This window comes from Corella eumyota, chromosome 5 (assembly GCF_963082875.1).
Source record: "Corella eumyota chromosome 5, kaCorEumy4.1, whole genome shotgun sequence".
Classification (NCBI taxonomy): Eukaryota; Metazoa; Chordata; class Ascidiacea; order Phlebobranchia; family Corellidae; genus Corella; species Corella eumyota.
Genome location: NC_137494.1, coordinates 14,344,764 through 14,468,688, shown reverse-complemented (window position 1 = coordinate 14,468,688; position 123,925 = coordinate 14,344,764). Strand labels below are relative to the sequence as shown.

Genomic DNA, 123,925 nt, shown 5'->3' with positions numbered 1-123,925 from the left:
TAAAATTTTTTTTTATTGTTGATATTTTAGATATATTTTTTTATTTACCAACTGCTTACAATATATTGATAAAAATAATTATAAATTATCGAACTCAAAATTGGGGATGTCAGTTACTCTATCATTAATAACAAAGTTTTTGCTTGTTCTATTCTCAAGTCTTGTTTCCTTAATACCGTTTATAAAACCTCCATTGTAAAAAAAACTTCCGTCCAAAGAAACCAATCTTTGAGCGGCATCAATGTACTTGGTATGTAACAATTCATGGGTCAGTCTGCATATCTAAAATACAAATACTAGTAGAAAGCAACAAATAAATAACGTTTTTATTTGTTTTTATAAAAGAATATTTTTATACCAAGCACAACAAGAATTTTTCAACTTACATTCGAAGTAAGAGTACATACAACAAAATCGCAAGAACTTAAAATCTTAAAGTCCATTACAATTCCTTCTAAACCTGTTTTATTTTTTCTGTTTATTTTGGATGCTGATATTGCTATCTGCTCATCGTAGATGAATTTGTAATCTTTATACCTGTGTAAATTAGTTTTTTTAAGTTTTTTTGTTAATTTTAACTATATGTTTTTTGAAATAAAAATAATAACGGCTTACGTATCACGAAGCTGTGGTAGTACTGTTACGTCATCAGTTGCAACAAAAACTGTTCTAGGAATAAAATGATTGCCAGTTGTAATAGCCAGATTGTCGTAATATTTTCCCGCTGCCTTCATGTAAAGTTCATTCGGTTTAATGAAGCCTCTCTTTCCAGGCTTAGTCCGACGAATGTGAAGTCTAAACATATAATTATTTTATCAAAAACAACGTATATTTAAAATAAATTTTTTTTAGTTTAACTTACTCAACCAATGGATAATCACGAGGTTCGTTAATACCTAGTTTTTTCTTCTGAGCTTTTATTTTTTCTTGAAACTCATCAGTAACTTTAGTCAAATACTTAACAATTTGACCAAGCCACCAAACTGAAACATCGGTTTGAAATCTTGGAGTAATTTTCAACAACCCGGCAGGAAAAAGTAATTTTTCGTGATAAACAGATTTTGTTAATTCTATTCTTTCAATTTCATTATGGTAAAAATTTAAAAAATATATTTTTTAATATATTTAAGAGTAAGTTTTAAATAAATTTTAACCTTGTTCAAGTTTTTTTTTTTTTTTTTTTGTATATATCTTTATCCTCGATGTGGGAAAGTCGAATGCGCGACTTAAACATAGAGTAACATAAGTTACTCCGACCCAGTCTCGAGTTGCCTGTGGCAGTTTGGGATATTATAGAGACTATAATTGCCCGGTAATTATGCTGCTGATTAAGTGCTGGCTCAGCAGGAGTTCATACCGTTTATAGCGCCTTACTCAAGGGCGCTACAGCATGAGATCAGTGGGGATTGAACCCACGACCACATGTGTGGTGTAGCAAGTGTTCTTACCACTACACCACGCTGCCGGCAAGTAAATCCAAAAGCAAAAATTTGCTTTTAAATATATTGGACACAATACTATATTTAACCGGCAGCGTCGTGTATTGGTAAGAATATTGCTACACCACTATGAGGTCGTGGGTTCTATCTCCATTGCTCTCATGCTGTGGCGCTCTTGAGTAAGGCGATATAAACGGTATGAACTCTTGCTAAGCCAGCAGCATAATTACCGGGAAAATATAATCTATATAATATCCCAAACTGCTAAAGGCAAAAGACTGGGTCGGGGTAACAAATGTTACTCTATGTTAAGGTCGCGCATTCGACCTTCCCACATTATGAGTAAAGATTAAAAAGATGTCAAACCTGCATCTCTTAAATGTGCACATCTATTCGTATTTGGAAATAAAGCAAGAACGGCTTCTGCCCCGTAATGGTTTCCTATAAACCTCATTACTAATGTTTTATTTTTTAGTAAAGCTAAATGCATACACTTAGCAAAGTGATGCATTGTGCAACCAATGCCACATCTTTTCTCAAGACGACATATCAAGGTTTTTCTTGCACTGCAATTTTGGGGATTCTAAATAACAAAATTTTGAGATTTAAAATTCAAATCCTAAAAAGAAAAAATTAAAGTCCAACTTTTTTTTCAAAAAACTTACATGTAATTCGTCTAATTTTTCTTGTACTTTCTGCCCAAGTTTCAGCAATTCATTTTCATTATCCAATAGTTGTTGGTCTGTAACTGACTGACTGCCCAATTTATTAAACTTCATCAAAAAATCAAACACGCAGTTGGTAAATTATTATTAAGTTTTTAATCATTAGCCAAAACAATATTTAATTTTATTTGCAATATATATATTTACTTGTTCTAATAAAACTTGATTCCTTAACTTGGATTAAATTTCTTACTCTTTTATATTGGTTTGCCAAGAAACACCTGCAATTAGAATTTAATTAAAACTGTAAATTAGTTTTTTTTATTATCGTTATATTCAAACAACATAAAGTATTGTATTTAGGCATACCTGTTTTCCAAAACAACATAAACACCAATTCCTAACAATAAAAATATAAGTAACTTTAAAAACTTTTTAAATACCAGCATGTTTGGTCCTTGTTTTACTAATTTAGAATAATATTAAACACTTAATACTGTATTTAATTGAACAGTAACTGATTAAGCTTGTGCCATTTAAATCGTCTCATTGTGTGTTTGTTAATAATAATAAAACAAGAAATCATTCAATATAATTAATCAGAACAAAAATATTTTGCCTCAATCTGATATGTTTGCTGGATAACATTTTGATATTAATTTAATATAATAATGAAATTAGTGTTACAGCCGAAAACTGTTATTATAATTTACTTGTTAATTCATGTGAAAAACAAGTACTTCAAAATAAAATTTAAAATAAAAAATGTGCACACTAACATAAAAGGCGTTTATCAAAATAGTCATAGGTAATTTTTCTAGATATTTAAATTAGATTATCATATATAAAATATATATATTAAATACATATGTATTTATTTAATATTTGCTATTTTTTTAACCAAGTAATTTTTAAAATTAAAAAATTGTGTTTGATGGTAATAAATTTATCTTTGGCATTGTACAGAATATTCAAAATAATATTTACTAGGTTTTTTAATGTATTCTATTTATTTTATTATTTTGTAATATTTTTTTTATTTTAATGTAGAGCGACATCACAGCCAAAATAAATATTAACTAATTCTTGAAAACATTAAACAATTTTATAAAGTAACATAAGTACATAAACAAATGTTAAAATACCAACAATTTTACACTATAGTAAATATTAACAAGTTCATTAATTTACACTAATAATTATTAACATGTATACATACGTTTATACTATCAAATATTAATACAAACTTAATGGTCTGTATTGATAAACTTAAAATTTGGATAAAGGGCAGTTGCGCTTTCAAACGAAAAATCTCTTTTGATTCCCTGCATACTTTGGGTTCTATAACCAGGACCCTTGTAATACTTTAGATCTAAAGAAAATAATCGGTCAGCTGCGTCAATGTATTGGGTATGGAATATTTCTAAAACCAATCTGCAAACCTAACAAAAAGTTAAACATTTATTTGTGTAAATATAAAGTTCACCATTAAAACAATTTAAATCGGCAGCGGGGTGTAGCAACTGGCAGCGTGGTGTAGTGACAAGAACACTTGCTACACCACACATCGGGTGGTGGGTTCAATTCCCACTGATCTCATGCTGTAGCGGCCTTGAGTAAGGCACTATAAACGGTATGAACTCCTGCCGAGCCAGCACTTAATCAGTAGTATAATTATTGGGCAATTATTTTTCACGTGCTTTTGTTAATAACCAAAAAATTGAATTAACTGTGTTGCACTAGCAAGTATTAGTTGGTGTACTTACATTCGAGGAAAGAGTACACACAACAAAGTCGCAAGAAATTAAAATCTTGAAATCCATTACAATTCCTTTTAAACCTTCGTCGTTTCTTCTATTTTCTGCAGCTCCAGATATTGCTATCTGCTCATCGTAGATGAATTTGTAATCTTTATAACTGGGCAAATAAATTTTTGAATTATAATAAGCTATGTTGGTATTTTTGTTATAAAATTTTTTGAATAAAATAATAGAAAATAGATTACGTATCGCGAAGCTGTTGTAGTGCTGTTACGTCATCAGTTGCAACAAAAATTGTTCTGGGAATAAAATGATTGCCAGTTGTAATAGCCAAATTGTCGTACCATTCTTTCACATGTTTCATGTAGATATCGTTTGCATAAAACTCGGCTTCTTTATCTAGTTTGTCGGTTCGTCGAATATGGATTCTAAACCAAGAAATATGTAAATAAAGATAAAATATTTAATTTAACAATAATTATTTTTTATTGTTACTCAACTTACTTACCCAACTAATGGAAAATCACGAGGTTTATGGATTCCTAACATTTTCATTTTCGAGTTTATTTTGGTTTGAAATTGTTCATTTACATTCGTAAGATACTTTATTATTTGTCCAATCCACCATATTGGGATGTTGGTTTGAAATTGAGAGGCAATATTTATTAAAGTTTCAGGAAGTACTCTACTCTTTTTTGACCAAATATCTATATTAAAATTACTTTCTTTTTTAATATGATTTGATTCTGCCTCTAAATAAGAAAAAATAAACATTTAGTTTTTACCGGCAGCGTGGTGTAGTGGCAAGAACACTTGATACACACATGGGGTTATGGGTTTAATTTCCACTGCTCTCATGATGTAGCGCCTTTGGGTAAGACTTTACAAACGGTATAAACTTCTGCTGAGCCAGCACTTAATCAGCAGCATAATTATCGGGCAATTATAATCTATAATATCCCAAACTGCCACAGGCAACTTAAAACTGGGTCAGGGCAACAGATGTTACTTTATGTTTAGGTCGTGCGTTCAACCTTCCCACAACAAGGAAAAGGATATACACAAAAAAATATTAATATTGTTTAAAAGCTGAAATTAAAATGCTTAAAATTGTTTCAATGTAAATCTTCGTAAGCCAACCAAAAACTTTAAAATATTTCAGCTTAGGCTAAAGACGAATAAAAAATATTTTACCTCTCAAATGCGGGCATTTATTGGTGTTTGGCAGTAAAGCAAAGACGTTGTTGTAGCCGTATGAGCGATCTTTTTTGTAGTTTAAAACCAGAGTTCTGTTTAACTGCAAAGCGGCAAACATGCACAAAGAAATACTATGCACAGTGCAACCGAACCCACTTCCCTTTACGTGGCAAAGTAATATTTCACTGTTGTTACAGTTTTTCGGATTCTAAAAAAAAATTCGTGGCTTTAAACTTACAACTTTGGGCTTGGTGACCATGCCATAACATACTTAAAATCTTTATGTAAATATTATTACTTTTGGCATGTAAATATTATTACTTTTTTTTCGGTCGCATTGTTGTAATATTTATTGTATATCGTATTTATTATTTACTTTTATCAATGTGCGAAAAACCAAAATAAAAAAAAAATTAAAAAAACTTAATATAAAAAAATAACATGTTTAGCTTTAAATTTACTTGCAATTCTTCTAATTGTTTTTGTACTTTCTGCCCAAGTTGAAGCAATTTTATTTCATTATCCAGAAGCGTTTTATTAATATTTGGCCAGCGCCCTGTTAAAAATTTTGTTAAAGCAAAAACTTATTATTTAATTTTTTAATTAGTAAATTAATTTATAAGCCTAAATAAAATAAAATTGTTATACTAACCGGTATGACTCAAGCTTGATTTTTTACCAGAAATTAAAGTTTTTGTCATCACGGATAAATCTCTGAATAAATATCTGAAAAATAAAAATTAAAATCTGAAAACTTTTTATATTATAAATATCATAAAGCATTAAAAACAAATTATATTCAGTCATACTTGTTTTTTAAAACAACATAAACACAAGTACCTAACAATAAATATTTCAGAAACTTGAAAATTTGCCGAAAACCTGGCATGTTTTGCATCTTTAGTTTCTTATTTAGAAAAATATTGAACACGAAATACTATATCTATGTTCTTGTGACTGGTTTACCAAGTGTTATTTAAATCTCTACTGTGTGTGTTAATAATAATATAACAGGAAATTATCCAATATAATTACCAAGAACGAAAATTCTTTGTATTAATTCCATACGTTTGTTGGATTATAGTTGATATTTATTTGACAGGTTTGTCGTTACAGCTAATCAACTGTTTATATATTTAAGAATTGTTAATTTATGTAAAAAAACAACTTGACCGGCAGCTTGGTGTAATGGTAAGAACACACACATGATTTAAACTTTGTAAGTTATATTTATTTTATTCAAGTGTATATATTAAAAAGCACTTCAACAATTTAAAAAAATTGATTTCATTTACCTTAATACGAATTTGAAGTATATTTATATTTCAAATTAAACAAAACTTTTACAAACAAAAAACACAAACATTCATTTTAATATAGTTATATTTTTAAATAAATGTTTTTTATACATCGACTGCTCACAACATAATAAAACAAATATTTATTAATTATTAAACTTAAAATAAAAAAAGTTTGTTCTTTTTCATTCTATTATAAAGTTTTTGCTTAATCTATTTTAAGTGTAGTTTTATTAACATTATTAATAAAACATTAATTGTTGAAATAGCTTTCGTCCAAAGAAACCAATCTTTCAGCAGCATTAATGTAATTGGTATGTAATATTTCATAAATCAGTCTGCATATCTTAAACACAGATAAAAAGTAAAAAAACATAAGTATAAAAAAACATAAGTACTTAAAACTCATCAGTAACTTTAGTCATATACTTAACAATTTGACCAAGCCACCAAACTGAAACATCGGTTTGAAAACTCAAGTTGATTTTTAACAACCCGGCAGGAAAAATTAATTTTTCACGATAATCCCATTTTGTTAATTCCATTCTTTCAATGTCATCGTGATACAAATCTAAAACAATTGACTTGCTATGATAATTAATTGTAATCTATTTATAAATTTTAACTTTGTTTAAAATTATTTTAAAACATTAAAATTGTTCTTAAACATCTTAAAAACAATATCCACAGCTTCTGTTCCATATTGATTTCCTTTATAGCTCATTACTAATATTTTATTTTTTAGTAAAGCTAAATGCATACACTTAGCAAAGTGATGCATTGTGCAACCAATACCACAACCTTTATTCAAACGACATATCATAATTTTTCTTGCACTGCAGTTTTAAATTCAACCCCTAGGCAGAATTGAGTAAACGTATTAACATATTTGTTGTTTGTAAGCAAATATTTTTTAAAACTAACTTGTGTTTCTTTTAATTTGTCTTGTACTTTCTGACCAAGTTTAAGCAATTCATCTTCATTGTTTAAAATTTGCTTGTCTTTAACTGACTGACGGTCCAATTTATTAAACTTCATCAATACATCTAACGGGTAAATGGTAAATTAGTATTAAGTATTTGATTTTTTTACCATAAAAAAATATGTATTTAAATTTGCAAAGCAATGCCTTGTATATTTACTTGTTCTATTAAAACTTGATTCTCCAACTTGAACAAAGTTGTTTACCGGTTTAAACTTGTTTGCCAAGAAATATCTGCAACCACAATTTATAAATATTTTTATTTTAACATTATGGCAATAATTTAATAACATTTATTATAGTATTTAGACCTACCTGTTTTTCCAAACAACATAAACACAAATTCCTAAAAACAGTAAACTTTTAAGTACTTTAAAAAACTTTTGAAAAATCGGCATGTTTTGGCTCTTTTTTTACTAATTTAGAATAATATTAAACACTTAATACTGTATCTTATTTAATAGTAACTAATGTAGCTTATGCCATTTAAATCTCCTTATTGTGTTAATAATAATAAAACGGGAAATCATTCAATATAATTACTAAGGACAAAATCACTTCGTTTAAAATATAAATTATTGTATATCATGAGTTTAGTTTTTTTGATATTTTTCTACATTATTAGGGATAAAAAATATTTTATTTGTATAAATATGAGAATTAATATTACGAAAATTCAGTTATTTGGTTCTATTTTTACCAATAAATTAAATTTTAACATAATAAGATAAACAGGCTTTAAATATGTATCATACAAATCATATAAAAAAGGTTAACATCTAAACTAAGACTTAAAGTTCAACAAAAAGTAGGAACATCTTAGCTTTAGCAAAGAATAAATCACAAAACATAATGTTTTAATAGACCCAAATAATTTTTGTTTAAATCAAGTGATAAAGTAATCAGAATATACACAGAACAATAGTATTATATGGAAAAAAAACATATGGAGAATATCTTAATCAATCGTAGCGGTATAAATATATTGTTATGTGTTTTATATAGCGTTAGTTTGAAAATTGAAAAATCAAAACATGCCAGTTTTTCGACAATTCATAAGGTTACTTAAATGTTTACTGATAGGTACTAGTGTGTATGTTGTTTTGAAAAACAGGTATGTCTAAATATTATACTTTATATAACATTATTACAGTCATAATATAATAAGTTAAATTTTTTATTAGTTGCAATTGTTTCACAGGTATTTCTTGACTAACAAATATAAAATAGTAAGAAGTTCAGTTCAAATAAGAGAATCAGGTAAATATAAATCTATTAATCATTACTTTTTAAATAAAACTTAACCTTTTACTTAGGTTGATACTTTTTAAATTAATCAGAACCTCAACATTTCTTAAAGTTAAGTTTTGTATTATTAGCACTTTGGCCAGTTATAAACCAACAACTATTAGAAAATGAAAATGAATTAAAACAACTTGGACAAAAAGTACAATGGAAGTTAGATGAATTACAAGTAAGTATTTAATAAACAAAAGAAAGCATTTATTTATATACAAATAACAGGGATGCTTGAATTTTACTTAGATTTTGTACAAACAAATTTAAATTTAGAACCCAAAAAATTGCAGTGCAAGAAAAATCTTGGTATGTTGCCTTGAGAAACAATGTGGTATTGGTTGTACAATACATCACTTTGCTAAGTGCTTGCATTTAGCTTTACTAAAAAATAAAACATTAGTTATGAGCTATGAAGGAAATCTTTATGGAACAGAAGCTGTTCTTGCTTTATTTCCAAATACGAATAGATGTGAAAACTTAAGAAAAACAGGTTAATAATAAAAACAAATAAAATATTTGTATGTTTAATTAGGAATCATCAAAAACAACTAAAGTATAAACTGAAAAAAATATTCTTAATTATTATAAAAAGCTTTTTTTATCAGAAGTTTACAAAGATAATATTGAGAAACTGGATTTAAAGTCTAATTATAATAAGAAGCTTATGTTTCCTGCCGGGTTGTTGAAAATTACTTCAAGATTTCAAACCGATGTTTCAGTTTGGTGGCTTGGTCAAATTGTTAAGTATTTGACTAAAGTTACTGATGAGTTTCAAAAAAAAATAAACGCTCAGAAGAGAAAACTAGGTATTAACGAACCTCGTGATTATCCATTGGTTGGGTAATGTAGGGTTTGTCTAACTATACCCCACGTGACCAACAATAGGTTGATCGGAGAATAAAATACGCCCCTTGATCACAGATTGATCTCAGTTAATATAAAAATAATATCGATAATGGGCCCAGAATCGCAACTGTCTAACTCGACTGATACAACAATTGAAATACTCTACAATGTATTCAATATCCAGTACACAAGAAAAACAATTAACAAAAAACAATACTGGCTTAACACTTACAAATCAATATTACCTTTAACAAAAAACTAACTAAAGACCATTTTTGAAATGTTAGAACAGGGCGAATCGTATTCTAAATATATGACGTACTAAAAGTAGAATTCCAAAATTATTCCAAGTTACGATACAAATAAAGACAAAAAAGGCGAAACACAAATCACGTGACTAAGAACGCTGGAAAAAAGGGAAAAACTTGAAATGACCAGGCGATAAGGCGATCCAAAAGAAGCGCACAATAGCGGCTAATGGTGTCCAACCGAGTGTGAAATTGTATTTAAAATTAATGAGAAAATATAAATCAGTTTTCATATAAATGGACTTAACATACCGGCCCCAAATGACCGAGTACACAACAAATGATACGAAGTCATTTCACAATAAACAAAGTACATTATATCAAAAACGAAACCAATATACACTGTGAGCATGCAGCAAACAGTATGACGTGAGATAATCGTCAAAAAGGAAAATATTACATTATAACAATATACGATAATCGTACACATCAAAGAGTAAGAAAATACGAAAGTTCACACGAGTGACATGAGGTGAAATGATAACGATACATGCAATAATGAATGAAAGAAAAACGCGTTATAAGTCATTGCTGCGCTTCGAGAAGGCACAGCTTTCTAATAGCCCGCCAAAGAACCGTTGTGGCGGTTTTTACACGCACGCGTCGTACAAGTCCGTTACAGTCACTTTCACATTGTTCTATAAATCCCTTCGGCCAGTATTCTCTTTTAATTGTGTCATCCACAATCAACACTACGTCACCAACAGCAAAATTTCTCACGGGCCGAAGCCATTTTTGTCGCAATTGCAAAAGCGGCAAATATTCTTTTAGCCATCGCGTCCAGAATTGATCGACGACTAGTTGGGTCAGGCGCCAGGCGACTTTTTATAACCATCCGCTTTTATAAATTCTCCAGGGGGCAATGACATATCGATTGCTCCTTTTAAAACCATACTTGGAGAAAGCGTTTCCAAGTCTCGCGGATCATCACTAATAGGGGTTAAAGGTCGGTTATTCAAGATCCTTTCAACTTCAGTGAGCAACGTCATGAGACCGTAGTCGTCAAGAACTCGTTCACCGGTGATTGAACGTATAATTTTTCGAACTGTTCTTATTATACGCTCCCATACTCCGCCTTGATGGCTTGCAGCAGGGGGATTAAATCTCCAATCTATTTCATTCTGCAACATAGCATCATGCATTTGTTTTTATTCCATTTCCTTATACCCATACGCAATTCACGTTCGGCACCGACGAAATTAGTGCCGTTGTCACTAAAAATTTGTTTCGGTGTTGGCTTTCTTGAAATGAACCTTCTGTATGCATCTATAAAGGCACTTGTTTCAAGCGACTGTGCAACCTCAATATGGACTGCTCTGGTGGCCATACAGGTAAAAACACAAGCATATCGCTTAACTTGGCTCCGTCCCAGCTTGACAGGTATGGGGCCCATATAATCGACACCAACACAGGTGAATGGCGGCCTGTTGGCAGTAACCCTTGATGAGGGTAATGCGGCCATCATTTGTTCACCGATTTTCGCGTTCCATCGTCTACATTGTCTGCAGTTTCGTAGTACCTTTCGAACAGCTGCCTGGCCACGCAAAATCCAAAAACTTTCCCGGATAGAGGCTACCACATGCAAGGTTCCGGAATGACCTTGACGTATGTGATGAGACGAAATAATGAGGGCAGTGACAGGGTGGTTTGAAGGCAAGATCATTTGATGCTTTGCATTCCTATCAACCAAAGACTTTTCTTCCTCCAACATAGATTACATTATTGACCAAAATGGGTGACAACTTTTGCAACGAGCTGAGAACTTTTGAATTGCGAAGTTCTCCTTTACTCATTACTACAGGCGACTGAAAGTTCTCATGGTTAGAAAGCAACTTAATAACCTCGGGAAAAACGTCGTGCTGAACAGCATGTACGATAGCGGTAGTGGCAGCATCTATCTCCTGACGACTAAGAAAATTGGTGTTACACGAAGTTGAACTTGCTGCTAAATTTCGAGTTTCAGCCTTCCACCTCAGGTATTGCTTATAACGAAGAAGCCATGCCACGCAGCGTTGTAATCGGGAAAAAGATGAATAGCGAGAAAAAAGGCGCTCAATGCCAGTGCTGCTAATTTCTTTTGTGAAATTGCACTTTGCTGGTTCTTGTTTCAACTCAGGATCGTCGTTGGCAAGCGGTGGCAAAACTTGTGGGCGAGCGGGCCATTCATTAACAACTTGACCCAAAAACTGCGGGCCATTAAACCAAATTTCGGCCTTATCTACTTTGTCTGGCATAAGACCTCGAGATGCTATGTCAGCCGGGTTACGTTTGGTGTCAACGTGTCTCCATTGACACGGCTTAGAAAGACCGTGAATAAATTCCAATCTATTGGCAACGAAAGTGTGGAATCGTGTTGATGTATTAAGAATGTATTGAAGCACCGTCGTCGAATCCGTCCAGTAGAAAATGTCGCCCAGCTTATACTCAAGCTCTTGCTGAATTAGCGTGCTTAGTTTTACGGCAATAACAGCTGCCGTAAGCTCAAGTCTCGGCGTACTTACAGGTTTCAAAGGTGAAACGCGAGACTTGCCCATAACAAAAGAACATAAAATCACATCATGCAAATCAACAACACGAAGATAACTAACGGCTCCATAACCAATACTGCTTGCATCACAAAACGTGTGCAGTTGAATACTTTTTAACATGCTTAAAGAAGACTTAAGGCATCTGGGAACGCTTATACGCTCCAAAAGGGTTAGATTACGTAACCATGCATTCCATTTAGTGATATGACTGTTGGGTAACAGATCGTCCCAACCTACTTGTGAATTGCATGCTTCCTGCAGTAATTTACGTGCAGGTAAAATGAATGGTTGGGCAAAGCCCAATGGGTCATAGACCTGACTTACCATAGAAAGAATACCACGTCTAGTGGAAGGTTTTAATTGAACGTTTACCTTCACTTTAAAATAATCAAGGGCGGTGTCCCAATAAACATCTAACGCACGTTCAGTTGGCAACTCATGTAAATCAAGATTTAACGTTGACGATGCCAACTCTGCAGAAGGAACAGAAGCAAGTATAGTTTTGTCATTACTAATAAACTTAGTTAAATGGAAGCCGCCGCTTTTAAGAAGCGGTTGAATATCACGTAACAAATGCAAGGCTTCATTTACACTACTACACGATTTTAACATATCATCAACATAAAAATTTTGCCTTACAGTACTCAGGGTTTGTTCGTTCGCACCGGTCAGGTTGTCGTCAGCTGTCTTACGTAATGCAAATGCAGCGCAACTTGGCGATGACGTCGCGCCAAAAATATGAACGTTCATGCGGTAATCAACCGGAGTTCGCGACAGGTCGTTTTCTGGCCACCACAAGAACGTAAAGGCATCCCGATCATTGGGATCAACGAACACCTGGTGAAACATGCCCTTTATATCTGCAACTAAAGCGATTTTTTCCTAGCGAAAGCGCAAAAGCACGCCAACCAGATTATTAGTTAAATCAGGCCCCTGTAACAAATAGTCATTAAGAGATAGGCCTAAATGTTTAGCAGCACAATCAAAAACAATACGAAATTTAGGCCCTGTAAAATGGTGAGGTATATAATATTTAAAGTTACTTAAATTCCTAATTTCACCATCTAAAATCATTGTGGCATGGCCACTATTTACATATTCAGTAACCTTATCCCTATACCTGGAAAAAAGTTCAGGGTTAGCTTGCAATTTCTTCTTTAATTACTGAAGCCTTCGTTCAGCCATTTTTCGATTATTTGACGGTCTTGCAAGATCGTCCTTCCACGGTAATCTAATTTGGTAATGACCGTTAACCTTTTTAACGGTCGATTTCATTATTCCCAAAGCCCTTTTATCCTCTATTGAGGCCTCATGGCGTTGAACGTCGTTTAAATCCTTAAAGTCTTGATTAAACGAGTTGACCAATATTCTACGAGAAGCATCAATGCCATCTAGGCTATGTAGAAAATTGATTTTTCGTGCATTGTTATCTGACCTATTAGAGTAGTCAGAACCAAACAGTGTCCAGCCAAGCGCTGTATGCAGGCCAAATGGCTGACCAGGTTTACCCACACGTTGCTCCTTTAACCTAAAGGCTTCATGTACATTGTTACCAAGAAGCAATTCAATTTTTGCGTTCTTAAGTCTCGGAAACGTGAGATCATTAAGATGCGCGTAGCGGTTTGCTACATCTTTAGTGGGTATACTTTCACTTACATCAACCAGGTCGTTTAAAACAATAAGCTCGTCTACATTAAATGACTCGATTTCATTAATGCCTTGAATATGCATACCTCCAACAATGGTATCATATTCGGTAAGTGAATTTGCTGTAAATAGCTGTACATGGCGGTCGATTTTGTTAAGCCCCAATTGATTGGCTAACGTTTTAGTACACATACTTGTGTCGGAACCGTCGTCCAAAAATGCATAAGTTTGGACGATTTTGTTTGGGTCGCTGCCCCAAACCTTTACTGGAAGCACCTTGAACCGTTTCACATTTTTACTTTTCTGTGTACCGCAGGCGGTGACAGCTCTTTCTTCGGCGTTCTCATTATTTGTAGGTGCGTTTAAGTTTTCATTCGGTTGTGGTTTGTTGTAATGAAGCAAAGTGTGATGTTTTTTGCTACATGTTTTGCAGGCCATTGTTGTCGGACAATTGTTATTCATGTGGCCTTCTCTTAAGCAATTGAAACACAACCTTTTATTTTTCACGAAATTATATCGATCGATCGACGTTTTCATTTTAAAGATTTCGCAACGCCACAGCTGGTGTCCATTCCTACACAAAGGACAGCATACAAATGATAATGGCGCCGAACTTTTCTCCTTCACGTTAAAGCTCTTGCTGGCAGGCCGATTTGATTTCGATTGAAATCGCCTCCCTTTCATGTCGGAAAATTTTTTATCGCATTGCTCAAAATGAATGCGCTGGTAGTAATGCCTTGATGATCGGGCCAACTCCCTTACGAACTATAACAAATCATCGAAGGTTGTTTTCCTATCGGTTCTTTCTCTATCTTTTGAAATTTTTATAAAATCACGCCGCACTTGTTCGGGCAATCGTCGATAGATTTTGCTTATTGTCTCACGGCTGTTTAATTCGGACTCATAGCCTCCCGCATTTAAGGTACAGCTGCAGTAGTACATGCTGTCTGCCAATTTATTCCAAGCATCGGAATCTGACTCAGAAATGGGAGGCCCAATAAGTATGGTTTCCATTGCCGCCTCCATGATAAGATCACTGGCACGAAACTTTTCATCAAGTCGTGATCTCGCTTCTCTGTAAGCCTCTGTTCGGTTACGAATAACTTTGCAACCTTTAATTGCCTCAAACGCCTCGCCAGTGCAATACTTCAACAAAAACTGCAATTTGGCGCCGTCATCCGATATTTTACAATCTATAAATTTATCAAACTGCATGATGAAAGAATCATATTCTAAAATGTCGCCATTAAAATTGTCAATCGTAATTCTTGGCAAGGTGGCGTCTTGCGCTAAGTAGCTTGGCAAATATTGGCTACGGGGCACACTTTGCTGGGTTTCTTTGACAATAGGCGTGGAATCATACACCGGCCCCGTTTGGGTAACTAAGATAGGGGTCGGGTCACTCCGTTTGGGTGATAAGCTGTTAATGGCTTGATCAATCCCCAAAGCAGCTGGTGAAGCGAATTGTCGAAGCGAAATTGATGGCCTTTCTACGAATCCGTCAGACCCAAAAACGCTACCCTCTAACTCGGCTTCGGCTTCAAGAACTTTGGATTGAGCCCTGGTTACTTCCTTTTCAAGCTCAATTTGTGCGCCCATGCTTTTAAGGGCCGCAGTGTGCTTTTTCCGACGAGCCCTAGCTTCGGCCTCACGAGCCCTAGCTTCGGCCTCACGAGCCCTAGCTTCGGCCTCACGAGCCCTAGCTTCGGCCTCACGAGCCCTAGCTTCAGCTTCGCGGACTTCTTCTTCTGCCTCTTCTTCTTCTTGTTGCTTTTGAATTTCAAGCTGCCGAAGACTTAATTCGGCTTCCTTTTGAACTTGTTCGGCTTGAACTTTAAGCGCCTCGACGCTACCTCTGCTTCTTTGCGAGCTAACAGATCCAGAATGGCGGGACCCAATTACTGAGGGAGCTCCATGTGTTGGTGAAGCAGAGGTTACACACAAAGATAGAAAACTTTGATACCTTTCGTTCATTGTCGCATATCGGCTTTTAACTTCATCAATTTTGGCCTAAACAATCTACAAATCTAACTAACTATACTAACTCAATGATATGACCAAATGTCATACAATTTCATAAATAAATGTAGGGTTTGTCTAACTATACCCCACGTGACCAACAATAGGTTGATCGGAGAATAAAATACGCCCCTTGATCACAGATTGATCTCAGTTAATATAAAAATAATATCGATAATGGGCCCAGAATTGCAACTGTCTAACTCGACTGATACAACAATTGAAATACTCTACAATGTATTCAATATTCAGTACACAAGAAAAACAATTAACAAAAAACAATACTGGCTTAACACTTACAAATCAATATTACCTTTAACAAAAAACTAACTAAAGACCATTTTTGAAATGTTAGAACAGGGCGAATCGTATTCTAAATATATGACGTACTAAAAGTAGAATTCCAAAATTATTCCAAGTTACGATACAAATAAAGACAAAAAAGGCGAAACACAAATCACGTGACTAAGAACGCTGGAAAAAAGGGAAAAACTTGAAATGACCAGGCGATAAGGCGATCCAAAAGAAGCGCACAATAGCGGCTAATGGTGTCCAACCGAGTGTGAAATTGTATTTAAAATTAATGAGAAAATATAAATCAGTTTTCATATAAATGGACTTAACAGGTAAGTTAAACTAAATTCAAAAATTAACAATTTTTAAGAAAATATATTTTGGTTTAGAATTCACATTCGACGAACTGATAAACTTAGACGCGAAGCTGAATTTCAACCAAACGAAAAGTATATGGAACAAGTAGAAAAATATTACGACAATCTGGCTATTGCAACTGGCAATCATTCTATTCCCCGAACAGTTTTTGTTGCAACTGATGACGTAACAGCACTACAACAGCTTCGTGATACGTAATCTATATTGTTTGGAAGCATATGCCCATAAAAAATATATAAGTTATTATCAATAAGTATTTTTACACAGGTATAAAGATTACAAATTCATCTACGATGAGCAAATAGCAATATCTGCAGCTGCAGAAAATAGAAAAAACGACGAAGGTTTAAAAGGAATTGTAATGGACTTCAAGATTTTAACTTCTTGCGACTTTGTTGTGTGTACTCTTTCCTCAAATGTTAGTTTAAAAGTTCTTGTATTGCTTGGTATAAAATAATCTTTTATATAAATAAATAAAAACGCAATTTAAAAAAAAATTGTCTCTATTCGTTATTTATTTGTTGCTTTTTACTAGTATTTGTATTTTAGATATGCAGACTGATTTATGAAATATTACATACCAAGTACGTTGATGCCGCTGAAAGATTGGTTTCTTTGGACGATAGATTTTATTTTAAAGGAGGTTTTATGAACGGTATTAAGGAAACAAGACTTGAGAATAGAACAAGCAAAAACTTTGTTATTAATGATAGAGTAACTGACATCCCCAATTTTGAGTTCAATAATTTATAATTATTTGTTTTAAAATATTGTGATTATGTAAGAAGTCGAAAATTTATATTTAAAATATTAACAAAATAAAAACAATTTAATTATTCAAATGTAGAGTTCATTTAATGCAAAATAACTTAAATTTTTATATTTAGTATTTAAATTTATTGTCCGTAAAATTGAAATATTGGCTATTGCTATGGTTAAATTTATCAAAATGATCTTAAATTTTAAGCTGATTGCGTTGAATTAAAACAATTACATTACCTATAAAATTAAATTAGTGTTAAACTATTTTGTGCAAGAGTTAAGATAGAGTAATTAAAGTTAATCTTATCAGATTAAAATATAAAACAATTTTAAAAGGAAACTAAAATCCATCGAACATATTGGATTAAAACAATATATAATATTCTGTTCTTAGAATTTGTAATGTATGATTTCCTATTATCGATTCATACTGTGATTTAAATAACGTATTTAACTAGTTTCAGTGCTGTAGATATATTATAGAGTGTTCAGTATATTTCTAAATTAGAAAATTGAAAAGCAAATAATGTCAGTTTTTAGACAATTTCTAAATTTAGTTATCTGTCTACTGTTAGGAATCAGTGTATATGTTGTTTTGGAAAACAGGTAGGACTAAATATGATACTGTATATTGTTTGTATATAGTTGTACTATAAAAGTTAAATTATTTATAAATTGTAAATGTGGTTGCAGATATTTCTTGACAAACAAGTTTAAAATGGTTAAAGAGTCAATTCAAGTTAGAGAATTGGGTTTTAAAACAGGTAAATATATAAAGCATAACTTTTTAAATGGTAATTAATTCTTTTTGGGTAATGTGCAAAAAGCTTGATATTTATTAAATATTTGTATGTTAGATTTATCAAAGAAGGTTGTTTTTTCGGACCGTAGGCCAGTTAAAGACTTACAAATTTTGGGTAATGAAAATGAATTGCTCAAACTTGGGCAGAAAGTACAAGACAAATTAGAAGAATTACATGTAAGCTTAAAAACAATTTGCTAAAAACTTTACGTACTTATACATAGGGTTTGAATTTTAAATTTCAATATTTTTAACTTCAGAATCCCAAAAATTGCAGTGCAAGAAAAATCTTGTTATGTCGGCATGAGAGAAGATGTGGTATTGGTTGCACAATGCATCACTTTGCTAAGTGTATGCATTTAGCTTTACTAAAAAATAAAACATTAGTAATGAGCTATAAAGGAAATCAATATGGAACAGAAGAAGCTGTTCTTTCTTTATTTCCTAACACTTGCAGATGTGCACATTTAAAAGATGCAGGTTTGGAATTTTTTATGTAAAATGTTTTTGATATATTTATAAAACAAATCGTTATACTGTAGGGTCGTCTTTATCAACACAAGGTTGAAATTGTTAAAGAAAAGGTTTTTTTAACCAATGCAATTATATTTTATTAAATGTTTATCTAGATGGCATGGAAAGAATAGAATTAACAAATTCTGTTTATGATGAAAAATTAATGTTTCCTGCCGGGTTATTGAAAATTACTTCAAGATTTCAAACCGATGTTTCAGTTTGGTGGCTTGGTCAAATTGTTAAGTATATGACTAAAGTTACTGATGAGTTTCAAGAAAAAATAAACGCTCAAAAGAGAAAACTAGGTATTAACGAACCTCGTGATTATCCATTGGTTGGGTAAGTTAAACTAAAAAACATTTATTTTAAATATGCGTTGTCTATGATCAAATAATTATATGTTTAGAATTCACATTCGACGAACTAAGACCTTGAAGAGAATTGAATTTCAACCAAACGAAAAATACATGAAACAAGTCGAAAAATATTACGACAATCTGGCTATTACAACCATTCTATTCCCCGAACAGTTTTTGTTGCAACTGATGACGTAACAGTACTACCACAGCTTCGTGATACGTAATCTATTTTATTTTATTTAAAAGAATTTATATCAAAAATTAAAAGCATAGCTAATAATAAATCAAAATTTTATTTTGCAGTTATAAAGATTACAAATTTATTTACGACGAGCAAATTGCTATGTCTGCTTCTAAAGAAAATAGAAAAAACGAAGTTGGTTTAAAAGGAATTGTAATAGACTTTAAGATTTTAATTTCGTGCGACTTTGTTGTGTGTACTCTTTCCTCAAATGTAAGTACATGGTAACAAATTGCTTTGTATAAAAAAGCTGCTTTAAAACCCAATAATCTGCGTTTTAAAATTACTACAATTATGCATTATTATTTTGTTGTTTTTAACTTTTTATCTGTGTTTAAGATATGCAGACTGATTTATGAATTATTACATACCAAGTACATTGATGCCGCTGATAGATTGGTTTCTTTGGACGATAGATTTTACTACAATGGAGGTTTTATCGATGATGTTGAGAAAGTTAAACTTGAGCATAGAACAAGTGAAAACTTTGTTATTGAAAATAGAGTAACCGACTTTCTTCATTTTGAATTTAATAATTTATAAATATTTGTTAAAGTATGCTGTGAGCAGTTGATGTATAAAAAAAATTATTTAAAAAGAGTAATTTAATAAACCAAATTTATTTTTTTTGTTTGTGAATGTTTTGTTTACATCGAATTATAAATATATTTTTAAAATTGCGTTAAGGTAAATGATATTAATTTATTGCTTATGTATATATATATTTTTAATTTTAAGTTATTTATTAACAATTTTATTTTACAGTTTTTGATTATTAATGATATTGTTTAGTCGAGGATAACCTAATGATTTTGTTGGGTCGATTTAAACATTTTTAAACACAACTAACATGTGCTTTCTTTATAGGGGGTTTTTAATTAAAAATGGGGGCAAATCACTTATAGATTATAGTTTTAGAAAACACTAAAGAATAAGGAATCTTCTTCACAGTTTTAGTAGCATATGAATCGCCAGAACGTCACGAACCTTTAGCTGTTTATACAATCGACATTGTCAGATTGTGCTAATTTTTTTAATATTATCTTTATCCTCGATGTGGGAAGTCGAGATCGACTTTAGGCCGAAACATAGAGTAACATTTATGACTCTGCCCCCGTCTGCCTGTCTTGAGTTGCTTATTACAGTTTATTTCAGATTTTTTGCCGAATTAAGTTGCTTATTAAGTGTTAGCTTAGCAGGAGTTCATATAGTTCTGATAGTTTACCTTATTCAATAGAGCTACAATATGGGACTATTAGGGATCAAACCCAAGACCCCATGTTGTAAAGCCAAGTGTTTTAACCACTACATCATTAACCATGCATTGCTGTAGGTTAAGGACTTTAGGATAGTTTTTTACTTTGATAAACTAAAAACTGGTGTTTTCTATATTCAAAATATTTTAACTTTTTTTTAGTTTAAACTGAAATATAAAAAACCCTTAAATTGATATAAAAAAAACGAAAATGAATGGCCATATTTTAGAAGGATTTCCAATAGCTGTGGACTACTTTTCATCAAAAATCAAAAATTATGTTGAGTTTTACTTTCTAACTCACATGCATACTGATCACACTGTAGGCTTAACTTCAAAATGGTTGAAAATGATACATTGTACACCAATTACCGCTAAACTACTTCATCATAAATTCAATATTTCATTGAAATATATTAAAACCCTTGAAGAAGGACAAACACATTTGATTCAGAACCAAAATATATCTTTTTCAGTAAGGGTTATACCAGCAAACCACTGCCCGGGGGCATGCATGTTTTTATTTGATTTCGATAACTACAGGATATTATACACCGGTGATTTTCGGCTAAACTCTGAAATTCACAAGGAAATTGTTACACACTGTGGGAAAGAGAACTTGAAAGTTGATTTGTTGTATCTTGACAACACATATTGTCATCCTGCTTGTTCTTTTTCAACTCAAGATATAGCCACTGATATGGTGATTAAATTATGCCAACATTTTTCTGATTATCGCATCAAAATTGGGACTTCATGGACAGGACATGAGATTTTACTAATAAATGTCGCAAAAGCATTAAACGAGTACATTTATGTTGACAGTTCGATGCTTACAAGATTAAAATTATTAAATCTACCGGACGTTTTTACAAAAGATGCTACATCGAGAATTCATGCAATTTCAAATTGTGAAATCTCGAAAAAATCTGTCGAAAATTGGAATAAATCAACTCCTACTATCTCAATTAAGCCAACTGCAATGTTCTGGGAGAACCACACTACCCTACCTAATATAGAACAAAAATTAATGCATGTTGTGCCATATAGTAACCACTGTAATTACAGTGAAATATGTGGTTTTGTAAAACTCGTTGCGCCGTCTTCAATTACACCGATCGTATCGGGAAAACGTAAAACGGGAATGGAAAGTTATATTAGAGCAGATATGGAACAATTTTCACATTTTTTATCGGGTGATGTTACCAAAAAAGCTTTAAACCGTAAAGAAAATATCAGACCAATAACTTGTACATTATATGCAGATAAAAATAGTAAAAAAACTGATAATTTTGTGTTAAAAAAACGAAAATTAAATCGCAAAATTCATTCTAACAAAAAACGAAAAATATCGGAAAAACGTGGAGTAATTTATGATGATGAAATAACAAAAACCAACAATTCAAAAATTCCAGAATCTTGTAAAGAAGCACTAAGTCCTACTGTAGATGAAATTATTGCTGAGTCAGCAAAAATTCCAGATAATAATAAGAAGACAAGAAAAAAGTGTAAAAGATCAGTGTGTGAAGTTATTGAAAAAGAAATACTTGCCGATTTGGATAACATTTTAACCAAAGTTTCGATAGATAATTTATTTTAATTGTTTTTTGCAAATATTTCAAAAAAAATATGTATAAAAATTTTTATGTAAATTTCTAGAATATACTGTTTTAATTATGTTTAGAATACTTTTTCTTATTATTTGAATAAAATAATTAGCCCAGTGATGTTTTTAATTTTATAAAAAATTATATCTATATATATCTATATTTTTTTATTGGTACTTAAGACTTTTACATTTTTACCTGTTTAGAATTTAACTAGGTTTTAAACCATAATTTAGTATATAATCTATTTTAAAACTGTTTTTATTGTCTAAAATATTTAACTTTTAAAATGTTTTTTTTGTTACTTTTTGCTTTATAAAATCTTTATAAAAAAAGTTTGCGATTGGTATATTTAATATTTCTATATTTGTTTAAAATTTTATTTTGTTTTACACATTTTTAGGTGAATAACTTGTAGGAAATGTTTTTATAAAGTCCTGAAATTTTTTTGACTATTTGAATATTTGAAAGCTAGGTAAAGATGGCATTGGATGTACAACTACAGAATATTTTTGAAGATGCGCTGGTATCATTTTAAATTTTTAAAACTAGTTAAAATTTACCAGTTATGCTAATGTTATTGTATAGGCTATTCAGGCTGTAAAATCAGCCTTTCACATCAAGGATAAAGTTAAATATTAACCGAACAGTGTGGTGTAGTAGTCAGAACACTTGCTATAATACTTGAGGTCATGGGTTCGATTCTACTGCTCTCATGCTGTAATGCCCTTGAGTAAGACGCTATAAACGGTATAAACTCTTGCTAAATCAACACTTAATCAGCAGTATAATTATTGGGCAATTATAATCTATAATATCCCAAACTGCCACAGGCAACTCGAGACTGGGTCGGAGTAACTGATGTTACTTTATGTTTAGGTTGTAAAGTCAACCTTTACGCATCTAGGATAAGAATATAAAAAAACAGAAAAAAAAAGAATATAAATTAAAATAACAAGTAAAAAATATAAAAATTTATGCTAAAATAACAATTCCTTTTGAATTTTTCCAGAGAACAGATGTTATAGTTGAAGTGTTTAGTGGATTTGTAAAACTAGACCACAGCGAACATGAAAAGCGTTTACGAAGTTGCATCGATATTTTTCGAACTTTATACAACAAACAAACATCAGAAGAAAACGTGGTTTCTTTAACAGTAGGTTGTCTTGAATATATCCAAATTAAAGCTTGTATAATGGTCTTTAGTATCTTAGTTAATTGAAGTTTATGTTGTCAGTATTTTCTTTTTTTAAGCAATTAGCAAATTAATTTTAGGATAGAGTTCTGATGAAAAAAAAAATGTTATTTTGTTTTTTACTATGCACTCGTCAATGGCCGGCCCTGCGGTCGACATTTTATTTGTTGTAATATAATTTCATCTTTCAACAAATATTTTGCGCTTGATAATTTACCTATGCACCACAAACGACAGTTTTATTTATTTTATAGGATTATAAATTGGACATACATTTATTTATTGTTCACTAAGCTTTATTAAAACTGGCAGCGTGGTGTAGTGGTAAGAACACTTGCTACACCACACATGAGGTCGTGGGTTCAATCCCCACTGATCTCATGCTGTAGCGCCCTTAAGTAAGGCGCTATAAACGGTATGAACTCCTGCTGAGCCAGCACTTAATCAGCAGCTTAATTATCAGGCAATTTTAATCCTTAATATTTCAAACTGACAAAGGCAACTCGAGACTGGGTCGGAGTAACTAACGTTACTCTATGTTAAAGTCACACATTCGACTTTCCGACATCGAGGATAAAGATATATACAAAAAAAAAATTATATATAGATGTGTTAACCTTAAAATTATAATTTCCATTTTATACAGGCTTTGATCAAGTTTATTTACGTGCAAGAGAATTCTCGTCGAGTTTCGTTTATGTTTGATTTTCTTGAGACCTGCATCAACGATGGTTGTCTTACTGCCAAGTAAGCTTTTCAATCAATCAATTATTTTACTTTTTTAAATTGAAATATGTAATTTATTGCAGTATGTGCTTAAATTTAAATATAATAAGATTATAACTGTAATATATTTATACGTTTTTTTTAAGTTGTGTTTTTTTACCCAGTCTCGAGTTGCCTGTGGCAGTTTGGGATATTGTATATTAAAATTGCCCGGTAATTATGCTGCTGATGTGCTGGCTCACCAGGAGTTTTTACCGTTTATAGCGCCTTACTCAAGGGCGCTACAACATGAGATCACTGGGGATCGAACCAGGACCTTGGGTATGGTAGGAAAGTGTTCTGACCACTACACCACGCTGCCGGTTTTAATAATGACAGGCTAATATATTATGTTGCACCATATTACCATAGCGATGTTATAGCATTTTTCTAAATAAGTAAAAATGCAGCCAGTAAGGCACTAAATATTTTTCATCAAATCAATTTTTTTCAGACCTGTACTGGATCAACTTCAATCGAACGAATTAGTTTACACAAAGAAGGTTCACTGGTGCAAAACTTATTCGCTTATTCGCAAGTTTGTAAACAGGGTTGACTATAAGGTAAAAAGATTTTTAAAGTATTGGGTTTGTTATCATATTATGATGTAAAACTTAAAATATGTCCTGTTTTTTTAATTTTCAAATTTTTTTATTTGTTCTCGACGTGAGAAGGTTACTTTACAACCTAAACATAGAGTAACGTCTATTAACTCTACCCAGTCTCGAGTTGACTTTGGCAGTTTGGGATATTATAGATTATAATGGCCCGATAATTAAGCTGCTGATTAAGTGCTGGATTAGCAGAAGTTTATACCTTTTATAGTGCCTTACTCTAGGGTGCTACAGCATGAGATCAGTGGGAATCAAAACCCAGGATTTATTATGTGTGAGTAAATTTAATTAAGTTTATTTTATATCAACTATTAAAACTTTTTTATTCTAAACAAATTCAGAGTTGTAGAAATGTGTTCCAAAGCATGATGGCAAAACTAAGAGAAATACCTCCATCAGTTTGGTACACTGAAAAACAACAAGTAAAAATTCAAATTAGATATTTATTATTATTTTAACCTATCCTCGATGTAGGAAGGCCAACTTAACAAAATTTTACCATTACCCAAACCTAGTCCTGAGTAATGTCAGCTTTAGTCTATTGTTAGCCTTATAATATTGACTGTTAATTATCTAGCAAAAAGACTGGTAGCGTAGTGTAGTGGTTAGAACTCTTGGCTTCACTACATGAGGTCTTGGGTTCAATCCACACTGCTCTCATGCTAAGCACCCTTGAGTAAGTCGGGGTAATGAATGTTACTCTATGTTTGAGTTGTGAAGTTGACCTTTTTACATTCAGGATAAATAAATATTTATAAATAAATAATACATTTAAAAAAAAGCAATGTTCTTTAAAAAATATTTAAAATAATTTTTTTTTGTTATTTAAACTTTATTTTTGTTTTAGGTTGATGCTATTTGTGAGACCATCAGTTTGTTGTTGGACTCTGATGCTTGTTTATTACCTGGCTATCTTGCTGTTAATGAAATACGGCAAACTATGACAGATGAGCAGTTAGTAGCTCCATGGGTAAGTTATGTTTATTTATTAGTTGTTTAAAGTTGGATTTTTTCTCGATGTGGGAACCCCAACTTTACAACCTCCATCTTTATGTAACTTTTTGATGCCCTGACCCAGTCTTGAGTTTTAACTGGCAACGTAGTGTAGTGGTTCAACACTTAACTTCACCACGTAGGGTCCTGGGTTCGATCCCCACTGTTTTTATGCTGTAGCAGTCTTGAGTAAGGCACTATAAACATTTGCTGAGCCAGCGCTTAATTTTTATTTAAATTTTTTCTGGATAAATTTTTCTTTAAATTTAGTGTATGGAATTATTTTTTACTAGTTGTTATTTTGTTAACCTTTTTTTAATCAATAATTAGGTCCAGTTCTATCTTGTCTAAATTCTAAGTTAACATATGCAAAATTTTCTTTATTTTTAGCCTCTTTTGGGCAAACTAACTTCATTTGTCGACCGATTCCGTGCCACAGCATCCATGGTTTCAACCACTGCAAGATGGTTGTTATTACCAGTGGTAGATAACGCTTACTACCAATTAACCAGCATGTGGAAATTGGATGCCGATACTTTAAGGTTTCCGTTGAAAAGACAACTCCCCTACAGCAGAGTAATTTTAACTTTAATATTTCTGTAATAAACCTTTGATGTTAAGACCAACTTTGTACTGGTAGGTTATTTTAACTATGGCCCAGTCTCAAGTTGTCTTCTTTAGTTTGGGTTTATTGTTGTCTTAATGATATTGCATGTTTATTAACTTGCAATTAAAGGAAAATATGTTTTGTGACTTACCTAATAAGACTATGGCATGGCAGCAGTGGGAATCAAACTTAATATCTTATGCGCTATAAAATGTTTTCACGAGAAATTCAATAATGAAACCTATATATTCACCTTACTTAGGTCAATAATGCTGCAAACATGGGAGCAGTGGGGATCAAACTCACGGGTTTAACCATACATTTTACGTATTTACATTTTTTTTATATTTTAGGAGATGTACCAAAGGCAAAACCACTTGCTTCAATATATTTTGAAACAAACTTATTCCAAAGAAATGGCGATGCAGGTTCTGAGTTTACAAAACCATCAAAAACAACGATGTATTGCTCTTGAAATGGTAATTAGTCATATTTTTAACATCAAAAAGGCTGATTTTGGTGACCTTATCATAAAATATATTACAATAACCACCAGTGCCTGTTTTATATTGTTGACCTGACAATATTGTCAGTTATAAATTCATAGAGGGCTTCTATCACTTACAAAGCACCAACAGCATGGTGTAGTGTTGAGAACACTTGGCTTCACCGCACTAGGTCTGAGGTTCGATCCCCACTGCTCTCATGATGTAGCGATTTTAAGTAAGGCGCTATAAACGGTATGAACTTCTGCTAAGCCAGCACTTAATCAGCAGCATAATTACTGGGCAATTATAATCTATGATATCCCAAACTGCCAAAGTCAACTCGAGACTGGGTCAGGGTAACTGATGTTACTCTATGTTCTGGTCGTGAAGTTGACTTTCCAAAATTAAGGATAAAAAATAAATGTAAACAATTTAAAAAAAATTATTTTTCAGGAGTTGGTCGACCTAATGATCTCAATAATGAAAATCTCAGAAATCAAAATACCAGATATTCAAAACAACCACAATGAGAAAACAAATTATCTGTTATGGCAACATGTATCAAGTCATGTTATCTATTTTGTGCTTTACCAACTTGCTAGCTTCTCACATATGGTAGAAAACTTATACACAAAGGTAAAAGAATTTATTTTATAAGCTTTGTTGTTAGGTCCTGGGTGTGTTTACCACTAAAATTAATTTGTAACATTCTTAAATAAGGCCTTAGGTCATAAGTTAAATTTTCACTGCTAGCATAGCATTTTTGAAAAGGACTTTAGGTTCTGGGTTTAATTATTACTGCTGTCATGTTGTAGCATCCTTGACTAAGACTTGAGATTCTAGGTTTGATTCCTACTGCTGGCATGTTTTAGCATCCTTGAGTAAGACCTGAGATCCTGGGTTTAATTTTCACTGCTGGCATGTTGTAGCATGTTTAAGTAAGACCTGAGATCCTGGGTTTGATTTCCACTGCTGGCATGTTATAGCATTCTTAAGTAAAACTTGAGATCCTGGGTTTGATTCCCACTGCTTGCTTGTTGTAGCATTCTTGAGTAAGACCTGAGATCCTGGGTTTGATTCCCACTGTTGACTAGTAATAATAATCTTTTTTAAATGTAATTTTTTTTCCATTTTTAGTTATCAGAAATTGACAAAACGAAAGAATGGGATATCAGGAAAGGTCGAGATTATTTGATGTGGGTTTTACTACAGTTTATATCAGAAAGCACCCAGAAGAACCCACTAACCGATTTTCAACCGGTTATTATAAACCTTGTCAAGTTGTTATATCCAGAAACTGAGGCAAATATTTATTTTAGTCTAACTTTTAATACTTATGTAATGGTGCACTTTGACAAAATGTGAATGGTGTAATAACTAAGTTTTAAACATTATTATTAGTTTTTTATGTTTTTTTTTTCTAGTCTAACTTATATATTTAACACCACTATTTAACAGTTTTTTTTTTTGTTTTTAGCCATTACCGCTTCCAGATATAACTCTACCTTCCAGTATATTAGTTTACTCAGCCATGTGTATTCTAACTCATCTTAACAGGAAGTCTTCACTTAAACAAACAAGTGAACCGTCACAAGGTTTAAAAAACAATTTTTTTCTCTGTATATATCTTTATCCTCAATGTGGGAAAGTAGAATGCGCGACTTAAACATAGAGTAACATCAGTTACTTCGACCCAGTCTCGAGTTGCCTGTGGCAGTTTTGGATATAATAGAGACTATAATTGCTTGATAATTTTACTGCTGATTAAGTGCTGGCTCAGCAGGAGTTCATACCGTTTATAGTGCCTTACTCAAGGGCGCTACAGAATAAGAGCAGTGGGGATTGAACCTACGACCTCATGTGTGGTGTAGCAAGTGTTCTTACCACTACACCACACTGCAAGTTTAATTATATTTATCCTTAATGTGTGTAAATTTTTTACTTAAATCTAGTTTTTGTTTTTTTAAGTGATATTGTTTGTTAATTAAATAAAAAATAATTTTTATTTTTTTTACTAAGGTTCAAAGGAAGAAATAAATAAACAAATACAAATACCAGTTGCCCTCCAAAAACATTGTCAGTTCCTTAAACAATGCTTACCTGTAAGTTAAATAATATAATTTTGTTTGATCAAATTTTTTCTTAAAATAGTTGATAGCTTTCTACATGGTTGGGACTTTAATTATTTATCACAATATGGTGGCAACTTTTAACTAACATTTACTCGTGCACCACAAACAGCAGTTTTATTATTTTAAAGACATATAAATTGGACATTTATATATCTTCCACTATAAGATTCATTATATAAAGATTAATTAAAGAATTTAAAAAAAACTTTCAATTATTGCAGGCAACCACCATGAGTTTACAGGATTATACGATTGCTTTAATTTGTAATGCATGCAGTCCTTCATCAGGTATATATTTTGTTTCAAATAAATATAATTATCAACTATTTGTTAAATTAGAAATTTTAATTTATAACAACAATTCTTAATATTTTTTTAGAAATGTTTAACGCCCCGATTTTATTTTTTGTTGAAAGTGTATTTGGTGAATCAACTCCAGCTACAGAACTACCAGGTTGTTATACTTTTTCAACAGTATGTAAAATCGAGTTATTTTTCTTTGTTTCAAACAAAAATTAGTGCATTACTAAAATGTTTCTTAAATGTTGTTCAACCGGCAGCGTGGTGTAGTGGTAAAAACACTTGCTACACCACTTATGAGGTCGTGGGTTCAACCCCTACTGATCTCATGCTGTAGCGCCTTTGAGTAAGGCGCTATAAACGGTATGAACTCCTGCTGAGCTAGCTCTTAATTAACAGCATAATTACCGGGCAATTATATTCTATAATATCTTAAACTGCCACAGGCAACTCGAGACTGGGTCAGAGTAACTGATGTTACTCTATGTTTAAGTCGCGCATTCGACCTTCCCACATCGAGGATAAAAATATATACAAAAAATAAATAAATAAATTGTTGTCACCGATATGTGAAAACTTTTATCATTCTGCAGGTTATAACTGTACAGCTTACAATAAAACTGTTCCACTAAAAATGGAATTATTGGATTCACTAACTGCCCGTACTAAACTAAGGTTAATTTATAATTTCTTTTCTGTTTAAATTTTAATATTTTTTTATTAAAAATGTTAAGGCCCTACTATATTAAAAAACTTTTTTATTTTCTCTTACTTTTTAAGGCCCCAATTATACAACTATATTTTACATTGATGTAACAGCATCTTAAAATTTAATTTTTATTGTTTTTTTTACAGCATGCTACACCACTTTGCCACTAACATTCTCAAGTTAGCCCAAAGTAAATCAAGTTTATATTTGTCCCCTGCATTAGTGGAAACTTATAGCAGATTGTTGGTTTATACTGAGATCGAATCATTAGGGACAAAGACTTTAGTCAGTAAGTATTATATTTATTTATTTGTTATAAAATAGCTAACTCTTTTACCTTAAAAAAACTGTTGTTACTTTAACCTGCAGTATGGTGTAGTGGTCAGAACACTTGGCTTCGCTACATGAGGTCCTGGGTTTGATTCCAACTGCTCTCATGCTGTAACGCCCTTGAGTATGGCACTATAAACGGTATGAACTTCTGCTGAGCCAGCACTTAATCAGCAGCATAATTACTGGGCAATTATAATCTATAATATTTCAAACTGCCACAGGCATCTCTAACTGGCTCGGGATAACTGATGTTACTCTATGTTTAGGTCATAAGGTCGACTTTCCCACATCGAGGATAAATAAATGTAAAAAAAATCAAAAAACGTAGTCTTAAGTTGACTTTGACAGTTTGTATTATTGACTTGTAAATATTATCTGTTATAGTACTAAACATCTTTGTTTAATAATTTTGTGGCATAGCAGTTAATGGTTTCAAACCTAGGACCTCAGGTTCTAAAGACACAGTACATCCTTAATTAATGACTGTCATCTAAGAAACCTACCTAAATTTTAGAAAATTTTTATTATAAAAATTATTTAAACAAATTTTTAATTTTCATTTAAGCTCAAGTTTTACACAAAGTATTTGAATACCGAGCATGGGGAATTTTAAACACTTTATTAGAGATGATAAGTTACAGAATTCATCGAATTCAACCAATCTACCAGATTCAATTACTGACTACTTTACAAACTTTATCAGCTAAATCTGTAAACACAAATGAAAATCAATTACTATTAAGGTAATTTAGTAAAATCTATATTTATTCTGTTAGGTTTTTGGTTTGATTCCCACTGCTGGCATGTTGTAGCATCCTTGAGTAACACCGGAGGTTCTGGGTTTGATTCCCATTGCTGGCATGTTGTAGCATCCTTGAGTAAGACCTAAGGTTTTGGGTTTAATTTGCACTGCTGGCATGTTGTAGCATCCTTGAGTAAGACCCAAGGTTTTGGGTTTAATTTCCACTGCTGGCATGTTGTAGCATCCTTGAGTAACACTGGAGGTTCTGGGTTTGATTCCCATTGCTGGCATGTTGTAGCATCCTTGAGTAACCCCTAAGGTTTTGGGTTTAATTTCCACTGCTTGCATTTTGTAGCATTTTTGAGTAAAACCCAACGTCTAGTCCTTGATTCCCACTGCTGACATGCTATAACATTCCTAACAAATACCTTAGATTTGGGGTTTGATTCCTGGTAATAGTATGTTGTAGCATCCTTAGTAAAACATTTACAGCACTACTGCCAAAATTTTAAATTTAAAATTTTCGACATCTTAAAAAATTTAAGTTATAGAAAAAGAGATACTTTATGACAATGTTTTTAAATATTTTTTCTTTAGGATTGAAAGCACAGCTCTGCGCTTAATCATGAGATTTCATAATTTTGATCTAAAACCCCAAATAATTCGACTTTACAACGACCAAAAACACATCGTGTCTCAAGTTTCTGAAGAATTGAATCGAGTTTTGGTTCTAACTCTGGCAAGATCCATTCATATAGGTTAGAAAATTAAACTGTGTATTTTTTTAAATAAATTATTACTGGTTTAATTTATTTTGGCTAAGTCTTAAGATAAGTTTGTCAAAATAAAAGTAACTTTTGTTAGACACTAAAGCTTATAAGCAGTGGGAGTTGAACCTTAAAGCTAAAGCTTATAAAAGACTTTTATTTTCTTACTGCTTGTAGTGTATATATTTTAAAAAATGTGAATTTTAAAAATTCAACGGTAATAAATTTTGATTTTAGGAGCTGAAACAATATCTGGATCTTGGTGTTCAGATATTTTGAAATCAATTAGTGCAGCAACTCCACATAAATGGCCACAACATACTCTTGCCTGCTTTCCACAATCTATACAAGATCACTTTCAACACCAAACCGGTAATACTTATACTTTTAAATTTAGTTTAAATTAATCTTTACATAATGGGTCTTAGTGGAAGATATGAACCGGCAGCGTGGTGTAGTAGTAAGAACACTTGCTACACCAGACATGAGGTCGTGGGTTTAATCCCCACTGCTTTTATGCTGTAGTGCCCTTGAGAAGGCGCTATAAACAGTATAAACTCCTGCTGAGCCAGCACTTAATCAGCAGCATAATTATCCGGAAATTATAATCTATATCTCAAACTGCCAAAAGCAACTCGAGACTGGGTCGGAGTAACTGACGTTACTCTATGTTTAGGTCGTGCATTCGACCTTCCCACATCGAGGATAAAGATATATACAAAAAAATATATATATTTGTCTAAGCTTTAGTCTTACAAAATAACTAAAACTGTTGTTTGTGGTGTGCAGGTAAATTGTTGGAATCAAATATTAGTTGAGAGTTGCAACCATATTATGACAATTAAAATGTCGACAATAGAAAATGCTATTGACCAGTAAAATTAAGAAAAAAAAAGAATATTAAAAAATTTTTTGAATTTTAATTTTTTTTTTTTTTAGTTGAAACGATTAAAAAAGAGGATATCAAATCCTGGGTTGAGGAATCCTACATCCAGTGGGGTTCAATTTTAACACAAGCAGGGGAAGAAGGTGATTCGAACTCCGAAACTGAGGCACTGAAACATTTTACCAACTCGAGCACGCCAAAATATTTTCTCTGTTTATTGTGGAAAATTTTCTTTGAAGGAAAAACTCCGGCAGTTTTAGTTTACAAGTAAGTACTTGGTAAAATTAATTCTTTTTGTTAAAAAAAATTAAACTTTGCTATGGAATTCTATTTTTTTTTGTTTAATGATATTTATTCATTTTTTAATAATTTTTTTTTTATTGAATTTCTATTTTTACTTTGAATTCTAACTTTTAAAATGTTTTTTTTTTTTTTTTCTTGTAATTTATTTCTTATGTAAGGCCAACTTAACAACCCAATTAGAACCCAATTTTTTTTAATCTTATTTTTATAAACTATTTACCATCTTCATAACCTGATTATATCTTTTTTTTCAACCATTTTTGTTCATTTTTTATTTTTGACTTATTTTGTATTTTTTACTCAATTCCTTTTTTTCAGAATCTTGGAGCAGATTGGTCCGAGTCAACTTTCTTCCCACGTTCGAATGTTTTCAGATTTTTTGGTGTTTGAGTTCTCAGTGAGTGATGGGGGGACTGGAAGTCATGTGATCAAGTAATTATTACTATCATAAATATGTTAAAAACAAAGTTTTTGATGGAAATGTTTCTGTATGGAAATATTATTTAAAAATAATGTAGTTTAGTGGGCAATATATAATCCAATTTATAGGCATACAAAATAATTAAAACTGCCATTTGTGCATAGGTAAATTATCACAGGAAAATAATGGTTGACGGTTGTGACCATATTACAACGATTAAAATCCCGACTAAAGGACAGGCTATTAACTAGTTTTATTACGAATTTTATTTTGATATAAAAACCTTTTTTAAAAAGTTTTCAAGAAATGTTTTTTTTTATATTTTATTTTAACAAATTTTTTTTCTAGTTGTGCAGCAGTGTTAAGAGATATGGTTTGGAAATATAATATTCTGTTCATAGATCGACTTATTTTATGTTTAGCTTTGAGATCAAGTGATTTAAATGAAGTCCAGGTAAATGTTACTTACTGGATATTTCAATTTTTTTTTTTTATTATTGTGTTTTTTTGACATTAAAACTGCGGGAATCAAACCAAGGACCTTAGGTCTTACTTGAGGATGCTACAACATGCCAGCAGTGGGAATCAAATCCAGGACCTTGGGTTTTTACCTAAGTATGCTACAACATGCCAGCAGTAGGAATTAAACCCATGACCTTAGGTCCTACTTGAGGGTGTTACAACATTCGAGCAGTGGAAATCAAACCCAGGACTTCAGTTCTTACTTGAGGATGTTACAACATGCCAGCAGTGGGAATTAAACCAAGGACCTCAGGTCTCACTTAAGAAAACTACATCACGCCAGCATTGGAAATTAAACCCATGCCAAAATTTTTTCTGTTATTTTTTCACCAAAATTTTCTGTTTTTTGACTCAATATTTTGTTTTTAGGTTGCATTTTTCATTATCCAATACCTTCTTATTAAACCTGATGATTTCCGCACCAGGATCTTAAGTTTGGTCCAAGATGTTGAATCAACCGATTATCATAACATGGATGACTGGTATTCTAAACACATGGCATATCATCAAGTAAGTCTTAAAGAAAATAAACTTGGAATATATTTAAATTTTTTGTGATGTGAAAAGGCGACTTCACTGCCTAAACATAACTTTGACTTTTGTTTCCACAATATAATCTAGTTGTCTTTGCCAGTTTAGTACTTTGTTTGGTATTGTAAGATTGTCTGTTTATTAATATGCTAATATAAATTTTATTTTAGTTTTTTTAAAGTGAAGTTTTTTAAAAAAATTTATTTTTAGAAATTTCCAGAACTTTATAACTTTGAAGGATTACTACAACATTGCTCTGCTTCTGACCAAGGTAATTCTAAATCTATATATAATAAAGCTTAGTGCTGATAGTGGTAAATAGGTGCCAATAGTGGTGCATGGGTAAATTATAATGCTGACGATCAACTAGTATTTGTAATAACTGTTAGCTGCTAAAGTTTTAATATTTTAAATTTTTTTTTTAGATCTTCCGCATAAGCAATATCTTCCCACCTATTTCAGTAATGTAACTTTAAGATTTCTACCTGTACTTGATATTGTGATTCATCGGTGTATTGAAATTCTTTCTACTTCGAAATCATCACTTGAAATATTGTTGGATCATTTGGGAACAATTTACAAGTTTCATGGTAGTAAAAAATTAAAAAATTTTTGATTTAGCTGTGAATTTTGAAGGCATGGTGTAGGGGTTGGAACACTTGGCTTTACTACATAAGGTCCTGGGTTCGATCCCCACTGCTTTCATGTTGTAGGACATTAAGTAAGGCACTATAAACAATGTAAACTCTTGCTGAGCCAACACTTAATCAGCAGATTAATTATCAAGCATTTATAATCAACAATATCTTGTTAAAGGCAACTTGAGACTGGGTCGGGGTAACTGATGTTACTCTAAGTTTAGGCCATGAAGTCGACTTTCCCACATCGAGGATAAATTAATAAAAAGTCTTTTTTGTTGTTTTTAGAGCAACCTGTAACTTATTTGTTCAACACTTTACATTATTACGAAGTAAAATTACGTGATCGGTTCGATTTGAAGAAAAAATTGGTTTCAACGATAATTGGGGCAATTACAGTAAATATAAAACTTTACAACTTCATAAATTCAAAAATATTTTATTTTTAATCACAAAAAGTTAAGATTTTTTTGTATTTTTTTAGAAAAATAAACCTGCCAACTGGGCTTTATCACAAGAGTATGTTAACAACGTGATTCAAGGTTCCGAAAACCTAAACTGGCAACCCAGTAATTTATATTACTGCAATCTGGTTAAAAGACTAGTGGACAATATCCTTTTATATTTAATTTTTTAAGTCAATTTATTAAATTATGTTAATTTATTTAATTAGTTTGTAAAATTTGAATTTTTTAAACATTTTTAAATAATTTTCACAAAAAAATTTAAAATTTTTTCTTAACATTTTTTATCACCCATTGAAGGGAAGTCCCCCTTTACCCCTAGGGACTGGAGGTTCAGTGAGTTCCCCAACGCTTCATCGCATGCGCTACACACAACTTGTGTCGAGGCTCTAGCACTTCCAGTGGCTGGAGCAGAAGTCGGAGAGGCATTAATGAATGTAGTGTTACAAACGTCAGTCGCAAGTCTTGTTTAAAAGCAATAATTTTTAAATTTTTGTACTTTTTGGTTCTAACTAATTCTCTCTTAAACTTTACAGTCCTTGCTAATTCTCTCTTGTATTTTTTGGTCAAGTTTTTCAAAACTGTTATGTATTAGAGATAGTTAATTATTTTATATTATTTTAATTTCTGTTAATCATCTAATATTTACAGACAACCAATATTTGAAAAGAAAGAAATTTTTTCTTGGATGAACGCAGTTGCCTTAATCCTAACAACACTACCAGTAGGTCTTTAATATTTTATCAATAAACAATTAAACCACTTTTAAGAATACCACGTTTTTCCGAGAACTACTTAAGTTATATTGAAAACATGGTGTGGTATTCTTAAGTAAGGATTAACAAAATTTGAACCAATATCTTTATTTTAGCTATTGTTATATATAAGTATGGGTTTTAACTATCAGTTTTTTTATTAAAATTTTTTTTTTTTTTTAATTTTAGGAAAACTTTTGGAGGCCTTTAAATGCTGGAATATTATCAATCATACAATGTGATACTCTAACCTCTACTATTAAAAGTAAGTACAATAATACAAACTATTTAAAATAAAAGAACTACAAATTTCAGCCCAAAATTCAATAAGTTAATTTTTGAAAATTGTTCTTCAAAATTTTTTTAGTTTTTGTAAAATATTTAAATACTATATCTATATATAATAAAGCTTGGTTTATAATAAAACGATATTTAGGTATATAAATATATCTATGTATGTTCAATTTATAGGTCTTTCAAATAAATAAAACTGCTGTTTGTTGTATGTGGGTAAATTAAGTAAATATAAGATGAGATTTGCAATCATTTTCCGACAATTAAAATGGTGACCATAAGACTAGCTATTGACCTTATAAACTTTTTTTGCAGAGGGTTCAACTTATCCTTACCATGTTTTGTGTTTTACCAACCAACAAATAACTCACAGTGATCTCCCATGCACTAGGATGCTTGCTCTAACTCATATTGTTTGGTATCATATGAGTATTGGTCATCTGTCCCTAGTGTCTCAGTAAGTTAAATTTGAAACTTTGATTTTATAATATATTTTGAAGACGGGTGTGCTGTTATGATGTGTTTAAGCTATCTGTAAACACTGGGCTCAAGGGCGAATAGTGTGGCATTGGTGCGGCTCGAATCCAAATTTTTTTTTTTTTTTTAAATTTCTTTAGTTAAAATTATAAAGGATAAATTTTATTTTCCAGGTTTTTAAAAGAGGAAGTACGCCCTCTAGTTGAAACAGAGATGCAACTATTATTTGTGTTTCACCTTATTGGACCTTACTTTCCAAGATTTCATCAAGAAAGAACTAGATGCATGATGGAGGTAAAAAATATTTTGTAAATAACTAAATTAAAAATTTTTATTTTTATTATAAATGTTTAGTTTTTTTTTAATTTCAAGATTTTTTTTTTAATTTTTAAATTTTTTTTTTTAATTTCAATTTTTTTTTTGGGTGTAAAACTGATATTAGATTTTATTTAAATTTTTGACATATATGTTAAAGTGCTTTGCTTAAAATTGATTAAATATAATAGTTTTGTTATAAAGTTATATAATTTTATTAAAAATTTCAGTTTTCGCGATTCCTTTTAATATAATATTAATTTTAAATTGTTACCTAAACTTTTGATTTAAATATTTTTCTACCAAAATTAATTTAAATTTATCATAATAATTGTCCTATCAATTTGTAATCTATTAACATAAAAGCTTATTTAAATATTATAACAACCATGTTTACATAGTAATCTATTTACTCTTCCTTTATGTAAACTGTTTACCCTTATATTCCAGATGGCATTGTTTTTATACGACATCTTGCTAAGGGTGAGCAAACGAACCGAAGAAATAATATTTGCCGACCAAATTGCTGATTTTTTGTATCCTTATTATTGAAATTTTTAATAATTTTTGTATTTATTTTTCCTTGATGTGGGAAAGTCGAATGTGCGACTTAAACATAGAGTAATATAAGTTACTCCGACCCAGTCTCGAGTTGCTCTAGCAGTTTGAGATATTATTGATTATATTTGCCCGATAATTAAGTGCTGGCTCAGCAGGAGTTTATAACGTTTATAGCACCTTACTCAAGGGTGCTACAGCATGAGAGCAGTGGGGATCAAACGTTAGACCTCATGAAGTGATGTCAAATGCACAAAACCATTACACCATACACCTACTTTGGAAAAAAGTTATCGTTTTAAAATAAAATTAATTATGAATTTTTGAACTAAAAATCTCAATTTTCTTAACACACCAACCCTATAAGATACCACGAGAAATACATGCACATTGGAACTGCGATCAACGAGAGAGTTGAAGAGGTTGTGTCACAACTTCAACCCAACTTGAGAAAGCGTCTTCAGTTCATCACCCACACATCGACCAATCAGGCGAGCAAGAAACAACAACAAAAAAGGGTAAGCTCTTCTTGTGCCTTTGTAAAGTCAAATAATCTACTTTAATAATTCTAATTTTATGATTTTATTTTTAGCAAAATACTTTTTCATCCAGTAGTACTTCGACTACAACTGCTTGATCACGTGACCTTACATGGTCACGTGGTGTCGCGTTCTAATATGATCACGTGACTTTTTTTCAATGTCACGTGATCATTACAGTTAAATTATTGGAATTACAACACGTGGTTTAACAATTTACGTGACGTCATTTCACGGCCTTAACACGTGACCTAACTAACCGGGTGACGTCATCTTATAGTATGACCCGTATGGAAATCATGAATTGACGTCACGACTTCGTGGCGTTAAGCTTCCGTATAAATAAAAATTTAACTAAATAATGATAAAATCTTCAAATTAGTCATATCAGTAGTTTATTAGTAAACTAAAACTTGAGTTTGGTGATATTAGCTTAAACTAGTTAATTGTCTTAATATGGTTACAACTCTCAACTAATATTTGCCTGTGATAATTTACTCACACACCACGAATGACCGTTTTGTTTATTTTAAAGGCCTATGAATTGGGCAAACATGTATGTATATATATATATATCGTCCACTAATCCTTATTATATACGGGTTACTAAAAATTGTGGTACCAGTCGTTGGACAGCGAGCCAAAAGGTTTTGGGTTTGAGCCGCACCAATGCCACACTATTTACTCTTAATCCTGGCGTTTACAGATAGCTCAAATGGGTTTCAACTTCACACCCTTACCTAATAAAAATATCAAGAATCCTATTTGAAAAAAAAAAATTGTGTTTGTTTACTACGACAAGACAACAAAACAAGATTGTATTTCGACGCTTAATTAAAAATTACAATAAAATAAAAACATTAATTAATACTTGAGACATAATTAGAACAAAACATTTAATTTAATTGCTGTACTAGTAACAAGTTATATTTATAATACTAACAATAAAAATACGTAAGTATATTTGTATTTTCACAAGTGAAAAATATATTGAATCCATTGTAGCTGTATAAAAAGATATTTTTTATTGAAGCCGATCTGCACATACTTTGAAGTTTAAGTCATATTTTTTTGTTTAAAGAAACTGTTGTAGTAGAAGGGAATTCATATAAAATATCTTATTATTGGCAATATGTTGTTTACAGAAAATGGTTTTGGTGAAATATTTTGGTAAACTCTTTTCCTTTAGTTAAGAAGTGCTAGAGGATGTAGTTTTCCAGAAAGTACTCTTAATATACTGTCGTTGTCTTCATATTTTGCATGTTATTTTATACCAAATAAAACGCAGTAAAATCTTGTATTCGACCAGAAACTTCGGGTTAACGATAGCGTAAATAAATGGGTTTACACAACTGTTGAACCACGTGATGTTAGATGCAGCCATATGTATTCGAGGGTCTTTGACATAACTATAACAAAAGTATTCCGTAAATTAAAAGATTGTGGGTTAAGGGTAGGGGTGTAATAATGTCGCAAAATCGTGTTTTTTTAACTAGAGGTTCAGAGTTTGGTTCCCAGTGCTGCAATGATGTAGCATTTGTAAAAACACATTAGGCAAAATAATAAACGGACAATATTAGTAATTAATAATAAATAGAACCGGAAAAAACAACCCGCAGTATGGTCTAGTGGGCAGAACACTTTACTGCATAAGGTCCTGGGTTTGATTCCTACTGCTCTCATGCTGTAGCGCTCTTGAGTAGAACGCTGTAAACGCGATAAACTCTTGCTGAGCCAGAACTTAATCAGCAGCCTAATTATTGGGCAATTATATTCTATAAAATCTAAAGTGTTAAAGTCAACTTGGGACTAGGTCGAAGTAACTAATGGTACTCTATGTCTTGGTACTGAAGTCGACCTTCCCACGTTAGGAATAAAGAAAGATAAAAAACATGTTTTTACTTACCTGCTGGGCAAAATATTGATGATAAGACTCGGTATGAATAAAATAATAAAAACGGTGCATATAGTAAGACTGACGAACACCAATCTTTTTTCTGTCTCCTGACGTTCATTTTTGACTAAATTGACAGCAATGCTAGCTTCGTTTTCCGTTAGTGCCGAACTAGTTTGATTAGCCTGTGAATTTAATGGTATTTTAAGTATTTTTTGACAAGTCAAATAGCTGTTAGGCTATTTAAATTATGATATAATGGTAGGGTTTGACATAACATTTTGAATACAAAAAAACGATATAATAATGACTCAAAAAAAACAATTTCATGGTATATAAAATTTTTGTCATAGTTTTTGATATTTTGTTATAGTTTTTGATATTTTGTTATAGTTTTTGATATTTTGTTATAGTTTTTGATATTTTGTTATAGTTTTTATTATTTTGTCATGGTTTTTTTATTTAGTCATGGTTTTTAACATGGTATGTTATATTATTTTTACAAATCAATCTAATATCCTCTGACGCTTATTTTATAAAACAAATTAAATAAATTTCGCCTAATTAATATTTGTGAACAATCAATTCTCCACTAATTAATTACAATTAATTAGCTTCATTTTGCTTTTATAAAACTGCAACCTAAATTTAATATTATTAATAGTCTGACAAGGAAATGTTATCAATTAATTACTTTGTGAGTTTTATTTATTTGTTTTAATTGTTTTGTTCTATTTAAACAGGGTGATTTAAGTTTAGGCCGCTTTTATTATAAAATAAATATAAAACCTTTTTTTATAACATGGCTTGTAAATATCTTTATATTTATTCATCCTCGATGTGGGAAAGTCGAATGCACGACTTAAACATAGAGCAACATTAGTTACCCCGACCCAGTCTCGAGTTACCTTTGAAAGATTAGGATATTATAATTTATAAGTGCCCAATATTCAAGCTGCTGATTAAGTGTTGACTTAGCATGAGTTTATACCGTTTATAACCCCTAACTTAAAGGTGCTGCAGCATGAGAGCAGTGGAAATCGAACCCAACACCTCATCTTCGATCGTAGTCAAGCAAATGTATATTACCCAACGATTTTTAATATAAACTTTTAACACCGAAAAACCTTTTTTACCTTTTTAACTAAACTATGAACTTCGTCTACCGGTTTGCCCTCTTCCCACGGCAAAGTTTTTTGACTATAACGTAACAACCAGGTCATATATGAATAAAGAGAAACCATTATTAAGATTGGTAAAAACTGAAAAATGACGCGAGTTGTCTGAAAATAAAAAATTTAACCAAATTTATAACAAAATTAATGGTAACAGATTAACCAATACAGTTTACAATATAAAAATACACTTAAAAAACAACCATTTTTATGGTTTAAAATTTTTATGGTCTAAATTCATGGTTTAAAATTTACCATTTTTATGGTTTAATGGTTTAAAATTTTTATGGTTTAAAATTCACCATTTTTATGGTTTAAAATTCACCATTTTTATAGTTTAAAATTTTTATGGTTTAAATTTATGGTTTAAAATTCACCATTTTTATGGTTTAAAATTCACCATTTTTATGGTTTAAAATTTACCATTTTAATGGTTTATGGTCTTAAAATAAACCTGATTTCAGACCTGCATATACGCTTCCCAAGTATCAGGTAACAAAACAAAAGTACACAATAACTGATCTTTATTCCAACCCAATAACCTGGCACCCATGTGGGTAGAAATAAGAAAGGGGAATAACCACGCGGGGGCTATGACCCAAGATAACACCACTGCGATTAGGACTCGCTGTTTTGTAAAAAGTTTTCTAAAAAATATTTAAAAATTTTTTTAAGTGGTTTAGAATTTAGATTGTTTTTGTACTTTTTAAACATGGTTTTGTAGGTTTAATTCCCACTATAGGCTTGTAATTTTTTGTTTTTATTTATCTTCGATGCGGAAAGGTTGACTTCGCGACTTATAGGGTAACATCAGTTACCCTGACCCAGTCTGGAGTTGATATTGACAGTTTGGAACATTATAGATTATAATTGCCAGATAATTAAACTGTTGATTAAGTGCTGGCTTAGCAGGAGTTCATACCGTTTTACTTAAGGGCGCTACAGCATGAGAGCAGTGGGAATCGAACCCGAGACTTAATCATCTGTCGTAGTACAGCAAATATACATTACCCAACAATTTTTAATATAAACTTTTAACATACTTGTAATGCTGGGGAAACTTGATGCTGATAAAGCGATTAAAAGTGATTAAAACCAAGCAGACGATAGATGAGTAACCGCAACTGAAGTAGAAAAACGCTTGCAATGAAGTTGTTATACTTTCACTTCCCCCTAACTCTGCAGGCCTAAAAAAATAGAATTTTGATTAATTGTCAATACGGAAAGCTGACTTTACAGTTTAGTCAACTTAATGTTCATTTTTTGATTTAACACTTCATGGTAAAATATTGTAGAAATTGCGCTGTTGTGACGTGTTTAAGCTATCTGTAAACGCTCAAGGGCAAATAGTGTGGCATTGGTGCGGCTCGAACCTGAAACCTTTTAGTGTGATTTAGCTATCTGTAAACGCTGGGCTTAAGGGCGAATAATGTGGCATTGGTGCGGCTCGAACCTTAAACGTTTCGGTGTGTTTAAGGTATTCAATAAAAGCCAGGCTCAAGGGCTAATTTTGTGGCATTGGTGCGGCTCGAACCTGAAACCTTTTAGTGTGATTTAGCTATCTGTAAACGCTGGGTTCAAGGGCGAATAATGTGGCATTTATGCGGCTCGAACCCGAAATTTTTCGATGTGTTTGAGCTATCTGTAAACGTAGAGGTTAAAGACGAATAGTGAACCCAAAAACCGTTTTTTATATAGTCAGCTGCCATAAGCCCAGTATAATAATATAATATAAGAAAATGACAACGATATCTTTGGACTAAATAGACCCAAAATACTTAATTAGATTGTATATTGTTTATTTATTAAAAGGCTGATTTTGTGTTGAACGGGATGGAATTGGTTTACAAGCCAAATGCTTTACAGATAACCTAAACACATTACAACAGCTCAATCTCACCAATAAAAACCACAGAAAAATCAACCGCATTTTAGTACGAAAAAAAAACAATAAAAATATATCCTAAATGTTTGTTTATATTTTGCCTAACCAAAATACCATCAGGTCAACAATAAATCAAACTGACAAAGTCAAATTCAGATTATGGTAATGGAAAGTACCTTAAATACTGATACAATTTTTTAGTACACTTTTTCAGTAATAAGAATTGCTTTAAATGGGGGAAAATAAAACAAAATTTGACATTTATAAATAAACGATTTGGAAATCCACCCGCCTAACCTAATAGACTAACGTCGCCAATGTGGATTTAAAGATTTGGTTAACAATTCAGGTGAAAAATATGATAAAGGTTAAAAAAATTCTAAACATTTTGTTTGGTTAAAATTTTAGATAATTTTTCAAAGTTGTTTTTAATGAGGTGGTAACAGTTTTAAATTGCAACCTCAATGTTGGTTTTAAAGTTTCAAGTTCAAGTTGGTAATTTTGTAACTTTATATTTTAAGACTGTGAGAAAATTAATTTTTCAGGTCCAATAAACAAGGTCGTAAATTTTAATGTTTTTCTTTGATTTTTAAATCAACTCCTATATATTAAAGTTAATTTTTTCGTGGAAAAATGTGGTTTAACATTCTTGTTTTGATTAAAAAATAAATCTATCAATATTGGGCTATTTAAATCTATTTCTAAACCAAATTTCAATGAAAAAAATGCCAAAATTTCAACACATCAGTAACCATAATAAAAATTTAAAACAAAACCACTGCATAATTAAAACATTTTCTAAAAAAAATTCCTAAAAATAATATCGCTTACCAATCCATATTAACATAACCGGCAACGTTAAAAGGCATCATTAACACGGCAGTTAAGAAATCGATGACCGCCAAACTTATGACAAACGAATTGAAAGAAGAATGTAAAGTCGGTGTTTTAGCAAATACGAAAATGGTCAAAATGTTGCCAATACTTCCCAGAATTATATCGATTATTCCAATTATAATGCCAAGATACCTAAAAAAATTAAGATATATTAATTAACCAACAGCATGGTAAATGTAGTGCCTATAACACTATCGATTAACTATACGGGGTCATGGGTTTGATTCCCACTGCTTTCATGCTGTAGTGCTCTTGAGTAGGGCGCTATATAAACGGTCAGAACTCCTGCTGAGCCAGCAATTAATTACCGGTCAATTATAATCTATAATATCCCAAACTGTCAAAGTCAACTTAGGATTGGGTCTGGGTAACTGATGTTACTCTAATGTTTAGGTCGTGAAGTCGACCTTGCCACATCAAGGACAAATAAACATAAAAATTTAAAAAGTAAATTAGGTTTATTGTATTATTTAAATTGTCACTATGGCCGATATATATAACCTTGGATAAATTTACTGTGTGAAAAGACCTAATTTTAAAATTATGATCTCTTTTTAAAATTATGGTCTTTAACTTAAACCATTGCGGTCAAAATAAGATACTATAATTTACCTATTTTACGAAACTCCATATTTTCTTATAAACAGACTTACGCGGTAATTCTATAGATTTCAAGCAGTATAATATAACATAAGTTTAAATTTAATATACCTGAAAATTGGGCAAAATAGATTTTATTTTTAAGGTAAATTGATATGGATTTTATTTTTAAGGTAAATTGATTGCAATAAAAATTGCTCAGATAGATTTAGTGCCCTTTTTTAAAGTATTTTTATACTTACATTATAAAATAAATAAACTATGTGGTAAATAATATATTTTGACTTTGTAAAAACGCTAAAGATTTCAATGTTTTAACATATATGTTTATTTTAAGCAAATTTTGTTAAAATATTTTAAAAGTTTAGTCTGTATTTTTATTAATAATAGTGTTATAATAATAATTACTGTACGTATATTCCTAAAAATAAGAAATTATAGTTTAAACCAGGCACTTAGACTTGCAAAACCTATATCATATATAGTTTTGAACCGCAGCAACATGTGGTTATATAGCTACTTACCTAAAATTTTGAACATCTATAGGAACATGAGAAGTTGAGTTTAAATCCGTCGTTGCTGTAGTTGCATTTATATCCATTTTAAAAAGATTTAAAGCCACTTTACTGTTAAGTTATACCATTTCTATAAAATTAAAACCTGTTAAAAACGTTTTATACAATAATAAAATCTGCTAAGCGGTCATTTTTACATACTACAATATTTTTTTTTCATAAAGTTGTATAAAAAAACACAAATTTTGCATGTTTTTATAAAACAAAATTGAAATTTTGCCTAATTCTCAAGAACAGCGTACATTAGACCTTTAACTATCAAGCATGTTACGCAAAAAAAGGAAAAATTAATAATTTCCTGAACCGCTTTAATATTAGAGAAACGAAAAAATCTAAAATTAGAAAGTGTATAGCACCTTTTTTTTTTATCTATTTTACATCCTAATTTAACACACCTATGTTCACGTAATACGCCTTCCAACCACAATTGCCGTTGTGAATAATTAGCATAACGACAGTACATTAATAACGTTGGTTTACGCACAAATTTTACATTTAAAATCAGTATTTTTTTTAACCTGCTTTTAAAGCTGTGTTTATAACCTTACTGTTCAGTTGACTTAGTAAAACTTTACAAGTAAAAAAAACGTTTTTTCTGCCAAGCTATCTACCCCTGACGAAAAATGTAAAGCTAGTGTCAGAATTTAGGATATCCACTTTCAGCGTAATATGTTTTGACGGTTGTATTCAGGATATTAGCAGCTTACAAAATCTATTTTTAAACTTTATTTTTTTTCTAGTTTTTTTACCAAACTGCATTAGTTGGCAAATTCTGCATAAAAACAGTGGCTTGAAATTTAATTTTACTATTTCAGTGGCCCGTAAATTTACTTGAAAAAATATTTCTACCCAGCGAGTTAAAAAATCAGTCTAGCGAAAAAAATTGAAAAAATTTCGGTTTTAAGTTCCAGAGTAAATAAATCTAAAACTCTTTCTCTTTAAGTAAATCTCTTTTCATTTAACCAAGCTTAACTGGATTTTGAAAAATGAAACTCTTACCCAGCCTGTAGTTGAATTAATCGGGCTTAAATCTGCTCTTGCCTTGCAAAATGAAGTAAACCACTTTCGTTTTAAATTAAATTTTAGTTTTAAGTTTAGCTTACGGCGACGTTATTGTTATGGTGTAAAGGATTAAAACGTAACAAACTATAAACAATGGTTGAATTGTTGCAAGATAAATGACCAAATTGTCGAATGATCAATGGGTAAAAAATGCAGCGTGAATAATTTAAAAATAACAAATTTTTTTTTTAAATTGAAGCTTAAATTCTTGCGAGTCAAAATACAGCACTTAAAATTTAATTCTGCCTAAAAACCCGCAAACCTTCCTACACAACCTGAAAATATTTTGTTTTTGACAAAATTTGGATGACTAAAGGTTGTTAACCTGAAAAAAATGTTGGTTTTTTATTGGAACACTGCAATTTTCACTCATACCATGAATAGTTAATTAATAACAAACTATTTTAAACACTTTTCGACTAAATAGTAGCAGTCTTGTATACACTAAATAAGCTTTAAAATTAAAAACGATTTTTTTACTCTTTTTTAAAACTTTTTGTGTAAAAAAGTGCTGTTTTTTTACTAAAAATAGCAGTTTGCTATATTTTATTTAAACAATACTGTTAAATTATCGACATATATTAATGTATAGCTCTTAAAATTCGCTAAAAATAGAAAATTTTTGACGCTATTTTATTTAATGACAGGCTTTAGTAATCTATAATTTAATCTCTTATGCTTTTATAACATTATCTTCATATAATATTCCTGTAAACAGATCTGGTAATAAAATTATCGATTTTCTCTACACATTAACCCAATGTAAGCTGCTGTTATATAAAATTTAAAATACTATATATAGAAAAAATTTATTAAAATCTTAAAATTTCGTAAAAAAATTTGAATTTTATATACAACATTAAATATGATTTGTTAATTATTTAATTAATATTTTAAGCTACTTTAAGTGTAGTAATGTTGATATAATAATAAGTAAATAAAATTTGAGTAAATATAATAATTTATAGTTTAGTTTGTGTGGGTAAAATAGTTGGTTTATCCGTGATTTGAATTCCTTCAATTCCTTTATTTCTTCGTTTTATTCTTCTACCTTCTAACAACATGAACCCAAAAGTGACCGCGTTCAAAACTGAGCAACCTAATACAAGATACATCACGCTAAAGGGGTCGATCTCGAAAAGTACGCCACCTACCGGCAGCAAAACCATCGTGCCAAGCGCTTGCCCAGCTGAAAAGATGAAAATATAGTTCCCTGATATGTTTGTGTATTGAGCAGTCCATGAAACTCCACCAGGATATATTGTAGCTTGTAAAAACGCGTACAAAAACGTCACAGCCCACGTGACCGCCGCGGTACTTTCCCCAAAAATGGACACGACAATCATACAAGCTATGGTGCCAACCAAGTCGATAAGAATTATTTTAGTGGGTGATAGATAACGAAATACGATAACTCCTCCTAAACGGCCAGCACCAAAACCGAGCCAGAATAAAGCGTTTACAGTCGTCCCTTCGCTTGTCTGTAATGTTAAGATAAATTTAACATAGCTTTGTTATATCAATGATAACACTTTAGTATGTCTCAACAAATGCTGGGTTCAATTCCCGCTGCTCTCATGCTGTAGTGCCCTTGAGTAAGACGCTATAAACGGTATAAACTTCTGCTGAGCCAACACTTAATCAGCAGCTTAATTATCGGGCAATTATAATCTATAATATCCCAAACTGGCAAAGTCAACTCGAGACTGGGTCGGGGTAACTGATGTTACTCTATGTTTAGGTTGTGAAGTTGACTTTCCCACATTGGGGATAAATAAATGAAAAAAGACTTACTGAAAACGCTAGATCCGAGCAAATGGCCACTGAGTAAATGTAGCTGTTGTACGCCGTCTCGCCGGCGACACAAAAGAAATAATACACACACACGAGGGCAAACAAGAGCAGTACATTTTTTGGCGAGCTTTCTTCTCTCTGCTCAACTAACTCGACGTTTAGTCGACGTACTCGGTCCTCAATGTTGCAACATCCGACGAAGAAGAATAAAAATCCAACGATGAACATGAAAAGACCGCAAATGAGGTAGGCCCATACGACTGGGTTGGTTGGTTCAGTGTAAGGAGTTGTAGTGGTGTCCATATAAGTTAAAGTCTGCAAAGATAATCTCAATTAACAAATGGTAAAAAGTCTGTATTTCCAATGGACTTGACTTGTAAAACGCGACATGGTAAGGCGAATTCACGACCTAAACATAGAGTAACATTACCCCGACCCAGTCTCCAGTTGACGTTGGCAGTATGAAATATTATAGATTATAATTGCCTGATAATTATGCTGCTGATTAGGTGCTGGCTCAGCAGGAGTTAATACCGTTTATAGCGCCTTACTCAAAGGCACTACAGCATGAGAGCAGTGGGGATTGAACCCAGGACCTTAAATAGTATATATCCTTTTTTACGAAAATAAACAACTTTAATGTTTTACCGTTGCGGATGAAATATTATTGCCCACTAATGGGGAATCCCCAGCTGGGCATACGTCACTATCTCCTTGCTGTTGCGATAAAAACGGTTGTGCTGTAAAATCACGTGACAAAATTAAGTTACAGGGCAAAATTAAGTTACAGGGCAAAAACAATAACAGGGCAATAGAATCACATTTTATGTAAAAAAATTATAATTTTTCTAATTCATGATATTGTTTATTGCAGAATTATTAACGTTAATAATGTGTAAAAAACCCCACATTTTAAATCTTACCTATTATTGGGGCTAAAAATGCGCCCACTGCGATTGTAAAATGGAACCCAGAAATTAGACCCCTTGATTCTTTTTCACCCCAAACTTGTAGAATTAAAGCTTGCATACCTGAAAAATTAAATTATTGAAAAGCAAAGTTTTTAAAGTTTTAAAAAAGCCTATGTGGTAGTGCCCATTTTTTTATTTTTGATATGGTAAATTTAAGATTAAGACCTTACCAAAGAGTAACATTAGTTACTCCGACCCAGTCTTAAGTTTCCATTGGCAGTTTGGGATATTATATAGATTAAATTTGCCCGATAATTAAGCAGCTGATTATCTATTGGCTCAGCAGGAGTTTGTACCGTTTTAAGCGCCCTACTCAAGGGCACTACAGCATAAGAGTAGTGAGTATCAAACCTAAGACCTCATGTTCTTAAACTAAGTGCTCTAATTACTTAACATTCAATGTTGAAAAAAGAATAAAAATTTTGAATTTTTAACAATATTATTTACCTGCATCTTGAAATCCGAAACCGATTCCACCAATTAGAACAACAACAACTAACAACCATAAAGTTGTTATCCATGGAGTCGCTATTACAATTGCTCCTAATATAAACGAAGATATACCTAAAAAAAAGTTAATAAATTTAATTAAATTTTTTTAATTTTTATTTTAAATTCTATTTTAAACTTTGTTTGGTTTGGTTGTTTAATTTTGGATAGTGGTTTTAAAAGTTAATTTTTAATCTGAGAGTAATTATTGTATAAGAAAAATTGATCAAAAATAAACAAAGGTATAATTGAACAAATACAACTTAGGCTATTTACTATTAATAAAAATGTTTAAGCTTATAATAGACTGCTTATTATAGCTTAACATTTAATGAGTGGTGTAGTGGTAAGAACACTTGCTACACCACCATAAAGTCGTGGTTCAATCCCTACTACTCTCATGCTGTAGCGCCCTTGCGTAAGGCGCTATAACGGTAAAAACTTCTGCTGAACCAGCACCTAATCAGCAGCATAATTACCGGGCAGTTATAGTCTCTATAATATCCCAAACTGCCACAGGCAACTTGAGACTGGGTCGGGGTTACTGATGATACTCTATGTTTAGGTAGTGAAGTCGAATTTCCCACATCGAGAAAAAAGATATTTACAAAAAAAATAATATTATACTCAGGTCAAAAATATTTCAATGTCATTTTAAAGTAATTAAGATACTTAAGTATAACTTAAACAAACTAAAATTTGACATAATATGACCAACCAAATGTAAGCATGTTGTTAAGTTTTCTCATAGTAATTCCAGTTGCTATTCCACCCAGTAATACTCCAATACTTCTACTACTAAATATCCAGGACACGTCGCCAACTGATACCCCAACATTGTTAGCCAATGTCAGCAGTGTAGGCCCATGAATTGATAAAAATAAACCCTTAAAAATAACAAAATAAAATCAGAATTTAAATATATAAAATAAACTATAGTATTTAATATTTTACTTTATACTTTTAAAACACAAAACTTTACCTTATAGTCTTTAAAATACCGAATAATGTCCTTAAAAAACGTTTTAAGCAGTTATTTATAAATAAGCACATGGTAAAATTTAACGGTTTCCAAATGCATAGTATTTAAAACCCTCATTTCCCTATGACGTTTTACTATGTAACAATACCAGTAATATTACGTCAATACTATTCAATAAGAAATCTTATATTATATTAAAATGTAAATATTAACAAGCTATAGAACTAATTAAAAATAATAAATAACTTACCCCACCCACTCTGGCTAGTCCTATCACCAACAGTAAGGTGTAAGGCCATATTTTCTTAACTGGTTTTTCTGTAATGTCATTTTTTGTATCTAACTGATCGTAAGTCATTTTAACAGTTACCGATTATAAAAAAGCACGCTAAATGAAAAGCCAACAACATTTAGAATCCAAGTCTTTTTCTGTTTAAAATGTAAACAAACTTTTCATACCAAAAACTGTTTTGTTATTATTTAGTTTACCAAAATTGTTGCTGCTTTCATCACTCAATTATTTGTTTTCGTAAAACCATTATAACTATACCGTTTATAAAACTGATAATAGACTATAATTTGCAAAAAATTTAGCAAGAAAAATCTGCTAAATCGGCATTAAATTCAAGCAATTTAATTAAACATAATTTTTAATGTAGTTTTGTAGGCTTGGCATGTGTACTTAAGTAATACATGCACTAAGCAAACTGTAAATCTTGCTAAAAAACAAATAGGATCATAATTTGATATTTGATCAAGTATAACTTTTGTTTGTTAAACTTAAACAAAGAATTTTAAACCAAGGCTATGTTAAAACAAATAATAAAACTGCAAATTAGGTAAACAAAAGTTATTAATAAGTTTTATCAACATTTTGGGTTTGGTGACCATGCCATAATATACTTAAAATCTTTATGTAAACATTAATATTTATGGCATGTTTTAAATCATTAAATTGATTTTGTAATTTTTTCGTAGCATTTTTGTGATATTTAGTGTGTTATTTACTTTTATTAATGCTCAAAAAAATAAATAAAAAAAATATATTTAAGATAAATTTTTTAAAAATAATTTAAAAATTTTTTGTTTGTGGTTGTTTATTATAGTAATATGCCGGTTTACATTTGAAAAACTCGAATCGAAATTCCCTATAAATGCCAATTTAAATGACGTCATTTCCTCCATAATATTATTGAATTGAATGTTAGTTTAAATTGGCATTGAAGTAGTTGTTTACTATTTAAGGTTAATTAAACTTAAAATAAATAAGAAATATAAAATAGTTAGAATTATAACAGCAAATAAATATAAACAATATAATAATATAGTAAATACATTAAAAAATAACCATAGTATAGAATATATCAGTAACATTTTAGATATAAAAAGTTTAAAATATTTATATAAAAATGATTAATTTATTTTACAAATTTGAGTCATAGCAAAGAATTATAGACAAAATTATCGTGAAATGTATGTTTATATATTTATATATATAGCACAATTATTGTCTAAATTGTGGTACCACTTTTCATTCGATCAAATACAGTATTTCACAATTTATTGTCATGTCACATTCTTTTAGTTTTAAAATAAAATTTGGCATATTGAATTTTTTTTTGAGTCATATCGCAATATTGAATGCAACATCCTGTTGGTATGCCTTAGTATAACAGTGACTATTTTCATGTTTAAAATTGCTTACATGACTATTTAGAATATAAAAGGCAGTAAATACCCACAAAGAAAGGGAATTTTATTGTCTATGAGTTATTCTAAAATAGCGTTTTTAGAATAAAATAAGTTTAGTTTATTATAAAATATAGTTTAAGTTTTATACAAAAATTTAAGCTATAGTTTAATAATTAGTTATTAAGAGTTTTTTCAAAATGTTAGTAGTTTAAATTTAATATTTCTTCTATTTTAAATTGACTTTTTAAATTGTAAATTGTTCTATTAAATGTCCTTTTATAGAAATGGAATTTTCCAATATTACTGTTGGAAAATTAAAACCCAATAAACTATTGAGTTTAAAAAAGTTTTTGAAGAGGCGTTATAGATGAGGAAATTGCATTTAGTAAATAAACAATGTTTCAACTAAGTGTGAACCATCAAGACAGAATAATAATAATACTGGTCCGGTTTCACTATCTAAGTTTTATCATCAATATTGTTACAAATATAAGTTAGCGTTTTTAATAGAACGCTTAAAAATAATATTATTGTAGGGTTATTTTACTTGTAAAACTTAGACAGGCTATCTAATAATACTAACTACAAACTGTTAATAATATAGTTTTAAATATAGCTTAACAGTTGTGTAAACAAATAAGCTATAGTGGCTTTACTATACTAGTATACCGTCTGGTATATGGAGATATAAAACATTTAAGAAATAAAAACAGTTAAAACTTGTTTAACTATGTGACTACAATTTTAAATTTCTAGGTTTTTTGTATTTTAATTTTAACTTTTGAAAAAATGGTTGGAAATCATTACGTCACATTTTTGTGTTTGTTATTTGCCAAAACAATCACCGGCGAAATGACGTCAGGTAAAAAAAATTGAATAAATTTTTGTTTAATGAAAATTTATAAAAAAAAATTAAACTTTTTTTTTTTTTCAGGATTGAAAATTGTTGATGTAACTGATGTCACACAAAAGCCCCATTTAATACGTCACGATAACGTCATGTTCCGTTGTCCGAATCCAAACAACACGACTATTGAAAGTGTGACTGTTCATAGCGATGGACTTGAAAACACAAACAACCAGGTGATTTAAAATATTGAGTTTTCTAAAATGAACATTTTTGTATATTTAGAGTGTTTAGTGTATAAATAACATAAATATTAAATAATTTTCGTTATTCTGGGATAGTTTTTAAATGCATTTGCCAGTTAAATATGTTGTTGACTTAAGTTAAACAATGTCTTTAGGTTGCTGAAATTCGTATGAAGTTGGACACAGAGCACATTTTCGTTACAGCGTTTTGTTTCTACCAATATAAAAACGGAAGCGTTTCACCACATCATATCAGACATTATTCCATCGTTGGTAAGTTCAAAATAAATATCCTAAAAGTTTATCATTCGTATCCTGGAGGTAACTTTAATTCGTTTAGACATATACACTCATGCTATATTACTAAATTTACTTTTTTTTGTAGTCCCCCCTACTTTTTCCAAGCATACAAAACCTTTAAAATACGAAGTAGTTCTTGGTCACCAGAGTGAAATAATCGTAACATTTGTTTCCAATCCTCCAATTCATCATTCGCACATACATATCAGATCACCAAAAGGTAAGAAATATAGTTTAGGTAATCTGTACAATTTTGTTTTAATTAGGACTTACTATTGTATTGGTTTGATTTCTACTGCTCTCATGCTGTAGCACTCTTGAGAAAGGCGCTTTAAACAGTATAAAATCCTGCTGAGCCAGCACTTAATTAGAAGCTTAATTATCAATAATATCCCAAACTGCCAAGGTCAACTCGAGACTATTCAGGTAGTGAAGTCGACTTTACTACATTAAATTTAAACAAGGCATTGAACTTAGACATAGGTAAACTTCAAAATTAGGATTCCATGTAATGGTACCTGGCCAACGTTGATTTTAAATTACCAACAATAAACAATCAATAACATGTTTTTGTTTTAGGCACAAATTTCGCAATTTTTCGTCTTAGTCACCAGAGAGGGGGATACCATCGTATTCATATGCGTTTCGTTGAGGTAAGAGTTTAAATAAAGGTTCTTCCTTGATGTGAAAAGGCCAATTTTAAAGTCATTGGATAACTTTTTATTAAACCTGGCCCAGTCATAAACTATTTTTTAGCAGTTTTTAAAGTTTAGTATATTGTTTTCTGATACAATCTGCATTCTATTATATGCACGTACTGCAAACTTTCTAACTTCTGCATATTTTTTACCCATTGTTAGGCTTTAGAAATTTCAGCCATTGTGTCATTATATTACGTCATTGTTTCCTTGAAATGGTCTTCGTTAAAGGACATTTATTTATAAGGAAAAACGTACTTATATTGTCCTTTTATGTTTATTTTTTGAATGGATTTCTATCCTATTAAACTTTAAAATTGTATTGCATTTTAGGGATCTTTTTTGTTAAAGTTTTTCTTTATTAGTAATGACTAAATTTAAAACTTTTGTAAACAAAATCTGTTTTGAAATAATATTTTAACGCTATATCATTAAAATTAAATGTGGTGCTCAAGATAAGTTAAAAAATGTAAAAACTTTGGCATTTTTTAATTTAATATTGTTTTTGTTATAATATACAAAAATTCAGTTGTTGTAATATGTTATTAAATATTAAAAAAAAACATAATAAAAAATGTAATGGCAGATTTTAAATCTTAATTATTTTTTTAATTTTTTCAAGACATTAATATATTATTTATTTCATTATTGAATTTTTAGGTTTATGCCTCGGAACTCGGCCGTTACGTCATCACGTTAAACTCAACACATGGTGTCGCGAGAGAGGAGATATTTCTCGTTGACGATATTTCAGAGAAATCTATCCACAGAAAGAACAAGATCATTGGAAGCGTTATCGGAGTTATTTGTGGTCTTCTGGTTATTCCTTTGATATATGTTTGTTACAGGAAATGTCGTGCCAATAAAGGTACAAAAAATTTAAACTTTTTGATCACTTTTTTTGACAGTTTTTTTTATGTATTTATTTACCGGCAGCGTGGTGTAGTGGTAAAAACACTTGCTACACCACCATGAGGTCGTGGGTTTAATCTCCACTGCTCTCATGCTGTAGTGCCCTTGAGTAAGGCGCTATAAACGGTATAAACTCCTGCTGAGCCAGCACTTAATCAGCAGCATAATTACCAGGCAATTATAATCTATAATATCCCAAACTGCCACAGGCAATTCGAGACTGGGTCGGAGTAACTGATGTTACTCTATGTTTAAGTCGCGCATTCGACTTTCCCACATCGAGGATAAAAATATATCCAAAAAAAAAAAAAAATTATATATATATTTTGTTTTTCACTGTTTGCTTATTTTCTTTTTACTTATTTGTGCATTTTTTTATAATTATTTAAATTTTTGGGCATCTTTTGAAGAAGCTTAAACATTTTTTCATCGATCTTTGAATTAATTTTTTTAAATACAATTTATTTTTCCAATTTTTTTTAGAGTTCCACGAAGCCTTGATAAACGATGAGGCATATGTAGCTGGAAGGTTAGTAGAAATAACATCTTGTTTACAATTTTTCTTGAATTTGGTTAAAAATTTGGTTAACTGGAAGATATTTGTCTTCACTTAGTCATGGGTTGTCTTTGTCAGTTTGATATAGTGTTGTTTAAATGGTATTATCTCCTTGTTTTTTGTTAATTTGTGCGAGCTTGTCTAAAAAAGGTGGCTATAGCGCTTTACTCAAGACTGCTACAAGTCCTTCGATCGGGTTAATTAACTACTGCACCACAAACCAAAATAAAGAATATCATTTTTTTGTTAGAAGTGGTCGAGACGATGTCTTTCTGTCTGTTCAAGAAACTAGCAACCGTCAGCTTGACACACCGGGGGCTTTAGAGAATGGTGCGCCATCTAACGACCGAGAAATAACGTTTCTTCAGCGACATGATAATCACGAAAGGAAAGATCATGAAATGCAAGAAATAAGCCAGTCCACCAGCACAAAAGCTATTGTGTCCTAACTTAAACCACTGATTGAACTAAAAACTGGAATTGAACTAAAAACAAACTTTTAAAACGCGAAAATTGTTTAAAGCCATCAAAAAAACAATTAAAATCACATAAATAACAATTATTGCTCCTTGCAACGATTACAAATTAAATATCATCTTTAAAAAGCATAAAATATCTTGAAATTTAGTTTAAATTGTTTAAAAATGATTAAAAAACTTATCATTTTAGTTACCCAACAAATTGGGTAAAAAAATTTTGATTTTGGAGCACAATTTGCACTTCTTGAATTCCATTTGAAAATGCTGTGACTTTTACTTGCTGTGACGAACTGCCATTGTCTGAAATTGCTTTTTTTATAAATGTAAATATATAAAATTCACATGACCTATTTTTTAAATGTTTTTGCGCAAAATACTCTACATTTGGTTAGCATAATAACCAATTAATAGGTTGTATAGCAAACCCAGAAGATTTAGGCTGTAAAATCGACATTTCCACATCAAGGATGAATTACAATTTAAATTTTTTGAGATTTTTGTTTGTTTCATTAAATTACACAACAATGTTTATAATACATCAGCGCCTACATGATTTTTAACGGTTTTAAAATAGGCCTAACCGGAAATATAATGTAATCATTTACATAAGCAAAATACCTACGCAAAACTATATCGTATTTTGTTTTAGCGGTATGTTATGTATTTTTATGCGAAATATGATTATGATATGACACTGTACAGGTTTGCTAATAGCGTTTTTTTACGCAAAAATGACAACGAACGACAGAAATCTATGCTTGGAATCTGAATCTTATTATTATTGTGCAAATTTAAAAAAAATAGTACTGCTACCATGGCTTGTAGATATCTAATGGGTAGAGATGCTAGATATGAAATTAAAGACATTGCTAAAGGTAAAGGCAATTTTGAATGCTGCAAACTGAAGTTGAATTTCGATTTATGGGTGATGGAGGTAGTTCAAAGGTTCTATAGGGGTAACACAAGTTTCAATGAAAAACTGGAATTCTGTTTCAACGATGAATGTTGCTTTCTGCTTTTTAATTACAAATTTATATACCAAGATGTGTTGAAGGAGTATTTAATATTATATCTTTGGCTGCCTGAACAATATAGTGAAGTGATCAAGTCGGAATATTTGAGCTCAGTGCGACTTGTGAAACGATATGTAACACCATTTGTTACAATTTTGAATGGTGACTCTAATTATTCTGAAGAACATTTGCAAGAAAGACTTGAACTGGAATTGGATGATTACGAAAACGTAAAAATTGAGCAACTAACTGAAGATATATCACTAAACTGTTAAGTTATTTTATTTATAAAATTTAAAAATATGTTTTCGTTAAGCTAACTTAAAATCAAAACATGCGTTATTGTTATTTTAATTATGCCATGCAATAATAAGCTTTATGTATTTATCAATTTAATATTTAATTCTGTTTCAAATAAATACAAAATCTGTAACATAATATTAAACTTTAATTAGGGCTTAAGAAATATTTTGTGAAAAAGTTTTAAAATTAATTTGATTAGTAAAATAGTATAAATCTTAAGCATGTAGTTAATATTTGCTAAACTAAAAAAAGATAAAAAATAACAACTTGTGATATTTTTGCATATATATTTGGCTCCAATACGCAAAAAAACACAAAAAAAATGTAATTTACTGCTTGAAAAATGTTATTTCAAAACTTGTAGCCGTAATAGACAACGTTAAGCTTCTTTAATTACTGACAATCTGTTTTTATTTTCTCCTGTTTTGCCATCCAATTTATTCTGCAGTAAGTCAGGGTCTTTTACAGCCACCTTAACCGGCTCTAGACCAGTTAATTTTAACACTGTGTCAGCGTAGTTACATTCGAAACCATAGAATCTGATAGATTGTGCCTGTCTTAAGCTTTCATGTACTTTAGTATTTTCCTTCAGTACTTGTAAGCTTCTGATGTTATCCAAAACTAGGCAGTACATGCAATAAACTGCCCACATTTGTAAAGCTTCTGTCGAATTTATTATAATATTTGATACGGTTTCTAGCAGACCTTCTTGAAAGCATAAATTTTGGTGGTCTACATGGTGTATAGCTATAGTGCTAAGAGATTTTAAAATGGCCGTTTTGACTTCTGTTTTTGTGTTAGCCCGTCGTAGTAATTCAGCAAATTTTGGGATATAAGTACCTGCGCATTTGTTAGCAGGTGGACCGCCTGTATAGGCTAAACATCCGATCCTGTTGATGGATTTAGCTAAAACAGTTGGCGATATTAACTCATTTTCGTACATTTCTATGCTTCTAGCAGCTCTAATAATATCTCGTTTATAGAAATTTTTCTCTCTGTCCAGCAACGAGTCGTCAACATCTTCTGGCGCTAGAAATTTTAGCACTCCACCGATTCTACGGGATAGTCTTCTTTTAAACGAAGTTAGCATTTTTTTAAGTAAATTTACCGCCAAAAATATTTGAAAGAATTTGATAAAACGTGTTTTAAAATTTTAATAGATATCATAATATTTTAAAATGTCACGTAACAATGCGTTTTGTTTATTTCTATGTTGTTTGTTTACAAAAAAGTTGCCAACATTTTAAACTGAATTTTAAAGTTTAAAAATGAAGATATTCTGTTTTTTTCTTTATTTTATCATTAAAGGTAAGTTGAGTTTATATATATTTAGTTTAGCTGCAGTAGTATTAACTATTCTTTGTTTATAGGCGTATATGGCCAAGCAGAAATAACGCAAATCGACGTAGAGATTTCTAAAGATGGCGTTCCAGTTGCTACGGCTTCGCTTACAGCCGATGCAACTTCAAAATCGATCGACAAATTTGAGCAAAACGTTTTGTACGACGTAAGCTTTACAGCTAACAGTCAGGTTGACCAATGGTTTTATTTATACGACGAAGAATTACAAAGAGAAATCCGTGACGGGACTTTTCCGCTATCTTTTGTAGAAAAGACCAAAACCGTGTTAAAACTTATTGCCCAAAATTCAGACTCACAGCTTACAGGGATTATCAACTTATCAGTTTTAAGTCCTGAGCCTAGTAAAGGCTATGGCCAAGTATTTTATGTATTAAACGATGGACCAGTAATAGCACAACAAATTATTAATTTTATGGCTATTTGGGCGTCTGATATTCGAAAAGAGAAAACCACGAACGTTTGGATGAGTTTAACAACAGATGAAGATATAGTTTCTATTCGAGATGATGGCCGCGTTTATTGCGAATATTTTAAGATTGATCTTAATGATATTATCAAAGACTGGTACGCAAATGGTTCGATTTTACAGGTAATATAAAATAGTTTTAACTTCTGCTTTTTAAAAATATATAATTTTAAGATGAGTTAAAATAGTATCATGTTGTCAATATTAATTTAAACTTGTACAACTTGTGACTGGGTTGGGGTAATATCATGAGGTCAATAATATTCAAAAATTGTAAAACTTGAGACTGGGTTGGGGTAATATCATGAGGTCAATAATATCTTAAACTTGGACAGCTTAATCTTGGGTTGGGGTAATTTCATGAGGTCAATAATATCTTAAACTTGTACAACTTGAGACTGGGTTGGGGTAATATCATGAGGTCAATAATATTCAAAAATTGTAAAACTTGAGACTGGGTTGGGGTAATATCATGAGGTCAATAATATTCAAAAATTGTAAAACTTGAGACTGGGTTGGGGTCATATCATGACGTCAATTATATGTTAAACTTGTACAACTTAGGACTGGGTTAGGGTAATATCATAAGGTCAATAATATCTTAAACTTGTACAACTTGAGACTGGGTTAGGGTAATATCATAAGGTCAATAATATCTTAAACTTGTACAACTTGAGACTGGGTTGGGGTAATATCATGAGGTCAATAATATCTTAAACTTGTACAACTTGAGACTGGGTTGGGGTAATATCATGAGGTCAATAATATCTTAAACTTGTACAACTTGAGACTGGGTTGGGGTAATATCATGAGGTCAATAATATCTTAAACTTGTACAACTTGAGACTGGGTTGGGGTAATATCATGAGGTCAATAATATCTTAAACTTGTACAACTTGAGACTGCCTTGTAGTAATATCATGAGGTCAATAATATCTTAAACTTGTACAACTTGAGACTGGGTTGGGGTAATATCATAAGGTCAATAATATCTTAAACTTGTACAACTTAAGACTGGGTTGGGGTAATATAATGAGGTCAATAATATTCAAAAATTGTAAAACTTGAGACTGGGTTGGGGTAATATCATAAGGTCAATAATATCTTAAACTTGTACAACTTGGGACTGGGTTGAGATAATATCATGAGGTCAATAATATTTTAAACTTGTACAACTTAAGACTGGGTTGGGGTAATATAATGAGGTCAATAATATCTTAAACTCGTACAACTTGAGACTGGGTTGGGGTAATAACATGAGGTCAATAATATCTTAAACTTGTACAACTTAAGACTGGGTTGGGGTAATATCATGAGGTTAATAATATCTTAAACTTGTACAACTTGAGACTGCCTTGTAGTAATATCATGAGGTCAATAATATCTTAAACTTGTACAACTTGAGACTGGGTTGTGGTAATATCATGAGGTCAATAATATCTTAAACTTGTACAACTTGAGACTGGGTTGGGGTAATATTATGAGGTCAATAATATCTTAAACTCGTACAACTTGAGAATGGGTTGGGGTAATAACATGAGGTCAATAATATCTTAAACTTGTACAACTTGGGACTGGGTTGGGGTAATATTATAAGGTCAAAATTATTTTAAACTCGTAAAACTTAAGACTGGGTTAAAGTAATATCATGAGGTCAATAATATCTTAAACTTGTACAACTTGAGACTGGGTTGGGGTAATATCATGAGGTCAATAATATCCTAAACTTGTACAACTTGAGACTGGGTTGGGGTAATATCATGAGGTCAATAATATTCAAAAATTGTAAAACTTGAGACTGGGTTGGGGTAATATCATGAGGTCAATAATATTCAAAAATTGTAAAACTTGAGACTGGGTTGGGGTCATATCATGACGTCAATTATATGTTAAACTTGTACAACTTAGGACTGGGTTAGGGTAATATCATAAGGTCAATAATATCTTAAACTTGTACAACTTGAGACTGGGTTAGGGTAATATCATAGGGTCAATAATATCTTAAACTTGTACAACTTGAGACTGGGTTGGGGTAATATCATGAGGTCAATAATATCTTAAACTTGTACAACTTAAGACTGGGTTGTGGTAATATCATGAGGTCAATAATATCTTAAACTTGTACAACTTGAGACTAGGTTGGGGTAATATCATGAGGTCAATAATATCTTTAACATACATATACAACTTAAGCTTTTTTTAGGTTGAGCATAATAATCCTTCAACTGAAAATTTTAAATATTTATGTACAAAGATATTTGAACGTAGTTTTGAAAGCGAAGGTAGATTTTCTTTAACAGCATTTTCATCTTATAAGGTATTATACAATGTAATCATATTTATTTACATTTAATTTCACTATAATATACAAAATCAATAAACTGTCTCAATGTTGTAGTATTCTTGGTCGTGGGGTTCAATCCCCACTGTTCTTATTCTGTAGCGCCCTTAGGTAAGGCGCTTTAAACGGTATAAACTCCTGCTGAGCCAGCACTTAATCAGCAGCATGGTCAATTATAATTTCTATAATATCCCAAACTGCTAAAGGCAACTCAAGACTGGGTCGGAGTAACTTATGTTACTCTATGTTTAGGTCGCGCATTCGACCTTCCTTTATCGTGGATAAAGATATATAAATATACAAAAAAAAAATATGACTAGGTCTATAATATCCAGAAAACTAACAACTGGGACTGGGTTAGAGTAACAAGTGTTACCTACTGTATTGGCTGTAAAATCATCTTTTTTTTATTTATTTTATAGGGTGAACTGCTATCCACTACGGGTTATACTTGTGTAACCAGAACGTCAAAATGTCCAGCACCGACTGCTCAAATCCGCATCGACGAAAACAAACGAAAAATTCACCCAACAGTGGGGGATTCCCCTTTGATCACATACACGACCAATGACGTCATAAATTTATGGGGTAAAGTTGAAAGAGCTGATTGTCTATTATCAGATGTTGAAGTCTCATGGAAATTCTTTGACATGCCTGAGAATGCATCCATTTTGTATCAGCCTATTCATACAGATATTATAGAAAGTAAGTTAAATTTTTTAACTAAAATAATGTCTGCGTGGTGTAGTGGTAAAAAACACTTGCTACACCACACATGAGGTCGTGGGTTCAATCTCCACTGATCTTATGCTGTAGCGCCCTTGAGTAAGGCGCTATAAACGTTATAAACTCCTGCTAAGCCAGCACTTAATCAGCAGCATAATTACCGTGCAATTATGATCTATAATATCCCAAACTGCCATGGTCAACTCGAAACTGGGTTAGAGTAACTCATATTACTCTATGTTTATGTCGCGCATTCGCCTTTTCCACTTCGAGGATAAAGATATATACAAAAAAAAAGTCATAACTAGCCTGAGTTACGTAAAGATTAAAAAAAGACTAAATTTTGAATTTTCTTTTAATTAAAACCTAAAACTTAATCAATTCTGTTTTTACATTTTTTAGACTTAACATTCTCTATTCTCAACAATGGAATCTTAAATCCAATAAAGGAACAAATATCAATTACTTTACAACCTGGAGACTTACAAATTGGTTCATATCTTGTCTTGTTTACATTTGTTGAGGAAAATTATTGTGGCGATGACTCCTATTTTCCAACAGATGGAATTAGATTAAATATTATAGAACCACCCCTCACAGTTATAATAGGTAAAGTTTGGTAAAAACACATTAAGTTAATTAAAGGTATTTGCCATTTTTTATTAGGGTTTGTTGGACATTAATGAAAGTATAAAAAGATAAAATACCTTTTTTAATATTTATTTATCCTTATTAAGGAAAGTCGACTTCACGGCCTAAACATAGAGTAACATTAGTTACTCCGACCCAGTCTCTGTTTAGCTTTGGCAGTTTGGGATATTATAGATTATGCCCGATAATTAAGCTGCTGGTTTAGTGCTGTCTTAGCGTAAGTTCTACGTTAATACACAGCAAAAAATGCCTGACAGGAAAATTTAAGACTGCTTTAGGGCAAGTTACCTTGATTGGACTTTAAAGTTTGTCTTTTCACATCAAGATTAAATTTTATATAAAATATAATAGAATAAAATTTATGTAAAAATCATTAATATTTTGTATATAAAAAAATTATTTATTTTCAGATAGGGGTGAATATATTGAATGGCCAATCAAATCCAATCAAAGTGGTTTAGAATTAAAAGCTGTCATTTCTAGAAGCAATGACATTACAGTTACATGGTTTTGTCATTTTAAAAACCAAGAAACAGAATTTTTTAAATATTTTGAAGCCATTATACAAGGCCAAGAATATGGTATGTAAAAATGTTCTTAAGATTATAATTTTGTAAAGAATATTTCTTTTTTTGCAATGTCATGTTTTGTATATACAGATAAAGAATAATATTAGGCTGTTATAAATAAAATATAAAAAATCCATTCATGAAAACCTTAAAATAATTATATTTTGTTTTTTACTTAGATGGTTTAGAAAGTCCTGGTTGCTTTAAAACTGGTTTTTCAATAAACCAATTTAGCACAGCCAATAATAGTATTACAATACCAAACTCACAACTAAATTACAAAACTTTTTATTATATATTCACAATATTTGTGGTGTCAACATCTTCAAATGAAAATTCTAATTCAAATCAAACTGTAAAAGTATATACACCACCTGAGGACCAAGTAAATGGTAGGTCTATGTAAAAATATTAGTCAAATTTCTATTATTTTTAATGGTTTCTAATTAAATGGCCTTACAATATTACTCCAACAAAGTCTCAAGTTGTACAATTTCAAGATATTATTGACCTTATGATATTACCCCACCCAGTCTCGAATTGCACAACTTTAAGATATTATTGACCTCATGATATTACCCCAACCCAGTCTCAAGTTGTACAAGTTTAAGATAATATTGACCTCATGATATTACCCCCAACCCAGTCTCAAGTTGTACAAGTTTAAGATATTATTGACCTCATGATATTACCCCAACCCAGTCTCAAGTTGTACAAGTTTAAGATATTATTGACCTCATAATATTACCCTAACCCAGTCTCAAGTTGTACAAGTTTAAGATATTATTGACCTCATGCTACTATCTGTATATTAGCTTATTTAAGAAACCCTGTCATTTAATTTCCAATTTTTATTCAAGTGATTAGCATATCAACAGAATGTATTTCAAATTGTGATCACAAATTAACCAAACAACTACAATTAGAAGGATCTTGTGTGTTCGGTTGTTCAGATTTACAAATTAATTCACAACAGGTTCTTATATGGAGATGGTTGCTAGTTTCACCTGATAGTAATAAGGTATTATTTGATTAATTCTCTTAATTGTATAACAAGATATGAAAGAGTCAAGGTTTTAAGTTTGATTTCCATTAATCCCCTGTTTTGGAAAAGTGCTTTATTATTAACTTTTTCTAATATTTTGTAAAACAAAATAAAAATGCTTTTAGAAGGAGCTTTTAGAAAAATATAATTTTTGACTAACACAACTTTAGAATAGTAGAGATAATTTTATGATAAGACTGTAAAATTGACCTTCTTACATTATGGATAAATAAAAGTATGTTATCACAAAATTATTTAATTTTAAAGTTATTTTTTTTTAATATTTTTAATAAATATTTAATAGCAGGAAGAATTGCAATCCAACACAGGCAATGAATTTGAATCTAATGTATTAGAGATATCTCTGAACAATCTAAACACTGCTGGAAGATATTCTATTTTATTTGAAGTATTACTTCAACAGTTGGAATCGAAATCACAACAAGGTATTGAAATACTAAATTATTTTTTGAATCATTTAGTTGTTTAATTCTTAGATTAAATAAGAACCGTCAATTTTCCGAGTAAGTAAATACTGTTAAAAGTAAGTATTGTAAATTTTTTCTTTAAACTTGAATTCAGTGGGGATTGAACCAAGGACCTTAAGTATTGATGCTAGAAGCCTTACATCATATTCTTTGTTTTTTTTGTATTCATTTAACAGTACTAGCGACATCAAGATATGGTTTAACCATTAGTCCTGGTCCAATGGTGGGTTCATGTACAATCAGACCTAATATTGGAGAAGCCTTAACGACACAATTTAAGTTTGAGTGTCAGGGGTTTAATAATGACCCTAATTCATCACCCCAATATAGAATTGAGGAATCACCAGCTAAAATATCACAAATTAATAATGAAAAAATTTTGCCAACTATTATCTATCAAGGTCCTGAGAGTAAAATAGATGGTAAGACAATTTGCAATATTATTTAGAACTTAAATTATAAAAAGATCATTTTTACATCTTATTAACAAAATATTTTTCATTCTTTTTTTTTTAAATTCTCAAGTTGATATAAAAATAAATAATATTTTATTGTTTTAAAGATACTGTAAATACTGATGCCTGTACTCAATGATATCATAACATGAAAGCTATGGGAATTAAACCAAGAACCTTTTGTAGTTAAAGTCAATGCATTATTTTTTTGTATATATCTTCGTTCTCGATGTGGGAAGGTCGTTTATAGCGCCTTACTCAAGGGTGCTACAGCATGAAATCAGTGGGGATTGAACCCACAACCTCATGTGTGGTGTAGCAAGTGTTGTTACCACTTCACCACGCTGCCGGTCTGTAAATTCCACTGATATTTTTATTAGAAAAATTGATAATCTCTCCTGATTTTAATATTCTTAGAGGTATACTTGCCTGTTGGTAAAAAGGAAAATGGCTACAGAGTAAAATTAAGATTTATTGTTACAAATACACAAGGAACACCATCTATTACAACTGTTTATGTAATTGTTAAACCTCCACAAAATATTGAAAATTTAACAGTAGAGAGTTTTGTCAAAGGTAAGATTTTTTACATTTTTTTTGTGAGTTTTAACTTAAGATTAAAACACCTTTTTTTTCTGTATATCTTTGTTCTCAATGTGGGAGGGTCAAATGCACGACCTAAACATAGAGTAACAACAGTTATTTCGACCCACGTTTGAGTTGCCTGTGGCAGTTTGGGATATTATATAGATTATAATTGCCCGATAATTATGCTGCTGATTAAGTGCTGGCTCAGAAGGAGTTCATACCGTTTATAGCGCCTTACTCAAGGGCGCTACAGCATGAGAGCAGTGAGAATTGAACCCACGATCTCATGGTGGTGTAGCAAGTGTTCTTACCACTACACCACGCTGCCAATAACTTATTTTTTCGTATGTTTAGGAAGAAATTCAAAGTTAAATAGGTTAATAAGAAATGGAAATATAGATTCTGCTATTCAATTAACAACAACATTAACCTCAATATTAAAACAACAGAAAAATACCAAAGGTTAGTTAAAAAATTCAAAATATTTTTTGCTTAATTTTTAAAGTATATTGTATAGAATATAAAAGCTAAAACTGTTAATTTCATTTTTTTTACTTCTATAAATAGTTTATTGTTTTTATATATAATTACTTTATTAATTAGATCAAATAATAAATAAAGTCAATGATGCTACATCACTTCTAGAAGCTTTAAATTCTATAAAAATTGCTAACTTACAAAAAGCAGTGCAAATTTCTACAGCTACGATACAAATTACTGATCTATTTCAACCAAAATTAGTAAAACTAAATGGAAATCAAGTCCAGGAACTGTATAACAACTCTTTAAATGTTTTCGGGACAGTTTCTGAATATTTAAAAACTGTAGACAAAAATTCGAACAAGAAAACAGTTTATGAAAGCGTTAATTCAGTTCTTAATGTTGCTTCAAATCTTGCTCAAATTGTGGACCAAAATTCAACTGAATCTTATTTAAAACAAGAAAATTTACTGTCTAAAAAACAAGAAATAATTAAAGTTTTATACGATCAATACACAACTCTATCTAAACCTGTAGAACTTACAGCAAGTGAAAATGAAGTGATTATGCTTTCAAGCAGTGGTAATATTGGTATAAACGGACAAAATGGTGGATTATATACCGGAAAAACAGATTCTATTGACCCTGTATCAGTATCAACTTTATACTATAACCCTATGCTGCAAAAAGATCCCATAAACCCAATTAATTTACCTGTTATTGGCATTTCATCGCTAAATGAAAGTAAGTTGAAGCAATCTTCTCGAAGCATCGAGTATTATGATGTTTTAATACCGACACGCCAAAACAAAACATCCAAAGATTTAGTTTCAGATGCTACTGGAATCCAAAGAATATTACTACCAACACCATGCGGTTTTTCAATTGGAAAAAACACTTCACATATAGCAACATCTGACTATGAATGTGGTGCTGCTGTTGTGCAATTCAATCTTGGAACAACCAGCAAATACAATCGTAGAAAACGACAAGTTACTTCCAACAACGGCCTGGATATTATAGCTTATATTGTACTTAAACCGAACAAGCCTTGCCGTCTCCCAAACCAGCCTTGTTTGAAAGCTAGTTTCATAACAACACTTGATACAGAACCTTGTAATAACTCAACAGATGATGATGCATTATGCAGCAAATCAAACAACACTCTTTTAACCATTGAATTACCATTGATGTCTTCAAATGATATAAATGATGGATTGAAAGACAACCTATGGTCAATTCCAGTAACTGAGGAATTAGAACAGAATTTGGGACTGAATAAGAATAATAATGACGACGTTATTTTGGTTGTTGAAGACTTGCAACCTGATGTACTAGCTATGGAAAGAGAAAGAAACGATACACAAAGTTATCAACAGGTAAAATTTAAAATTTTTAGCACTTTTTTTAATTGCAATTTTAAACATTAATTTTTTATTCGGAGCTTAAATTTTTTTTATATCTTTATTCTCCATGGGGAAAAGTCGACTCCACAACCTAAACATAACAGTAACAGCCGTTATGCCGACCCAGTTTTAAGTTGACTTTGGCAGTTTGGGTTATAATTGCCCGATAATTGAGCTGCTGATTGAGTGCTGGCTCAGCAGAAGTTCATACCGTTTATAGCGCCTTACTTAAGGGCGCTACAGCTTGAAAACAGAGGGTATTGAACCCATAACCCTTTGTGGTGTAGCAAGTGTTCTTGCCACTACACCACGCTGCCGGTATTTTCCTTGACTGATAAATAATTATACACATTTGTATGCTAGGTTTCTGTGAATGTAGTGAAAGCTGATTGTCTTACTTGGAATTATGAACAGAAAGATTGGGATCCGCAATTATGCAGTGAAGGAAGGTTGTTAGAAGGAGATAAGTTACATTGTAGATGTGTTTCAAAACAAGATAAATCAAAGGCAAGTGCTGTTATATATATTAATCTATAGCCCACTTTTTAATTGGTAATTTTAATGTTGTAATATGACCCAAACTTGTTACAAATATATACTCTCGATAATGTTTTCACAAAACATAGATGGCAGTTTTATTTATTTTAAGAGGTATATATTGAACAAATATAAGCTCCATAGTTAAAAGATGCTTTTAACACTTGTATAATATAACCGGCAGTGTGGTGTAGTGGTAAGAACACTTGCTACACCATACATGATGTCGTGGGTTCAATCCCCACTGATCTCATGCTGTAGCGCCCTTAAGTAAGTTGCCATAAACAGTTTAAGCTCCTGTTGAACCAGCACTTATGCAGCAGCATAATTATCGGGAAATTATATTCTATAATATCTCAAACTGCCACAGGCAACTCGAGACTGAGTCGGAGTAACAGTTGTTACTCTATGTTTGGTAGCGCATTCGACTTTCCCACATCGAGGATAAAAATATATACAAAAAAAAACATACTTTAAATTCTGAAAAATAAATAAGTTATTTAAAATAAACTTTTGTTTACAGTTACCGTTACTAGTTGCTGCTAGTTTTATAATCGTCCCAAATAAAATCAATGTTGAAGATTTGTCAGATTTGTTGAGACGTCTTCACAATAACCCTTACGTTATTCTAACTAATTGTTTGTGGATTTTAGTGTTTCTACCATTCTTTATATGGGCTAGAAGGTAAATTTAATAACTTAAAAAAATCCCCTCAAAAAAGTTTTTTTTATAAAAAAGCCGACCAGTAACTTTTAAAATAAATTTTTGCATATTTTTAAACGTAAAAAGTAGTAAAAAAAAGGCTTTAAAATTCCTTTTATGCTATAGGCCAACTGGTATAAAAAAAACTATAAAATATACTATAAAATATAAAACAATTTTGTACACATTTTTGAAGGATTATTAAACAAATAAATTTATTTTTTTTAATTGTTATTATAAAATTTAAAAAAAATATCTTCAGAAAAGATGCAAGTGATAAGAAAGACAGTCACATATTCATCCCCGAGGATAGCAACACATTGTGCGAGTTTTTCTACGAGGTCGTCATTTTCACCGGGATTTTAAACAACTCTGGTACGACTGCAAATGTGACTTTAGTACTCCAGGACAGTTTGGGGACGAAAACAGAGCCCCATGTGATTAATGATGACACGGCAAAGACTTTAAATCGGGGTGGAGTAGACACTTTTCTTATACCATCAAAGGTTGTTTTAAAGGATGTGGATAAAGTGTTAATATGGCATGATAATACTGGTTAGTACAATAACAAAATAAAATAAAAAAATAAAAAATAAAAGTTACTTAAAAATAAGTTAATTAATTTTGGAAAGTTACGGTATTCTGTTTTTTTCAAACTTATCGTCCTGAGCTTGATTCCCACTGCTGTTATATTCACATAAAATTTGTTTTTTCTTTTTTATGTCTTTTTTTTTAATTCTTATAATTTTCTTTTTGTATATATTTTTATTCTTGATGTGGAAAGTCGAATGCACGACTTAAACATAGAGTAACATCAGATACTCCGAGCCAGTCTTGAGTTGCCTGTGGCAGTTTGGGATATTACAGATTATAATTGCCCTATAATTATGGTGCTGATTAAGTGCCGGCTCAGCAGGAGTTTATACTGTTTATAGCGCGTTACTGAAGGATGCTACAGCATGATGTCAGTGGGGATTGAACCCACGATCTCATGTGTGGTGTAAGAAGTGTTTTTACCACCACACCACGCTGCCGGTCAGTTTAATTCCCACTGCTTGCATTCTCCAAACAGCAGTGGAGATTAAACTTAAGACCTTCTATATTAAGTCATAAGTTTACAAAATATTAAAATTATTTAATTTTTTAATAGGAGATCGACCGTCATGGTATTTAGAACGAATCGCAGTCAACGATCTACAAAACATTGACGTCAAAGTCCCGAGCTGTTTTTTTGTCAGCAAATGGCTCTCTCTCGATATCTACCCATTTACATGTAAACAGGAACTACATAAAGCTACTGAACAAGAACTTTTGTCGTTTGAAAACGCTTTTAAGATTTATTTTCAAAATTTGTTTAAAGAAGCGAATGTATGGACTGCACCTTTACACAGGTTCAAAACTAAATTTTAAACTTTTTTTTGAAAAATGGTTACCTTTTTTAAGTTAAACTTGGTTTAGTTAATTATTTTTTATTTAATTTGTAAAATTTTACTAATTTTTATTATAATATTAAGCTTACAAAGTTAACTGAAACCGACGGCGTTGAGTAGCATTAAAAACACTTGCTACACCACCATGAGGTTGTGGATTCAACCCCCACTGCTCTTATGCTGTAGCGCCCTTGAGTAAGGCACTATAAACGGTATAAACTCCTGCTGAGCCTGCACTTAATCAGCAGCAAAATTATCGGGCAATTATAATTTCCAAAATATCCCGCACACCACAAATGGAAGTTTTATTAATTTGTATATAAAGCTTTGTTTTTTAGGACTCCTTGTAGTACATACACCCGCGTACAAAGAATAGCCTGCGTTATGGTTGCGGTATTTGGCTGCATGGTTGCTAGTATAATGTTCTACGATACTTCCAATAAAGATACTTATTCTGTTGCCATGGGTTACGTTAATATTGACTTTTCGGCATTTGTTTCAAGCACTGAAGCAGCTATTCTGTTAATGCCAGTAAATTTCTTGATCACTTTTATATTTAGGTAAGATTTTGGTGGGTAATTTAGTATTAAAATTTGTTATTTTTGTAATTTTTTTTTATAACCGGCAGCATGGTGTAGTGGTAAGAACACTTGGCTTTATTGCTTGAGGTCATGGGTTTGATCCCCATTGCTTTAATGCTGTAGCACCTTTGAGTAAGGGGCTATAAACGGTATAAACTCCTGCTAAGCCAATAATTTATCAGCAGCTTAATTATCGGGCAATTATAGTCTATAATATCCCAAACTGTCACAGGCGACTCGAGACTGGGTTAAAGTAACTGATGTTACTCTATATTTAGGTCAAAAGGTTGACCTTCCCACATCGAGGATAAAAAATTAAAAAAAAACCTTATATTTACAGGAATTTGAAACCTCCAAAACATGAAACTGAGGAAAAATCCAAAGAAGAAACTTCTGATAACAACTCCAACAACAATATTAATTCAAAACATTTCAAAGGCGAAACTTCCAAAAAATATCAAATTTTTAATGACAATATCGACACAGTCTCGTTTGATGACATCACAATGCCTCAAATTAAAAAAGTACCACATCCTTCCACAATGAATAGAGAATCAAACACAAAACCCTCTCTTAAAACGACAACAACAACCAAAAAATTCAAAAAATATTTAGATCAAAAAGATTTTAATACATTACATGGAGTTGTGCTCAGTCAGAAAGAGCGAAAATTTGGCAAGCAGGTGATTAGCAGCGATGACGTAGACGTTACCCTAGCAACCGACAATACGTGGAATGAGGCAACATCCAGTACTTCATCACATCTTTTAGTTACCATGAAGTCGATTAGAAGTTTGGCAGAAAAATGTTCAACGTCTACATTAAAGTTAGTAAAATAAACTTATTGTTAGACTTCTGGCTTTGAATAATTTGGTGTTAAGAACACTTGGTTTCATGCATGAGGTCCTGTGTTTAATCCCTACTGCTTCCATTACTTTTAGGAGGTTGCTATAAACGGTATGAACTCCTGCTGAGCCAAAAACTAATCAAAAAAATGATTATCGGGCAATTATAATCTATAATATCCCAAACTGCCAAAGGCAACTCAAGACTGGGTCAGGGTAACTGATGTTACTCTATGTTTAGGCTGTGAAGTCAACCTTCTCACATCAAGGATATTTAAATACAAAAAAATTATTAAATTTTAACTGAACTTTTATATACACAGATCAACTGAAGCCACCTTTTCCAATAACAACAATAAAAATTTAAATGTTTACGCAACGGAAAAAAAATACGAACTGGAAGATGCCAGCTTTTTAGATGACTCATTTTCAGTTACAAGTAATGAAGACTTCCTTGTAGAAGAAGGGTACGAAGTGACTAAAGTATCAGACCATTTATTTTCAAGGAAGTTCAGTAAAGTTGCCTGGTTATTGGTGTTTTTACATTTAATCGCTTGTTCAGCTGTCACTATACTTTATGGGTTACAGGTAAGACTGTTATAGTTTGGATGTGTATAGTTGGAACATTTGACTTTACTACCTAAGGTCCGGGGTTTAATTCCCACTGCTTTCATCCTGTAGCGCCCTTAAGTAAGGTGCTATAAATGGTATAAACTCCTGCTAAGCCAACACCTAATCAGCAGTTTAATTACCAAGCAATTATAATCTATAATATTTTAAACTGCCAAACTCGGTTAGGGTAACTAATGTTGCTCTATGTTTAGGCTGTAAAGTCGACTTTTTGTATATATCTTTATCCTCGAAGTGGCAAGGTTGAAAACCTAAACATAGAGTAACATCAGTTACTCCAACCCAGTCTCGAGTTGCCTTTAACAGTTTGGGATATTATAGATTATAATTGCCCGATAATTATATGCTGCTGATTAAGTGTTGGCTGAGCGGGAGTTTACATCGTTTATAGCGCCCTACTCAAGGGCGCTACAGCATGAGAGCAGTGGGGATTTAACCCACAACCTCATAGTGGAGTAGCAAGTGTTCTTACCACTACACCACGCTGCCGGTTTTAACATACAAAATTAATAAACACAAAGAAGACAAAGAATTATTGTTTTATAGTATGGTAGCGACAAATTCTTCCAATGGTTGTTCTCCTTCCTTCTCTCAATCCTCCAAAACCTATTCATAGTCAGCCCAATACGAATCACACTAACAGCAGCAATATTGGCAACAGCTAAGGGGGTATACACCCACCAATGGGCGGGATTCATAGGCAACCACGCTCGCCTCGACGTTCTAAACCGCTGGAGGGAGCTACAGAGTCAAAATTATGAGGACAACCGAGATCGAGTAAAAAGAGTTGTTGGAGCACGTTATTGGTGTTATGAGATTCCAGAATTTGATCGTTTAGCGCGCGCTGGGCATCTTAAAATAACAATCGCTCACGTGAAGAGGTATTGGCGGGAAACGGTTTGTTGGATCATAATGACGTTGTTTGTGACGTCATTGGTGGTCATACAGCGCGATCCCCGCGTCTTTAGGCTGGACCAGAGGGTGCGCGAATATTTCGTAGACGACTTTTACGAGATCAGTAGGGCGGATGACGTTTACGATTTTCTCGAAACTTTAACACCTACTTTGTACAACGATAATGAGGAATACAAGGAAGACGAATTTAAGCTCTTAGGTCCTATTAGAATTCGACAAGTTCGTCTAAACCCGACTCAATGTCGAAACGGAAGTTTTAACTCAACTTTTAGATCCAAATGTAAGATTCCTGATAAGTATGTTAACCAATTAAGCTACTACGACACAGGGTCTTATATACAGTCATGGAAAACGGATCCAAATCTAAGCGGAGACGAAATTCCTGAGATTTTCGGCAAAGATTTATGGCAATATTCTAGAGTTGATACATTTTACTCCACTAAAATAGTTTTTGGTAATAATTTGATCCGTCCTACTTACCCTATAGGTGGGTATGTCGCTGATTTAGGTTACAGTACTGATGATATCTTACCCGTATTACGTGGTATGAAAAATACGGGATGGCTTGACTACCAATCTGCAGCAGTATTCATCGAGTTTTCGTTATTTACGCCTTCTTTTAGACACGTCTCTTCTGTAGTTTTGGGGGTTGAGTTTCTTGCTAGAGGAGGAGTTAACTTATGTTTGGAAATATATCATTACAGACCTATCTATTTTTATCAGTTTAGTGATTTAATATTATCGCTATGCCAGATTTTTCACGTCCTTGTAAACTGTTTAATACTTGTTGAAATGCTGCTTCAGTGTAAGAAAGATCATTGGCGAAAGGAGCGGTGTTTAGAGGTTGTTTTCGATATATGGAACTTTATCTGTTTAATAACAATCTTCCTAACGACTTTCGCTTATTTTTTGTATCTACAACATCTTGTAAGTGCATTGGAAGTTTCGGGGATGTTCCGTCTCGACCCTGGTCGTTTCGTACCTTTCGGCACCCCGGCGTATTACCAGCGTTTCTACTCTGTCGTCTTGGCGTTCGCCGCGTTCTTTTCCTACGTTCGAATCCTTAAGGTATTCCTTGGAAGCCGCATCGTCTCACTGATGATCCAAACCTTATATCTCGCTCAGAAAGAAGTCGCGAGTCTCTCAATCATATTTGCAATATTTTTAGTCTGTTTTTCTCACGTCGGCGTTATAGCTTTCGGCCCCGAAAAATTCGCCTTCAATAATTTCTGGTTTGCTTCGGTTAGTTTGTTCCAATTAGCAGGTGGTATGGACGTAGAACACCCTGACACGGTGACCAGCGAGGTCTGGTGGTCCATTTACTTTCTTGTGTTTATGACTCTCGTTTTAATCATTTTTGTTAACTTTTTCGCGGTGGTGTTATCAGATGCACATAATAATATGAAGGATACGAGATTTGGAGAATATAAACATCCAGTAGAGACCTTGGCTGTTGCTTGGTTGTACGAAAAAATTCTACTTTTTTGCGGGTATTCTTCCAAGCATTTTAGAGAAAAATACGCTAAGGTAACTAATAGAGTTTTTATATTTTAACATAGTAACTTAAAATGATTATATATTTCTATATGCAACACTTGCTACACCACACATGAGGTCGTGGGTTCAATCCCCATTGCCCTTATGCTGTAGCGCTGTTAAGTAAGGCGCTATAAACGGTATATCCCAAACTGCCACAGGCAACTCGAGACTGGGTCGTAGTAACTGATGTTACTCTTTGTTTAAGTCGCGCATTCGACTTTTCTGCATCAAGGATAAAGATATATACAAAACATAATTGGGTTTTAAATAACTCGTTAATGGTTTTTCTTTTTCTATGCTTTATTTGCTAATCTTTTAAACTTGGGTTTTAAGTTTAAAAATTTGATTTTTGGATTCAGTTTTAAATTCTTGATTCTTTAGGTACATTTACAAACTGCTTCAAAGTCGAATATTGAAACTATTATAACACCAACAGAAGCTAAAGTAAATACTGCTCAAAAACCTCCAAGCCCCGACAGAAAATCGTCATTACGAAAGACAAAAACACCAGATTTAGTAACCAAATCAGTTCATTTTCAGAGCAATACAGTTAAGCAATACAGACCAGGCAGCAAGGCAAAATCGAGAGCTGAAAAAAGTAAATTAGACGAAAATAAAGCACGGAAGGTAGATAGTAAGAAAGCAAGTAGTGGTAGCAAAAAAGCACATAATAGAGTTCCCCTATTACTAGATATAAGAAAGCTGTTAGTTAAATATTCAAGATAGTTAAAAGATAGAAAAATGGTATAAAATGTTTAAAAAAAGTCTCGTATTTTTTACTTCAGTTTTGAAATACAGCTTCATCATTACAATTTTGATTTTTAATTATTGACCAATTAAAAATTCTTTTTTTATTAAAAAGGTAGAAAAATTAATTACAACGGAAAAATATAGGTTTGTATTGCTTTATTATTGCGCATAAATTGGCTTATAAAAGCGTGTCGTTTGCTATATATAACATCCCATTTCTTGAAGATGTCTTTTTAAATTATAGCGCAGGAAAGAAAATATTAATTGCTGAAAAATTAAGGAAATTCGTAGCAAAATTACTTTTAAAGAGTTTTGGGTACTATTAAGCACAATAGGGACAGAAATGTTATTTTTATTTATTAAACTTCAAGTTTTATTAAAATAAGTAAGTCTATTAAATTGGTATGAGTTTTTATTTAGAAGAATTAGGATAAGTTCTACAATAAAATGAATTTAACGTCCACTTTGGCTATTATATTTGCAATTTTATTTCAATTGTTTAATATACAAGCTCTGAATATAAAAGATGCATCTAACGTTGTTACAATTGCTCCAGAATTAAAGACAATCAAAAAACAAATCATTTTATTCGAAAATTTGAACAATGCTGTAATTTTATCTACGTTTTACACCGATCAAGAAGAGACAACTACTCCAAATTATTTAAAAATGGAAAAAAAGACACACAAACGCCGTTCTTCTAATAAAATAAACCCCAAATTTGGTAATTTTCTACCCAAAAAAATGCCCATTGAAAAATCGAATTGTGAGAGACCGGGTTGTGGAAATAGAAGAAGGCTTACGTCACTCGACGTGCCTCTCTCATTTTTAGCCCGGCTTTTGGAAGCTGCTGAGGATGCTGACAACCAAGCAAAAACAATTAATTTAAACAAACGAAAAATGCTCGAAGCTGGATAAATTTGTGTTTTTTATTTTGTTAACAGATTATACGATTAATAATTTTATTTTTAACACACTTTTATTTCAATAACAATATTTCAATTTCAAAATAATATTGTGTTTAATATTACATTAAACAAAATTCTACACAAACTTTTAATTTATTCCTGAATGCCAGGCTTTGCATCTTTTGAATCTGTGACGTTATCTCTGAATGGTTTTTCTAAACTTTCAACAACAGAACTTTCCACGGTTTGTTCCTTACCTCGCTCTTGGCTGTTTTGACCAGCCTGTACAGGTTGCATTGGGTACTCTACAGTTGGCTCTTCAACTTTTCCAAAGTTGATTGAACCCCTTAAAGTACTGTATATAATTGGGGTTTGCTTTTTTGTAGGCTTACTCTCAACTGAAACGTCGTGATTCACCTGTGTAAGAATCTAAAATAAAAACAAAAAATTACTTAGATAATTTAATGTGTTTGTTAGACAGTGAATTTGTGTTTTGGCGTTTTATTTAAAGAATAATTATAGTAATTACTAATATTAGTTAAAAATTAATTTGGGAATATATAAAGCAGCATTAATAAATTAAACTTTGTGCTATATAAAATAAATTAATTTTTACCAAACCTTTAGCAAATTCCAATCATTGTAATGATCATTAAGATTTTTACACAACTTTTGAATAAAAATGCTTCCCTCTTTGGGGTCTCTAGAAGACTTATGATCTACAAAAAATAATATGTAAACAAGATCACAGTAAAGTAACTTTTATTACCCTGGCGTATTGTTCAGTTTCTGCTGCTAGTTTCGGATATTGTTGATCTGGTGGTATGTTTGTTTATTGGTTTAAGGCATAGCGACAAAAATTAGTTAAATCGCTTACTAAAAAAAATTGGAAATCAATTCCACAAACACACGATGTGTATAAAACTATATAGCGAAGTTAAAGTTAAAGAATTCTTGTTCAAAATAGTTTTTACTTACAATCAAGAGAACTGTAGTGAAAAAGAAAATCTGATCCAGTCGGTATACGAATCATTTCTTCGTCACTTGTTGCGTTTGCTATAGGACCACCATTGTCATCATTGCTTTTTACTTCAATTCCTTTGTCTTTTAACGGTCCACGACATGTCTATCGAAAAATTATAGTTAACAATTATCAACAAATATCGTCGGTCTTGTGTTGTGGCCAGAACTTTAGGTGACATTACATGAGGTCCTGGGTTCGATCCTCATGGCTTCCATGCTTTAGCACCATTAGGTAAACCTCTTAAACTGATGAACTTCCTCTGAGCCATTATTTAAAAGGCAACTTAAAGTTCATCCATTTATAATCTATATTACTCCAAACTACCAAGTGCAACTCGAGACTGGGTCAGGGTAACTGATGTTACTCTATTTTAAGTCGACCTTCCCACACAAATTTAATCATACTACAAAGGCAACCTGAAAGTAAAGTGTGGTGAAAAAGTTATTTAATGATTAAGCTGCAAAATCGACTTTTTTGCAAAATACCTGAATAAAAAATAATTTTGGTTTTCCATGGAGAAATTTGTTGGCCTCTAGTGGTTTTTGAAAATCTGATATTTTAATCATATCATCTGCTGTTGCTAATCGTCCCTCAGTATTTCCGTGTGTTAAAATAACACAAACAAAGCAGTAATGATTGGAAAAATCGGTTTTATACACTATAAAAATAGTAATTATGTTATTTTTGTTACAAACGATATTAAACAAAAATTTTACAAACATTCTTTTAATTTAAATAATATCTCCGTTTTTGTCAAATCATCGTAAATGTTGGACTCGAATCCTAGTTTAAGTGCAGTTTGTTTCAATTCGTCGACATCACGTTCTGAGCCTTCTCTTTTAGTCATTTTATCCTCATCGAAAGGATGAAGCTCGTTAAGCCTATCGAAATTCTAAACATGAAATGAGACAATAAGAAATATATAGAAAACATTTGTTTAAAGAGTGGATAACAGCTGATTTATCAATATAACAGATTACTGATTATTAAACAAGTGGCCATGAGTAAACAAAATTTTCTTAGTTAGTAACTTTGGTTTGATTTTCATTGTAACCGTAATATCCTTAATAAACTAATTAATTAATAAACAGTTTTGTAAAATAAGGCAGATTTTTTTACTTTAATAATATATTAAAAAATTTAAAAAAAATATTACCACTTGGTTAAAAACATGAAATTCGCCCATTTTTTGACAGGATTTGTATTCAAATGGGGTCGACTTTTTTTCTGGTTTTGACTAAAACATTATGTTACAACGTTAGTTATGGTTTACATTATTCTATTCCCTCTTATGTTATTTAAACCTCATGAAGTATATATCACTTAATAATTAATTTAACTATTATACAGTAGTTATACAGTAAGTGGTTTAACTTTTAAAACACATTAAACCTTTAAGTTAGTTTTTAAAAGGTATAAGTTGTATAAATATTCTCAAGCTCTACTTATTTAAATTAAACAATCTAAAACACAATTTTTGCTTAAACTCTTTTGCCTAAATTTTTATAGGTTTATTAAGTTACTTACTTTGTCATCCGCAGCCGCCATGTTTTTGTGTTTAAAACAAATTAGTATGTTAGCAACTTGACACTATTCTAAAGTTAAGTTAATACTGAATTGAAATTATAAGTCACTTCCTCAATTGGTTACTCTATACATAGCGTATGTAGGTGTATTAATATTTAACTTGAGTATTTCTGCATTAACGAGTATCAATAAACGTTTTTTGTAAGTATTTGTAAATAAAAAAGAGAAACTAAACTACTAATCATTAACAGTGTTTAGATTTAACATTGTGTTTAATCATATTATTGTGATATTATAAATTTAAATATTTAAAATCTTAACATCAAAATTCAATTTTAATAAAAAAACACCTCATTAGTCAGTAATCTAATTTAAAATTACTCTTTTGTGTACTCTTTAAGTTAACACATGTAACTTTATAACCTGTGCCAGGTTATTTGTTTAAAGCTTCTAACGGTTGTATTCATATCCAATATCATCGCGTGACTAAAATATTTTTATTGTATGTGTACATAAGAGAACTAAATAACAAAACGGAACTAAAATGTCGCAAAAACAAATCAGCCATTCTTGTCTGTTTAAAGCAATTTATTATGTTAAGTAGCAATCTGATATTGTAAGCTACCTGACTCTGTTCTGAGTAAGGTTAAATTAACTTTCCTAAATCCTGTATACTTTCAGCGTTATGTATGAGTAATATTTAATTTGGGACATTAACAAATAAAGCTAGCCTTTGTATTTTAAAAGTATATGTAAATAAAAAAAAGAAACTAAAACGACTATACGTTAACAACTGGGGTTTTACAGTTGACCTTGTGTTTAATTATATTATTGTGATATTATAAATTTAAATATTTAAAATCTTAACATCAGAATTTAAGTTTAATAAACAAACACCTTAAAACAAACAAACATTCTTTTTTTTACACTGGATATTGTATTTAAATAACTCTTTTGTGCAAAGTTAACGGCTATATAGAATACAAAACAAATTTTAAACTGACAAACCTTGTAAAAGTACTTTTAAATTAACAAATCTTAATTAAATGTTAACAAAACTACTTTAAAATTTAAAAGCTGAAAACATTTTCAATATTTAGTATATTACTTTTTTGTTGATATATTTATTAAAGTATTTTGATAAATCTATTGTTTTTTGTTTTATCAATATTTTGATAAATTTGTGCATATTTATAAATGAATATCTTGTTGAGTATCAAAATATTGATACAGTTTAATAACACCCTTTGTTTTTATTCATTTTTGCATGTAATAATCCTCTTGGTATATCACTCGTAGCTAATTATTAATGAAGAAAAAGTTGTATGTAACTTTATAGCTTGTGCCAGGTTATTTGTTTAAAGCTTATAACGGTTGTATTCATATCCAATATCATCGCGTGACTAAAATATTTTTATTGTATGTGTACATAAAAGAACTAAATAACAAATGGGATCATACAACCAAATTTTAGGTTTAATAGACACACTGAATTAGTTAGTAATAAATAATTTAAAATAATTAAAGTAGTTGGTTTCACCAAATTATGATAGACAAAATTCTTAAATTTTAAAGTTAAATTTTTAAATCAAATGTGTTTTTTAATTTAAATATGTTCGAAAATGTTCAAAGTTTTAAGATTACTTTAATATAGTATGTGTCAGTTTGTTTGTGCTTTTCACGGTTAATTTTACATTCAAGTACACTGCCTGACTAAAATTTATTTTGTAAGTATGCAAAATAGAAAACTGATTAACAAAAAGAACCTGAAGTGTTCTAGCGATAATAATCATAAATACTTCGTGTTTGGACAAGCAAATTATGCAAAGTTAACGGCTGTATTATTATGGTAAAATATAATACAAAATTTAAATTATGCCAAAGATTACGATTTTAAAAATATTTTTTTATGTAAAAACCTTTGTAGTATTAGGCCTTCATTTTCAGATAATTAAAAAGAAAACTTACCACATTTAAAAAGGCTAGTTTAGATCTTTTAAATTTTTAAAATTAACATAATTTTTAAATCTGTCATGTTTTTTTAAATTACAGGCTCGCCCTAATATCGCCTAACTACAATAAATGACAACGAGCACATTCTAGTGTTGATTTTTTGTCTTTTACCTAGTTTAAATCATTTTTATTACAGACATGTTTAATTTAAGTTAATATATAACAAGTTGTGTACCAGGAACAAACGTAAGGTCTAACTTATATATCTCAACCCTTTGGCGTTGTAGGCTAAAAATGTTTTTAAAAGTTCAAGGTTAAATGAAATATTTTACAAAATTTAACTTATTTTTAAAAGATAATTTTGTATAAAATATTTATTTACTTTTGTAAAAAAAATTAACCGTAAACATTTTTTAATCTTGAGTAGACTTTGACACATTTGAATGTATTAAGCATATTGTCTGATAGTTAGGCTATTGATTGGGGCTAGATAAGTTTAAACTGATTATTGTACCTTGCTTAAGAGCGTCACCACGTGATAGTAGTGGAAATCGAACTGATGATTTATGTAGTGGGTCAAGAGTTTTTTTTAGTTTTTTTACATTAAAGTTAGCATTAATTCAAACAAACTAAAAATACTAAAGGCTAAACAACTTTGTATGCCTATGATTATAACTTTATTGTCAGAACTAAAAAACACTACTTACAAACTACAATTTAAAGATTTTTCTGACACGAAACAATGTTTTAATAAAATGTTAATATCTTGATTACAATAAAAAACGTATTTAAACAACTAATTATACACTTCATTATTGTTAATGTTATTTTCTATTCTTGAGTGCCCGGCTGTGCATCTTTTAAATCGGCAACGTTATCTACAAATGCTTTTTTTGAACTTCCAACAACTGAACTTCTCACCGTTTGTTCCTTAGCTCGCTTTTGGCTGTTTTGATCAGCCTGTACAGGTTGCATTGGGTACTCTACAGTTGGCTCTTCAACTTTTCCAAAGTTGATTGAACCCCTTAAAGTACTGTTTATAATTGGGGTTTGCTTATTTGTAGGCTTACTCTCAACTGAAACGTCGTGATTCACCTGTGTAAGAATCTAAAATAAAAACAAAAAATTACTTAGATAATTTAATGTGTTTGTTAGACAATGAATTTGTGTTTTGGCGTTTTATTTAAAGAATAATTATAGTAATTACTAATATTAGTTAAAAATTAATCTGGGAATATATAAAGCAGCATTAATTAATTAAACTTTGTGTTATATAAAATAAATTAGTTTTTATCAAACCTTTAGCAAATTCCAATCATTGTAATGATCATTAAGATTTTTACACAACTTTTGAATAAAAATGCTTCCCTCTTTGGGGTCTCTAGAAGACTTATAATCTACAAAAAATAATATGTAAACAAGATCACAGTAAAGTAACTTTTATTACCCTGGCGTATTGTTCAGTTTCTGCTGCCAGTTTTTAATATTGTTGACCTGGTGGTATTGTTTGTTTATTGGTTTTAGGCATAGCGTCAAAAAAATAATTAAATGGCTTACTGAAACAAATTGAAAGTCAATTCTACGAACACACGATGTGTATAAAACTATATAGCGTAGTCAAAGTTAAGGAAATTTTGTTCAAAATAGCTTTTACTTACAATCAAGAGAACTGTAGTGAAAAAGAAAATCTGATCCAGTCGGTATACGAATCATTTCTTCGTCACTTGTTACGGTTGTTATAGGGCCATCATTGCCATCATTGCCTTTTACTTCAATTCCTTTGTCTTTTAACGGTCCACGACATGTCTATCGAAAAACCATAGTCAACAATTATCAACAAATATCGTCGGTCTTGTGTTGTGGCCAGAACTTTAGGCGACATTACACGAGGTCATGGGTTTGATTCTCTTATGCTGTATCACCATTAAGTAAACCACTATAACCTTCCGCTGAGCCAACATTTAATAAGCAACTTAAAGTTTAGACATAATCTATATTACTCCAAACTACCAAGGGCAACTTGAGACTGGGTCAGGGTAAATGATATTACTTTATTTTAAGTCGACCTTCCCACAAATTTAATCATACTACAAAGGCAACCTGAAAGTAAAGTGTGGTGAAAAAGTTAGTTAATGATTAAGCTGCAAAGTCGACTTTTTTGCAAAATACCTGAATAAAAAATAATTTTGGTTTTTCATAAAGAGTTTCGTTGAAATTAAGTGGTTTTTGAAAATCTGATATTTTAATCATATCATCTGCTGTTGCTAATCGTCCCTCAGTATTTCCGTGTGTTAAAATAACACAAACAAAGCAGTAATGATTGGAAAAATCGGTTTTAGACACTAAAAAAGTAATAATTTTGTTATTTTTTTTGTTACAAAAAACAAACAAAAAACATTAAACAAAACTTTTACTAACATTCAATTAATTTTGATAATATTTCTCCTTTTGTTAAATCGTTGTAAATTTTGAAGTCGAAACCTAGTTTGGATGCAGTTTGTTCCAGTTCGTCAACATCATGTTCTGAGCCTTTTCTTTCTTGTAGGGGCGGTTTTTTCTCTTCGAAAGGATGAAGCTTGTTGTACTTTTCGAAATTCTAAACATAAAGTGAAGTGATATAAAATATAAAAAACATTTTTTAAAGGGTGGATAACAGCTGATTTATCAATATAACAGATTACTGATTATTAAACACGTGTCCATGAGTAAACAAAATTTTCTTAGTTAGTAACTTTGGTTTGATTTTCATTGTAACCGTAATATCCTTAATAAACTAAATAATTAATAAACAGTTTTGTAAAATAAGGCAGATTTTTTTACTTTAATAATATATTAAAAAATTTAAAAAAAATATTACCACTTGGTTAAAAACATGAAATTCACCCATTTTTTGACCCAATTTGTATTCAAATGGGGTCGACTTTTCTTCTGATTTTGACTAAAACATTATGTTACAACGTTAGTTATGGTTAACATCACTTTATTCCCTTTTTATGTTATTTAAACCTCATGAAGTATATATTACTTAATAATTAATTTAACTATTATACAGTAGTTATACAGTAAGTGGTTTAACTTTTCAAAACACATTAAACCTTTAAGTTAGTTTTTAAAAGGTATAAGTTGTATAAATATTCTCAAGCTCTACTTATTTAAATCAAACAATCTAAAACACAGTTTTTGCTTAAAACTCTTTTGCCTAAATTTTTATAAATATATTGAAAAACTTACTTTGTCATACGCAGCCATGTTTTTGTGTTTAAAACAAAATAGTATGTTAGCAACTTAACACTATTCTAAAGTTAAGTTAATACTAAATTGAAATTATAACTCATTTCCTCAATTGGTTACTCTATACATAGCGTATGTAGGTGTATTATTATTTAACTTGGGTATTTCTACATTAACGAGTATCAATAAACGTTTTTTGTAAGTATATGTAAATAAAAAAAGAAACTAAACTACTAATCCTTAACAAACAAGTGTTTTACATTCAACATTGTGTTTAATCATATTATTGTGATATTATAAATTTAAATATTTAAAATCTTAACATCAGAATTTAAGTTTAATAAACAAACACCTTATTAGTTAGTAATCTAATTTAAAATTACTCTTCTGTGCAAAGTTAACGGCTATATAAAATACAAAACAAATTTTAAACTGACAAACCTTGTAAAGTACTTTTAAATTAAGAAGTCTTAACTAAATGTTAAAAAAATTACTTTAACATTTTTAAGCCAAAAACATTTTTAATATTTTGGTATATTGCCTTTTTCGTTTATTTTTCATATTCACTATTTTGATAAATTTGAACATATTTGTAAATGGATACTTTGTATGTAAAGTATCAAAATATTGATACAGTTTTAATATAATATATTTTTGTTAAATGCAATACATTTTAAAATTACACGACTTTACACCAGTGCATATCGAACCCGGGCCTTAGTTTAACAACTATGAAATATTCCGTGCAAATAACTCACTGAGTTTCTTTATTTTTTAATTTTTAAGTAAGATGGAATTCACCATTTTGAAAACACATTAGAAATCCCGTTAATTAACAAAATTATACTTATTCACGCTATAGTAAATTTGCTTGTACTCTCCTTTTTTTCTGTATATATTTATCCTTGATGTGGGAAAGTCGAATGCGCGACTTAAACATAGAGTAATATCAGTTACTCCGACCCAATCTCAAGTTGCCTGTGACAGTTTGAAATATTATAGATTAAAGTTGCCCGATAATTATACTACTGATTATGTGCAGGCTCAGCAGGAGTTTGAACCGTTTATAGCGCCTTACTCAAGGGCACTACAACATGAGATCAGTGGGGATTGAACCGACGACCTCATGATGGTGTAGCAAGTGTTCTTACCACTACACTACGCTGTGGTTTAAAATCATCGGGTACAGAAAAATAAATTACGTTTTCGTTTATTATTTTAAATTTAAATAAAAAATTTAAACTTTGGTTCAGTATTTAGTTTCAATCCTTAGCCAAAAATAAACGACCCATAGAGTTGAACGAGCAGGTATACGCTTAGTGGTTTTTATATAACAAATAATATATTGCAAATATTGTGGTAAATTATACTTAATCGAGGCGACCTAGTTTTTTTTGCCTCCAATAACCTAGTTTTATATGTTAGAAAGCCACATAATATGTTTTTTTATTGTTAAGTGTTTTTGAACTTAAACTTTTTGATAAAAGGAAAAAAATATGAAAGTTGTATATGTAAATAATGTGTGGTCTGGTTATAATTACTGTTTTATGTCTTGTGTTAAGGTAAATTAAATAACTATAAGCAAATTAAATTTAAATGTTGTTTTTTAGGGTATTCTATCTGTTGTTTTTTAGGGTATTCTATAATTAAATTTAAATGTTGTTTTTTAGGGTATTCTATCTGTCTGGAATTCGCCGAAACTGGGCCATAAAAATACCACGCAGTTGTCACGTAACTAACGCGTGTGCTACCTAATGACAAATCACTTTAGCGCACGTTTATTGACAATGACTAAGGGGTTTTCTCACAAAAATAAACATTGTGAAAAAAATATTATGAATTTAAAATGAAAAACAAGGAGATATTGCTTGGAAAACTTAAAGATATTACACGAATACCTTTAGTTTATTAAATATTTGATTTTAAAAACTAATTTAAAGTAAAAAAAGTAGTCAGAAAGTGTTGCTTTCAGAATTTAATTTATCGTTATTTTTGTATTTTAGATTTAAAAGATATTATTACAAAATGTCAGTTAAGTTATTCCGTCGTCTGAGTTTGAATCTAAACAAATTTATTCCCCAAATTTGTCAGCAACACACCGACGAAAAAGTCGCCAAAAATTGGGAAAAACAAATTCCAAAAATTGAAGCAACTGCTCAAGCATTACCACAGATAAAGGTTCCGACCCAGGAAGTTCTTTTTAAAGGCAGTAATTTTGATTTTCCTTGCCTAAATAGAAGGTAAATAATGTAACTTTATTTTTAAATTTAACCATCTTTAAAATATTGTTGCTTTATTTATACTTTATTTAAAGATATTGTTTTTACTTTGGAATATTTTTACCATGAACTTGTTTTTTATTATTAAGTTATTTTGTTTATTAGTGGTTTTGGTCGTTAAAAGTCCAAAAAAACAACCAGCGAACCTATAATTAAACAATACCGCAAGGTCAATATTATTTAAAACTTACAAAAAAACAACAAAATATTAGAAAAACAAAATTAATGTTTTAAACTTAACGATACAATCTAACATTGAGTATAAATAATTTAAAAAAACATAAAAAAATTAAATTTGAATAATTGAAATTATTAAAATTACAACAAATATATTTTTATGACAAAGCATTATGTATTCTTGCTACTGGTAGATTACCTATTACGTTTTTTATTAAACAAGCACTTAAATATATGTACATAATAGACACTATCCTAATATCCTATTCACATAATCAAATATTTGCGTGTAAACATGTAGCCTTACTTTTTAATTAAATATATAATTAGGTCATATAGGTTTTACATATATCATGATGATGTTATTAAATATACCTTGAAAACATAGTACATTAAAGTTCAGGATAGTGAAATAGACTTTAGTCTCTGGCTTGTAGAATTTATATAATAATATTTACATGTTGTAGGAAAATATTATTCACAAAAATTTTGTACAACAATTCGTTGATTTTATTTGACAAACATATTTAATTTTTCACTATTTGTAATTTGCTTTTAAAAGTTTTTTATGAAAATTCTAATTTACATATAAAAATGGAAAAAAATACACACAAACGCCGTTCTTCTAATAAAATAAACCCTAAATTTGGTAATTTTCTACCCCAAAAAATGCTCGTTGAAAAATCGAAATGTGAGAGACCGGGTTGTGGAAATAGAAGAAGGCTTACGTCACTCGACGTGCCTCTCTCATTTTTAGCCCGGCTTTTGGAAGCTGCTGAGGATGCTGATAACCAAGCTAAAACAATTAATTTAAACAAACAAAAAATGCTAGAAGCTGGATAACTTTGTATTTAAATACAAATAGTATTTTTTTACAATCAAAAGTGTTAACACAATTAAATCTTATATGTACAAATCATTCAAATAAAGATTATTTCATCGCGTTCAAATTAAAAAAGGGAAAAAGTAAATTACGCAACAACGTTAAAGCATTTTAAAAATATTGTCTATTTGTTAAATTTATGCCGAGGTCTAGTAATAAATGTAATAAATTATAAATTTCATAATATATAACTGACTAAAATTTAAAAACCTGATCACGAAAATTTAAAAACCTGATCACGATCTTTAAATTTTACTAAACAAACACCTATTATTTAGTAATGTTCAAATTTTGAGAAAACGAGAATCACAAAACAATAATTATATACAACATAATAAAATGTTATAACAATATGCTTTAAAATCTAATATTTCGAACCATATATAGTTTACAACTGTTAATTGTCCTGCGACATGGTCGTTATGCTCTTCAAATGTTCTTTTTTTCAGATTCTCGTACAGGTTTATGACTTGTAACTTCTTCTTGAATTTCAGTTTGCTCCGTTCTTTCCTCGTCACCAGTTACAGTTTGAATTGAAGGGGTCACATTTGTGCCTAAGCAAAAATAAACGGGGCCTCTTAACGAACTACTAATAACAGATGTTTGCTTCGAATCTTTACTGCTGTAAACTGAAACTTCGTGATTCACCTGTGTGAGAATCTAAACAAATACAGCATTAAAAATAAGCAAAAGTGCTTTTGTGTTTTAGCGTAAAACATATTCTAAAGTTATAGGCATTTTAGATAAAAAAATTCAAAAATATCTGTTTAATTATGTTAAGAAAAGCAAAGTTTAATAATTTTATACTCTTAACAAATCCCATTCCTTGTAGCGACCATTGAGATTTTCACACAATTGTTGAATAAAAATTGTTCCGTTGTCTGGGTCTCTGAAAGACGCAAAGTCTACAAATAAAAGATTAATATTTTTAATGTAAAAAGGCCTTTTTTAACAGCCAAGTTCCTTTGTTAATTTGAAGGCAGCCTCAAGCCCTCTTTAAGAGTTAATTTTATTGGCCTGATGATACTCTAAATGTTGTATAATTAATTGATTTACTCTTAATACTTCACAGGCTGTTTTTAAAAAAAGTATTACCTTCTGGAGAACTGTAGTGTAGTAGAAAGTCTGATTCAGACGCTATGCCGTAATCTTGTGGACGAGGTCCAGCATCTGTTTTCACTTTTCTACTTAATGGCTTAACTTCTTTGCTTTCTTGTGAACCACGGCATGCCTTAATAAAATAATAATAATATATATATTTTTACATCCATTCCATTGTTCGACGGAAGTATAATACTTAATAGTGTAACGTGAGTGGTTGTTTGCTTTGTTGCGTATTTACAATGTTTGTGACGTAATCGTTCCGGTTTAACGCCTTTTTAGTCTACGTCAATACGCCTTTAGTTTCGCCGCCATTTCCCATACTAGTTGATAATATTCTTGTTTAAGATAAGAGGGTTGTTATTCACAAACGAATTATATTATTATGGTTCGAAATCTTAGATTTTGAAACATATTGTTATTGTCCGTATATTTATTTTTATTCTTACTAATCCGAATTTGGAAATCGAATAACTTTTGATTTTGTGTATATTAATTTTTAAAATTTTAGTATGTTGTTTATTATCATATTGTGTTTCAATCCTCCTATTTTGATAATTTAAATATTATTAATTAGTAATTAATAGGTGTTTGTTTATTAAAATTTAGAGATTGTTATTAAGTTTTCAAATTTTGGTCAGTTATATATCATAATATTAATAACTCGAAAATTGATTAAAAATTTAATTTTTGTTTGTTTATTATATTTAAATTCTTGTTTGTTTATTAAAATTTAAAGTTTGATATTAAGCATTTAAAATTTAATATAATGTATTTTATGATATTAGTAATTAAAATACATGTTTAAAAAATAATTTTTGTTTGTTTATTTTATTTAAATGCTTGTTTATTTATTAAAAATCAAAAATCAATTTTGGGAATTTAAAATTTAGTAAAATGTATATCTTGATATTAACAACATAGAACTGGGTTAAAAAATTAATTTTATTTGTATAATATATATAAATGCTTGTTTGTTTATTAAAAATCAAAGATATGTAATATTCTTAGTTAAGGTGTAAGCATATTTTTTTATTTATAAAAATTTATGCTAAACATAATCAAATAATTTCGAACCATATTTTATTTATCAAATAAATCTAGTTGTATTTTTTTTGTTTTATGTTTATACTAACGTGATTCTATTTGAATAAGATATTAAGTCGTTAATTGAATTGTATATACTGAAAAAAGTGTGTTTATTAAATATAAAATACGTAACAATAGTTTATTATCTAGATTAAATGCATAGAGTTTATAGTTTTCGACATACAATATAATTGTTCTGATACTAAACTGTAGACTTTAATATATTATGTCTAAAATAGAATAATAAACTAAATAAAGGTTAACACAAAAATCACCTGTATAAAAAACAATTTTGGTTTTCCAATAAGAGTCGGGTTGTCCTTGAGTGCGTTTTGAAAATCTGATGTTTTAATTTCGTAATCTGCTGTTGCTAACAGTCCGTTAGGGCCACCGTGTGTTAAAATAACACAAACAATGCCGTAATGATCAGAAAATTTAGCTTTGGACACTGTTGACAAATGTAATAAGTGTTTTATAGCCTATATAAATATATATTTCATTTAAATAAAAACTACGAACATTTTTCAAGTTTTGATACTATGTCACCAGTTGCTAAATCATTATAAACGTAAGTTACAAATCCCAAGTTTTTTGATGTTTGTATAAGGCTTTTAACATCATGTTCTGTGCCATGTCTTGTTCGAGTTTTGTCAGAATAATACTACAACATAATAAACTTTTTAAATTAACCGATATTTGAGACAAAGATTGAGGTTACAATGAAACAATAACATTATAAAACACTGTTGCTAGGTTATAAATTAATATAACTTATAGTATAATTAAGCATTAGTGAAAATTGATAAAGAAGTGCAAAAAAAATATTACCTTCTGATTAAAAATATGAAACTCGCCCATTTTTTCAGCAGATTCGTATTCAAATGGGGTCAACATTTTTGCTTGGTTTGACTAAAAACATGAGTTTAGAAAGTTGGTTTAATTTTTAATTTAAAAACTCCATGTGTGATCTAATTGTTCAAAGGTTTAAACTTTAAATAACTAAATTAACATCATATAAAAAAATTTCTTTTTTACAAAAACACATTAAACCTTGAAGTTAGTTTTTAAAAGGTATAAGTTGTATAAATATTCTCAAGCTCTACTTATTTAAATTAAACAATTTAAAACACAATTTTTGCTTAAACTCTTTTGCCTAAATTTTTTATAATTATATTAAATTACTTACTTTGTCTTCCGCAGTCATGTTTTTGTGTTTAAAACAAATTAGTATGTTAGCAACTTAACACTATTCTAAAGTTAAGTTAATACTAAATTGAAATTATAACTCATTTCCTCAATTGGTTACTCTATACATAGCGTGTGTAGGTGTATTAATATTTAACTTAAGTATTTCTGCATTAACGAGTATCAATAAACGTTTTTTGTAAGTATATGTAAATAAAAAAAGAAACTAAACTACTAATCATTAACAAACAAGTGTTCTCCATTTAACATTGTGTTTAATTATATTATTGTGATATTATAAATTTAAACATTTAAATTCTTAACATCAGAATTTAAGTTTAATAAACAAACACCGTATTAGTTAGTAATCTAATTTAAAATTACTCTTCTGTGCAAAGTTAACGGCTATATAAAATACAAAACAAATTTTAAACTGACAAACCTTGTAAAAGTACTTTTAAATTAAGAAGTCTTAATTAAATGTTAAAAAAATTACTTTAACATTTTTAAGCCAAAAACATTTTTAATATTTTGGTATATTGCCTTTTTTGTTTATTTTTCATATTCACTATTTTGATAAATTTGAACATATTTATAAATGGATACTTTGTATGTAAAGTATCAAAATATTGATACAGTTTTAATATAATATATTTTTGTTAAATGCAATACATTTTAAAATTACACGACTTTACACCAGTGCATATCGAACCCGGGCCTTAGTTTAACAACTATGAAATATTCCGTGCAAATAGCTCACTGAGTTTCTTTATTTTTTAATTTTTAAGTTAGATCTAATTTATAATTTTTAAAACACATTAGAAATCACGTTAATTAACAAAATTATACTTATTCACGCTATAGTAAATTTGCTTGTACTCTTTTTTTTTCTGTATATATATTTATCCTTGATGTGAAAAAGTCGAATGCGCGACCTAAACATAGAGTAACATCAGTTACTCCGACCCAGTCTCGAGTTGTTTTGGGCAGTTTGGGATATTATAGAGATTATAATTGCCCGGTAGTTATGCTGCTAATTAAGAGCTAGCTCAGCAGGAGTTCATACTATTTATAGCGCGTTACTCAAGGGCGCTACAACATAAGATCACTGGGGATTAAACCCACGACCCTCATGTGTGGTGTAGCAAGTGTTCTTACCACTACACTACGCTGCGGTTTAAAATCATCGGGTACAGAAAATAAATTACGTTTTTGTTTATTATTCAAAATTCAAATACAAAATTTAAACTTTGGTTCAGTGTTTAGTTTCAATCCTTATAAACGCTTGGTTTAGCTTTGTGGTTGAACCCATAAAAGTTGAACGAACAGGTATACGCTTAGTGGTTTTTATATAACAAAGAATAGATTGCAAATATTGTGGTAATTTATATTTAATCGAGGCGACCTAGTTTTTTTGCCTCTAATAACCTAGTTTTATATGTTAGAAAGCCACATAATATGTTTTTTTATTGTTAAGTGTTTTTGAACTTAAACTTTTTGATAAAAGGAAAAAGAATTCGAATGTTGTATATGTAAATAATGCGTGGTGTTATTACAATTATTGTGTTTTTACTGTGTTAAGGTGAACTAAATAGCTATAAGCAAATTAAATTTAAATGTTGTTTTTTAGGGTATTCTATCTGTCTGGAATTCGCCGAAACTGGGCCACAAAAATACCACGCAGTTTGCACGTAACTAACGCGTGCTACCTAATGACAAATCACTTTAGCGCACGTTTATTGATAATGACTAAGGGGTTTTCTCACAAAAATAAACATTGTGAAAAAAATATTATGAATTTAAAATGAAAAACAAGGAGATATTGCTTGGAAAACTTAAAGATATTACACGAATACCTTTAGTTTATTAAATATTTAATTTTAAAAACTAATATAAAGTAAAAAAACAGTCAGAAATAGACAAAGTGTGTCTTCAAAATTTAGGTTATCGTTATTTTTGTATTTTAGATTTAAAAGATATTATTACAAAATGTCAGTTAAGTTATTCCGTCGTCTGAGTTTGAATCTAAACAAATTTATTCCTCAAGTGTGTCAACAACACACCGACGAAAAAGTCGCCAAAAATTGGGAAAAACAAATTCCAAAAATTGAAGCAACTGCTCAAGCATTACCACAGATTAAGGTTCCAACCCAAGAAGTTCTTTTTAAAGGCAGTAATTTTGATTTTCCTTGCCTAAATAGAAGGTAAACAATGTATCTTAATTTTTAAATTTAACCATCTTTAAAATATTGTTGCTTTATTTATACTTTATTTAAAGATATTGTTTACTTTGGGATATTTCTGATATAAACTTGTTTTTTATTATTAAGTTATCTTGTTTATTAGTGGTTTTGGTCGTTAAAAGTCCAAAAAAACAACCAGAACCTATAATTAAACAATACCGCAAGGTCAATATTATTTAAAACTTACAAAAAAACAACAAAATATTAGAAAAACAAAATTAATGTTTTAAACTTAACGATACAATCTAACATTGAGTATAAATAATTTTAAAAAAACATAAAAAAATTAAATTTGAATAATTGAAATTATTAAAATTACAACAAATATATTTTTATGACAAAGCATTATGTATTCTTGCTACTGGTAGATTACCTATTACGTTTTTTATTAAACAAGCACTTAAATATATGTACATAATAGACACTATCCTAATATCCTATTCACATAATTCAATATTTGCGGGTAAACATGTAGCCTTACTTTTTAATTAAATATATATTTAGGTCATATAGGTTTTACATATATCATGATGATGTTATTAAATATACCTTGAACACATAGTAGATTAAAGTTCAGGATAGTGAAATGGACTTTAGTCTCTGGCTTCTATAATTTATATAATAATATTTACATGTTGTAGAAAAATATTATTCACAAAAATTTTTTGCAAAATTTTTTTTTTTTTTGACAAACATATTTATTTAATTTTGCACTATTTGTAATTTGCTTTTAATAGTTAATTATAAATATTCTAATTTACACTTTACTTAATAGGTTGTGTTTTTATTAAAAAACCTGTTTAATTTTTGGGTCTTTCTTATTTTCAAACAGTTATTTTTTTTATTGTAATATGTTCATTAAATAAATTTTATGTAATTACAATTTTGTTTAATTTTAGGCACTTAGACGGGCCGGAACCTCAATATGGAAATATTAAAACTGGCTACAAAATATTTTCACATCGAAAACCGTTTAAATTCCTTTACAACGATGGAGTATTACCTGAAATAGAAGTAAGTTACAAAAAAATTTTATTCTTGTATATATAATTTGATTAATTTTAAAGCCTTTTTTTTATAAAAAATATATATATATAAATATGTCATATTTATAGGCCTACAAAAAAATTTAAACTGCCATTTGTGGTGCTTCGGTAAATTATAACTGGCAAATTTTAATTGCAACGATATTACAACAATAAAAATGTCATAGAGCAGGCTATTAATTAGTTAAAAAAAATATAAAATAACATTTAATGATCAGTAAATTTTTGAAATTTCATCTTTTATTTAGGTAGCTTATGAAACTTGGGGCAAACTAAACAAGGATGCTTCAAATGCAATTTTAGTATTTACCGGGTTATCAGCAAGTTCACATGCATCAAGCCAGTCTGTAAGTTACTTTCTTTATTATAATTTAAAATTTATTTTATTTCAAGTTAATTATAAGTAGCCTTTTAAAAACTCTGGCAGCATGGTGTAGTGGGTAAAACACTTGGCTTTACTACATGAGGTCCTGGGTTTGATTCTCACTGCACTCATGCTGTGGCGCCCTGGAGTAAGGCACAATTTTTTTTATATATAGCTTTATCCTCGATGTTGTAAGGTTGAATGCGCAACCTAAACATAGTGTAACATCAGTTACCCCGACTCAGTCTCGAGTTGACTTTAACAGTTTGGGATATTATAGGTTATAATTGCCCGGTACTTATGCTGCTGATTAAGTGCTGGCTCAGCAGGAGTTTATATCATTTATAGCACCCTACTCAAGGGCACTACAACATGAGAGCAGTGGGTATTGAACCCACGTCATCATGGTGGTGTAGCAAGTGTTCTTACCACTACACTACACTGCCAATTAAACTATATCTGGTATGAACTCTTGCTAAGTCAAAGTCAACCTGCTTACACTAATAATAAATAGTAATTTGTTGCAGGAGAACACATGTCCAGGTTGGTGGCAAGATTTTATCGGACCAGGTTGTGCTTTAGACACAAACAACTTCTTTGTTATCTGTTGCAATGTACTAGGAGGGTGTTATGGAAGCACGTAAGCATGTCTTTTATAATTTACCTGAAAAACTTTAAATTTCATTTAAAATTAACATATTGACATATTCTTTAAACAGGGGTCCATCTTCGTTAAACCCCTTGACAGGAGAACCTTATGGAACTCACTTTCCTATGCTTAGTATTAAAGACATTGTCGATTCACAAATCCTATTACTTGACAGTCTTGGAATTAAAAAGGTGATTTTTAATATTAAAGTCAAACTTTTTTTGTATATATCTTTATCCTCAATATGGGAAGGTTGAATGTGGACCTAAACATAGAGTAACATCAGTTACCCCAACCCAGTCTCGAGTTGCCTGTGGCAGTTTGGGATATTATAGATAATAATTTCCCGGTAATTATGCTGTTAATTAAGTGTTGGCTCAGCAGGAGTTTATACCGTTTATACCGCCTTACTCAAGGGCACTACAGCATGAGAGCAGTAGGGATTGAATCCACGACCTCATGTGGTATAGCAATTGTTCTTACCACTACACTATGCTGCCGTTGACTATTTGGTCAAGCTCTTGTAAAAATTTATTTTTTAACATGTCATGTTTACACATAGGTTTATGCTGCTGTTGGATCTTCGCTTGGTGGAATGTGTTCAGTTGCAATGTCTGCAATGTATCCTGAAAAAGTTTCAAGGTATTATTTGTACAAGAATTTATCCTTAATGTGGTGGTGACCAATCTCAAATAGTTTAGCTACCTTTGTTAGCTTAGAACACTTCACTGAATGAGGTCTGGGTTCGATCTCCACTGCTTTTAATCTGTAGCGCCCTTGAGTAAGGCGTTAAAAACAGTAGGAACTACTGATGAGCCAGCACTTAATCAGCAAAATTATAAGGCAATTATAATCTATTATATCCCAAACTGTCAAAGGCAATTTGGGACTGGGTCAGGGTAATTTATGTTAGTCTATATTTAGGTTGTAAAGTCGACCTTCCCACATCGAGAATAATTAAATTAAAAAAAAACTTTTTATTTTAGACTGGTCTCAATATCAGCTTGTACACAAGCCCATCCTACCTCCATAGCTCTAAGATATCTCCAACGTCGATGTATTATGCAAGATCCTCATTGGAACCAGGGTCATTATTACAACACTGAATATCCTCTTGTGGGAATGAAACTAGCGCGGTTTGTGAAATTGTTTACTTAAATAACAATCTAATTTTCATAGCTTTAACTTTGTCTTGAAATGCCTTTGCAAGTTTGGTATAGTTTAACTTATCAGTGAGTGTTTTAACTTAAGCTAAGGTGTCGTTATTCTTCATTGGTGGCCTGCCTCACAATTGGCATTATGCATTATATTTGTAATAATATGGTTGCAACTGTCAACCAATATTGCCTGCAATAATTTACACGTGCACCACAAACGGCAGTCTTATTTTTTTGTAGGTTTATAAATGATATACATATGTATACACTGTCTACTTAGCTTCTACTGCCTGAATTGTTTTTATTTATTTTCTTTTTTTTAGGGAAATAGCAACAATGACATACAGAAGTGGACTTGAGTGGGAAAAAAGATTTGGAAGACACAGAATCCCTGGGGAACCACCTTCACTGTGCCATAACTTCGAGGTTGAGCAATATATCGAGTATCAGGGCCTACAGTTTGCTACGAAATACGACCCAAATTCATTAGTCTACATATCAAAGGTATCACAATTGTTTTATCTACTTATATTTTAATATAGTATTAAGATTTTTTTAGACACATTAATTCCAAACTTAGTTTTTTAAACTATTTGCTTTAATATTTTTCTTATTTTTTAAAATACTTTTGCCAGTATAGTATATTGTTATGCCCACAGCAGGGTGTAGTTGCCAGAAAACTTGGCTTTACTACATGAAGTCCTGGGTTTGATCCCAACCGCTTTCATGCTGTAGCACCCTGAAGTAAGGGGCTATAAACAGTATGAACTCCTGTTGAGCCAGCACTTAATCAGCGGCAAAAACAAATTATTAAAAAATTTAACTTTTAGGCGATGGACTTATTTGATTTGGATGAGTTAGTTGACGTACAAAAAGATGAATCTGGTTTATCAAAAGTTAAATGTCCAGCTTTAGTTATGGGGGCTTCAACTGATGTTATTTTTCCTGTTAAACAACAACGAGAAATTGCCGAACAGTTAAAAAGAACTGGTAAGTTAACTTACATTAACAAAAATATAATATATATCTTTATTCTCGATGTAGGAAGGTCAAATGCACGACCCAAACCTAGAGTAACATCAGCTACTCCGACCCAGTCTCGAGTTGCCTTTAGCAGTTTGGGATATTATAGATTATAATTGCCCGATAATCATGCTGCTGATTAAGTGCTGGCTCAACAGGACCTTATACCGTTTATAGCGCCTTACTCAAGGGCGCTACAACATGAGATCAGTGGGGATTGAACCCATGACCTCATGGTGTTGTAGCAAGTTTTTTTACCACTACACCACGCTGCCGGTTCAGTTCATAACTTTCTGTAGTTTTTGAGTAATTTTAAATATAAAAAAAAAAATTTACCAAACTAAAAATATTAATTTATTTAACAGGCAATAATAGAGTTACTTACTATGAGTTAAACTCTATATACGGCCATGATACCTTCTTACTTGATCTTAGCAATGTGGGAACAGCAATAAAAGGATTCCTAGAAACTGAAATGGCTAAAAATGGGCATTTGTCGAAGGAAAAACTTATCTAAAATTTGGACAAGATTTCATTTTTTAAAAAAAGTTTTAACTTTTTACCCCTACTTGTTCTAAATTTGTTTATTATATTGAACTACTTTTTTATTGAAAAAGGTAACTTCACAGACTAATCATATCTTGTAGTGTCCTGATTTAGCCCCAAGGTGTAGAGTTTTAACTCTTTTATTGTTTAAATGGAAAGTCTAACTTCACATTTCAATTGCATGGTAGTTTGTACTACCCTAACTTAAGTTAGTGTTATTTTTTGTCTTTTAAATATTTTCTTATTTTTTTTTTTTTTTTTACTCAAGGATGGTACACCTTAGCAATAGATACCTAATCTTGTTTGTTGTAATTTGTATCATGTTTTAAACTACTCTGAATTGTCCTCAATATAAAAAAGAAGATTTTACAGCCTTAATATATAGTAATATATTATTACTTTGACTTGGTCTCAAATTGTAGTTTTATATAATTTTAAAGAAAGCCTGTCATACGTTATTTACCATGACATATTGCAGTATCTGGTAGTCTGTGACAATGCAATGTTAGTTTAAAACAAAATATTATTTGTAAATAAATAACTTTATATTTAGGGTTTGTTGTTTTCTTAATTTCGTTGTTAATTAATTTAATGGTGCAATAGGTAAAATCAAGTTTAAATAATATTAATAAGCAATCTTATTGTAATAAACCTTGGTTAAACTTTTTTTTTATATATATATGTTAAAATCTGTACTATTTCAAGAAATGTTAGTAATTTTTAATTTAATATTTGCAAATTAACTAAAGCAAATGTAGTTTTTTAACATATTGCTCAGTATCAAAATATTTTCTATAAGATAATCATGTTGGATTTATTTTATTTTTAACTTTAAAAAAAAAGTGTTTTTATATGTATATTTTCCCTAACTTTGCGTTTTTATATTTGTAACAACTTTTTATAGTGCCTATATACATACGTTTCTTCATCTTAATATGTCTACTAATTGATACTGTTATTATAAAGTTCCTAATTATTCGGAGAGTCTATTTTAATATAAGTACTTATAGTGTTGTAGAAAACGTACAAAAACATTGTAAATATTTTTATAATTTTTTTTAAGTCATCAGATGTTAATAAACTTATTGGTTTAATCTTACTTGCGTATACCTGTTATGGCATCGGGTAAGAGCTGAAAACGGTTCGTTTCTAAGTCGCACCAATGCCACACTATTGGCCCTATTTGCCCAGGCGTTTACGGATAGCTTAAACATTTTAAGTAAAATTTGTGCATTTTTAAGAAGTAAAAATAAAAATTTTAAATAACACCCATGGAGTTTTAGCAATAAGTTTAACTAGATGCCAATTTAGTTAATACACATTAAATTTAAGCCAGATAACACTTGCAAATGTTTAACTAACTCTAATACCGTTCTTAAAAGTTAAAATTATGTTGTTGTGTTTGGCTAGTAATATTGTAAAACAAAAATTAGGCATGGGCTACATTAATTAGGCCGGCAGCGTGGTGTAGTGGTAAGAACACTTGCTACACCACATATGAGGTCGTGGGTTCAATTCCAACTGATTTCATGCTGTAGCGTCCTTGAGTAAGGTGCTATAAACGGTACGATCTCCTGCTGAGCCAGCACTAAATCAGCAGCATAATTATCGGGCAATTATAATCGATAATCCGAACTGCCACAGGCAACTCGATACTGGGTCAGAGTAACTGATGTTACTCTATGTTTAAGTCGCGCATTCGACTTTCCCACATCGAAGATAAAGTTATATACAAAAAAAATATGGGAGAATAATATTTTACTTCTAAAATGGGATTTCAGGCAATTTGAAGCAGTGTTTGGTATGATTTTAATGGACCAATTTTGTTAATTTATTTGAATTCAGTAAGGGCTAGTTGCTAAACTAACTGGATTATCTAAAATTACAGCACCTTACTTTTAAAATACTTTCTTAAAACGCACAGGAAAGCAAACTCATTTATCTAAACGTTAAATAACTAAATTAAGTAGTTTTTTTAAAACTTTAATTTCCTATTTAACACAATTTCAACGATTTTTAGTGAATAAATTTGCAAGATGGCATCATTACTCTGTGACGTAATATTTAAAATATTCTAATATAACGTCATAAAAAATATTTTTTCTGTATTTTTATTTCTATGAATTATTTCTTATTTTATTTTTATTTTTTTATCTATTCAATTTATTCTATTATTTTTATGTCTATATCATTAGGCTATGTGGTATAAGATTAATATTAATATCGTCTTTATTTATAAAATTAATCCTAATTTTTAAGGTATTTTTGCCTTTCTTTATTAATATTTATAAATTTCAATTTATTTTTTGTAGTTTCAATAAATTATTTAGGTTTCTAAGGTTTAAAAATGAGATTTAAATTATTTGTAGTTTATTTAAAATCTATAAACGGTAAAGGTAGACGTATTTGGTGACGCAATTAGCCGTTAATTTATTAAAAAAGAATTAAATTTAAACATAATTGGGTTTTTAAAGGGCAATAGCTTATAATATATCGCATTAAAAATTAATTTAAACCATGAAACATAGGCATACGTTAATATCCAATTTCAAACTTACATAAATTTGTTTTTTCTAAACAAAGAATTCTAAAAATTGCAAAACAAAACAGGTCAATAGAACTGCAGTAATGAAATATCTGAATAATTAAACAGGCTCAGAGCACATTATAATACAACAGAAGGCCCGAAACATCGACGTTTTTTGTACACCGCCTAGGTACACAAACGCACAAGATTTCTTCTGTTTACTAAGTGGGCAGCATGTACATAAAGGCTTAAAAATTGAGATAATTAGATTGGTAAAAAGGTTAAAAACATAGTTTTATATTAAGTTTATTGTTATTTAAAGAAATAGATAAACTATAACAGGACATATTTATGTGTTTATAATGAATTATATTTAAAAAGCAATGTTTTAAATTATTAATAGTGTCATTTTTAGATGTGTAAACACAAGACTATAGGTTTGTATCTAGTACTATACAGTAGGAAAATTGAAACTTTTTTTTACCTATTACTCTATGCATAAATATTTTTTTTACTATATTTGTAAATGGACAATACCTAAAGCAGCGACCTAATTAAAGAATAAGCGACCTAATTAAAGAATAATATATGCATAGAATGTAATAGTCTTCACTAGAATTACAGGTTAAATGTGTCTTACAGAATATATCTAATTTAAAATGTGCCCTGACATATTATAATTAAACCTGTAATTCGAAATTGCGAAATTGTTCGAGGAATTTTTTCGATATATCGATTCGTGACTGACGTACAGATCAAATCGATATTTTTTTCTATCTTATAAATAATTAGAATTAAAACCGCATGTGGTATTCTTATTAGAATAGATTCCTGAATAGATGAACTGTATACTGTATTGAGGTGCTAGCTTAAAAGTGTTTTTTTATAAAGGTTTAAGTGTAAATTTTTTAGTGAATTTATTTTAATTAGAGGTAGAGGCATTTATGTTAAATTAGGAATATAATGCATGGCTTCTTTGAATTCTGTAGTTAAAAACTGATTAGTGTTACAATAGAATTGTGAAACTAAAACATATTATAAACAATTTAAAAGCTTACCTAGATATGATGTTAAATTAAATTAAAACTTGTATATAAATACGATATAACCAGCAGATAATTAAATAATATAAAATATAATCAGGACAAATATATCCCCAAAAAATATATAGGCCAGTGTGATGAAACTACTTAGGATTTTGATAACTTTGTTATGTAAATACCATTGGTTTTTTTTTTATTTTGGTTTTTTACACATTGATAAAAGTAAATAATAAATACGATATACAATTAATATTACAACAATGCGACGGGAAAAATGACAAAATTAATTTAATGATTTAAAACATGCCAAAAGTAATAATGTTTATACAAAGATTTTAAGTATGTTATGGTATGGTCACCAAACCCAATATACCATATTTTGGTTAATAAACTAATATTTTGTTTTGCATATTTTTAGATAAAAGTGATAATAATAAGCGATTTATAATTCGTGTTAATTTGTAATTTAAACTAAACAAAATAATAATTTGAAAAAGAAGAAATTTGTGATTTTTTTGGACTGATTGAATGGCTTTCCGCCATGACTTTGTGGCCTTGTTTGCGATGCTGGCCCTGACATCCTGGGTTCGAATCCCGTCGACCGAAGGCGCTAAAATGTACTCCAACGACTTCGTGGTGACCTTGAGGTCGTCGGATGTTGGCGGGAACAAGGAGCACGCTGATTGGTTGGCGGACAAACACGGATTCGAGAATCGTGGAACGGTAAAAAAATTTAAAATTTTTAAAAATCGATTTTTTTGTTTTTTTTGTCAAAATTTAAGTAAATTCCTGTATGATATCATAAGCGGATATTTACACAATTAAAAACGACCTTGCGTGACGTCATTAAAACCTTTTTACGTCATTCTTTTGTATGATTAACGTTAAAATAGATTTACTGAATTATTTATAAGGGTATACATGACTGGTATGACGTCATAATCCTTGTTTTGTCGGGCGAACCGCAGATCAGATCACGTGACCTTTTCATGAATTGAAATCAATTTTAATTTCTTTTTTAATTAAATTTAATTAATGTGGTTTTACTGAAAAAATTTGTTAACAACATCGGATATTAAATATATAACATCACCAGGTCATTTATATAACAAACTGACAAAGGCATAATTAAGGCTGATAAAATTTAATTTTAATAGTTAGGCTGTGAAGTCGACCTTTCCACATTGAGGATAAATCAATAAAAAAACTAATTAAAATTTATTATTAGGTGGCAGGTGATGAAGCTTTATTCCATTTTCGGCACAAAAAATTAAAGAACACCAATTCACAACCAAGTTATACGAATATGTGGAAATTACGACTGTCAAAAAAGGTATTTTTATTAAAAATAAAAAACTTATTGATTACCGATAATCAATATCTATTATTCAACAACATATTTATCTTAATACCATGTAATATATAGAATAATTACTTTATTTTATTGATTTTTTGACGTTTAAATTTAGCTTAATTAACAAAAAATGACAAATTACATAAGTTTTTTTTGTATATATCTTTATTCTCGATGTGGGAAAGTCGAATGCGCGACTTAAACATAGAGTAACATAAGTTACTCCGACCCAGTCTCGAGTTGCCTTTAGCAGTTTGGGATATTTTAGATTATTATTGCTTGATAATTATGCTGCTGATTAAGTGCTGGCTCAGCAGAAGTTCATACCGTTTATAGCGCCTTACTCAAGGACGCTTAGTGGGGATTGAACCCACGACCTCATGTATGGTGTAGCAATTTTTTTATCTAGTCTTGATTTGAGTTTTATTATTTTTTTACTTTTTTATCTATTTTTTGTTTTCTAAGGTCGTTGGTGTAAAACAGCTTGAAGCTTATGGCCGATTGAAGAGAGGTTATCACGAAAAAAAGCATGCTTACTTAGGCCTAGATCCACTTTATGCTTTCCAATGGTATATTGTAAGTAACTTTATATGTTCCTATACTTAAACAAGAGCTTTATTATTTAAATATCAGATTTTTTCTGCAAGCTTCAAAGTCGTTGTCTTATTGTTTATTTATTACCCTGTTATTTGTTTTTTTAAGTCATTTTAAAACTTTCTAATTAAAACTGTTACGATATTTTAGCTTTTGAAATTAGACCTAGAGCCTTAATTACCTCTTGATGCCTATAGAATTTAAAATAAATAAACTTATTAAAAAAACAACTTTATTTCTTTATAAAATTGGCAAGATTTTTTACGTTTGTAAAGCAATTACGAAATTAAACAGAAATAATTTCCTTTAAATTAACATAAGTAAATTAACAAATGTACAACAAAAAATAAACAAATTAATTTAAAAAATTTAAAATACAGAAAAAACTTAAAATATTTTTTGTTTTTAGAATAACACCGGCCAAGCAGGGGGTAAACCTGGGTTAGATTTAAACGTTCAAAAGGCCTGGGACATGGGCTATACTGGTAAAGGAGTTACTGTAGCTATAATGGACGATGGCTTGGACTATTTACACCCAGATCTTAGAGATAATTACGTAAGTCGTAAAGTTTCGCTTAAAAAATATTTAATAAGTAAAAACTGATGGTTTTAAATTAGAGACTCAAGACTGGGTCAAAATAATAAAGGTTTTAGGCAGTTATTAGACTGCAAAATTGGTCTTTTTTCTAAGGAAAGTCAATTCATTTTTAAAAAAGTTATCAAAATTTTAATATTTTTAAAAAATGTTTTTTTGGTATTATTATAAAAATTGTGTTTACATAAAAGCGCGGCAAAAAATCTACATTTTGAATGCACGTATACAAAAAGTAACAAAATATTAAACAAATACAAAAAGAAAATGCTGTAGATACTTAAATATTAAATTGTAATACTGCTAAATATAGATATGCTGAAAACAAATTTATTTACTGTTATTGTAACCATACATTATACTATAAATTTAAATAAGAATTTTTTTAATTAATTTTTTAATTTTCTTGCAAACAAAATGTTGTAGTTTTTTCGTCCATATAACTGTCCATAATTTTAATTAACCACGTGACAACCCCAGGCCTATGCCTCATCCATTTAACCCTTAAAAAATCATCGAGTAATTGTTTTCGCCTTTTTTCGGACAAGCGACCCCACTTTTTCTTACGAACACATTTTGTGTCTGCCAGTCCTAGCAGTTTCTCACCGAGTTTCTCCTTAGTAACGTGGTTAATAGAGCAAGCCAGTGCGGCCTTAGCATCAAAAGTCATCAAACCCCATGAGGTTTTTCTAACTAAGTTCCGTAAGTTATAACCCGAACACTTTCTATTGGTTTTTAAATTGATTTTAAAATCTCTTTTTAATTCGTCGATTGTAACTTCGCTTACGAGTTGGTCTCGAACCTCGATAGGGCTGAGTACACATCTTTTTTTCCTTCCTCTTCTCTTCTCTCGTTTTCGCCGGATTTTAAAACGAGAGACTTGGATAGAAAAAAGAGCGTTTAGACTCTCTTCCCACGCTCGCTTGGCGGCGTGAGCGAGCGCTTGAATAATTAAAGCGTTTTGTGAGTCCGCGTTTAGTTCCCACGTGACGTCATTTACATTTGCGTACGCGATTTGGGTCACGTGATCACCAAATCGAATTTTGTATGGAATTTGTGACGTAGAATTGACGTCATCGCTGCACGTTTTGTTTACGTTCCATCGTTCTAAAAATACATCATGATTCTCAGGACAGACGTATTCGTTCGTTTCTATAGAAACCACTGACGTATTACGCAGGCAAGCACGCACTCTATTTGTTTCATCTGACGTCATGTATACATCATACCAAGGGTGACGTAACGTCGTTCTGATGACGTCATTTTGGGAAGTTTCTTGGCTTGAAAGGGATTTGTAAAATAATTCCATTCGCTCTAAAAATATAAAAAAACAAATTAAAATTTGAAATTTATTTCGTTTTTTAAAGGAAAAAGTATTTAGAGTGTAATAATAATAAGTAATTTTTATTGACCCAGTCTTGAGTTGACTTTAACAATATATCGTTGACTTGGTTATATCGTCTGATTATTAACATTTTGGCTGTTGTTTGGCAAAAAGAAAATATTGTTTACGCTTTACCCAAAAAATCCACGACATTTTTAAAGTTTGCTGCAAGATTTATTTTTGCAAAAAAGTTCGAAGTAATTCTTAAAAAGTTTGTTCGTTTATTTTGTCTGGATGAACGCAGAGGGCCCTGGGCTTAAGTATTAGTAAACACGAGATGTTAAACGTACACAAGGACTACATGAACGTTTAAATTTACACAACAAATATGTTTTCAACCTTCGAAAAGACTAAATATAAAAATGATGTTATCCTGATAATTTATAAGATAAAACCTTAAACTCAAGACGGGGTAAAATCTTGTGGTTAATAATATCTTGCACAACTTTAGAATTGGTTGGGTTAATATCATGAGGTCATTAATATTTTAAACTTGTACAACTTGTGACTGGGTTGGGGTAATATTATGAGGTCAATAATATCTTAAACTTGTACAACTTTAAACTGGGTTGAGGTAATATCATGAGGTCAATAATATCTTAAACTTGTACAATTTGAGACTGGGTTGCGGAGTCATATTATGAGGTCAATATTATTTTAAACTTGTACAACTTAAGACTGGGTTGGGGTAATATAACGAAATATTTTAAACTTGTACAACTTAAGACTGGGTTGGGGTAATATAACGAAATATTTTAAACTTGTACAACTTAAGACTGGGTTGGGGTAATATAACGAAATATTTTAAACTTGTACAACTTAAGACTGGGTTGGAACAGTACAAGTTATTCAGAAACCAACCTATAATGTCGACCTTGTCATATCTAGGTTAAAATATCAAAGAAACACTTCAAAATATACTTCGCCATTTTTACTACAAAAGGTACACAACGCATTTGGAATGCTTTAATCGTTAACGACCATCAATATGAGACAGTGCTTTACGACTATCAGCTGTCTGTATATTGATCAAGTCATAAACGATGTGGTTATTTAACAAGCAAACCACACAAGTCGTAAATTATTACCTGTTGCATGAATTCTCCTATTCTCGGGTGGAAACCCGAATTCGAGCCGTGACGTCACGTCGTTGTCGACCACGTGGTATGTGGTTAATTGTCTCCCTTGGTCGCGTTCGTGGACGGTAATAATGGGTCGTGACGTCATCCCTACGTTACGATTGGCTATTGTTCCTGATTGCGTCATAACCAATATTGTTATTATTATAATGAAGGTCCAATGTTTGGTGCGGATGGTTGTTTTTCTGGTCATCTGGTTCATAGAAACAGCCATTTCTGATTTCTAACCATTATTTTAAAGAATCCGACGTTGGTTTCATTCATTTCGAATCAAAAAGAATTTAAAATGCTGCAAAATATTCCTAAAACACATAAAACCTAAACGGAAAAAACGGTTTGGTTATGATATATCTTTACATCCATTTACTACCCTTAGAATGCTTAAAAAAAAGCAAAAATCATCATAAAAACTGAGATTTAAAAAAGCAAAATTACCACTAACTTGACCTGTATGCCTAACACTCGACTTAGATGTAATAGGATGCATTTTTCGTGACGAAAATTTTGCAACTTTTACAGTCTATGTTTAACCAAGCGAATACTTTTATCTTGCGACATCTTAACTGCATGATTAGACTTGAAAACGGCATTCTCACCCTAAAGTATAATTATCTTTCGCTTTCACAAGGTTGACTAAATATTTTGGCATAAACAAAATATTATCTTGCGTTCAATTTGAACTTTGGAATGGTAATTTTAAACCAAAATTTTGACTACGTGACTATATCTTAAATATAACTAAAATTTAACGTTTTTTGTTTTACTAATATATATATAAACCATAAATATACCTTTTTTGTCATACTTTAAATCTATAAAAACCACGATTTTTTTGTATTATAAATCTGTTAAAATCACAAATTAAAAAAAATAATGAAATATTTCATCAGCCGAAATTTGAAAATTACCTAATGCAAATTACGTCAAAAACAAAATTAATTTTAATTGTTTAGTCCAATTTTGCATTTAAAATTTCAAAATTCTAGTGATTAATAATCGTTAAAAATTAATGCCACTTCGTCTTACGGTCTAACAAAATATTTTGCCCTGAAAAAAATAAATTTCTCGATCTAAGAAATCCAAAATGATTTCAGCTATAAATCTACTAGATCGTTAAAACCCTTGAAATTATTGCCCAAACGTCGTTCCTTTGTGCCCCGAACGATTATTAGATTGCATCATAAAATAAAAGTTATAAAATTTGCAATAAAACCTATAAGAGACGCTATGGCAAACAATTAGGGTTCCGGTTTTAGGCCCAAAATAACAAAATAAAAAAGATTAAAATAAAAATTTATCGTTAAAATTTTTGTTTTTATCCTTAAAATAAAAATTTATAAAAATAAGCAATTAGTAAAAAAATTTCAGTAAACAATTATTTTTTATATTTCTTTTCTAAAACTAAATTTTTTCTAGAAACTTCCCATTTTTATTAGGAATTTCTTTTTACTGTTTTTCAAATTGGACTTTGATTTCGTTCCCACAAAAAAACTTATAAAGCCTTTAATCTGACAGAATCATTTTGCCACTAATCTTAAATGTTTATTTATATTTCTACTTTAACTATAAAAAACACGTTTTTTTTAAACAGAACTACCTCTGTAAAATTGAACAACCAAAAATAAGATATATCTCGATTTGTTGCCTGCTTTTTCTTATATTTAAAACGGTATTCTTGATATGGTTACATTGCATTTATATATCCCGGCATGCCCTCTAAAAACATCCCAGTTTCAAGAAAATTTCGCCTCAAATTCGCAAGACAACAAGCTTTAAAGTTCGTTAACCTTAAGTATAAACAAGATAAATTAGTCCCGCTATTTTGATGGCGGATTTATCTTAATAAGGATCAGTGACGGTTTACAAAACGTAATATATCAGTTTTACGGTTTAAAGTATCAAACCAATCAAAAAAACTGCATAATTAAAGACCCCCTTCCTAAAAAAAGATTATTTCAAATATTTGTAAATCGTTAAAAAAACATTTTTGAATTAAAATTTTTTAACCAAGTTCAACAATTGAGAATAATATCTACTTTAAGTTGTTTTGTTGTATTACGTTAAAATTTATTGAAAAAGATAGCGTTTTTCTTTCAAGTAGGATTGCGTAATGTTATCAGTTTAACTGCTCATATTACAAAGATAAATAAAATTTTATATTTCAAAAAAATTTCAAATTTTTTTTTTGAATTTAAAAAACACAAATTAACTTTTTTAAATTAACTTTTTTAAATTAACTTTTTTAAATTAACTTTTTTAAATTAAATTAACTTTGTTTTTATTTGTTTTCAGAGCCCACAATCAAGTTACGACTTCAGTGATAATGACCCCTACCCTTATCCAAGATATACTCTAAACTGGTTTAATAGGTAAGTTGTGTTAATCAATTTTTAAGTTTAAAAAATAACTAAAATTTAGATTTATACAAAAAAAATTTAAATTTTAAAGCCAAACTAAAAATGGTGTCATCATTTTAACGACTTCTAAACATATACAAGCAATGTGTTTATGTTTATATTAGCGGTTTACACAAAATATACCCATAATTTTAGCTAAAAATTTTCTTATTTTAGACAATATCATAATACAGAAAAAATTTTATTTTTAACACTTTACTATCTATTTGAACTTAAACTTTAGTCTATTGTATCGGCTATTCATTCGTTAGTAACTGTCAATCACAAGTTTATTACCCTAAAAACCTACGAGTAGCCAAGATCAACATTATGGTTATGATAAAAATTTTTCTGAAATAAATATTCGGCCTCGTAAAAAAATGAAAGCTGTCATAAAATAAAAATCTGGTAATATTAAGTACATAGAATAATATATTCTTTTTTGTGGCAAACCGTTTGAAAACTAAATTCAATGCTATATAATTTAAATGTTAATTTTGCTAAAAAATTAGGTCTATTTGTGCAAAACCTACAGTCACAGTCAATTACTATTTAACATGAATATTTCAAAAATATAACATATTTTAGTAAAGTTTTTAAAGCTAGGAAAAATTTTACGAGTATCTTTTCGTTATGATGACGCATTTTCAATAAACTTATATTTTGAAATGACCTTAAAAGAATAACAAAAACTCAGTCATAACTAACATTTTACGACAATAAATGAAAACACATTAAACTCGTTAAAATATGATAAATTGTATTATGTGAAAACCCTTACTAAGCTGAACTAATAAAACGATATATTTTACTGTTTATAGCCTTTTTGTAAACCTCAACTTTTTTGAAAAGTTTAAATGTTATTTTTTTTATATGAAAACTTATAAAAAACTTTAAAACTGGGCTTGAGAATGATTTACTACCATGGCAAAAATGGGAATCGAACCGAGAACCTCAGATAGTAAATCTCAGTAAATTAACTATTGTGCTATGCCTAGGATAGTGAAGCTGCAAACGCTAAAACTACGATAAATAAATTTAAAACTGGTGACTTGTTACCAACATGGCAGAAGTGGGAATCGAACCAAGTACCTCAGGTGGTGATGACAAGCGTCTTAATCATTACATCAAACCACCATAAAGTTTTAAATACTAAAACTTTTGGTTTTAAGATTTTAATTTCTATATTTTTACAGTCACGGAACTCGTTGTGCTGGCGAGGTTTCGAGTATCGCGGATAATGGAATATGCGGAGTTGGGGTAGCGTACAATTCAAAAATTGCCGGAATACGAATGCTGGACCAGCCATATATGACTGACGTCATCGAAGCGGCATCAATGTCGTACAAGCCAGAAATTAACGACATCTACAGGTGGGAATATTTTCTACAACACGGAAGCCTTGGGAGTCTAACCCACAACCCCATTTTTTTTTAATATTTTATATTCTAACAGTGCATCATGGGGCCCAACAGACGACGGGAAAACGGTAGACGGACCCAGGGAATTAACCCTACGAGCTATCGTAAACGGGGTAAACAAGGGGCGTCGTGGTTTGGGGTCAATCTTTGTTTGGGCGTCGGGAGACGGAGGCGCAGATGACGATTGCAATTGTGATGGTTATGCTGCCTCCATGTGGACGATATCAGTGAATTCGGCAATCAACGACGGAGAAACTGCGTTGTACGATGAAAGTTGTTCGTCCACTTTAGCGTCGACTTTCAGTAATGGAAGAGGAAGGAGGGCTGGCTCTGGAGTGGTAAGTTAACTTCCTTTTTGTGAATCATAAACCTACGTGGCATCTATATATAATGGAGCGTGGTATAAGTCATAATATAGACCGGCAGCGTGGTGTAGTGGTAAGAACACTTGCTATACCACCCATGAGATTGTGGGTTCAATCCCTACTGCTCTCATGCTATAGATGGTACGAACTCCTGCTGAGCCAGCACTTAATCAGCAGCATAATTACCGGGCAATTATAATCTATAATATCCTAAACTGCCACAGGCAACTCAAGACTGGGTTGGAGTAACTGATGTTACTCTATTTTTAAGTTCCGCATTTGACTTTCCTACATCAAGGATAAAGATATATACAAAAAAGAATTAAAAATTCATATGGCTTATTTATAGGCCTTTAAATTAAATAAAACTGCTGTTTATGGTGGACGGGTCAATTACTGCAGGCAAAAATTAGTTAAAAGTTGCGACCATATTATGACAATTAAAATTCTGATCATAATACGGGATATTGACCAGTGTTATGCAATGTAATATATTACCAAAATGACCAATACATTTTGAAACTGTATATTTTTAAAACTACACCGTAATTACATACAGATAAATGCACTTTTTAGCTCTGCAGTCGTACTTACTAGAAAAATTCCTTGACGTTGTACTATATACAATGTCCCAATACTTAAAATATCACCATTTTATTGTTTACAGGCGACCACAGACCTATACGGCCAATGTACATTAAGACATTCCGGTACCTCGGCAGCGGCACCCGAGGCAGCAGGTGTATTTGCTTTGGCGTTGGAAGCGAACAGAAACCTAACGTGGAGAGACGTGCAGGTATTAAAGGCCAACGCGAATTAATACTCTTTCCTGTGTTTGCTTTTAAACTGTATTAGGGATATTAAAAGGCGTTTAATTTATACGAGTTCAAATATAGGTCTATTTTTATTGAACAAGTATTTTTGAATTGGCTATAGATAGATTCCGCTATTTAAAATATTAAAGCTTTAAAAAAGTGTTATATATTGCAATTAAAATTGCAATTAAAATTTTAAATTGCAATTAAAATTTTAAATTAAAATTGGGTTATTACATAAAATTTACTATCTCTAAATTAAACACATAAACATAAAATGTATATCGATTTTTATCGACTTCCTATACAATTTGCTTAAATTCTAATTCTGTTAAACAGTTAAATATACAAATTTCTAATTCAATTTATTTTTTGTAGCATCTAACGGTCTTAACTTCAGTTCCTAATTCGTTGCATGACAGCCTTCATAAATGGAGAAGTAATGGGGTTGGATTACTTTTCAACCATTTGTTTGGATTTGGGGTTCTAAATGCGGCTAAAATGGTAAATTTGGTTTCAAAATATGATAAATTCTGGACATGCATAAAAAATGTTATGGAATTTAAAAACACAGAAACTTTATGGCTAAGTAAGCTACAACTAGCCAATAGTAGGATTTCAACATTGGTTGAAAGGACCTAGTAGGCACATGTCAAATTTCCTGTTAAGAAGTCTTGGGCCACAGTCTAATCTTTTGCTCTTTTTGTTATGTTGTGTTCTATAAACTGACCACTAACTTCACTACCTACCTAACTATTTTACTGAATTCTGTTATAAAACATTGAGGATTTTTGTATACCAAAAGTTTTATTAGTATTGTTTAATGTTCTTAATGTGCCAAATTAACTAAAATTGTACAGAATGCTTAATAAACTAAAGCAGTTTTTTTTATTTATAAGCTATAGTAAATTAATTTTATATTTTAAATATTACTAAGGCTAAATACAAATAAACCCACTCCTCCCATAGAGGTCAATTTTAATATTTAAATTTTGTGATTTTTCAAGTGTTCTTAAAATAATAATAAAATTTTAATTTTTTTTAATAATAATAAAATTTTAATTTTAGGTAAAAATGGCCAAAACTTGGAAAACGGTTCCAGCAAGATATCGATGTGAAGGTGGAGTAATGGAAGGAAAGGATTTTAACATACCGCGAGATGGCGTACTTGAGCTAACTATTGACACGAATGCTTGCGATGGTTCCCCGAACCATATCCGATACCTAGAACACGTTCAGGTAGAGAAAAAAAAATAAAACGAAAAATTTAAAAATTGTCAAAACAATTTTTGTATTTTACTAAACGATTTGTCATTTTTTCAGGCCTTCATTACACTCGATAGTTCAAGGCGTGGTGACGTCATCATCAATATGACGTCACCGCTGGGCACAAATTCAATGTTGTTGAATCGAAGACCGAACGACGATGACAATGTACAAGGATTTAAAAGGTCCGACATTTTTTAAATTTAATCACAAATTTTCTTTTTATTTAAAAAAAAATATTTTTCTTGCCTAATATTTGTGCAAAAATCAAACACATGACTTTATTATAATTTTTATTTTACATATCTTACAAATAAAAATGACGCAATAAAATTTTAACAGATGGCCTTTTATGACGACACATACTTGGGGTGAGGACCCGAGGGGTGAATGGGTTCTGACCGTCGCGTTTAAGGGGGACTACCCCCAAAAAGGTAAATTTTAGTTTATAAATTCTTAGATTTTTTTCTAATGTTGATAGGCCGACATTACAGCTTAAACTTAGAGTTCTCTTAATTAACTTATTAGTTGCGTTTAAAAGTTTATATTAATGACTTGATGGTAATTTCCTTTTTTTAACCTGCCCGTTATATTTGACCCATTTTACTTCTTGATTTTCTGACGTATTTAAATTTTTTCTTCTTTTTTAAAATTAGGCAGTATCAAGCGCTGGGCTTTACTTTTACACGGCACCCAAAAAGCTCCGTACATCGACCAAATATTAGACAGCCGTAACTCCAAACTAGCTGTGTCTAAAAAACTGGAAATGGCAGAAGGTATTTTGCATGATCTTGAAGATGAAACAAAGAATATGAATGAAAACAAGCAGATTCCAGATTTGAATGTTGCACCAATTGAATAAAAACAAAACATTTTTAAATTAAAAGAATAGTCTAACTACTGAAATATATAAACATTGCTTTGATATGATAATAATAACAATTCTTAGATAAGTTTTTTAGGTTTAAATCTTAAATCTAAAAAATTAAAACATAACTAAAATTGATAAGATAGTAAATAAATGCCATGTTACATTTATGTATACCAAATTTATTTATTTTTGATATTTTTGATACTGTTCTTTTATTTATAAAGCCGGGTAGAAGTGTCAATAGCGTATACTTGTTTTGTTCTTCAAATCATTTTCTTTTGTACATAGTTTTTCTATGTTAGTAATTAATTCTTCAATTCTCGCTTATTTTTATATTTAAATTTTCTATCAAGACTATTTTTTAATGTTTTATAAGTTAAAATTTTGAAACAACAAAACGTTAATTAAGTTAGATTAATAAATTTAAAAAATCGTAAAAAAAACATAAAATTATATATTTTTTCAGTACTTTTTATAAAATTATGAGTTATAAAGTAGGACATTTTGTGGTTACGTATTGGTGTGTGTTGTGCTTAATTATTAAATTTTAGTCCTTCAAAATGTGTTCCATTATTATCTTGTTAATAATGTAAATAAAAGTAATTCTACATTTCCATTTAAAATAACATTTTAAAATAATTGAAAATAGAGCCTTGCACCTCGTTATGGGCAACCCTCAAGCAAGCTAACATAACTTCTTGTTTCTTTACCTTAAGATGAAAACAAACGCGTAAAGAGAACGGATTTGTTTCTTAAAGTTAATTTGAAAACAAACTAGATTCGCCCTAAACGTTTAAGCATCTGCTTGTTTCGACTGTTTCAAGTTTTAGTTATGTAACCTCAATGTATTATAAGAATAAGAAAGGTTTACAGTAACCAATAGAATTAAAAATAGATCATTTTTAAGGCCAAGCAAATCTAAAAGCTGTTGATAATACTTAGATATATGTTTTAATATTATAATATATTAGGGATTTCGAGTTATTAAAGAAACCACAAGATAAGTCTAACATATGTGAAAATTTAATTTATGTTTTGTTTGTAAATTACCTTAATTATCAACATTTTTAAAAGGGTTAAAATTGTGCTTTACATACAGATTAAATTAATTTATTAAAAAGTATGAAAATATAAAAAGCATCCAAAAAAGAAATCTGTTGAAGTTTTACATATGCTGTGTGAAGAAAACTTGAAAAATGGATATAAAAATACATTTAGATATACCAATGGAATAAAAATGTAAGTTTTTTTGTACAATGTTAGATTTCGACTTTTGCAAGACCTTTAACTTTAACTATATAAATGATATACAATCTGTTTATACAATAAAAACTTTCAGAATTTAAAAAATTAATTTTATTTTAATTCTATAATTATTTTTTTACCGCAAGATGGTGCACGAGAATCGCTTTTTTTCAAATTTAATTTTTTGATAAAAACGTGATTTTTAAATTGTTAAAAACAGGTTTAAAACGTTAGGATGGCTTATAGTAGACTATAAATGCCTTTTTTGCAAAAAAGTATCAAAATATTTTTTTTTCATTTTCGGCCAAATTTAGCAAAAACACCAAGGGTATACCCTATGACCTATATGCATATGCAATAAGGTACGAAACTTTTTCAAAAAAAAAATTGTATATATTAAATTTTCTTTTATTGTGATAACGCCATTAACCTAATAAACGTATTGTTAAAATATTATTCAAAAATATTTACATTAATAAGAGTTATCAGCATATTTCATAAAAATATCCTTGCTCAAAAAAAAAAGTTAGAGACAATTTTTATGAACTATTTTTTATGTCAGTTGACCCTATATGCATATATAAAGGTACAAAAATGCGCATTTGGTTAACTTAAATTCAAGATAAAGAAATTTGTTAAAATAATTAAAAATAAAAAAGTTAAGGCAATTTTTTTATGATTTTCGACGTTTTCTAAAAGGCTATAGGTAGCCTTAACGTTTTTATCAAATTTAGCTATAGTGTAATAAATATTTTTATTGATTTTACAGAAAAAGCCGAAAATGTCGAACTACAAAGAAAATAAATGACAAGAAACGTTTTTTAATTTTATATTTCTTGTTATGTAAACAAATTATTATTAAATTTTTTTTTAAATAAATGTTTTTGAATTTTGTCAATAAGTGCCTAAAAATGCATTATTTTTTATAACATCGAGTTGGCCTAGTGGTTAAGGCGACTGTCTGGTAATCTTGCGACCAGTGTTTGATTCCCACTTAGATTAGGAGAGTGTGTTAGGTAGCATAAGAGTTAAAAAATTGTTAGAATTAATAAATGCGTATTGGGTTAACTTAAATTCAAGATAAAAAAAATTCGTGAAAAAAATGCAAAACAATGAAGTTAGAACAAATTTTGGTTTACACTATTTTAAATGCCTGGTTTACACTATTTTTAATGACCCTATGGCCTATATGCATATATAATTAGGTTTCAAAAATTTTCGAAAATTTTTTTTTTAGATTTTAAATTCCTTTTACCATAATAACGGCATTGATCTTATAAATGTATCTTAAAAATATTAAAAAAAAATATTAATATTCATAAGAGTTATGAACATATTTTATAAAAATCGCCATTTTTCAAAAATGAAATTTATTAGTTTTATTTGATGCGCATTGGATTAACTTAAACTCAAGATAAAGAAATTCGTGAAAAAAATTAAAAACAAAAAAGTTAGAACAAATTTTTGTTTACACTATTTTTAATGCCAATCGACCCTATGACCTATATGCATATATAATTAGGTTCCAAAAATTTTCGAAGATTTTTTTTTTAGATTTTAAATTCCTTATACCATAATAACGGCATTAGTCTTATAAATGTATTTTAAAAATATTTTTAAAAAATATTCATATTCATAAGAGTTATGAACATATTTTATAAAAATCGCCATTTTTCAAAAATGAAATTTATTAGTTTTATTTGATGCGAATTGGATTACCTTAAATTCAAGATAAAGAAATTCGTGAAAAAAATTAAAAACAAAAAAGGTAGGGAAAATAATTGTTTACACTATTTTTAATGCCAATCGACCCTATGAACTATATGCATATATAATTAGGTTTCAAAAATTTTCGAAAATTTTTTTTTTTAGATTTGAAATTCCTTTTATCATAATAACGGCATTGGTCTTATAAATGTATTTTAAAAATATTTTTAAAAAATATTCGTATTCATAAGAGTTATAAACATATTTCATAAAAATCGCTATTTTTCAAAAATAAAATTTATTAGTTTTACTTGATGCGCATTGGATTAACTTAAACTCAAGATAAAGAAATTCGTGAAAAAAATTAAAAACAAAAAAGTTAGAACAAATTTTTGTTTACACTATTTTTAATGCCAATCGACCCTATGACCTATATGCATATATAATTAGGTTTCAAAAATTTTCGAAAAATTTTTTTTTTAGATTTGAAATTCCTTTTATCATAATTACGGCATTGGTCTTATAAATGTATTTTAAAAATATTTTTAAAAAATATTCATATTCATAAGAGTTATGAACATATTTCATAAAAATCGCTATTTTTCAAAAATGAAATTTATTAGTTTTATTTGATGCGCATTGGATTAACTTAAACTCAAGATAAAGAAATTCGTGAAAAAAATTAAAAACAAAAAAGTTAGAACAAATTTTTGTTTATACTATTTTTAATGCCAATCGACCCTATGACCTATATGCATATATAATTAGGTATAAAAATTTTCGAAAATTTTTTTTTTTAGATTTGAAATTCCTTTTATCATAATAACGGCATTGGTTTTATAAATGTATTTTAAAAATATTTTTAAAAAATATTCATATTCATAAGAGTTATGAACATATTTTATAAAAATCGCCATTTTTCAAAAATGAAATTTATTAGTTTTATTTGATGCGAATTGGATTACCTTAAATTCAAAATAAAGAAATTCGTGAAAAAAATTAAAAACAAAAAAAGGAGGGCAAATAATTGTTTACACTATTTTTAATGCCAATCGACCCTATGAACTATATGCATATATAATTAGGTTTCAAAAATTTTCGAAAATTTTTTTTTTAGATTTGAAATTTCTTTTATCATAATAACGGCATTGGTCTTATAAATGTATTTTAAAAATATTTTTAAAAAATATTCATATTCATAAGAGTTATGAACATATTTCATAAAAATCGCTATTTTTCAAAAATAAAATTTATTAGTTTTATTTGATGCGCATTGGATTAACTTAAACTCAAGATAAAGAAATTCGTGAAAAAAATTAAAAACAAAAAAGTTAGAACAAATTTTTGTTTACACTATTTTTAATGCCAATCGACCCTATGACCTATATGCATATATAATTAGGTATAAAAATTTTCAAAATTTTTTTTTTTAGATTTGAAATTCCTTTTATCATAATAACGGCATTGGTCTTATAAATGTATTTTAAAAATATTTTTAAAAAATATTCATATTCATAAGAGTTATGAACATATTTTATAAAAATCGCCATTTTTCAAAAATGAAATTTATTAGTTTTATTTGATGCGAATTGGATTACCTTAAATTCAAGATAAAGAAATTCGTGAAAAAAATTAAAAACAAAAAAGGTAGGGCAAATAATTGTTTACACTATTTTTAATGCCAATCGACCCTATGAACTATATGCATATATAATTAGGTTTCAAAAATTTTCGAAAATTTTTTTTTTAGATTTGAAATTCCTTTTATCATAATAACGGCATTGGTCTTATAAATGTATTTTAAAAATATTTTTAAAAAATATTCGTATTCATAAGAGTTATAAACATATTTCATAAAAATCGCTATTTTTCAAAAATAAAATTTATTAGTTTTACTTGATGCGCATTGGATTAACTTAAACTCAAGATAAAGAAATTCGTGAAAAAAATTAAAAACAAAAAAGTTAGAACAAATTTTTGTTTACACTATTTTTAATGCCAATCGACCCTATGACCTATATGCATATATAATTAGGTTTCAAAAATTTTCGAAAAATTTTTTTTTTAGATTTGAAATTCCTTTTATCATAATTACGGCATTGGTCTTATAAATGTATTTTAAAAATATTTTTAAAAAATATTCATATTCATAAGAGTTATGAACATATTTCATAAAAATCGCTATTTTTCAAAAATGAAATTTATTAGTTTTATTTGATGCGCATTGGATTAACTTAAACTCAAGATAAAGAAATTCGTGAAAAAAATTAAAAACAAAAAAGTTAGAACAAATTTTTGTTTATACTATTTTTAATGCCAATCGACCCTATGACCTATATGCATATATAATTAGGTATAAAAATTTTCGAAAATTTTTTTTTTTAGATTTGAAATTCCTTTTATCATAATAACGGCATTGGTTTTATAAATGTATTTTAAAAATATTTTTAAAAAATATTCATATTCATAAGAGTTATGAACATATTTTATAAAAATCGCCATTTTTCAAAAATGAAATTTATTAGTTTTATTTGATGCGAATTGGATTACCTTAAATTCAAAATAAAGAAATTCGTGAAAAAAATTAAAAACAAAAAAAGGAGGGCAAATAATTGTTTACACTATTTTTAATGCCAATCGACCCTATGAACTATATGCATATATAATTAGGTTTCAAAAATTTTCGAAAATTTTTTTTTTAGATTTGAAATTTCTTTTATCATAATAACGGCATTGGTCTTATAAATGTATTTTAAAAATATTTTTAAAAAATATTCATATTCATAAGAGTTATGAACATATTTCATAAAAATCGCTATTTTTCAAAAATAAAATTTATTAGTTTTATTTGATGCGCATTGGATTAACTTAAACTCAAGATAAAGAAATTCGTGAAAAAAATTAAAAACAAAAAAGTTAGAACAAATTTTTGTTTACACTATTTTTAATGCCAATCGACCCTATGACCTATATGCATATATAATTAGGTATAAAAATTTTCAAAATTTTTTTTTTTAGATTTGAAATTCCTTTTATCATAATAACGGCATTGGTCTTATAAATGTATTTTAAAAATATTTTTTAAAAATATTCATATTCATAAGAGTTATGAACATATTTCATAAAAATCGCTATTTTTCAAAAATGAAATTTATTAGTTTTATTTGATGCGCATTGGATTAACTTAAACTCAAGATAAAGAAATTCGTGAAAAAAATTAAAAACAATAAAGGTAGGGCAAATTTTTGTTTACACTATTTTTAATGCCAATCGACCCTATGACCTATATGCATATATAATTAGGTTTCAAAAATTTTCGAAAATTTTTTTTTTTAGATTTGAAATTCCTTTTATCATAATAACGGCATTGGTCTTATAAATGTATTTTAAAAATATTTTTAAAAAATATTCATATTCATAAAAGTTATGAACATATTTCATAAAAATCGCTATTTTTCAAAAATGAAATTTATTAATTTTATTTGATGCGCATTGGATTAACTTAAACTCAAGATAAAGAAATTCGTGAAAAAAATTAAAAAAAAAAAAGGTAGGGCAAATTTTTGTTTACACTATTTTTAATGCCAATCGACCCTATGACCTATATGCATATATAATTAGGTTTCAAAAATTTTCAAAAATTATTTTTTTTAGATTTGAAATTCCTTTTATCATAATAACGGCATTGGTCTTATAAATGTATTTTAAAAATATTTTTTAGAAATATTCATATTCATAAGAGTTATGAACATATTTTATAAAAATCGCCATTTTTCAAAAATGAAATTTATTAGTTTTATTTGATGCGCATTGGATTAACTTAAACTCAAGATAAAGAAATTCGTGAAAAAAATTAAAAACAAAAAAGTTAGAACAAATTTTTGTTTACACTATTTTTAATGCCAATCGACCCTATGACCTATATGCATATATAATTAGGTTTCAAAAATTTTCGAAAATTTTTTTTTTTAGATTTGAAATTCCTTTTATCACAATAACGGCATTGGTCTTATAAATGTATTTTAAAAATATTTTTAAAAAATATTCATATTCATAAGAGTTATGAACATATTTTATAAAAATCGCTATTTTTCAAAAATGAAATTTATTAGTTTTATTTGATGCGAATTGGATTACCTTAAATTCAAGATAAAGAAATTCGTGAAAAAAATTAAAAACAAAAAAGGTAGGGCAAATAATTGTTTACACTATTTTTAATGCCAATCGACCCTATGAACTATATGCATATATAATTAGGTTTCAAAAATTTTCGAAAATTTTTTTTTTAGATTTGAAATTCCTTTTATCATAATAACGGCATTGGTCTTATAAATGTATTTTAAAAATATTTTTAAAAAATATTCGTATTCATAAGAGTTATAAACATATTTCATAAAAATCGCTATTTTTCAAAAATAAAATTTATTAGTTTTACTTGATGCGCATTGGATTAACTTAAACTCAAGATAAAGAAATTCGTGAAAAAAATTAAAAACAAAAAAGTTAGAACAAATTTTTGTTTACACTATTTTTAATGCCAATCGACCCTATGACCTATATGCATATATAATTAGGTTTCAAAAATTTTCGAAAAATTTTTTTTTTAGATTTGAAATTCCTTTTATCATAATTACGGCATTGGTCTTATAAATGTATTTTAAAAATATTTTTAAAAAATATTCATATTCATAAGAGTTATGAACATATTTCATAAAAATCGCTATTTTTCAAAAATGAAATTTATTAGTTTTATTTGATGCGCATTGGATTAACTTAAACTCAAGATAAAGAAATTCGTGAAAAAAATTAAAAACAAAAAAGTTAGAACAAATTTTTGTTTATACTATTTTTAATGCCAATCGACCCTATGACCTATATGCATATATAATTAGGTATAAAAATTTTCGAAAATTTTTTTTTTTAGATTTGAAATTCCTTTTATCATAATAACGGCATTGGTTTTATAAATGTATTTTAAAAATATTTTTAAAAAATATTCATATTCATAAGAGTTATGAACATATTTTATAAAAATCGCCATTTTTCAAAAATGAAATTTATTAGTTTTATTTGATGCGAATTGGATTACCTTAAATTCAAAATAAAGAAATTCGTGAAAAAAATTAAAAACAAAAAAAGGAGGGCAAATAATTGTTTACACTATTTTTAATGCCAATCGACCCTATGAACTATATGCATATATAATTAGGTTTCAAAAATTTTCGAAAATTTTTTTTTTAGATTTGAAATTTCTTTTATCATAATAACGGCATTGGTCTTATAAATGTATTTTAAAAATATTTTTAAAAAATATTCATATTCATAAGAGTTATGAACATATTTCATAAAAATCGCTATTTTTCAAAAATAAAATTTATTAGTTTTATTTGATGCGCATTGGATTAACTTAAACTCAAGATAAAGAAATTCGTGAAAAAAATTAAAAACAAAAAAGTTAGAACAAATTTTTGTTTACACTATTTTTAATGCCAATCGACCCTATGACCTATATGCATATATAATTAGGTATAAAAATTTTCAAAATTTTTTTTTTTAGATTTGAAATTCCTTTTATCATAATAACGGCATTGGTCTTATAAATGTATTTTAAAAATATTTTTTAAAAATATTCATATTCATAAGAGTTATGAACATATTTCATAAAAATCGCTATTTTTCAAAAATGAAATTTATTAGTTTTATTTGATGCGCATTGGATTAACTTAAACTCAAGATAAAGAAATTCGTGAAAAAAATTAAAAACAATAAAGGTAGGGCAAATTTTTGTTTACACTATTTTTAATGCCAATCGACCCTATGACCTATATGCATATATAATTAGGTTTCAAAAATTTTCGAAAATTTTTTTTTTTAGATTTGAAATTCCTTTTATCATAATAACGGCATTGGTCTTATAAATGTATTTTAAAAATATTTTTAAAAAATATTCATATTCATAAAAGTTATGAACATATTTCATAAAAATCGCTATTTTTCAAAAATGAAATTTATTAATTTTATTTGATGCGCATTGGATTAACTTAAACTCAAGATAAAGAAATTCGTGAAAAAAATTAAAAAAAAAAAAGGTAGGGCAAATTTTTGTTTACACTATTTTTAATGCCAATCGACCCTATGACCTATATGCATATATAATTAGGTTTCAAAAATTTTCAAAAATTATTTTTTTTAGATTTGAAATTCCTTTTATCATAATAACGGCATTGGTCTTATAAATGTATTTTAAAAATATTTTTTAGAAATATTCATATTCATAAGAGTTATGAACATATTTTATAAAAATCGCCATTTTTCAAAAATGAAATTTATTAGTTTTATTTGATGCGCATTGGATTAACTTAAACTCAAGATAAAGAAATTCGTGAAAAAAATTAA

The 123,925-nt window shown here is 30.0% G+C and overlaps 17 protein-coding genes across 18 annotated transcripts; 7 read left to right on the top strand and 10 right to left on the bottom strand.

Annotated features, from left to right (window-relative positions):
* Positions 1–8,375: 8,375 nt before the first annotated feature.
* LOC145753563 (alpha-(1,6)-fucosyltransferase-like) lies at positions 8,376–9,484 on the top strand. The gene is made up of 5 exons (XM_082569968.1): positions 8,376–8,455; positions 8,543–8,601; positions 8,721–8,815; positions 8,914–9,130; positions 9,246–9,484. Exons 1-5 carry the CDS (start codon positions 8,376–8,378, stop codon positions 9,482–9,484), a joined length of 690 nt encoding a protein of 229 aa, XP_082426094.1.
* Positions 9,485–10,600: 1,116 nt separating this feature from the next.
* LOC145753562 (uncharacterized) lies at positions 10,601–11,457 on the bottom strand. The gene is made up of 2 exons (XM_082569967.1): positions 10,962–11,457; positions 10,601–10,905 (listed from the first exon to the last, which is right to left on the bottom strand). The coding sequence occupies exons 1-2, from the start codon at positions 11,455–11,457 to the stop codon at positions 10,601–10,603; spliced, it is 801 nt and encodes a 266-aa protein (XP_082426093.1).
* Positions 11,458–11,476: 19 nt separating this feature from the next.
* LOC145753561 (uncharacterized) lies at positions 11,477–13,171 on the bottom strand. The gene has a single exon (XM_082569966.1). The coding sequence runs from the start codon at positions 13,169–13,171 to the stop codon at positions 11,477–11,479; it is 1,695 nt and encodes a 564-aa protein (XP_082426092.1).
* Positions 13,172–13,483: 312 nt separating this feature from the next.
* Positions 13,484–14,506, bottom strand: LOC145753560 (uncharacterized). Its single transcript, XM_082569965.1, has one exon. The coding sequence runs from the start codon at positions 14,504–14,506 to the stop codon at positions 13,484–13,486; it is 1,023 nt and encodes a 340-aa protein (XP_082426091.1).
* Positions 14,507–20,769: 6,263 nt separating this feature from the next.
* LOC145752834 (5' exonuclease Apollo-like) lies at positions 20,770–22,314 on the top strand. The gene has a single exon (XM_082569184.1). It carries the CDS (start codon positions 20,807–20,809, stop codon positions 22,193–22,195), a length of 1,389 nt encoding a protein of 462 aa, XP_082425310.1. The 5' UTR covers positions 20,770–20,806; the 3' UTR covers positions 22,196–22,314.
* A 294-nt stretch (positions 22,315–22,608) lies between these two features.
* LOC145753245 (mediator of RNA polymerase II transcription subunit 23-like) lies at positions 22,609–39,895 on the top strand. Its single transcript, XM_082569645.1, has 35 exons — positions 22,609–22,728; positions 23,215–23,358; positions 24,044–24,144; positions 24,617–24,725; positions 25,118–25,198; positions 25,624–25,746; positions 26,160–26,345; positions 26,730–26,855; positions 27,318–27,500; positions 28,002–28,166; positions 28,342–28,459; positions 28,884–28,966; positions 29,218–29,284; positions 29,376–29,450; positions 29,890–29,971; positions 30,152–30,294; positions 30,904–31,081; positions 31,678–31,838; positions 32,085–32,219; positions 32,787–33,000; positions 33,355–33,468; positions 33,806–33,911; positions 34,349–34,489; positions 34,721–34,781; positions 34,936–35,100; positions 35,437–35,546; positions 35,633–35,759; positions 35,904–36,063; positions 36,264–36,336; positions 36,557–36,632; positions 36,977–37,118; positions 37,312–37,432; positions 37,904–37,989; positions 38,379–38,529; positions 38,604–39,895. Exons 1-35 carry the CDS (start codon positions 22,684–22,686, stop codon positions 38,646–38,648), a joined length of 4,197 nt encoding a protein of 1,398 aa, XP_082425771.1. The 5' UTR covers positions 22,609–22,683; the 3' UTR covers positions 38,649–39,895.
* LOC145753246 (G-protein coupled receptor 84-like) lies at positions 39,338–45,661 on the bottom strand. The gene is made up of 7 exons (XM_082569646.1): positions 45,526–45,661; positions 44,336–44,533; positions 42,663–42,806; positions 42,086–42,266; positions 41,581–41,727; positions 40,457–40,629; positions 39,338–39,959 (listed from the first exon to the last, which is right to left on the bottom strand). The coding sequence occupies exons 1-7, from the start codon at positions 45,600–45,602 to the stop codon at positions 39,800–39,802; spliced, it is 1,080 nt and encodes a 359-aa protein (XP_082425772.1). The 5' UTR covers positions 45,603–45,661; the 3' UTR covers positions 39,338–39,799.
* A 1,939-nt stretch (positions 45,662–47,600) lies between these two features.
* Positions 47,601–51,232, bottom strand: LOC145753559 (sodium-dependent glucose transporter 1A-like). The gene is made up of 7 exons (XM_082569964.1): positions 51,125–51,232; positions 50,611–50,779; positions 49,851–49,967; positions 49,356–49,463; positions 49,081–49,172; positions 48,433–48,747; positions 47,601–48,119 (listed from the first exon to the last, which is right to left on the bottom strand). The coding sequence occupies exons 1-7, from the start codon at positions 51,230–51,232 to the stop codon at positions 47,601–47,603; spliced, it is 1,428 nt and encodes a 475-aa protein (XP_082426090.1).
* Positions 51,233–53,327: 2,095 nt separating this feature from the next.
* On the top strand, positions 53,328–57,165 carry LOC145752924 (uncharacterized). Of its 2 annotated transcripts, none has more exons than XM_082569296.1 (8): positions 53,328–53,428; positions 53,501–53,649; positions 53,814–53,931; positions 54,044–54,178; positions 54,538–54,611; positions 55,317–55,524; positions 56,052–56,097; positions 56,378–57,165. In XM_082569296.1, the coding sequence occupies exons 1-8, from the start codon at positions 53,356–53,358 to the stop codon at positions 56,571–56,573; spliced, it is 999 nt and encodes a 332-aa protein (XP_082425422.1). In that variant the 5' UTR covers positions 53,328–53,355; the 3' UTR covers positions 56,574–57,165. The 2 variants fall into 2 exon arrangements, with proteins under 2 accessions (XP_082425422.1, XP_082425421.1); XM_082569295.1 differs by having other exon boundaries at positions 56,375–57,162.
* Positions 57,166–58,298: 1,133 nt separating this feature from the next.
* On the bottom strand, positions 58,299–59,009 carry LOC145753558 (armadillo-like helical domain-containing protein 2). The gene has a single exon (XM_082569962.1). The coding sequence runs from the start codon at positions 59,007–59,009 to the stop codon at positions 58,299–58,301; it is 711 nt and encodes a 236-aa protein (XP_082426088.1).
* An 88-nt stretch (positions 59,010–59,097) lies between these two features.
* LOC145753557 (uncharacterized) lies at positions 59,098–76,401 on the top strand. Its single transcript, XM_082569961.1, has 21 exons — positions 59,098–59,104; positions 59,290–59,870; positions 62,511–62,793; positions 63,217–63,423; positions 63,876–63,977; positions 64,214–64,426; positions 64,895–65,055; positions 65,387–65,525; positions 65,744–65,989; positions 66,440–66,598; positions 66,965–67,072; positions 67,589–68,469; positions 68,860–69,003; positions 69,557–69,717; positions 69,998–70,290; positions 70,886–71,126; positions 71,504–71,725; positions 72,087–72,572; positions 72,915–73,179; positions 73,768–75,663; positions 76,057–76,401. The coding sequence occupies exons 1-21, from the start codon at positions 59,098–59,100 to the stop codon at positions 76,399–76,401; spliced, it is 7,140 nt and encodes a 2,379-aa protein (XP_082426087.1).
* A 488-nt stretch (positions 76,402–76,889) lies between these two features.
* LOC145752862 (caspase-3-like) lies at positions 76,890–80,290 on the bottom strand. Its single transcript, XM_082569219.1, has 7 exons — positions 79,885–80,290; positions 79,514–79,594; positions 79,078–79,249; positions 78,843–79,015; positions 78,312–78,459; positions 77,955–78,052; positions 76,890–77,762 (listed from the first exon to the last, which is right to left on the bottom strand). Exons 1-7 carry the CDS (start codon positions 79,903–79,905, stop codon positions 77,487–77,489), a joined length of 969 nt encoding a protein of 322 aa, XP_082425345.1. The 5' UTR covers positions 79,906–80,290; the 3' UTR covers positions 76,890–77,486.
* A 2,223-nt stretch (positions 80,291–82,513) lies between these two features.
* LOC145753147 (caspase-3-like) lies at positions 82,514–85,176 on the bottom strand. The gene is made up of 7 exons (XM_082569542.1): positions 85,069–85,176; positions 84,695–84,775; positions 84,256–84,433; positions 84,007–84,179; positions 83,496–83,643; positions 83,137–83,234; positions 82,514–82,944 (listed from the first exon to the last, which is right to left on the bottom strand). Exons 1-7 carry the CDS (start codon positions 85,084–85,086, stop codon positions 82,669–82,671), a joined length of 972 nt encoding a protein of 323 aa, XP_082425668.1. The 5' UTR covers positions 85,087–85,176; the 3' UTR covers positions 82,514–82,668.
* A 1,900-nt stretch (positions 85,177–87,076) lies between these two features.
* Positions 87,077–99,946, top strand: LOC145753919 (uncharacterized). Its single transcript, XM_082570457.1, has 11 exons — positions 87,077–87,308; positions 93,413–93,986; positions 94,925–95,039; positions 95,320–95,418; positions 95,963–96,075; positions 96,155–96,275; positions 96,647–96,726; positions 97,071–97,220; positions 97,565–97,745; positions 98,072–98,231; positions 98,630–99,946. The coding sequence occupies exons 2-11, from the start codon at positions 93,772–93,774 to the stop codon at positions 98,779–98,781; spliced, it is 1,386 nt and encodes a 461-aa protein (XP_082426583.1). The 5' UTR covers positions 87,077–87,308; positions 93,413–93,771; the 3' UTR covers positions 98,782–99,946.
* On the bottom strand, positions 88,354–91,932 carry LOC145753920 (caspase-7-like). Its single transcript, XM_082570458.1, has 7 exons — positions 91,784–91,932; positions 91,426–91,506; positions 91,117–91,258; positions 90,873–91,045; positions 89,503–89,638; positions 89,215–89,312; positions 88,354–89,067 (listed from the first exon to the last, which is right to left on the bottom strand). The coding sequence occupies exons 1-7, from the start codon at positions 91,799–91,801 to the stop codon at positions 88,837–88,839; spliced, it is 879 nt and encodes a 292-aa protein (XP_082426584.1). The 5' UTR covers positions 91,802–91,932; the 3' UTR covers positions 88,354–88,836.
* A 2,939-nt stretch (positions 99,947–102,885) lies between the features above and the next one.
* On the top strand, positions 102,886–114,568 carry LOC145753556 (neuroendocrine convertase 2-like). The gene is made up of 13 exons (XM_082569960.1): positions 102,886–103,103; positions 103,609–103,713; positions 104,200–104,310; positions 104,738–104,884; positions 109,736–109,812; positions 111,036–111,212; positions 111,295–111,598; positions 112,293–112,421; positions 112,819–112,944; positions 113,509–113,679; positions 113,764–113,891; positions 114,049–114,140; positions 114,363–114,568. Exons 1-13 carry the CDS (start codon positions 102,909–102,911, stop codon positions 114,566–114,568), a joined length of 1,968 nt encoding a protein of 655 aa, XP_082426086.1. The 5' UTR covers positions 102,886–102,908.
* LOC145751951 (uncharacterized) lies at positions 104,586–107,755 on the bottom strand. The gene is made up of 2 exons (XM_082568114.1): positions 107,393–107,755; positions 104,586–106,234 (listed from the first exon to the last, which is right to left on the bottom strand). Exons 1-2 carry the CDS (start codon positions 107,655–107,657, stop codon positions 105,318–105,320), a joined length of 1,182 nt encoding a protein of 393 aa, XP_082424240.1. The 5' UTR covers positions 107,658–107,755; the 3' UTR covers positions 104,586–105,317.
* Positions 114,569–123,925: the final 9,357 nt, after the last annotated feature.

Excerpts from the sequence above, each read along its gene's own strand:
- LOC145753920 (XM_082570458.1), bottom strand. Across the intron at positions 89,313-89,502 it reads ACACTACAGTTCTCCAGAAG|ACTTTGCGTCTTTCAGAGAC; the intron begins GTAATACTTTTT and ends TTTTATTTGTAG. Across the intron at positions 89,068-89,214 it reads AGGAATGGGATTTGTTAAGA|ATTCTCACACAGGTGAATCA; the intron begins GTATAAAATTAT and ends GTATTTGTTTAG.
- LOC145753919 (XM_082570457.1), top strand. The coding sequence starts at position 93,772 with ATGTCAGTTAAGTTATTCCGTCGTCTGAGTTTGAATCTAAACAAATTT. Across the intron at positions 95,419-95,962 it reads CACATGCATCAAGCCAGTCT|GAGAACACATGTCCAGGTTG; the intron begins GTAAGTTACTTT and ends AATTTGTTGCAG. Across the intron at positions 97,221-97,564 it reads GTGGGAATGAAACTAGCGCG|GGAAATAGCAACAATGACAT; the intron begins GTTTGTGAAATT and ends TCTTTTTTTTAG.
- LOC145753147 (XM_082569542.1), bottom strand. Across the intron at positions 84,434-84,694 it reads TTCATGTTTTTAACCAAGTG|AATTTCGAAAAGTACAACAA; the intron begins GTAATATTTTTT and ends CTTTATGTTTAG. Across the intron at positions 84,180-84,255 it reads ATTATCAAAATTAATTGAAT|TGTCTAAAACCGATTTTTCC; the intron begins GTTAGTAAAAGT and ends TTACTTTTTTAG.
- LOC145752834 (XM_082569184.1), top strand. The coding sequence starts at position 20,807 with ATGAATGGCCATATTTTAGAAGGATTTCCAATAGCTGTGGACTACTTT.
- LOC145753560 (XM_082569965.1), bottom strand. The coding sequence starts at position 14,506 with ATGAAAACGTCGATCGATCGATATAATTTCGTGAAAAATAAAAGGTTG.
- LOC145753245 (XM_082569645.1), top strand. The coding sequence starts at position 22,684 with ATGGCATTGGATGTACAACTACAGAATATTTTTGAAGATGCGCTG. Across the intron at positions 24,145-24,616 it reads GATGGTTGTCTTACTGCCAA|ACCTGTACTGGATCAACTTC; the intron begins GTAAGCTTTTCA and ends AATTTTTTTCAG. Across the intron at positions 29,972-30,151 it reads ACTGCCCGTACTAAACTAAG|CATGCTACACCACTTTGCCA; the intron begins GTTAATTTATAA and ends TTTTTTTTACAG.
- LOC145753563 (XM_082569968.1), top strand. The coding sequence starts at position 8,376 with ATGCCAGTTTTTCGACAATTCATAAGGTTACTTAAATGTTTACTGATA. Across the intron at positions 8,816-8,913 it reads GGAAGTTAGATGAATTACAA|AACCCAAAAAATTGCAGTGC; the intron begins GTAAGTATTTAA and ends ATTTAAATTTAG. Across the intron at positions 9,131-9,245 it reads TGAAAACTTAAGAAAAACAG|AAGTTTACAAAGATAATATT; the intron begins GTTAATAATAAA and ends TTTTTTTATCAG.
- LOC145753559 (XM_082569964.1), bottom strand. The coding sequence starts at position 51,232 with ATGACTTACGATCAGTTAGATACAAAAAATGACATTACAGAAAAACCA. Across the intron at positions 49,968-50,610 it reads TAACAACATGCTTACATTTG|GTATATCTTCGTTTATATTA; the intron begins GTTGGTCATATT and ends ACTTTTTTTTAG. Across the intron at positions 48,748-49,080 it reads ATAATATTTCATCCGCAACG|ACTTTAACTTATATGGACAC; the intron begins GTAAAACATTAA and ends TTATCTTTGCAG.
- LOC145752924 (XM_082569295.1), top strand. The coding sequence starts at position 53,356 with ATGGTTGGAAATCATTACGTCACATTTTTGTGTTTGTTATTTGCCAAA. Across the intron at positions 53,429-53,500 it reads CACCGGCGAAATGACGTCAG|GATTGAAAATTGTTGATGTA; the intron begins GTAAAAAAAATT and ends TTTTTTTTTCAG. Across the intron at positions 54,179-54,537 it reads ACATATCAGATCACCAAAAG|GCACAAATTTCGCAATTTTT; the intron begins GTAAGAAATATA and ends TTTTTGTTTTAG.
- LOC145753556 (XM_082569960.1), top strand. The coding sequence starts at position 102,909 with ATGGCTTTCCGCCATGACTTTGTGGCCTTGTTTGCGATGCTGGCCCTG. Across the intron at positions 103,104-103,608 it reads GATTCGAGAATCGTGGAACG|GTGGCAGGTGATGAAGCTTT; the intron begins GTAAAAAAATTT and ends ATTTATTATTAG. Across the intron at positions 104,885-109,735 it reads CAGATCTTAGAGATAATTAC|AGCCCACAATCAAGTTACGA; the intron begins GTAAGTCGTAAA and ends ATTTGTTTTCAG.
- LOC145753558 (XM_082569962.1), bottom strand. The coding sequence starts at position 59,009 with ATGCTAACTTCGTTTAAAAGAAGACTATCCCGTAGAATCGGTGGAGTG.
- LOC145753561 (XM_082569966.1), bottom strand. The coding sequence starts at position 13,171 with ATGTTTCACCAGGTGTTCGTTGATCCCAATGATCGGGATGCCTTTACG.
- LOC145752862 (XM_082569219.1), bottom strand. The coding sequence starts at position 79,905 with ATGGCGGCTGCGGATGACAAA. Across the intron at positions 79,250-79,513 it reads TTCATGTTTTTAACCAAGTG|AATTTCGATAGGCTTAACGA; the intron begins GTAATATTTTTT and ends TTTCATGTTTAG. Across the intron at positions 77,763-77,954 it reads ATGATTGGAATTTGCTAAAG|ATTCTTACACAGGTGAATCA; the intron begins GTTTGGTAAAAA and ends TTTTTATTTTAG.
- LOC145753557 (XM_082569961.1), top strand. Across the intron at positions 66,599-66,964 it reads AGTAGAGAGTTTTGTCAAAG|GAAGAAATTCAAAGTTAAAT; the intron begins GTAAGATTTTTT and ends TCGTATGTTTAG. Across the intron at positions 70,291-70,885 it reads AATATGGCATGATAATACTG|GAGATCGACCGTCATGGTAT; the intron begins GTTAGTACAATA and ends ATTTTTTAATAG.
- LOC145753246 (XM_082569646.1), bottom strand. The coding sequence starts at position 45,602 with ATGGATATAAATGCAACTACAGCAACGACGGATTTAAACTCAACTTCT. Across the intron at positions 42,807-44,335 it reads GGTTATGTTAATATGGATTG|GCCTGCAGAGTTAGGGGGAA; the intron begins GTAAGCGATATT and ends CTATTTTTTTAG. Across the intron at positions 41,728-42,085 it reads CTTGGGAAGCGTATATGCAG|ACAACTCGCGTCATTTTTCA; the intron begins GTCTGAAATCAG and ends TTTTATTTTCAG.
- LOC145753562 (XM_082569967.1), bottom strand. The coding sequence starts at position 11,457 with ATGATCTTGCCTTCAAACCACCCTGTCACTGCCCTCATTATTTCGTCT. Across the intron at positions 10,906-10,961 it reads CGAACGTGAATTGCGTATGG|ATTGGAGATTTAATCCCCCT; the intron begins GTATAAGGAAAT and ends AGAATGAAATAG.
- LOC145751951 (XM_082568114.1), bottom strand. The coding sequence starts at position 107,657 with ATGGCTGTTTCTATGAACCAGATGACCAGAAAAACAACCATCCGCACC. Across the intron at positions 106,235-107,392 it reads TAGGAGAATTCATGCAACAG|AGCGAATGGAATTATTTTAC; the intron begins GTAATAATTTAC and ends TTATATTTTTAG.